The sequence below is a fragment of the Cervus canadensis genome, chromosome 6 (genome assembly GCF_019320065.1).
Source record: "Cervus canadensis isolate Bull #8, Minnesota chromosome 6, ASM1932006v1, whole genome shotgun sequence".
Taxonomy (NCBI): domain Eukaryota; kingdom Metazoa; phylum Chordata; class Mammalia; order Artiodactyla; family Cervidae; genus Cervus; species Cervus canadensis.
The window spans coordinates 25,617,059-25,741,229 of NC_057391.1; the positions used below are offsets into that span (position 1 = coordinate 25,617,059).

The 124,171-nt window shown below is 41.5% G+C and overlaps 5 protein-coding genes across 7 annotated transcripts; 3 read left to right on the forward strand and 2 right to left on the reverse strand.

Annotated features, from left to right (window-relative positions):
- The first annotated feature begins 2,452 nt into the window (after positions 1 to 2,452).
- Positions 2,453 to 9,668, forward strand: LPCAT4 (lysophosphatidylcholine acyltransferase 4). Its single transcript, XM_043471369.1, has 14 exons — positions 2,453 to 2,705; positions 3,942 to 4,084; positions 4,420 to 4,640; positions 4,899 to 5,011; positions 5,127 to 5,187; positions 5,472 to 5,530; positions 5,723 to 5,757; positions 6,285 to 6,339; positions 6,469 to 6,551; positions 6,847 to 6,972; positions 7,326 to 7,458; positions 8,620 to 8,718; positions 8,999 to 9,176; positions 9,380 to 9,668. Exons 1-14 carry the CDS (start codon positions 2,592 to 2,594, stop codon positions 9,532 to 9,534), a joined length of 1,575 nt encoding a protein of 524 aa, XP_043327304.1. The 5' UTR covers positions 2,453 to 2,591; the 3' UTR covers positions 9,535 to 9,668.
- Positions 9,669 to 10,576: 908 nt separating this feature from the next.
- On the reverse strand, positions 10,577 to 22,408 carry NUTM1 (NUT midline carcinoma family member 1). Its single transcript, XM_043472912.1, has 8 exons — positions 22,013 to 22,408; positions 20,794 to 20,889; positions 18,465 to 19,173; positions 15,566 to 15,694; positions 14,305 to 14,444; positions 13,545 to 13,828; positions 13,186 to 13,302; positions 10,577 to 12,838 (listed from the first exon to the last, which is right to left on the reverse strand). The coding sequence occupies exons 2-8, from the start codon at positions 20,807 to 20,809 to the stop codon at positions 10,823 to 10,825; spliced, it is 3,411 nt and encodes a 1,136-aa protein (XP_043328847.1). The 5' UTR covers positions 20,810 to 20,889; positions 22,013 to 22,408; the 3' UTR covers positions 10,577 to 10,822.
- A 144-nt stretch (positions 22,409 to 22,552) lies between these two features.
- On the forward strand, positions 22,553 to 23,671 carry NOP10 (NOP10 ribonucleoprotein). The gene is made up of 2 exons (XM_043471370.1): positions 22,553 to 22,689; positions 23,287 to 23,671. The coding sequence occupies exons 1-2, from the start codon at positions 22,636 to 22,638 to the stop codon at positions 23,425 to 23,427; spliced, it is 195 nt and encodes a 64-aa protein (XP_043327305.1). The 5' UTR covers positions 22,553 to 22,635; the 3' UTR covers positions 23,428 to 23,671.
- Positions 23,672 to 26,494: 2,823 nt separating this feature from the next.
- SLC12A6 (solute carrier family 12 member 6) lies at positions 26,495 to 114,533 on the forward strand. Of its 3 annotated transcripts, none has more exons than XM_043471371.1 (25): positions 26,495 to 28,152; positions 78,860 to 78,904; positions 89,664 to 89,758; positions 91,229 to 91,360; positions 92,052 to 92,198; positions 93,548 to 93,602; positions 94,081 to 94,211; positions 94,872 to 95,113; positions 97,119 to 97,333; positions 98,098 to 98,256; positions 98,437 to 98,535; positions 99,030 to 99,087; positions 99,611 to 99,785; positions 100,088 to 100,206; positions 101,500 to 101,598; positions 103,575 to 103,694; positions 104,402 to 104,506; positions 104,872 to 105,040; positions 106,521 to 106,716; positions 107,522 to 107,691; positions 108,769 to 108,900; positions 109,482 to 109,589; positions 109,783 to 109,967; positions 110,356 to 110,489; positions 111,463 to 114,533. In XM_043471371.1, the coding sequence occupies exons 1-25, from the start codon at positions 27,882 to 27,884 to the stop codon at positions 111,552 to 111,554; spliced, it is 3,453 nt and encodes a 1,150-aa protein (XP_043327306.1). In that variant the 5' UTR covers positions 26,495 to 27,881; the 3' UTR covers positions 111,555 to 114,533. The 3 variants fall into 3 exon arrangements, with proteins under 3 accessions (XP_043327306.1, XP_043327307.1, XP_043327308.1); XM_043471373.1 differs by lacking the exon at positions 26,495 to 28,152 and adding an exon at positions 47,605 to 48,183; XM_043471372.1 differs by lacking the exon at positions 78,860 to 78,904.
- On the reverse strand, positions 114,369 to 117,944 carry EMC4 (ER membrane protein complex subunit 4). The gene is made up of 5 exons (XM_043471374.1): positions 117,751 to 117,944; positions 117,308 to 117,422; positions 115,494 to 115,647; positions 114,993 to 115,153; positions 114,369 to 114,744 (listed from the first exon to the last, which is right to left on the reverse strand). The coding sequence occupies exons 1-5, from the start codon at positions 117,834 to 117,836 to the stop codon at positions 114,709 to 114,711; spliced, it is 552 nt and encodes a 183-aa protein (XP_043327309.1). The 5' UTR covers positions 117,837 to 117,944; the 3' UTR covers positions 114,369 to 114,708.
- Between the last annotated feature and the right edge of the window lie 6,227 nt (positions 117,945 to 124,171).

The window sequence follows — 124,171 nt, forward strand, 5'->3', positions numbered from 1 at the left end:
TAGCTCTGAGAAACTGCTCCAGAGAGGCAGTGGGAGGCGGTCATTGTATGTGATTCTGGTGAAAGGGGAGTTCAATGCAATCAAGCACTTAACTTACAAAAGGTTTTCTGCTAGGAGCTGATGTCACTATGAAGGATTTAGTGCTTTTCTAGATATGAGAAGATGCAAGGGTTGGGATCATAAAATAAGTTCCTGAAAATATCTACCTACCTAAACACCTGTTCCACCAGTTTCCCTGGAGCACACACTGCCTCACTTTCCACCCTTAACTCCACTCAGGATGTGCTGAAGGTCAGCTGCTACAGCAGCACAGGATTTAATATCGACAAAGGCAGGTGGCTAATACCATTGGCAAGCGCCAATTTGTAGCTGACACAAAGACAGAGGCAGGAATGTAAGTGGGTAAATTATGGGGCAAGAAGGGAGGGAACGGGGTCTAACTAGAAGTGACTCCTGACTTTTGCCTGGTCTCCCTTTCAGTAAAGGATTAATATTACTCAGTGACCCAGTAGCCCATTGACCTGCCATTGTTTCCATTACCCTCAAGAAATGGTGATTGACAAAGGAGAGGGCCCTAAAGCAGGGTGAACTGAAGGCAAATTCTTTCCAAAAGCAATGAGGTTTTTCTTTCTTTTCTGTCACAGGAATTATCTTTCTGATTGTGTCACTGGGTGTGGATCTCAAAGTCTACCCAATTCCCTAATCTCACCACTATCTGATGACAACAGTTTATGAGTTTTCCAGGATAAAAGGAGTACATTAAGGCTGTATACTGTCACCCTGCTTATTTAACTTATATGCAGAGTACATCATGAGAAACGCTGGGCTGGAAGAAGCACAAGCTGGAATCAAGATTGCCAGGAGAAATGTCAATAACTTCAGATATGCAGAGGACACCATCCTTATGGCAGAAAGTGAAGAGGAACTAAAAAGCCTCTTGATGAAAGTGAAAGAGGAGAGTGAAAAAGTTGGCTTAAAGCTCAACATTCAGAAAACTAAGATCATGGCACCTGGTCCCATCACTTCACGGCAAATAGATGGGGAGACAGTGGACGCAGTGTCAGACTTTATTCTTTTGGGCTCCAAAATCACTGCAGGTGGTGACTGCAGCCATGAAATTAAAAGACTCTTACTCCTTGGAAGGAAAGTTATGACCAACCTAGACAGCATATTGAAAAGCAGAGACATTACTTTGTCAACAAAGGTCCATCTAGTCAAAGCTATGGTTTTTCTAGTGGTCATGAATGGATGTGAGAGTTGGACTGTGAAGAAGGCTGAGCCCGAAAAATTGATGCTTTTGAACTGTGGTGGTGTAGAAGACTCTTGAGAGTCCCTTGGACTGCAAGGAGCTCCAACCAGTCCATCCTAAAGGAGATCAGCCCTGGGTGTTCACTGGAAGGACTGATCCTGAAGCTGAAACTCCAATACTTTGGCCACCTCATGCGAAGAGTTTACTCATTGGAAAAGACCCTGATGCTGGGAGGGATTGGGGGCAGGAGGAGAAGGGGACGACAGAGGATGAGATGGCTGGATGGCATCACTAACTCGATGGACATGGGTTTGGGTGGACTCCGGGAGTTGGTGAGGGACAGGGAGACCTGGCGTGCTGCAATTCATGGGGTCGCAAAGAGTCGGACACGACTGAGCGATTGAACTGAACAAGATAGTTTGGAGTTTGGGGATGAAGGGTATTCCTTTGTCCTCTCAAGCAGTGGAGAGCGGAAGAAAGAAATAGAAAGACAGGAAAAAGAGACACGTAACCCAGCTTTCCAGGTTCTCACTGCCCGTCCCTAGCCAGGTCTAGTTGGGCTCTTATGAGTTTGTGACCCGAGTCTGCATGGCTCAAGGAGTCCTTACAACCGACAGCAGCCCTGCCTAAGGCAGGTAGTACGCGGACGCCGAGCTGTGAGACATAAGGCGGCCGCCAGAGGGCGCGAGCGCTCAAGTTCACGCGCGATGGCGTCGACACGACCAGGAAGGAAAGGTGGTCGGCCTCCGAGAGATGGATGGGGCCCGGGAGCCCGCAGGGACAGCTCGGGCCCGCGTCGCACGGGAGCTGCGGGCCTTCGCGCACTGCGCGCCCACCCTTCCGCGCTCACCCGCCGGAGGGCCCCACCCTATCTGCGCTTGCAGGGTGACCTCCACGCCCGGGCGGGGTCGTAGGGCGTTCTCCGCTTCGCTCGCTCCCCGCGGCCCTAAACCGGCTCCGAGCCGGAGGCCTGCGGGGAGGCGGAGGCCGAGTCTTCCCAGAGGAACTCCCAGATGGCCAGGCCAGGGGGCAACCCGCAGGCGGACATCGCGCTCCCGCAACCCGCAGCCTCGTAACAATGGCCCGAGGGGCTGCGGACGCGGCTGCGGTCGCGGAGGAGCAGGGGCACCCGGGCGCTGGAAGCCCCGCCCCTCGGCCGGCTCCCTGACAACGCGGGCCCGGCCGCGCCGCCTGCTCCCCGCCCCTCGGCGCCCCGCACCAGGCGGGGCCGCGGCCAGAGCGCCACCGCCGCTGCAGGCGCAGCCGCTGCTCTGCAAAGAGGGGCCCGGGGCTGGGCCGGGGCCGGGCCGGGGCGCCCGCCCTCCCACCTTCTCCCGCCGCTATGAGCCAGGGAAGTCCGGGGGACTGGGCCCCCCTCGACCCTACCCCCGGACCCCCAGCGCCCCCCAACCCTTTCGTGCACGAGTTACATCTCTCCCGCCTCCAGAGGGTTAAGGTAAGGTGTGGGCGGGGGACGCCCGGAGGACTCGGGCGGATAGAAAAAGGAGGCCTTTTAGAGCCTTGACGCAGATGGGGATGGAGATCCAGGAAGGAGGTGGGTGAGAGGCTAGCCGGGCGGGGAGTCCGGGGTGCGCACGTGGGGGCGGCGGGGGTGGTCAAGGAGCCCTGGAGAGGACGCGGGCTTGGGCGATAGGCAAGCTGAAGGTGTGTGAGAATGGACTAGGTGAGCCTGGAGGACTGCAGGGGACCCAGGGGTGGGGGAGATGGAGCACCCTGGAGACTGCGGATTACATCCTGCGGATGCAGATGGGTAGAAGGGAGTTGGAGGCTACGAAGAGCGGGGGTGGGGGCAGAGGCGTGCTGAGTGCTTCTCCGAGGCTCTGACTTGGAAGAGGTTGCTGGGCCAGGAACCTGCACCCCCTGCCCTTTCAGCACCCCCACTTGGCTCTACCCTCTCCTCCACGCGCACTGCAGCACCTCCTGGTGGGGGCGGGGAGGGAAGTGAAGAAGGGGGTTGGCTACAGGAAGTGGAGGGCCGCGCGGGCCTGGGGGAGCTGCGGGATGGTGTGAGGAGTGTCCAAGGTTTCCGTTGCCTTCATCTCCCCCGAGGTCGGCTCCTGGAGCTCGGTTTGTTTACCTGCACGTTCCCCAGGGCAGCCCCTGCAGTCACCCTGGCAACCCCTGCCTTGTGGAGTAAGGCCGAACTCTCTTTCTCCCCCCAGTTCCTAGAACTGGGGGCGTGCGGCTGTGCAGGGCTAGAGACTGGCCTCGATCTGAAAAGTGGACCTCTCTCTGTTTTCCGGCCTCTACCTCCCAGGCCCACGGTGAAAAGGACTATGCACCTGGTTTCTGCTGGGCGTGGGATCTATTTATGGAAGAGGGTTGGGGGGGGAGGATCTGTCTCTAGCCTACTCTACACCAGACACAGTGCTGGGCCCTTTGACACTGGTTATTCTTGACTCCTCTTAACAGCCTTTTAATTTTGTAGGGCCAACTGAGAGACATGAAAGTGAGGCCCCTGATCCTATTAATCTTTTATCCTCTTCCCCTTATTGGTATCTTCTTCCCACCTTGGGTTCCAGTCCCATCTCCTGTTCCCACACTACTCGTCTTCTGATCCACAGGGGTGGGGTGATGGACCTCTGCTCCTGGGTCCATCCTTGTGGGGGAGGGAAGCCTCTAAGGCGCATCTCACAGCCCTGAAGTGGCCCTTCTCTCCCACCCTCTGCAGTTCTGCCTCCTGGGGGCACTTCTGGCCCCCATCCGAGTGCTTCTGGCCTTTATTGTCCTCTTTCTCCTCTGGCCCTTTGCCTGGCTGCAAGTCGCTGGTCTTACTGAGGAGCAGCTTCAGGAGCCAATTACCGGATGGAGGAAGTAAGTGAGGGATCAGCCCCCGGAGACCCAATTTCTCCTTTCTCTTCCCTGCTATCCATTCTGCTCCCTCTTTGAGAAGAGGATGAGGGAGGGTTCTGAAATTCTCCTACCCAACCTGGGTAGGTGAGATGAGTCAGCCAAGCTCAGACCCTGGTACCCAGGACCTTAACTCTAAACAAGGCACGTGGATATGTCCCCGACTAACGAGAGACTTTAGCCTCTTGGCCAGGTAATAGAGGGCAGAAGAAGGGCACCTGCTTTCCTGGGTGCCTGAGCTTGGGGATGAATGAAAGTCAGGATAGCTGCCTCCACTGATGCCCAGCTTTGCCCTGCAGGACTGTGTGCCACCATGGGGTGCTGGGCCTCAGCCGCCTGCTCTTTTTCCTGCTGGGTTTCCTCCGGATTCGAGTTCGGGGCCAGCGGGCCTCTCGCCTTCAAGCGCCCGTCCTGGTTGCCGCCCCTCACTCTACTTTCTTTGACCCCATTGTTCTGCTGCCCTGTGACCTGCCCAAGGTTGTGTCTCGAGCTGAGAACCTTTCCGTTCCCGTCATTGGAGGTGAGAGATTAAGAGGAGTGAAGGGGAGAGATGGCTACTCTGGGCAAAGAAAGACTCTGGAGAGAACTGGTCCCAGGTGGAGAAGGGGGAAGTTAGAAGCAATATCGACTGATGCTGGCAAATGAAATGCAAATTAATACTATTTGTGAAGCAGCCTATTAGATTCTGAGCTCTGTTCTTAGAAGGGAGCAGGGAGCTCTGGTATCAGTGCCCCTGGGGAAGAACCAAGTGACTCCTTGTCTTCTGTCTTTACCCCAGCCCTTCTTCGCTTCAACCAAGCCATCCTAGTGTCCAGGCATGACCCAGCCTCTCGGCGCAGAGTGGTGGAAGAGGTCCGAAGGCGGGCTACCTCCGGAGGCAAGTGGCCTCAGGTGGGTCAAAGGTCGGAGGACGTCCTCATATTTTATGTGCTCCTGAGGAGGCTTCTCTTGCCTCTTCTCCTCTTCCACCCACCTCATTCTGGTCCCTTGATCCCCACCCCACCAGGTACTGTTCTTTCCTGAGGGTACCTGTTCCAACAAGAAGGCTCTGCTGAAATTCAAACCAGGTGAATAAAGCAGCAGTAGATGGGAGGGCTGTAGGAAAGGAGCCCCATATATGGAGAGGGACTCTGGAATAACCCAGGAAAAGTGGCGGGGTGGGGGAGGGAGGGAGATAGAGAACCTCCTAGCTGACACTGGAAAGTCTCCAGGAGTCAGAGGAAATTATAAATGAAATGGAGCACAGCCAGATTTCCTTGTGGAGCTGATCCAGACCCCTGTACTCCATGCCCTCCAGCTGCCTCCATGCACTAACCTCTGCCTTGGGGGTGGGGGTGGAAATGGGATTTAGGAGCCTTCATCGCGGGGGTGCCTGTGCAGCCTGTCCTCATCCGCTACCCCAACAGTCTGGTAAGTCGTCGTCTCGGGGAGGGAGGCCCAAGTCCACCCTGAATGCGAGTCAGTGAAAACTGCTGGTGCTGCCACGAGATATGTGTGTGGAGGTGGGGCTGGGTCGGCGCGCGGGCCTCTGCTCGGGGAGGATTAGTCAGTTCAGGGAAGAAAAGTAATGCTTTTCTCCTCTCACCTCCGCTTCTCCCACAGGACACTACCAGCTGGGCTTGGAGGGGCCCTGGAGTGTGAGTAGTGGTATTCCTGGGGGTGAGGGTGGGGAGTGGGGACCACCAGAATTCACGGCCCGTCTTCTGCCCTCCAGACGAGGTGAATCGCCCTTGTTCATCCTGGAACTGAGAGAACTCTAGAGAAGGGGCTGCCCATATCCCTTTGTTTTGTTCTGATCTCCTGAGATATCATCAGAAAGTGCCCTCAGCTATCCCTGCTAATCATTCCTGCTGTGGTTATGGTGCCTTTTGACTCACTTTGCAACCTTTTCTCTCTCGGTTATCCACAGCACCAGGCTTGCTCCTTCTCGTGGTTCCTCAAACCCCTCACCTATACTTCTTTCTCTGGCAGGGCCCTGCAGTGCTGTCTTATCCCACCTACCACCTTTCTGGCCCTTCTATCTCCCAGCTACATACTCATCCAGCTGACTACAGCTAGTAGCTGATTTTTATATCAGTGGGCAGAACTTTGCCACTCCCATCCTTGGGCTGGAGGGTACCCATAGTTAGAGATTGGTGAGCATCTGAGGTCTCTTTTCTCTTAGACTCAAAGTCCTCTGGCTCACAGCCTCTCAGCCCTGCAGCATCGTGGATGTGGAGGTATGACTCCCGGGGTGGGGTAGGAGAGCAGCCATCGGCTGAGCTGGGGATCTTCAGGGGAAGAGGGTGGGAGTGGTCACCCCTAACTTTGAAGCCCTGATGAGAAGCCTGTGTCTGTGTGTGTTTCAGTTCCTACCTGTATACCGCCCCAGCCCGGAGGAGAGCAGGGACCCCACCCTCTATGCCAACAATGTCCAGAGGGTTATGGCACAGTAAGTGTCCGACAGGGTGTTTCCTAAAAGCAGATATACAGGGCAGAGGAACCACAGGAGTGGGGAGGAGCGCTGAGTGAGGTTTCAAAGCAAAACTGTAGCAGGGGAGGCAGTCGGTCGGGGGGAAGGGCTATTGGATAGCTGATGTGTGAGCGATGGGAGAGTGAAAGGGGCCTGATCTCCTCTCCCTGGTCAGCAGGCCAGAATCAGTGATGAACTGAATGTGATGTGTGAACAGAATCAGATGTATCTTCTAACTCATTCCCCCTGCATCCCATCCCTCTTCATCCTCTAGGGCCCTGGGCATTCCAGCCACGGAGTGTGAGTTTGTAGAGAGCTTGCCCGTGATTGTGGTGGGCCGGCTGAAGGTGGCCTTGGAGCCACAGCTCTGGGAACTGGGCAAAGTGCTTCGGAAGGCTGGGTAAGTGACCTTGGAGATGAGGGTATGGGAAAGAGGAAAAGGAGAAGAGAAAAGGGAAAATGGGTAGGAGGAAGAAAAGTCCTAAAAAAAAAAAAAAAAAGTAGGAAGATGAGAAGAATGTTTTGAAAGATAATGGAGTAAAAGGAAGGAGGAAAAAAAAAAGATGCGTAATAACCCCAATGGCAAAGGTAGGAATGGCTTTCCAGGGACTGTGAGTCAGAGCACCTCTCAGAAAAATACCAGATGTACCTGTGCTGGGAGGATTCTTGGGGCTGGGGCCAAGGTGCTGGTGGGTGGTGTTTCCGGGAGAAAACTGAGTCAGCACTGCACCTTCGACGGCAATTCCCTTGTAGGCTGTCCCCTGGCTGTGTAGACGCTGGGACAGAGCCAGGCCGGAGTCGAAGGATCAGTCAGGAAGAGTTTGCCAAGCAGCTGCAGCTCTGTGACTCCCAGACGGTGGCTGGTGCCTTTAGCTACTTCCAGCAGGTAAAGGGGCGGGGCTGCTCAAAATTTTAAAGACAGTATCCCAGGGGCTGTGTGGATGGCCAATCTGGAGCGGAGGCTGGATGCTCTAATAGCTGCTGGTAGACGGACGTCTTCTGAGGTCCTCTGGGAGATGCATTTTCTTATACATTGAGGAGCAGTGTTTTAGTCATTGTGGGAAAGAATGATGGAGATGAATAATGGTCAGTGAGATCCATAAATTTCTGAGGCATGCTGGAGATGACCTTGTGAGAGATCACAAGGAGATCACATGACCTTGTGAGCAGTGGGTGGGGAAGGTGACATATGGAGGAGATGACACTGGACAGGTTAGACAGTTTAAGACCCAGAAGTATCTGTAATATTTGGGCAGATTTATTTTCAATGTCTCAGAGCTTCTCTGGAGGATTCCTGAACTTTCTCAAGAATCTTGATGAGCCATATATTTCCTGGGACTTAGCCAGGTTGTCCTGTTGAATTATATTAACCTCAGATGATTCGCAGTGTTTATGAACAACCCCCAATGGTCCTAAGGAGTTCTTTGTGATCTAAGATGCAGACCATGCTTCTCAGCATCCTCTGAAGGGACAGAGAATGACCCAGACGTGCTGATTCCTCAGACTGGGGCAGACTGTCCCTGAAAGGAGCTTCCTGTCATAGCCTGTAGCTGAGCAGAGCCAAAACCCAGGTGCCCTGGTCCCCCCTAGATACAGCACAGCAGGCATCCTCAGGTGTTTTTTTTTTTCTTAGTAAGAAATTTTGCCAGTGGCCCCCTTTTATTAGTTTGCTGGACCAGTTCTCCCACATAGGCCAGAGTCAGAAGAGAACCAGTTTTTCCAGCTTGGGGTCTGAAATGCCCTGATTGTATATCAGAAATGATGGTAACTGAAACATACGTGAGGGATTCCATCATTCCCAGGAGATCCCTTCATAGGAGAGCGTTGTCACCAGGTGACTTGAAGAGGTATAATATGAGCGAACCCGTGACCCGAGAGAACTGTCAGGAATCCTGGAGAGTTTGGGGCCCACTGTTCCAGGGGAAGCAGACCCAGGACAGGGGTCACCCCCCTGCCTGCTGAGAAGAGCGAGGAGCCGAGATCCAGAGCAGGAGGGTGGGTACGGGGTTGGTCCCTACATTGCCTTAGTTTCTCTCCCACTCCCCAGGATGCCGATGGTTTGGTGGACTTCCGAGACGTGGCCCTTGCATTGGCAGCTCTGAGTGGGGGCAGGAGCCTGGAGGAGCTGACTCGCCTGGCCTTTGAGGTATCAGGAAGTTGTGGGGGTCGGCCCTGGAGTGGCTGTGCTCACCCCACCCACGGTGAGCTGTTCCCAGGAGCTTCTGGCTAGTAGGGGCTTGGTGTCCACCCCAGTGCCAAACTGTCTGAACTGCAGAGTCCCAGTGTCTCTGCTGGGGCCTCACTGGGAACAGGTAGAAGGAAGCAGCTATGACCATTATAATTCCAAAAAAGGAGGAGCCTGTCAGACAGACATGCAGGGCAATGTCCCAAGGAAAGAGCTTGACCTGCCTCCCTTTTCCTCCCAGCTCTTTGCCGAGGAGCCGGAGGAGCAGGCTGAGGAGCAGGCCAAGGGGCCCGGCCGCCTGCTCTACAAAGACGGCTTCAGCACCATCCTGCACCTGCTGCTCGGCTCGCCGCGCCCCGCTGCCAGGACCCTGCATGCCGAGCTGTGCCAGGCGGGGGCCCGCCAGGGCCTCTCCCTCTGTGAGTCATCCCCTGCAGGCCCCGTGCGGGCGGTCGGGGTGTCAGCAGCACAGGGCCGGTGGCCGGCTTGGGGGGATCAGGACATCCTCAGGGCGAGGCCAGAATACAGCCAGGGAGGTAGGGGACAGTACTTTGGCTTTGAGACAGTGAGGAGAGCCGGGGACCTCTTCCTCTTCTCCTCAGGTCTTTCCTTTCCCCTCCAGGTGAGTTCCAGGACTTCTCCCTCCACGACCCGCTCCACGGGAAGCTCTTCAGCACCTACCTGCGCCCCTCCCAGACACCACCCGCCTCCTCCCCAGGCAGCACCACCGCTCTGGCCAACGGGACTGTGCAAGCCCCCAAGCAGAAGGGCGACTGAGCGCCTCGACCCCCCGCCCCGCCAGCTCGCACCCGCCCACAGACTCAGGGCAGCGCCAGGGGCCACCCCTGGGCCTCAAGCCCACCTCTGTCCTGCTTGACTTTCCATTATTGTCGTTGATTTTTTTTTTTTAAGTTGGTTTTCATTTTTCGTTTGTTTGGTTTTATTTTGTAAGAAACTATTTTATATATAAATATATATCTATATCTATTTAAAAAAAAATGAAGCTCAGTCACATTGATGGTATCATTAGCTGGGGAGGAAAGGAAGTAGTGTTTGCAGGCCGCCCTGGGAAGACCCTGAAAGTTCCCAAGGTCAGATCTCTTGGCCACAGCCGATTAGTCCTCACTTGGGGGAGGATGGATTATGCAGATCTGGTATCTTCCCTCCTGTTGTCACAGCCTGTAACAGGCCTCCTCCTGAACCTCTTTTCAGCCTGTTCCCTCTTGTTCTGTCCTCATTAGAGATTAAAGAATAGCTGAACGCCATTTCATATTTAATAATCATACTAAGGTTGATGCCCCCTGTGGTCGGGGCAGAGAGCTGTATCAGGACCCAGCCCTCCTACCTGCAGCTCAGAGCGGCCACTCCAGTTTCTGCCATACGATGAATTGGAGACATAGAAGTCCCTTCTGTCCAGCTGCTTTTCAAGGAACAAGAATAGGCCCCTCCTATAGAAAGTGGTATGTCTAGGCACCATTTTGAAAATAAGTTAGGTTAAGGAAATAGTGATCTATCCCAGAAATCTGACAGGTTAAAAAGTAGCAATTTTCCACCTAGGGACTTCTAAGGGAGACAGATCATGGCAGGATGTCCAGAGAAGCCCTCCCCAACACCAGGTCCAGGCTTCTGATGAGGGAGGAATAAAGTAATTACAGGACCCTCAGCCCCAGGTTCATCAGGATACCTCAGTAAGGTTGGAGACTGGAAAGCCATCTGGATCCATCAAATCTGAGGCCACCCCCACCTCCTTTCTCCTTTTCAGCATCTCACCCCAACTAGCAGCAAAGAAGTGAGGGCACACGGAGAGCATTTGCCAACAACAAAAGCTTTATTTTTTTTTCTCATACAACTTCCAAAGGTGCTTCCCCCAACCTCTCACCCAGGGGACCACCTCCAACCTAGCCAGTGTGACACCCCTTTGCCCCAGGCACAGAACAACAAAACAACATAGGGCTGAGAGCAAGGTCTGGTGTCTGTTCACAGGCTGCCAGGGAGAGATAGTCTCCTCCGGGGGGGCCCCCACCCACAGGGATTGGCAGGTGGGACAGGATGGTCTGGCTGCCCCCTACTGGCTGCGACGTCGTTTCTTCCTCCTGCTCTTGGAGAAACCATCGCGCTTTCTTTTACGAGGCTGGGAGGTGCAAATCACTCCCAGAGCCACTGGTTTCTCCCCAGGCGCCCCTGGTTCATCTCCCCGTAAAGGCCTCTTTTCAACAGGGACTGGTCCTCCAACTAGGGCTCGCTTCCCAGACTTGGCAGCAGGAGGCTGGCCGAGGCCTGTTGCCTTAGGAGCGAGGGAGTGCGATGCTCTCTGGGTCCCCTGAGGATGCCCTGAGGCGAGCAAGCCTGAAGCAGGGCGAGAACTGAGGGGAAGCCCCTTCGGTGAGAGGCTAAGTTTAGAGGCTAAGAGGTAGGCAAAGTTGGACAGCTCCTTGTCTTCCTCCCCCTCTTCCTCCTCCGCTTTGGCCCCATCTGCTGAACTGCGTGCTTCAATAACAGGAGAGGCTTCTCTCACAACTAAGGCATCCCTGGTTCCCCAGCTGGGGGAAGTGCTTCTAAGGCCCTGGTGAGGAGGTATTGATTTGGGGTTCCCATGGCCAGAAGATTCTTGATCCCCTGGTGAGGGAGCAAGGTCTTTAGGCTCAGATAAATCAGTATTCTCCCTGCCTTCTCCTTGGGGGTCATAAGAATTAAAGCTTAGGGGGCAAATATCCTCGCTGACCCCCAGCTGGAGGCCACAGGCATCCCTGATGTCTAGTAGGTTGACATACGTGGTTTCCAACAGAGGAGAAATGGAATTGCGACTGCTCCCTGCCTCTGGGCTGGCCTCAGGAAAGGAGGAGGTGTCCTGGGTCCCCAGGAAAAGGATACTGCCTTGACTTGCAGGCAGGAGAGTTTCTTTAGAAGCCCCCAGTGTAGAGGCCCCAATTCTGCTTTCTAGCAAAGGGGGGCAATCTTCAGGCCACAGATCACCAGGATCCTGCAGAGTCCCAGGGCTCTGTGCCATGTCGTTTCTAGGCCTCGAGGCTGGGCTGTTGGCCTTCTGAGGTTCCGACAGGCCACAATAGTTTCTCTCTTCTAGGGCAACTGTGGCATCCGTGTCTCCACAGGGAACTGCACTGCTTCCCACATCCCCAGGTGCCAGGGCTTCTCTGGGGCCCAGGGAAATTCTGCTTCTAGAGCCCAATGCCTGGCCATCCCCCTGAGGCTCAGTTACACATTCCTCCTCATGGAGGTTCTCTATGACCTCCTCGATCTGTAAGGGCAACTCCAAGCCTGCAGCATCCATCTCACTGCTGAGCCATAGCCTCGGGCTGAGAGAAACCCCGGCCTCGTCCCTATTCCCAGCTGTTCTAGGTGAAGGGTTCTGATCATAACTCTGAACTGTGGGGAGACCACTGTCATCTCCCCACGTGGCCTCTGAAGAGCCTTTCTGGGACAATACCGATGGCTCCATGCTCTGAGGAGCCACTCCAATACCCTCTACCTCTTGTCTTGGCTGCAGCCCCAGGGTCTGCTTTTCTAACCCCTGTCCTTGCAGAGGAGCCAGCCCTGCAAGTCCAACATCCAAACAGGGAACGAGCTCTAGCTCGGTGCCTTCCTGCCAGCGTAGGGGGAGAGTCTCGGAAGTCCTGTCAGTGCCCAGGAAGCGCCCAGGGGACCCAGCACCTCCCAGGAGGTCATCCTGTGGTGGGGATATCTGGTTTGTAACCTCCCCAGACCCTCTCCTCTCTATACTCGGGGGCCCTTGAGTCCCCTGTGGAGCTGCAAGTTCTAGCTGCAGGCCCCAGCCGCTGGGGGATGGCAAGGTGTTCCCATCCCTGCCCATCACCCTCAGGCCACGTAGGGCCTGCTCCTGACCACCAGACACTTCTCTTGCCTGCTCTCCGAGAGAAGCAGCCTTTCCAAGACGGAGGGAGCCCCCAGCCCCCCGAGGCCCAGGTGAGGGCCGAAGCCGCCCACCCCCATCTTCATCCTCATCAGAAATAGACGGACTTGAATCTGACTGGGCTGCACTGCAACTTGGAGGTGCCTCGGCATCCTCCTCCTCTTCCAAGGCCAGGAGTCGCTTCTGGACCAGCTGGAAGAAGAATGGACAAATACTGTTCTATATGTGGTTGTGAGAAGGGGGAGCAGGCTGGATGGGAGAAGATGGTATTTAGGCAGGACGGGATACAAACAAGTGGCTTAAGTGATGGCATCAAAGCCAGGTACCACCGCTCTTTTTCTCCACCTTATTGGGTCTTATTCCTGCCATGCTTTGAGCCCTAAATTCCCCTTTTCCATGGTCCCTCGTCTGCTTGTTCTACACTCAAAGCTGGATGCTAAAGCTGTCCCTCTCCAGAAGCCACATCATCCAAGACAGTGTAAGGTTAGGCAAAGCCACGTAAGTTTTTCATTCTGATATTCTCTACCTCCCAGGTTTACCTGGGCAAGACTGAGTCCTTCTTCTTGTTCCAGCTCCTCAATTAAGGCCAAGGGATCCCTCTGTTGTTCTGGGGACAGCACATCTGCCAAAAACTGAGGGTGAATGACCGCTTCCACCTGGGGAACAGAAGTGAAAGTGATGGGAGTCATTGAGAGAAGGTAACATGAACCAAGAGGCAGTCATGCACCTCCCCACTCACTCACCACCCTCTACCTGGGGGGTTGGAAACCACCAGCTACACACTTTCCTCAGCACCAAAGACAGTCTAGTTCCCAAAGGCCTCGGGCAAAACCCTAGATCTTCCCTGGAGTTCCCACCCTAGGACCTGCTAGAAACCACACCTCTTGGGCTAGCCCACCTTGGAGACAAAGACCTCCTGAGAACACAGCTTATCGATATAGCTCAGAAGACTGGCATCTGGATATATCCCTTCCTCCTGCTGCTCTTCTTGTTCTTCCTGTCTCCCATCTGACTCCTCAGGGGCCAAGTGGCTCCCCACCAGCCCTTCCATGATGTCCGCGTACTCTTTCACCGCTTCTGGTGGTATCTCCTTGGGGGCCTCAGGGGCCGGAGGCCTCTGGCTTTTGCGCTGCCGCCGGCGGGGAGCCCGTGCTTTGGAGGCCGCCTTCTTGGGAATGTACACTGAGGGGCGAGGCGGGAAGCAGAAATGGGAAGCAGTGCTGAGACCTCAGCTCCTGCCTCCCACCCCCTCCCACCCCCACTCCCCACTTGTAAGGGCGGTGACCTGGGTACACTGAGATGGTTCCAGACTGGATTTGGCCGACCTGACAACAGTACCAGCCAGGGGAGAACACTTAGGAGCTGGAGGGTCTGAGAATCTGGAGGAGGACTCTCAGAACCCCTGAAATCCCAAAAAGCCCCCTGGTCCAGCCCTCATTTGTTAGGCAGATGAGGCATTATGTGCCTCAATTACAGTCTCAGTGAGAGAGCCATTGGTTTACTTGGCCAAGATCAACATCTAGTTTGGGACAAAGGGAATTTATGCCTCTCCTGTTTGGAACATCACATGCCACCCCCTGGATGGAAGTGACTGGCTTCTGTGTGACTCTCTCTGAGCTCCTGGCCCACAGGCTCCTGTTGGCATTGGGTGGTCTTACCTGGCTGCTGGCAAACCTCAGGGGCAGGTGGTCCTGAAGGATCAAGTTTCAGAGGGGCTGCCGGAGGCAGGCTCTGGGGCCCACTCATCAGTTGTGTGTTCTGAATCTGCATCTCCTCCTCAGCCTCAAACTCCATGAACCTGCAGGGGGTGCAGAAGGCCCAGGCAGTGCTGAGAAGACCATGATTCATTAAAAACCCAGGGGATCTGCTCACAGATGGCCGAATGAATAACAGTTCTGGAAAACCCTCACAAGGTCACCACATAGCCCCTCTCCCTGAAGTTGTCACTTAGAAAGCTTATTAAGAAACTAATCTTAATAAAAAGAAAAGAATCTAGAGTTTGTAAGCTTTACAGGACAGAATCATGGCTTTTTCATACCCTATCCCACTCAACATCGAGGGTATACAGATTAATAAGGCTTGTTGCGTTCAGTCAGGCCTGTGCCGCACTTGGCAAGATCCCCTCCTCACGGCCTCATCTGCTCACACGCCTACCACCAAAAAGAATGGCTGCATTCCTGAAGCAGAGCCTGAGCTGCAATTCAAGGAAGTTCCCACTAGGAGGCAGTGTTGCGACCCAGGAGGCCTGAGGCTGGGACTGGGGTCCCAGAAGGGTCAATCTAGGAAGTTGAGTCTAGAAGATTCCAGGGAGAAAATGATAGCCAAGCTTGGAGGATAGGGTTCATTTTCCTGAGTTACTTTTTTAACCAAGGAGATTATCATGGAGGAATGGGGGATATGAGCCAGAAGACCACCCTGGACATCCAGTACCTTCCCCGGACAAACCTCCTTCAGAAAAAGCCCTTCCCTGAGGCAATGGGCTAAATGATTCCTGTGCCACTGTTTCCATAGGAGTGGTGACCCCAAGGTGCTACCTGGTCAGTGAGGCGGAAAGAACCTGCCTAGTAGGCCTTAAACCTCTTCATCACTAGGTTCCCTTCAGCATGGGATTTTTACACCAATTGGGATCCAATCCCATCCTAAGAGCTTCAATATCAAAGCCCCTATGTAACTCAAGATCTGGAGAAGGGTAAGCTTCCAAAAGGAGACAGAATGGAAAAGTCCCAAGAGTCAAGATGGTGGGAGAAGCAGCGAGGATTCAGGAGACCCTCTGCTCGTCTATACCCCTCCTCCAGCATCCCTTACAGTAACCACCCACAGCCCAGACCCAAGCCTCTCTTACCTGCCCTCAGCCACGCAGAACCCCCACCCCCACCCCCACCCCCACCCCCAGAGAGGATGAGGGTTGCTGGGACTCACTTTTCTGCCATCTCATAAAAGATCATCCGGTCGAAGTTGCTAGTACGTTCCCACTCCTGCACAGCCCTTGGCAGTGCCTCCTCCAGGGTCATCGTGGGCTTCAGCCGGGCCAGGGAACGAAGCACTGGGCTAAAACCCCCATCGGGTCAGTCACAGTCTGCAAGTGTACTCGCCACCCACCTGCCCTGACCCCCACCCTCTGCCCCTCATCAGAGCAGGCATCTCCGGGTCCCTGTCACATCCCACTGCAGATTAGACTCCAGACCCCCAACCTCCAGCCAGCCGTTTACCACACTGGTCTTTCTTCCCACTGAAATTTACAGTCCTCACAGAAAATCAGACAGTTCTTCTCCCCCTCTTCTAAAATCAACTACCTTGAATTCTCACAGTACTATCTTCAACCAAACACAAGGAAGAAAGCACTCAGGTTATTCATTGTAAAGTAAGCGGAACCCTGCCCAAAGGCTCTTACATTAAAAAAAAAAAAAGGCACTCACTAACTCAAATGAATCTAATTAAAGGCTGTGGGGTGTTTTTACTTGTTGCTTTTTAAGTGTTTTTTTGCCTCCAGGATACCCCTCACAATCAAGTATCAATACTCTTTGAGCTCTTTGCGATTTATTTTTGCCTTTCTGACTTCCTGTGAATCCTCAATCATTATTGTGCCTAGAATCACCTGGGGAAGCTTGTTATAAACATGGATCCCAGCACCCCCAGAATCACCGGACTGAGCATTTTATCAGCCTCCCAGGTGACTGTAGCAGAGGGTCTGGTCCAGAGACCCTGCCCAGAGCCCCTGAACATAGGGAACAGAAATAGGCCAGGAGTTAGAAATTCAGATTCCCAGGCTCTAAGACACCCAGAGCTGTCTGGAGAAAGCGGAGAGTGATCTACACCAAGGACTTTGGGATATCCTTTTGAATAATTCACTCCAGAGTCAGGAAGGAAAGGGAGATTCCCTTAGGGGTTCAGCCACTGGAGGAACATGATGTTCTTTTTTTTTTTCAAATCCAGTAAGAGATGTATGTGTTAAGTCATTTCAGTCACGTCCAACTCTTTGCAACCCCACAGACTGTAGCCTACCATGCTCCTCTGTCCATGGGATTCTCCAGGAAATAATACTGCGGGGGATTGCCATTCCCTTCTCCAGAGGATCTTCCCAGATAGAACCCTCGTCTCTTAGATCTCCTGCATTAGCAGGCGGGTTCTTTACCACTAGTGCCACTTGAGAAGCCCAAAGGTTAAGTGCGAGAGGCGGCATATTGTTATATGATGGTTTACATGAAATGTTGAGAGTGCAGTGCAATTGAGGAAGGCAGAGTTCTTAGTGGGAAGAAGAGAAAATTCCCCAGATAGTTAATGACTTTGCTTTATAAACATTAACAGCCCGTGACCCTGGGCTCCCAGGCCAAGCATCCACTCCGCACATTCTGGCCTTTTGTGAGTTCTTTTTCTCTTCTAGATTGCCTTTTTATAATAACAATAACAACAACAATAACAGCTGCCATTTGATGAGGCATCCTCTGTGCTAGGCACTCTGCTAAGCATTTCACACACAGTAACTCCTTTGATCTCAGCAACTCTGTGAGGTAAGTGACCATCCCCTTTCTAGATGAGAAAGCTGAGAGCAAAGAAACTAATGCCAGGACCCAGGATAACACACCTAGTAAGTGGTGGGGCCCAGCCCTTGACCAATCAGTGAGCTCTAGACCAAGTATTAGTCTCTCAGTCGTGTGTGACTTTTTGACCCCACGGACTGCAGCCTGCCAGGCTCCTCTGTCCATGGAATTCTCCAGGCAAGAATACTGGAGTGGGTTGCCATTTCCTCCTGCAGGGGATCTTCCCGACCCAGGGATCGAACCCAGGTCTCCTGCTTTGGAGGTGGATTCTTTACTATCTGAGCCCCCAGGGGAGCCCAAGTGAGCTCTGCCACTTCCCTATTTCAACTTGACTTCTCCTAATAAAACAGGGAATGTGGAATTCCCTGGTCATCCCGTGGCTAGGACTTGGCACTTTCATTGCTGTGGGCCCTGGTTCGATCCCTGGATGGGGATCTAAGATTCCCACAAGCTGCTAGGCATGGCCCCAAACCCTGAAGCAAAATAAAACAGGACAGTAGATAGGGTGGCCCATGAGCTCCTTGGCCTGGCACCACACCATCCTCCCCTCCCAGCGCTCCTCATCCGAGTCGATTTGGACAGTTCAACTCCATGTCAAAAGATAATTAAGGGCTTCCCTGGTAGCTCAGAGGTAAAGGATCTGCCTGCCAATGCAGCAGACACGGTTCGATCCCTGATCTGGGAAGATCCCACATGCCTCGAGTCAACTAAGCCCTGATGGCCACAACTATTGAGCTCTGCTCAAGAGCCCAGGAGCCGCAAATAATGAGGCCAGCCCGCTCTAGAGCCCGTGCTCTGCAACAAGAGCCACAGCAGTGAGAGGCCTGAGCACCACAACTGAATAGTGGCCTCCACTCACCCCAGCTAGAGAATAGCTCTCGCAGCAACGAGGACCCAGCACGGGCCAAAATAAATGATAATTTAAAAAAATAGGTAGTGAAATAGCACAAGAGGGCCCTGGCACTCCTTATCAGAGACCTGGGTTCCGATCACCGCTCTGAGCTTTAGCCTTCTCATCCATAAATGAGGATGACCAGAAAAATGCCTGCCTGAACGTGTAGGGCTGTGAAGATCACTTGAAAGAAGGCACCTGAGGCTTATTATCCTCCGGCACATGGGTAAAGAGGTTTGTTGCATTGTTATTTTAATTCTCATAGCATCTTCACCATCCTCACGACCTGCCCTCAAGTATCCCTAAATAGCCTAACCGCTTTGTCCATCCCCAAACCCTCCTCATTTAAAAGCCTCTAGGATAATGAATCTTCGATCTCCCCACTTACATAAGAAAGCAGGAAAGGGCCTCTGCATCAGGACTCTGGGATAAGTGCCTTCGTGCCAAGGCTTTGTAGCGCTGCCAGCGCCGGAAGTTCTCATAAACACCCTTGGAGGCACAGGAGAGGTCACCCAGCGAGGGCTTGGGTCGGGTGCCCGTAGGACCTCCTTCCCCGGTTGTCCCTTGTGGCCCTGGCCAAGCCTTTTCTGGGGATACGATGGGGGCCAGTTGGGCAGCTGGTGGTGGAGCCTGAGCAGGAAGGCATGGGACACCCTCCTGGTTCAGCCCCACAGCCTTAGTGGGCAGAAGGGTCTTCACATTAGAGGCTGTCAGGAGCCCGGTAGCAGGACTCTCAGGACCCCCGCAGGGAGCAGCAGAGGCAATCCAACTGAGGGCGGTCTGAGTTAGGATAAAGTTCTGAGTCTGAGAGGGCTCAGCTGACCCCGCTTCTGTCTTGACCTTGACAATGACTTTGCCAGCTCCGGCTCCACTGGGGCCAGGGCCCCCATCCCCGGTCACCAGCAACGGGCTGGGGAAAGCAGAGAGCACCAGAGGGCTGCCTGGAGAGAATGCTGAAGGCACGGGGGCCTGCGAGGGCGGCTCCCACGGTGGTGGGTCTGGTGGGCCAGGAGCAGGTTGGGGGAAGGGAAGTGCAGTGAAAGGAGACAGGGCGGTGCCAGGATCCACGGTCATGTCCGATCCTGGCAGCGGAGATGCTGTAGAGACAAAAAGAGGGGACAGAGTAGCAGAAAAAGAGACCAAGAGCTAGGTCATCTGAGTTCTTCTCTAGTCCCTGAAGAAGCAGAGCACTGATTCTCAGCAAGTGAGTGAGTGGGAACGTGTATATTTGCAAATGTCCCCCAAGTGTTTCTGATGTCCCTTATTCCTGTTGAGAATGACTGCACTAGGGAAGCTGCAGTGACCTTGGACCCACGAGCTCATACTCCATAACACATGCCACCCAGCATACAAGTACATTCCAAACACGGTCAAGCCACCTGGACCCTGCTCCCAGCTTCTCTCTGGTCCCTGCCACCACTCACAGAAGCACTCTTCCCAGGAGGGGATGTGTGGGTTAGAGCTTTTGTTCCCAGAAATTTTGTTTCTAAACAGCCGGGAATGACTAGAGATAAGAGCCAGGAAATGGGTAAAGGGAGGGCCATGTGGGGAGGGAGGTTTCCAGAGCTTTAAGTAGATGCTGGACATACTAAAATGTTATCTGTGATCCTTCTGCTTGAAACTCCTAATGTCAAAAATTTAGGGTCCACTTTTGAAAGGCACTGACCGTGAAGTCTGAGACACAGTTCAGGGGCTATGTGGACTCTAGTCAAAGAGACCAAGGATAAATATATTAAAACGTGTACTTAATCAGGACGTGTGTCTCCTAGGACTTTCAATAATAATAGATCGTCTGCCTAATTTCAGGTTGCTCTCCTCCCCCTCTTAGATAGATTATTCTGCTGGCAAATTAACAACGTTCAGCTTCTGCTGCTTCCTGACCATTGAAGGAGACAGGGAAGATCAGCAGACTCTTCACCTCAGGCATAGAGCAGAGGACCGGGAAGACTCCCTGAAGAACGGAACACAGTGAAGTGGGTCTGAGGCCTGAGTTCCACAAAAGGCAGAAAGTCAGAGCGTCTCAGGGAAGCCCCAGTCCTCATCCCTGCTGGAGTGACCCACCTCCCCTGACCCTGGGAAAGCAAGGAAAACTGCTCCCCACACTAAAAGAGAAGCCCTCGCTGGGGCTGGAAGGAGCCAGGAGGCTCTGCGCAGAGGCACTGACTGCACCTCCTCATCTAGCTTCCCGGAGGACAGTTCTCGACGGACTTGGCAACAGATGGCCCCACTGAACAGTTTTCCAGACAAGGCTTCCAGTCCCTACACCCAGTAAGATTGAGAGCGGCCCCAGATCAGTTCTCTCAGGGCAAAATTCTAGAGCAGCCTCCAATTGCCTGAAGAAGACACCAGAACTTGGGTCTTCCCCTGGAAACCCCCTGTGTCCCTCGGACCGCACACATCCCTGCCCCTGCCACACAAACACATGTTGAAGGTATCCCTCTTCCAGAGAAGCAAATTGCTAACTACCATCCCTTCTCTCTACTCAGCACTTTCCTCAGAGGTGCTCTGATCTGCCACCCAGGAGGCCCCCTTCCTTTCCCCAGCCCCTAATATTAACAGCACCATCTCCTCCCCCAGTGTGACGCCTCTCGTGGTGTCTGGCGTTCTCACATCCCTCTAGGTCAGCCCTGAGAGCTCCCCCCCAGGTAAAGTGTCAAGTTTTGAATCTCCAAGGAGGGAGCTGGTGGCAGGGGACCCTCCCCTACTGGCAGACTCACCTCCATCTGAAGACATCGTCTCAGGTTTGGGCACTAACTGTGGCTGTCTGGAAGCCTCCAGAATGAGACAGGCAGGTCCAGGACCCAGAGGGTAACCTCCAGTAGAAACACAGGGATCCAAGGAAGGGAGGGTAAAGATCAAATCAAAACAGAACTAGAATCTAGAACTCAAGGTATTCTACAGTAGGGGGAGGGGTGGGGGAAATGGGGTGAGGTTAGGGAGATATTCCACAAAGGACTCTGGTATGTAGGCAGTAACCAGGAATTCCCTCCAAACCAGAGTATGGCGACACAATTGTGTATCTCTTCAGGACAACTTGCAAATTATTTCTCAGATTCCCAACCACATAGTTTTACATCTTGGTTCCCTATACACGTCTTCACCAATATATCTAGTTTTGTGTGCCTTTCAATTCCACCCAGTTTTGTACCTGACTTCCTATTAACAGCAGACTGTGGCAAACTCTTGACAATTCAATGTTTGCTGTATTTTCTAAACCAAAATCAGAGCACATAGTCTGTATATTTAAGGGTCAAGGGAACAGAATATTTCAAATTAGGGTTGTCTCACAATATCAAGGGTGCTGATTTGCTGTATGCATAACATTTCCTTAGAAAGCTGTTTTGCAGTTCCCAAATAGACTATTACCATCACCTCTGCAGTCCACAGAAGGCTCAGCCTTACCCTGGGCTGAAAAGCTTCCCACTTAATCAAAAACTGCCACTCAGAGTAAAATTCCAAGACCCAAAAGTCTTTTTTGTTTGTTTGTTAAATTATTTTTGTGGTTTTAAATTTTGTTAAATAATTTTAATTTTTAAAATGGGTAGTACATCAGGACCGTTCAAAAGTCAAACGATTTAAAATGGACTACACAGCAAGTTCCCCTCCACTCCTTCTAGAACCAAGTTGAGCTCTTTATGCCAGAGGAAACCAGATTTATTCTGAATCCTCGCTGAGATACATGATACAACTACAAGCAAACACAAACTATACTTAAAAAAAAAAAAACCAAAAAACAACTTTTAGGTTTTTCTGGTTACAAAGCTAACGTATCTTGCAATGTTTTCGCCATTATAAATCATACCGCAATGATAACCTCGGTTAATGATATTCGGGCTCCAATTTTCATTTCTTTAAACCAGAATCTTTTGTACGTTCTTTAAAAAATTCGCCATACCTCTAAGAGGCGCATTTATTACGCTATTATTAGCTACTCACCACTACAGAAAGTTGAATTTGTGGTAGAGACCTGAGTTTGAATCTTGGGTCGACCACTAAAATATGCTTCACCGGTTTCGTAAAACAACTTCACGCTCTTTTCGCTGTGCAGAATATGGAATACCCATCGTGCATGTTTACCGCCAATGTTTGAAACAGGGCGAGAGAACCGGATGTACAATAGGGGAAGGAAGAAAATCTTCTTTCTTTCCTAAGGTAAAAGGGGCTCTGGATCCTGGAGCCCTTATTTCTGCAGGTACTAGAAACTCATTGCCTCTGAAATGGATGTGCATCGTGAGATAAAAACAGGATACTATTCAGTTATGTTTAATCTATGTCCATCCCTACCCCCCTCTCCTTAGCAGTACCAGGCACACAGTGGGTATACTGCACGTGTCTCACAACTCCTGCAAGATTGCAACTGGGTTGCAATTGGTGAAGTTCTGCGCTAGTGCGCCTCCTTCTGTCCGGCTGGAGAAAAGTCTAAATACACTGGACTACATTTCCCGGCGTGCTTTCAGAGCGAGACTTCCGGCTGTACAGGAAGGAAATTGACCAACACGTGAGGCCTTCAGTTAGGGGCAGCTGCGGACAGAATTGGAACGTACTGCTTTAGTGTGGTCATGTTTCTCCAGTATTACCTCAACGAGCAAGGAGAGCGGGTCTACACGCTGAAGGTGAGACGGGTAAACGGGCTGAATGTGAGCTTAGCGATGCATGTCCTTGGAAGGAGCGGTCGTGAGGAGCCCGTGAGTTGCCTAGCTGCTTGGGCGGGAGGGGGGCGGGACTAGAAACTCCAGAAGCCGCGTGGTATTAATGGAAGCAGAAATGCGTGGCTTCTAGATCTTACCGTCGCGCCTACTGTTTTCATGTTTACTGTTTTTGCGCGGCCCCCTGATGTTGAAGCTGAAACTCCAATACTTTGGTCACCTGATACGAAGAGCAGACTTATTTGAAAATACCCTGATGCTGGGAAAGATTGAAGGCAGGAGGAGAAAGGGAAGACAGAGGATGAGATGGTTAGATGGCATCACCAACTCAATGGACATGGGTTTGGTACCAACTGGTGATTGGGTAGACATGGGTTTGGTAGCAGTTGGTGATGGACAAGGAGGCCTGGCGTGCTGCGGTTCATGGGGTCGCAAAGAGTCGACACGACTGAGCGACCGAACTGAACTCCCCATCCCAACCTCCATCTCCCTTTTGAGGCTAGGGATTGGGTTTCCCCACCATTCTAATGCTGAGATTATGTTCTTTCTTTCCTCCTCGAGCAGAAGCTTGATCCTACGGGACAACAGACGTGCTCGGCCCACCCTGCTCGATTCTCCCCAGACGACAAATACTCTCGACACCGAATCACCATTAAGAAACGCTTCAAGGTGCTCATGACCCAGCAGCCGCGCCCCGTCCTCTGAGGATGTCTTAACATTTCATGTGTCTTCTGCTGCCTGCCAGCCCCCAAGAGACTATCTGCAGCCAGGCTCTTGCGTCTGTGAGCCTGGAAGCTTGCTCCGACTCTTGCTTCTCGAATCCAGTCTCATCTTTGCTTTTGATCATGCTTGTTTTGAGGCAGTCATGGTAGCATCCCCGTCCCAGGGGAGATATTTGAATCTTTTCGTACAGTGAATCACTGCCAGTTTATTAAAATGATTTCAAAGAGCTGTTGTTTTGTATGTTCTGGGGGAAATGGAGTGGTTTAAAAACAAAAACAAGGGAGACGAAAGGGAAGAGTACCCCCGGGGTACAACAAGACCACTTGGAAGAGAAACTTCGGTGACTGCCGTAGCAGTCGTCCTGTGCTGTGAGTCAGGGCGGGGTGCTGGGGAAGGGGAAGAAGGCTTGAGCAAGACTTGTGCAACCGTCAGCATTCACTAAGAAATACCTGTGTTGTCAGTTAAGTAATGTTTTGTCCCTTGAAATGACATTTCACTCAAAATGGAAGAGTTGCCTGAAAAATAATAGCAGCTATATGGGAGGAGGAAGATATTTAATTGGAAGCCAGAAAATGAGTATTCACCCCTCTGTTTATAACTTTGAGAAAGTCAACCTGTTTAGTTCCGTTTTTCTCATCATTTCTAAGTACTCTTCCACCTCTAAAATTGATAGAGTTCAGTGATAGATCTTAATTCATCCAACCATTGTGAATAGGAATGCCTTTATGCATTTTGACTGCCTCTCTGGAAATATCTTGGAGGATTTTTTTTTTAATCCTGGAAGATTTCTTAGGCCTTGAGCTTCTGTCATGGGGCAACCATAAATTTGTAATCCAATTACTTCACACCATGGGGATGATGAGGCAAAATATATACAGGCATTCAAGATATGATTGCTTCTTCCTCTCCTTATCAAGTCAATTAGGTACTTCCTGAACTTCTTATTTGTGGCCTTTGACACTGAATTGAATGTTTGCCTAGTGCCACTGTAACATATATCAGCCCAAATTTGATTTATCAAGACTGGCCCTGGAAAGGGGTAAATATGTTTCTCACTGATGCTGATGTCTGACTGTCCTAGCAGAAAAATTGAGAATAGTTGACTCTTCAGAGAAAAGAAAAAAACCTGAAGACTTGGGTCATACATAGTTAATAAAAGACATGGTTTCCAGTTCTATTACTTATGAGAATGGTGAAATGGTATATTTACTTTCTGTCAAGCAGTTTTTCGTTTCTTAGCCTCTTCACTTGAGGCTCTTAGCATTAAAGAGATTGTAAAAAGTTGTTCTATCTTATTAGAGGTTAATGTTTGAAGAAATGCTAGAAATTCTGCAAATGACTAGGGAAAAGGTTCTGCTAAGGAAGTGTTTAAAGAACCAACCTCAGGGAAATTCTTGGCGGTCGAGTGGTTAGGACTGCCAGCTTCTGCTGCCCCTGGGGTGGGAGATCCTGCAAGCTGCTGCATGGTGTGGCTAAAAAAACAAACAAATCCTATCTTTTTTTAAAGAAAATTGCAGACTGTGATTCTGTCTTTATAAGCTACCCCCACCCCCCAAAAAACGATTAGCATTTTCCATGCTACCTACTGTGTAGATGAAGGAAAATTCAAATTGGTGTGTATATACCGAAGATTTTTTCCTAAAGAGATCTCCTAGGTATCTGAGATGTTCTCAGAAATGGGAGGCTCTTTAGTCTAAAGTGAATGAAAATACACTGTGGTATGAAACAAAATTCAATGTAGAAATCTAGGAATTTTTTTTATTTTAATAAGGGGAATGTCTGTAAGACTGAACAGCAGGCCTGCCTGAGAAGAAAACTGATCAGGGAGCTAAATTTCTTGCTTCTGCAAGAAAACAGCCTGAATCAGTATCACAGACTCTATAAAAAATCAAGCTTTGAGGAGATTTACATTTTAAAATAGGAATTTAGTTTACATTTTGTTACCTGTATCTTTTACACCAGACTGTGGACTTTGTGTCATGTGATAAAAGGAGATTTCTTGGCTCAGGTCTTCAGTACTGTTCTCATCTATTATTAAGGATGATGTTAAGCATTTCTACTTGTGCTGAGCAAGGACCAGGCAAAGTCAGGCCCCAGGTTGTTGAATTTAAATAACTTTTGATAAACAAGGCCCTACATACAGTACAAGGAACTATATTCAGTATCCTGTGATAAATCATAACGGAAAAAAATTTTTAAAAATATGTATATGACTGAGTCACTGCTGTATAGCAAAGATCGCACATTGTAAATCAACAATTTGTCAATAAATAAAGTTAGGAAAAATTAAAGTTAAGAAAAGTGTCTTGATCAGAGCTCTAGGAAATAACTTGCAAACAAAATATTGATGAGTCAAATTTATTGAACACCTCTATTCATGCATTAAATATGCTAGGGAAAATATTAATGGTGGCAGAAGTAGAGAAAACACTGGAGTCAAGAGAAAGTATCTCAATGTCATCTTCATGTCTAAAAGATGGTTTTATTAATGGAGCTTTCAGTCTGAGGTGAAACACAAAATTGTATGTGTGTAAGGTGTACGATACGAATATTTGATAGGTGTATACCTGTAAAAACCATTTTGTTCCCCAAAGACAGGAAATAGAAAATGTAGCACAAAGTATGTATAAATTTGAGCATACAATGCTTTGGGATGTACCACTAATAAAAACTGCAATGAGGGTCATATCCAATATATACCATATATTTTGGAGGTATATGGTGGTGTGAGGTTTGTGATTTTTAAAGAAATCATGAATGGTATTTTCAGGATGCTCTTATTCAGTAGCGATGGTTTTTGCGGTTCTGAGAGTATGGAGTACCCACTGTTCCCTGAAATCCTTCCACCTCTAGAGTTAGTGCAAGACAGCAGGACCTAGAAGGAAAAGCATTTGTTTTCCCAAAGGAACGCAGCTGAGGCCCCCCACACCCAACTACAATTCCCGTCGTGCTCCGGGCCTCCCATACTGGGGGCCCACCCCCTGCTGCGACCCGAGCGAGCGCATGCGCGCAGCCCTCTCCGCCGCCTCGCGGGCTGCAGAGACTGGGCGGGGCTCTCAGGCGCTCGTGGGGACGGTGCCGCCCTCCGACCGCTCCCCTAGGCTTCTCTTCGGACCGTTAACCTCGAATGAGGAACGAGCCGGGAGGAAAGGGCGGGGCTGCGGCGGCGCGGGCCCAGCCCGCGGGGCCGGGGGCCGGGGGTGGCGAGGTCACGTAACTGCATCTCTGGCGCCTGGCCAGGGAGGGGGCGCCCTCCCCGGCAGCTCCAGCCCTCCTCGCGCGCCGTGGCTCGGAAACAGTTACCGGCTCATAAACAACAGCTGCGCGCGCACCCTCATCAGCTGGCGCCGAGATCCCGCACCTGCGACCTCTTCCTACTCACATCCTCGCTGCTCTCTCCAGCTCAGCCAGGGCCAGCCTGAGGCCACCTCCTCTTCAGTGAGAACCCGAAGGAAGAAGAGCGAGGGCTGACCTTGCGCCGGGGCTCTGGTAGGGGAGAGAGCTTCTTCGGCAAAGGGGTGGCTCGTCCTGTCACGCGCAGGAGAAACCGAGTGAGCCAGTCGGGGGCTCGATGGACTGACTCGCAGCGACTTGCCTCGACCCTGAGCTGCAGTCCGCGGAGTCTCGGTCAGCTAGCCGCCTCCTCCCGGATCCTAGGGACCTTTCTGCCAGAAGAGCGGGCGGGCCACCCCCGCAGGCCTCTTGAAGGCAGAAATCCGCTCTGCCCCTGCAGCCTCTTCTGCTCACCCTTCTCTCCTCATTCTCCTCGGGCCGGAGTGTGCGATTATTTTTCCCGTTATGCGTGCGCACCTCTGCCACCAGACCCAAGTGGATTATCGGCCTCAGAAACATCGGGTGGCTCTACACACACCTCCTCCCAGCCAGACCTGTGGGGTATTCACCTGATACACAACAGGTGCCTGGGTATACACCGTTTCGCAATCTGATCCATGCTGTAAATTCGTCTGATAAGGGTGGGCTTGTGCGCACTTTGCTCAACTAACCGTGGGACATTTACAGATTAAAAAAAGGACTAACTACCTCGGCCGAAACCTTAGGGTCGAGGCGAGAAAGGCTTCGTCACCTGCTTTTCCGACCATGGCCCTGAGCCCACATCCCTGGACCAGAGGAGATAACTAGGTATCTCTTCATTCTGAAGGAACGAAGTTACACGAGATTGGCATCGTTTTGTCTTTTTTTTTTTTTTTTAATATTTTTCAACTGTTGGTAGTGCACTTTTTAGGACAGCTTGAATTCCTGAGTAGAAGGATTCTTATATGTAGTGGCTTTTCGTGTGTAAATCAAGGTAACTGAAGGTTTTTCGTGTTTTTAGTTATCTTTTCTATTTTTGCAATCAGAAGTAGCTTGCAAAGGAGGAAGGGTTTTGCAGGGTTTTTCTTTTTTCCTTGTCCTTATAAAGGAAGAGAAAAATAAAAATGCATCCTCCAGAAACCACCAGCAAGATGGCTTCAGTTCGGTTCATGGTGACACCAACAAAGATCGATGACATTCCAGGTTTGTCAGACACCAGTCCGGACCTCAGCTCTCGATCCAGTTCTCGAGTAAGATTTAGCTCCCGGGAAAGTGTGCCCGAAACCAGCCGTAGTGAGCCTATGAGTGAGATGTCTGGAGCCACCACTTCCCTGGGAACGGTTGCACTGGATCCAGCCAGTGACCGGACATCTAACCCCCAGGACGTTACTGAGGGTGAGTAGAAACATAGATAACAAAATACTTCCATTACTGACCTGTTTGTCCAGGGAGAAAATATACGGAGAGATCACGTTTCCGTTATAGAATCATCATTAGGAACCAAGGAACCTGTTTTTGAGATGTTTAGGAACCCTTTAGGATAATGGTTTGCATAGAGAATCTCTGCAGTAGTAACTTGATGTGTTTGAAGGTATATGGCAAGAAGGAAAGTGGTTGTGTTTTGACTTCCTCATTTTTGTCTCAGACTTGAAATGGGTCTTTTGGTTAAGGATGAGTATCAAAGAATTTAATCATTTTTCAGGAAGGAGAATCCTAAATGGTAAAATTTAGCGGAGAATTGGCTTTGGGGGTCTAACTTTGACAGTTTGCTTTTAAGGTCAGTTACATGGAGTAGTTATTGATGATATCTTAGTTATTGGCTTTCCTGAAGAGACTTAAGATATTGTAGCACAAAATTCTTTTTAAAAATGTATATTTTTACAGAGGCAGTTGTTCCAGTAGCTAAGCTCAGTCAGGATGAGGGTGGGTAGATCTGAGTGGGCTGCCCTGTCCAGTGGAGAATTCTAAAGAGGCTTTTAGGGCCTGATTCCACATGATTTTTTTTTTTTTCATTTTGTACTTTAGATGGCATGTACTGAGTATTAAGCCTTTGTAGTCAGGAATAGCACATGAGCCACTTTTGACTTATATTGACCACCGCAGACCTTTAGCTTCCTAAAGCAATTTGTGTCAACAGGCTTGGAGGTTTCCATTGCGCTTAGTGAGAAAGAGGTGATGAAATAAAACAGGTCATAACATTTTTTGGACTAAAGTAGAAAAATTTGAGAAATACCATACTGCTTTATATATTTAGTTTTATGCTATGTTCTAACATAGATCTGTCTGGTAATGAAAATTCTCTTAAGAATTTTAAAAGCTCTTAAAATGATATTCTACCCACATTTGAAAACCATCTTCAGCCACTGACTTGCTATTTTCCGGTGTCAGGAAATATTGTTCCTTCTAACCTACAGGGCGCAGGAAACCAAAATGATTTTAGTTCCTTATTTCTGTTTAGTGTGTTTTAATGTAAAGAGACAAGGTAGATATGCTAGTTTATAGTCGGTGACTAATTTTTTTTTTTTTTATGAAGACCTTATAGGTCAATTCCTGGACTTAACAATTTTCACCTTCATGACAGAGTTTATGTTATGTACCATGGTATTAAAATTACATTATGGAATTAAAATAGTTTATCATTTTCTCTTCTTCCACATTCTAAATTATAGTTTTAGTTTTTACCCTTTATACTGTATTTAGGTTGTAAAAATACCAGTTTTTTTTTTTTTTAAATGTTGTAATTGTCATTTGTTGTTCTTTAGTCTCGAAGTCCTGTCTGACTTTTTTTTTTTTTTTCTGTCTGACTCTTTTGTGACCCCATGGCCTGTAGCCCACTAGGCTCCTCTGTCCGTGGGATTTCCCAGGCAAGAATACTGGAGTGGCTTCTCTTTTCCTTCTCCAGGGGATCTTCCCGACCCAGGGATCAAACCCAAGTCTACTATTTGGCAGGCGGCTTCTTTATCACTGAGCCACCTGGAAAGCCTGTAATTGTTATTAGGTAACACAGGTTCTATTCCTGGGTCCAGAAGATCCTCTGGAGTAGGAAATGGCAACCTACTCCAGTATTCTTGCCTGGGAAATCCACTGGACAGAGGAGCCTGACAGGCTTCAGGTCATGGGGTTGCAAAAGAGTTGGACATGACTGAGCACACATACACAATTCATAGTTAAGTGTTGATAGGTTTGCAAGTTATGTATTATAGAATTGTATTTTTGTTGTTTCTAAAAGTAGACATATCAGTAATGTATTAACCTTGCAGAAACAGGATCCTTGTCTGGGCTGCTATTCTTATCTATAAGCCGTTCTTTAAGTATATTTCCAATCAGTTCTCTCCAGTGGTGTGGGAAATATATCACAGGATGATTGCCATCATAAGAATCTTTTTTAAAGATAGTAAGAAAAAAAATAGGTCACTGGGAAAGTAGGAAACTCATTTCCCAAGAAAAAGTGTGATCTAATGGCCGGACTGTTAATTTCCCTTTCATCTAGTACCAGAAACTAAATATTAAGGAATATTTTAGATAGAGGACCAAGCTGTAACTTTAGTACCCACCTAAACAAGATAGATTTCACCTAAACAAGTTTTAAATATTTCTATCTGTATTTTAATTTTTTTCTACTGTTGGCCTCTTGAGTAGTAATTATCTTTCTGCTATCAAGGTATTTATAGTTCTCTTTCATTTTGTCACTGTCCCATTAGAATTTCTGGGACAGTCAGGCTGGTAAATAAAATCAACAATCTTAGCACTATACTTGCTTGTGCATGAAGAATGTTTTAAATGTACAGAAGGAACTTTTGAGAGTGGACGTCTCCAGAGAGTTATGAAAACAGTGGAGAGAAGGAATTTCCCTTTAAACAATTCAGTAAAGCATATACAATTTTTTATATTGAGAGTGTATCACTTTTATTCTTTATATGAGAAATTATACCTTTAAAAAAATAATTTCTTTTTTTCTTTTGGGTTGTGCTGGTTCTTTTTTTTTTTTTAGTTCTACCACTTTATTGCTACCAACCCATCTCCCTCCACCCTTGTGCACGCATGCTCAGTCATGTAACCCCATGGACTGCAGCCCTCCAGGCTCCTCTGTCCATGGACTTTCCTAGGCAAGAATACTGGAGTGGGTTGCCATTTCCTTCTCCATGTGCTTCGTTCTGCTTGAGGGCTTTCTGTGCCGTGAGTGGGGACTCCTCTTCATTGTGGTGTATGGACTTCTCACTGCGGTGACTTCTCTTGTTGTAGAGCACAGGCTCTAGTCATGAGGGCTTCAGTAGTTGTGGCACGTGGGCTTTAGTTGCCTGCGGCATGTGGAATCTTCTTGGACCAAGGATCAAACCCATGTCCCCTGCATTAGCAGGCAGATTCTTATCCACTGTACCACTAGGGAAATCTGAGAGTGTATCACTTCTAATTAAAAAAAAAAAATTTGGTAGCCATAGCATATTAGTTAGGGAACTTTCAGATGATCAAGAATCAAATTCACGTCAAACCCCATTTTAATAAATGAGGAAACTAAGGGTTACAGAGATGGTTATTTTGTAGATTCTGAGTGGCAGAGCCGAGAGTGAAGTGCATGCCTCCTGACCTCTCTGTTCAGGGCTTTCCGTTTGCCTCTGCCACAATGAACATTTTTTACGTTGGTCTCTTAACTATTTGGTTAACTTAAATGATTGCTCAGATAATAATGCCAAGATAGAGCAGAGAACTTATCTTTATATGTCTTATACAGGCTATAATAACATTTCAACCTTTTCCAATTCAACAAATGCTCCTGGGGGCTCTGATATGTATGAGGCACTCCAGTAGAAATTATAGGTCAACCCCATTTTACTAAATACTCAGGTAAAATATAGGTTCCACCTTTGGAGAGCTCATAGAAATAGTGGTGAAAATGACAAGAATGCTTGCACCAACTTTTACTGAGCAATTAATATGGGTTAGGCCTGTTCTTGGAGAAGGAAATGGCAACCCACCCCAGTGTTCTTGCCTGGAGAATCCCAGGGACAGCGGAGCCTGGTGGGCTGCCGTCTATGGGGTCGCACAGAGTCGGACACGACTGATGTGACTTAGCAGCAGCAGCAGCAGCAGGCCTGTTCTGGGTGTGAAGGATGCAGGACTGAGAAAAAGAATCCCATTACTGTTCTAAAGAAAGTTATGATCATTTACATGTTTCAGTGCCATTCTCCCATATCATCCTGCCCTTGCCCTCGCCCACAGAGTCCAGATGACCCAGAGGGATGGGATGGGGAGGGAGGTGGGAGGGGGGTTCAGGATGGGGAACACATGTACACCCATGGAGGATTCAAGTCAGTGTATGGAAAAACCAATACAATATTGTAAAGTAAAATAATAAATAAATTTTTTAAAAAGTTATGATCTAATAGAGAAAGCAAACAAAATTTTGTATAAATTAAAATGCTATATGATAAATGTAGGAAGAGATGTGTACATCAAAATACAAAAAAGAAAAATTAAGTAAATTTTAGAATAATACAGTAGAAAAATACAGTAAAGGAAAATGATGAACTTAGGGAAAAATGAACTGAGACCCTGAGAGACTGGAGGACTTGACAGGTAAAATGGTAGTGAAAGATGTAGAAGGGTTAAAGACTGTGATCAGATGTTTGAAAGCTGGGGTCAGTGTATTCAGAGGTGGATCAGTTCCAGTGTTAATGTGATCGTAGTGTACAGCCTTGGGAGTGAGTTTCTGAGATGGAGTAAAAATAAAAGCCAGTTGAGTCAAGAAGCTCCAAGTGTACTTTGAGGCTGGCTGTCACCAAATTTTTATTGATGGTTGTTAGCTGCTAGAGAGGCAAGGGTAATTTAGATAAGCCTCCCCTTCATGGGGTCACCTCTCTCTGACACCGTGTCTCATTCAACCTCAAATCCAGATAGATCAGATCTCTAAGTCCCTATGTCTCTTACGCAGACTACTTCTATAGCACCTATTTTAGGTAGGCTGTAAGGTTCTTAAGTACAGGGACTCAAAGCTGTCTTTGTATCCTCAGAGCATAATGTTGTCAATTTAAAAAAAAATGCACAACCTAAAAGTTGAGAATTATATTTTACTTGGTAAAAAATGCACAAACTAAAAGTTGAGAATTAGACTTTATTTGGCAGACTTACTGAGGACTTCAACCCGAAGATCATCTCTCAGTAAGCCCTGAGGGACTGTTATAAAGGACGAGGGTATGGAGGAGCCAGGATATATAGGAGTTTTTGTCAAAAAACCAAATAGTTGAAACATCAAAAGATTACTGCTTGTTAAGGAAAACTAGACATCTCAAGTTAGCAAATTTAGTGCTTTTCTATGTATGAGAAGATGCAAAACTCTGGGCTTATTGAAATCATTCCTTTGAGATGCGCCTTAGCTGTCTAGGGCCAGTATCCTGTTTTTCTCCATTTTGAATCTCCTTAAGGTGCACCATTGGGGGTGAGTGCAATGACAGATGTCTTGATGGCCTCAACAGCCATTGTTCACTGATACAGCAGAAACATTCTTTGTCCATCGTATTTAAAAACTCTTCAGCCAGAGGTGGGGACCATAGCTCAAAAGGAAAGAGGGATTAATATACATGTGAAGAATTTTCCTACTATAGGTGGACTTGAAGGGTAAATAGACATTCGCCAAGTGGATAAGGCCTGGCAGTCTTTTCCTTAAATGCTGATAGGTCTTAACAAATATTTATCTGCACTTGGCAACATTACATTACACACAGACATTAAGCCCACTCTACTGATCCACCAATTCTGTGTTATTGGTAGTCATATCAGTCTTTTGAGCTGGGGTTAAATAATGTTTGACTAAGAATCAGAATAAAATGGGAAAGCTGTCTTTTTTTTCCTCATAAAAACATGTTTCAAAGTACCAAGCACTTTTTTTTATGCTTTTGAAAAAAACTCTAATTTTTTGCACCAAACAAAACTAAGTGAATTACATTGTATTGACAATTATAGGTGACTATTAACTTTCTTTTAAATATACCTTTCATATTATATGATTATTGAATACTATCTATTTCACTTTGACGTGCTAATAAAGAGCTGTAACTAACAGTGTATAGGGTAGTAAAAGGGATAGTTTTGTAAAAACATGTGGATTTCTTAGTTTTCCTAGTAGCATCCTCTGGTAGATGTTTTTTTCCCCAAGCTCAATTCTCGCCCCCCGTTTTTTGAAAAGACGAATTATTACTTGGGTGAGACATTTTGGTTACAGACCACATCTGTTTATCCCCTCTCCTCAATACTGCAGAGTTAGTGATTAAATTTCATAATGTATTATCAATATTTTATACCACAAGCAGCAATCAGCTAAATCCAGAGTGTGGCAAATTTTATTGAATAATTAGAATTTTCAACAAATAAGTGAATGCTGTGGAAGAGAAGTTGATGGAAAGGGGGAAAGGCTATTTCAGATAAAAAGAATATCAACCAAATACACGTGTGGACTTTTTTTGGATCCCGATATGAACAGTCCCGATGTGATGTAAAAAGACTTTTGAGAAAATCAGGGAAACATGACCACGCAGTTAATATTAAACAACATTAAGGAATTATTGTGAATTTTCTTAGGTATATTTATGACACTGGTAATGTAAAGCCCTTATCTATAGAGATACATATTGACATATTAACAGGTGAAATGAAGTGTACTCCACCCTCCTCTCATACCAAGAAAATAGAATTTGAGAGATAGACAAGACTGGCAAACATTTATGATTTGTTGAATTGGAGTAAAAGGTACATGAGGATTCATCTTACTGTTTTCTCTGATTTTGTGTATATTTGAAAATATCTGTAATACAAGCTTTTAAAAAGTTGGACTGAAATCCAGAAATAGATTTAATAGAAAGGACTTTCTTTTATAGAGTCTTTCCGAGAATACTCTAGATATTTGATTAAATATTAGTGACTGGAAGAGTGATTGCTTCAACTTCTTGTCTTTTATCCTGGGTGGTCTCTCCTATCTCCTCACTAATTCTTTGTAACAGAGGCCTTTTTCTTTTCCTGTCAGAGGCATGTTTCTTTTTCTTTTTTCTTTTTAATTTATTTTTTTATGAAGGATAATTGCTTTACAGAATTGTGTTGCTTTCTGTCAAACCTCAGCATGAATCAGCCATCGATATACATATATCCCCTTTTTGAACTTCCCTCCCATCTCCCGCCCCATCCCACCCCTCTAGATTGATACTGAACCCCTGTTCAAGTTTCCTGGGCCATACAGCAAATTCCCATTGGCTATCTATTTTACATATAGTAATAAAAATGTTCATATTATTCTTTCCATACATCTCACCGTCTCCTCCCCTCTCTTCATATTCATAAGTCTATTCTCTATGCCTGTTTCTCCATTGTTTCCCTGTAAATAAATTCTTCAGTACCATTTTTCTAGATTCCGTATATATGCGTTAAAATACGCTGTTTATCTTTCTCTTTCTGACTCACTTCACTCTGTATAATAGGTTCTAGGTTCATCCACCTCATTAGAACTGACTCAAATGCATTCCTTTTTATGGCTGAGTAATAGTCATTGTGTATATGTACCACAACTTCTTTATCCACTCATCTGTTGATGGACATGAAGATTGCTTTCATGTTCTAGCTATTGTAAATAGTGCTGCAGTGAACAATGGGATACAAGTGTCACTTTCAATTTTGGTTTCCTCAGGGTCTATGCCTAGGAGTGGGATTGCTGGGTCATATGGTGGTTTTATTCCTAGTTTTTTAAGGAATCTCCATACCGTCTTCCATAGTGGCTGTATCAATTCACATTCCCATTAACAGTGCAAGAACATTCCCTTTTCTCCACACCCTCTCCAGCATTTATTGTTTGTAGACTTTTTGATGAGGACCATTCTGACCGGTGTGAGGTGATACCTCATTGTAGCTTTGATTTGCATTTCTGAGGGATTCTCATAAACTTTGTTCTGCTATTACCTGTACTGGGACTGGAAGAGAAGGAAGAGGGCCTGGGGACCTAAGAATCTTACATAGTCATGCTTTTCCATGTTAAAGCTGTTAAAATAAAAGGAATGTTTTAAGGCAATTTGTGCTGACCTAGAAGGACGATATTTTGCTGTAAACTTGGATCGAAGCTGCTCTTTTTTTTCTTCCTCTGTGTAATAAATGCTTTTGGACTAGCCAGACCTAAAATGGCCGCCTTTGCAAGCTTCACTGGAAAAGGGCAAACTGGATTTCAGTCTCCCCTCTCCTTGCCCTTTTGGTCTGATATAATCTGCATAACTTCACCTGGTGGGCCTGTTGACTCAGAGTAATGCACATTACATGTATTTAAGTTCTTAGTGATGTGTTTCTTAGCAGTAGATATGCAAATTTGGAGAGCTGTATTATAGGAATTATAAAAGCACTTTATTTTGTGATTGTGTAAAACAGTGTATTATTTTAATGAAATTTTAGAAGTAAGTGGAAAACCAAGAAGATATTCCCCATTAAAACCTTGTTATTAGTGCTTTGGTGTATTTTGTAGAATCCCTGCAATGATGGATAAAGTTATGAGCACAAAACTGCAGCGCATACAACACACACTCACAAACACACACAGCACCTTGCTTTAACTGCAGAAGTTCAATAATTGATTAATAGGAAATGTTATTACTGTATTTGCTCAGTTCTAAAGTGTTCATTTGTCAAATTTTTAACATTTCTGATTCTCAAGTGCATCTTACTTTTGAAAAAATTTTAATCTCCTTAAATCACAGGTAGAACTTAAAGTTACCAAGATATCAGAATCAAACCAATACTGTAAATAAGTCAATCTGAAAGGCTGTGCAAAACTTGAAAATTTGAAGTTACCTCTGGGTATCTTAACTGAAAAAATGTAAGGGCTAAAGCTTTTTTCTTCTTCTTAAAATTTATGTTTTTGTATTTGGACAGGATAGAAAAATGAAAACAAAAGCAGTATTAAGTTGTTAGGAAATGGTAGATATACTTAGGTCTTAGGATTTAACTTTAGTTTTTGTTTTGGGGTTTTTTTTTTTTTCTTACTGGCAGGGAGAGTAGTTTGTCCATGCTGGGTGCATGTGGGATCTTAGTTCCTTGACCAGGGATTGACCTCATGCCCCTTGCATTGGGAGCAAGAAGTCTTAACCACTGGACCACCAGGGAAATCCCATGGTTTTTTTCTTTTTAAAATTTCCTGTTATTTTAACTGAGAGCTGGCTTTCAGTCTTCTGCTTTGTATTTTTGTTGCTCCATAGCTAAGCCTTATTATATTTTATATGGCCTTGAGAAATCCATGAAAGATACTCAGTTGATAGCATTTGTCTGTTTACAGGTGCGACCTTTTTGTAGATAGCTTTAATATTTGGCAAAGTGGTACCTAAATTTCCTCCATTGTATCAAAAGCTTTTTACTTTGTGGGTAAGAGTATTCATTTTTCATATTGTTAATTTTAAAAAAGCAAGCAGTATTAAGTTTAAAACTCTTGTATACACATGTACAGTTTCACTTCAAGGAGCTGTGATAATTAAATCCATCTGAAATTTATCTTTATTTTGAGAGCATTTGCTTTTAATGTTTAAGCATCTTTTTTATATTCAGAAATAATTCACAGTGGCTAATTTACATTAAGATGGTTGTAAAAAAATTCTGCTTTTTATTTTATTTTTTTCTAGTTTAGCAGTGGGCTAATTTCCAAACAAAGCTTTAGGAATTAATAGAAAATAGAGAATTACATGAGGTTAATTCTCTGTTGAAAAATCATCAGTTTTGATATTATTTCATTTAAAAAATAATGTCATTTACTTATGAGTTAAGATAGATTTCTTCTGCAGGAAAATGAAGCTGGCAAGGTTAAGTAACCTGTCCAAAGTCTTAGGAGAAATAAATTGAAGAACAGTGATGTGAACCCGGTGTGTGTGATTCTAACACCACTGCTGTTATCTTTCCTTGGCTGCGCTGAGTCTTGCCGCGCGCCGACTTTCTCTGGCTGTGGCTGAGCAGGGGTCCTCTCCAGTTGCAGCGCCTGGGTTTTTCTCATGGTGGTGGCTTCTCTTACTGCAGAGCCCAGGCCCTCGGGCACTCAGGCTAAGTCGTTGGGGTTTGTAGGCCTCGTTGCCCTGTGGCACGTGGAATCTTCCTGGAACAGGAATTGAACTCCTGTCCCCTGCATTGGCAGGCGGAATCCTAACCCACTGGACCATCAGAGAAGTCCAAACACCAGTATTCTTGTCATTACACTCTGCTAATGCAACAGGGCAAACTGATTGTCTGAAGAGGCCTTAAAATTGCTGAGAAAAGAAGAGAAGTGAAAGGAAAGGAGAAAAGGAAAGTATACCCATCTGAATGTAGAGTTCCAAAGAATACCAAAGAGAGATAAGAAAGCCTTCTTAAGTGGACAGTGCAAAGAAACAGAGGAAACAACAGAGTGGGAAAGACTGGAAACCTCTTCAAGAAAATGAGAGATACCAAGGGAACATCTTAGGCAAAAATGACGCCGTAAAGGACAGAAATGGTATGGACCTAAAAGAAGAGGTGGCAAGAATACACAGAAGAACTATACAAAAAAGATCTTCATGACCCAAGCTCACACCATGATGGTGTGATCACTCACCTAGAGCCAGATATCCTGGAGTGTGAAGTCGATTGGCCTGAGGAAGCATCACTACGAACAAAGCTAGTGTAGATGATGGAATTCCAGCTGAGCTCTGTCAGATTCTAAAAGGTGATGCTGTTAAAGTGCTGCACTCAATATGCCAGCAAATCTGGAACAGTCAGCAGTGGCCACGGGACTGGAAAAGACTAGTTTTCATTCCAATCCCAAAGAAAGGCAATGCTAAAGAATGTTCAAACTGCCACACAACTGCACTCATTTCACATGCTAGCAAGGTTGTGCTCAAAATCCTTCAAGCTAGGTTTCGACGATATATGAACCTAGAACTTCCAGATGTTGAAGCTAGATTTAGAAAAGGCAGAGGAACCAGAGATCAAATTCCCAACACCTGTTGGATCATAGGAAAAGCAAGGAAATTCCAGATAAACATCTACTTCTGCTTCATTGACTACAGTAAAACCTTTGACTGTGTGATCACGACAAACTGGAAAATTCTTAGCGAGATGGGAATACCAGACCACCTTACCTGCCTCCTGAGAAATCTGTATGCAGGTCAAGAAGCAACAGTTAGAACTGGATGTGGAACAATGGACTGGTTCCAAACTGAAAAGGAGTATATCAAGGCTGTATATTGTCACCTCGTTTATTTAACTTATAGGCAGAGTACATCATGCAAAATGCTGAGCTGGATGAAGCTCAAACTGGAATCAAGATTGCCAGGAGAAATATCAATAACCTTAGATAGGCAGATGACACCACCCTAATGGCAGAAACTTCCTCTTTAGAGGAAATAAAGAGCCTCTTGATGAAGATAAAAGAGGAGAAGTTAAAAAGCTGGCTTAAAATTCAGCATTCAAAAAACTGAAGATCGTGGCATCTGATCCCATCACTTCATGGCAGATAGATGGGAGACAGTGGAAACATTTATTTTCTTGGGCTCCAAAATCACTGCAAATGGTGACTGCAGCCATGAAATTAAAAGGCACTTGCTTCTTGGAAGAAAAGCTATGACAGACATAGACAGCATATTAAAAAGCGGAGACATTACTTTGCTGACAAAGGTCCATCTAGTCAAAGCTATGGTTTTGCCAGTAGTCACGTATGAATGTGAGAGTTGGATCATAAAGAAGGCTGAGCATCCAAGAATTGATGCTTTTGAACTGTGGTGTTGCAGAAGACTCCTGAGAGCCCCTTGGACTGCAAGGAGATCAAACCGTTCCATCCTAAAGGAAATCAGTCCTGAATATTCATTGGAAGGACAGATGCCGAAGCTGAAGCTCCAATCCTTTGGCCACCTGTGAAGAACCGACTCATTGGAAAAGGCCCTGATGCTGGAAAAGATTGAAGACAGGGGGAGAAGAGGGGGATAGAGGATAAGATGGTTGGGTGGCATCATCAACTCAATGCACATGATTTTGGTCAAACTCTGGGAGATGGTGATGGACAAGGAAGCCTGGCCAACAACAGTTGTTGGCTCTGCTGCAATATTTATTAAGCTGCAAATGTGTAATAGAGTAGAAGAGGTATGAGGAAATGCAAGTTTTATGTTCTGTGTATATTTTTGTAGTTATTTTGCCTCACATTGTGGGCATGAAAGGAAATGGTTTTTTAAAAAATATAGTAAAATGATATGTTTCCAGAATAACCTAAGGTTCTATGTTCCTAGTAAGAAATCGGGCCTAAAAATGCATTTTTCACTCTCTTTTACACAATGATCTCAAATACTTAGGGCATTATAAAAGTGAATGTGAAAGTTGCTCAGTCGTGTCCAACTCTTTGCGACCCCATGGACTATACGGGCCATGGAATTCTCCAGGCCAGAATACTGGAGTGGGTATCCTTTCCCTTCTCCCGGGCATCTTCCCAACCCAGGGATCGAACCTAGGTCTCTGGCATTGCAGGCGGATTCTTTACCAGCTGAGCCACAAGGGAGGCCCCAGGGCATTATAATAGTGCTTAATTAACATGAAGATTTACTGGTTTAGTTACATTAGTCCATTTAAAAAAAAAGCAAGTGAAGAAAGTGTTAGTCGCTCAGTCATGTCCAACTCTTTGCAACCCCATGGACTGTAGCCCACCAGCCTCCTCTTGTCCGTGGAATTCTCAGGCAAGAAAACTGGAGTGGGTTGTCATTCACTTCTCCAGGGGATCTTCCCAACCCAGGGATCAAATCCAGATCTCCTGCATTGCAGGCAGATTCTTTACTGTCTGAGCCACCAAGGAAGCCATCTAAAGTTAATTAATATTCATGTTTTGACCCTTGCTCAATAGATCTATTTTAATTTATTTTTAAACATAAAGTTCTTTTATTAGAGACTTGTTTGTGTGAGAGGAAAAAATCCACTCAAAGCATCATCTGTCATTATGCATTAACCTCCAACACTCATGGGTTCCCACTGGACCACTGAATCTTAACAATAAGTCTGTGCCTGTCATCCTCAGTAGATCTATTTTAAAATGGAGTTTTGTTGCTGGGGAGAAAGAAAGCAATAATTTATAAAAAATACTTGTTCTCTGACATAAAAATTTACAAGGAAAAAAAATAATAAAAATTTACAAGGAAATTTTGTTTCAAATTATGTTTTCATTTTCCTTTATATTTTAGAAATATGTCCTAAATTTTGATAATGTTTAATATCAGTTTTACTTTCTATGCACTATTGGTAGCATTGACTAGAAGCCCATAGATCATATTTCATAATGAAAGAATGAAGTATCATACCTCAGAAATGAAAATCTGAGTTACTGAGTAAGTAGTTTATGTTTTCATATTTAGGTTGATTTTGGGGGGCCTCTCATTTGTAGGTTACAATTGACACGAATGAGCAACCTTATATAGGGAATTGCAATACTCTGAAAAAGATAACAGTAGAAGCTGAGGGCTCTAAGTTCTCAAAGGCTTTTGATAATGCCTTCTTTAGTATTTGGATCAGTAGCCAAAATGAATGGCATAGCCCTCGAACTAGCACTAGCCATCAACTGTTATTCTTTCCTCTAGTGAAGACTCACAACTTAAGGTTCCTACAGAAGAAGCTGGGCAAGGTGGTACTGTTGTGCTCTCAAGACTGATTCTTACACTCCTGGTTTTATATTGCTTGTTATTATGTAGTTAATAGGATAATAAGCCTGCAAGCTCCTTGAGGGCAGGAACAGTGTCTTGTTCTCCATTGCATTCCTCTTTCCTGGCATATGGTATATTGAATAAATGCATGAATCCTTCAGCCTCAGTAAAGCATGAGATTATTCTGATGTTTTGATTTGGAGAACTCTTTGTTATCCTTACCCTATATATAGTATTACGAATCTATCAGAAAATAATGTCTTTTTTGTATTTACTGTCTTTTAGTCATCAGTCCCAAAATACATTATAAATATCATTTTATAAAAATCCATTCATAGACAATTTTATGTGATTTTGAGATTTAGAAGTTTTAATGCCTTACTATCCATGATAGTTGGTCCTCACCAAAGTAACCGGCTCATTTAATTCTTTTTATAGTTGTCTACATAGCAAGGCAAAATTTAGAATTTGTGATCATTTTTATACTTTAAATTAATATTTATTGCCCCAGTATTTGAAGGAGAATAAGGATTTGCTGAGTATGTTAAATAGGAAATTTGTGTATAATGAGATTCTGTATACTTTTCAAATTTAAGTAGTGAACTGCCCATTTACTTCTAATAAAATGTTTAGAACATTCTCTAACAGAGCCATTCAGAGTGAGGTATGCAGGTGGTGCTGGACTATGAGCTATTTATAAACATCCTTACCTCTATGAAGAATTTCAGAAATTAAGTTTTTAGAACTTGCTTAGCAATTTGTTAGAGTAAGTTTATCTCTGTTGAATCTAATAATAAAAATTGGAATTTGTGTTTTGTATATTTCATTTTCTAGTAATTTTTGTTTTATGTTTTTACAGGTCTTTTTTTTTTTGTCCATAATGAATGGCAGTTTAAAGAAAAGTAGTCCTTTACCAAAGATAATTTGCAATGAGAGTGTGTGGTTCTAGATAATTCGCATAGGTTTTGTATAGTACAGTTCTCAATTTCTTCAAACTAAGTGGAAATACATATATGATTTGCTCCGAAGTTGAGTGGTTTTTTTGTTTTTTTTTTAAGATTGATTTGTTTTTGGCTGTGCTGGATATTTGTTGCCGCACGTGGGCTTTCTCTAGTTGCGGTGAGAGGTGACTGCTTTTCTTTGCGGTGCATGTGCTGCTCACTTCAGTGGCTTCTCCCGTTGGGGAGCGTGGGCTTTGGAGCGCAGGCTCGGTAGTTGTGGAGCCCAGGCTTAGCTGCTCTGCTGGCATGTGGGATCATCCTGGGCCGGGGATTGAGCCCATGTACCCTGCCCTGGCATGCAGATTCGTAACTACTAGACCACCAGGGAGGCCTCTAAAATTGAGTGTTTCATGATGGGATTTAACCAAATATCACAAACTGAAAGAATCCTTATGTTGAAAGTAATTTCCTATTGACTTCCACTGTTTCAGTGTCTTCACTGAAGCTAACTTGCCTTTTTTTTATTTAATAAATGGGTTGAATAAAATAAAATGCTGGTTATCATGAATTGTTAACCATGATTAAAAATTAATAATAGAATAGAGTGGTAAATTGTACTTTCAAAATATACCCAAAATAGACCCATTCTTTTAAAGAATGGTCATGATTCTTTAATTAAAAAAAGACATAGTCACAAGTAAAGTGTTTTAGTGAAAGTAACTAATAAATATAGCATGTATAATACTTAGCCTAAAGAATAAAATGCCCTTTTTGCCCTAGCTTGGCCTTATATCTTACTGCTTGAAAATACCATAGTTTTTTTTAACCATAGATTTTTTTTAAAAAAGTATTGATGTGTAGCTGATTTACAATGTTGTGTTAATTTCTGCTATGTAGCATGTTCTTTTCCATTATGGTTCATTACAGGATATTGAATATAGTTCCCTGTGCTACACAGTAGGACCTTGTTGTTTATCCATTCTCTATATAGTAGTTTGCATCTGCTAATTCCAAACTCCCAATCCATCCCTCCCTCACCCACTGTTCTCTCTGGCAACCACAAATCTGTTCTCCCCTGGATTTTTTTTTTTAATATAAAAATGTACATATTTCAGACCTGTATGCTGCTGCTGCTGCTAAGTCACTTCAGTCGTGTCCGACTCTGTGCGACCCCATAGACGGCAGCCCACCAGGCTCCCCTGTCCCTGGGATTCTCCAGGCAAGAACACTGGAGTGGGTTGCCATTTCCTTCTCCAATGCATGAAAGTGAAAAGTGAAAGTGATGTCGCTCAGTCGTGTCCGACTCTTAGCGACCCCATGGACTGCAGCCTACCAGGCTCCTCCGTCCTTGGGATTTTCCAGGCAAGAGTACTGGAGTGGGGTGCCATTGCCTTCTCTCAGACCTGCATGGTGACTCTCATTTCAAACAGTGTTCAACACTCTGGAATCAAAGTTCAGGAAAAGCATTTATGCAACTCCCTAAATTTTATGTGAAATGAAATTTGACCCACAAGTGATTTGTTCCAAAGTTTTTTAGATTTCAGTGAACTTTGAGTTCATTGTATTTTTTTCCCAATGCTTTTTTATGAGAAATTTCACACATACACAGAAGTTGAGAGATTATGTTATAAATACTCAGAACCATGCCCTCTGGAGGCTACGGTTAGCATTCTGCTGTATTTGTTTTATCATATGTTCATCCCTTGCAATGATCCATCTATTTTTGAAGCATTTCAAAGGTAAGTTGCAGACATCAGTGTGCTTCACACTTAAACACTTAAGTATGTGTATAATTAATGTGTAATGTATAATTTATAATGTTTTTGAGATTCATTCATGTTGTTGTTGAATGTATCAGTAATTCATTCCTGGTTATTGTTGGGTAATAGTGTATTGTATGAATATACTATAGGTTGTGTATCCTGTGATGGATACCTACTAAGCTGTTTTCTGTTTGAATTGTTCCTGTTCGAATTGAATTGAATAAGGCTGCTAGTACATACTTGTTCAAAATTTTTTGTGATTTTAGCTTTTATTTCTCTTTGGTAAATACCTAGAAGAGGAATTGCTGGGTCATAAAGTAGATGTGTGTTTAAATTTATTTTAAAAGTGCCAGACTTTCTTCCAAAGTGGTCAGCATTTCCATTAACATTTGCTCTGCATCCTTGCCAGCAGTTTCAATTGTGATTTTAATTTGCATTTCCCTGATGGCCACTGATGTTGAGTGTTTTTTTCAATTGCTTATTATTATCCTTGTATATAGCTTCTTTTGTGAATTGTCTGTTTGAATCTTTTGCTCATTTTCTGTTGCGTTGTCTTGTTACTGTTGATTGGGTGGGGAAGATCCCCTAGAGAAGGGCATGGCAACCCACTCCAGTATTCTTGCCTGGAGAATTCCGTGTACAGAGGAGCCTGGTGGGCTACAGTCCATGGGGTCGCAAAGAGTGGGTCATGACTGAGTGACTAACACTTTCACTTTTCTTGGGAATTTTTATATATTCAGACCGCAAGTCCTTTGTCAGGCATATGTTTTATGAATGTTTTCTCCCAGTCTTTGACTTGCCTATTCATTTTCATAATGGTGTCAGTTTTATTGTATTTTTTCAACATTTTATTAAAAAAAATTTCAAACATACAGAAAATTGAAAGACTTAAAGTGGACACTCCAGAATCTGTCGTTAACATTTTATTACACTTTTCCTTTCACAACTTGTCTATCCATTTATATGCATTTTAAGTTAAATTGTGGATATCAGTTCATTTTCCCCCAATACCTCAGAATACATACTATTAAATAGAATTCATTATCTGTTTGCAGCTTTTTTTTCTTTCAAGTTAAACTTTCATACAGTAAAATACTCAACTTTTAAGTGAAGATTGACTGAATTTTGACAAATGCATGCACTTGTGGAACTCTTAAACTCCATGTCAAGATGTAGAATCTTACCAACACTCTGGGGAGTTCTCTTTTGTTCCATCCCAGTTAATCTCCACTTCCATTCCTCCAGAGGCAACCACTGTCCTGTTTTTTTTCCACCATATTACTTTTGCCAGCACTGTCCTGTTGGTGGTTTCATATATTATGTAGTCTTTTGTTTAAGGCTTCTGTAACTTAGCATAATGTTTTTGAGATTCATCCATATTGTTGTAGGTATCACTGGTTCATTCCTTTTTATAGCTGAGTAGTAATCCCTTGTATGAATGTATCAGAGTTTATTTACTCATTCTTCTGTGGGCTTCCTGTTTGGGGCTGGGTTTCCAGTTTCGGGCTATTGTTAATAACTGCTATGAACATTCTTATACAAGTCCTTCTGTGGGAATATATTTTCATTCACAGGGTAAATTCAGGGTGGTAAATATAAGGAGTGCAATTGTTGGATTATAGAGATAAGTACCAGACCCTTTTCCAGAGTGGTGAACCAGTTTGCGCTTCATTAACAATGTATGAAAGTTCCTTCCGTTCCACAGCCCCACCAAATTTAGTATTGTCCATCTTCCCAGTTTTATCTGTCATGCTGGCTATGGAATGGTATACCTCCTTGTTTTAGTTTGTTGGTCTTTAAATAGCTGTTTCTTATATCCCACCTTCTCTATCTAACCACTGTTCCTATACAGAACTTACACATCTCTTCTTTGACACTCTCCCTGCCCCCGTTTCTGTATTACTTTAACTTTGCCTTGAATTTTTTATGATCCCGCACTATCTACAGTCCAATCTAGGAGAGAACTATTTTAAACTTGCTGACCGTTATGGTACCAGAGCATTAAATTGGTAAATAAATTATACCTATTGTTGATTGACAGACATTTGTTACCTTCCTACTTGTTTAGTTTGGGGGGTTTTTTAGAGGGGAGAGGTGACAGGATAACATTTGTACATAGGGTTATATGTACAAGCTACATATAGATTTATAAACACAAGTAATTGTTTCTGTTCATTGACTATAAAAAATTAGGCACAGTTCAACTCTTTTTATAAAATAAATATGAAAAGGTAAGATCCCATTGGAAATATCTAGTGACACTAAAATATTAATAAATTTGAAACCTAGAATATAATACAGAAATCTTTGACAATCTGGCAGTTGTTTTAAGTTCCTTTGAGTAAATTAGTTGAGTCGCTGCCTAAGTGGTTAATATGGAAAAATCACCAAGGGCGCTACCACACCTGACTTACTTCTTTCTCTCAGAGAAAAAAATCTAAGTAGCTACAGGTCTTTTTTTTTTTTTTTTTTCTTGTAGTAATTCTCAGCCTTGGCTGCCTGTTAGAACCATTTGGGGGGAACTTTTCAAAGTCCTGTTGCCACGTTCTACTCCAGAGCAGTTATATCAGAATATCTAGGATGGGACTCAGGCATCAGTAGTTTTAACATCTCCCCAGCTGATTCCAATTTGTAGCCTAAGATTACAAGCCAATGTTATACAGGAACCCATGAAATAAAATTTAAGTAAGTGTATATGAGTTTCTTTTCTGTGAAACCTCTACGCTGACTAACATCAAGGGTATTGGCGATTTTTAATTTAGGCTTCACCATTTACAAGCTGTGTGACTTTGGGCAAGTTCTTAGCCTAATGTTTCTGTTTTGTGATGATTAAATGAGATCCTAATGAAAAGTTTCTAGTGCAGTGCAGTGTACAAGTAGGTCTTTAACAGCTATCGCCTTTGTTCTCTTTTGGAAGTGGTGTCTATTGGAATAAATGAGGATTATAAACCATCATTATTCTCTTTTAAATTTAGTGAAATCTTGTTTGTCAGGTGTTACTAACAATGAAATCCTATTACATTATTAACATGGAAATTAGCACAGAGCTCAAGTTACTGAACTCCTTCCTGTGTCAGAGTGCTGGGTAGGGCATCATACTCTGTTAAAGTCATCAACTGAGAACACAATTATCTGACAAAGTATATCAGGAGTTAAGTATGGTATCTTAAGTGTGTGCTGAAGGAACTATACACCTCTCCATCAGAGATTTTCTTGGATTGTTTTTTCTTTAAAACACAATGTTTAAACTCTGTACAAAACAAAAAATTCTTAACTCTTCCCGTTAAAAATATTTAGCTCTTTTAAACAAATTTGGACTTTCAGGGAAGTTAATGTCTCTTCTTGGGTGTCCTTGTGTACCCTACAACATCTTGAACTATGCCTTATATAAAATACATAGGTATTCGTTAAATATTTGTTGAATGAATGTTCTCATCTGAAAGATAAGAAAAAACATTGACTTGCATGACTGTTTTCAATATGCTTTGAAATAAAGCAACAACAGAAACTTACAAATAGTTGATTTTCTACCTTGATGTATTACCAGTCTTTAATGAGCTGTTCGCTCGTCTTTGTCCTGTGAGAGGTGAGGGCAGAGGCTGAGATCCTGATGTGCAAAGAACTTAAAGAAACTAGAGGGTGCGTACACAGTGGACAGTTTCAAGCATTCTTCCCACTCTCCGGTCCTTGGCTTCTCTGGGAAAGCAGCCTAAGCCATTCTTGTGATTCTCACAGTTTAATAACAAATAAGCAAGAGGTGGAATGCCTAATCCTTTTAAGTGAATGGTAAACACCACCTGGGAAGGCGTGTTTTCCAGGTTCCCCTCCCTTAGGGTAGGTCACGTGAACTGAAAGTACTTCCCGATTCCCTGCCCGGGTCTCCCGTGGGCAGTGATCGGAGTCAGAAAGGGGCGAAAGTAGACGGGAAGGAAACAAACAGGGAGAGCAGCGTTCTGGCTGTAGCGATGCCGCACTTCACGGTGACCAAGGTAGAGGACGCGGAGGAGGGGGCGGCAGCGCCCGGCTCCCAGGAAGGGGAGCCCCGTCCAGCAGAAATAAAAGCCCCGAGCCAGCATTCCCACGAACCAGGTGAGTACTCAGCTTGGGAGCTTTGGAAAACTGGAGGTCTCGTCAAAGAAATAGTAGCTAAAATATTCAACATGCCTCGTGAAGAATGGAGAAAAAGTATTGTGGTTCAAGTGCTTTTCAGTCAGCTGTTTCACTCCTTTGTATAGCTGATAACTCACATTCTGGTTTGTTTTTCCCCACAATGAGTTCAGTGTTCATTACCTACTGGTGAAACTGAACCGGTACCTGTGTATGAAAAGCGTTTTCAAGCAAAAAGAAAGGCACAGTTAGAGGCAATTTATGTGGAATTTAGAATTCGTCTTTTGCTCAGTTTAAATTATATCTGGAAAAGTACATCAACAAGGAGCATGGTTCAGCAGTTTTGTACAGTGGACTTTGCACTTGTACTTGTCAAGTTCTTCAGTATTTTGCCTCAGTTTTTACCAGTTAAAGAGTAATTCAATAGTAAATCATCTAAGCATTCTTGAATGGAAGAACAAAAGTACAGTAGGTAAATTATGGTGACTAGCATAGCTTCAGGTTTAATAAATTTGATGAATGTGATTATTCCTATTATTTTCTCTAAATGGTAACAATTACTCTTGCTGGGGGAATTGTGGCTTTGAATTTTTAACATGCCATTAAAATCTGAGTTAATATTATGGTATTAAATACAGCCATAGTTTGAAGCCTTTTATATTTTAAGTCTGTAACTTTCATAAATTTCAAAAATTTCTCTAGTCTGTGAATACAGGCAAAGGGAATAAAAGTTTCTTAAAATTCCTTTTGATTCCGTGATTCTAACTTTCCGCTAGCAAGTAAACACGTTCGTTGCTGTAACTGCTGTTGACTCTCTCCTGTCCTACCAAGCATTCATGAATTTTTAAGAATCTCTAACTTAAAGATAAGGCTTATCAAAATAAAGCTCCGTTTGTTTATCTTTCAGTTTTAGTGAGAGAATTTACTAGGGGAAGATAAGAAAGAAGGTTTTATGGAAACTCTTTTTCCTCCAGGTTATTTTTTTTTCCACCAGGGTATTTTTCATTTTGCTAAACAAATAGGGTGATAAGTTGAATTTAAGGTTATTTAAACTCAACAGGGAGTTACTGCATAGGAAAGAGAACTTAGTATTTTGTAATAGCCTGTAAGGGAAAAGAATACATATAAAAATATATAAACTGATCATGTTGTATAGCTGAAAATATAACATAACATTATAAATCAACTATATTTCAATTAAAAAAAAAAAAGGTCAACCCACATTGTACTTATACCTGATTCTCTGAAACTCTGTCAAAGAATTTGGGTTCTCTTTTGGGACTCTGTGTATTTGAAGCTGCGCTTTCTTTGTTGTTTGTGCTTGCTGCCCTTAGATTTTAATCCTTTTTAAGCTTTTGTTTTTGCTGTCGCCTCATAATCCCCCAAAATGCAAAGCGGTGCATTCTTCACTCCTGCTCAATTTTACTATATTTATTTTTACTATTTTATTATATTTGCTTATTTTATTCTATTATTTTGTCTTTACTGGTTCCATAATGTTTGAGGAAATCCACTTTATTCAGATTAGAACAGTGTAGAAATCATTTAATCTATTAGTAACCACCTAGAGAACTGGTGAAACATTTTTATAGCAACCAACCTTTGTAATAAATAATACTGCTAGGCTTAATTTATTTTCTTCTATAGTAATTGCTTTGGACAAGGAAGAAGTGACAGATATAATATAAATTGAATTTAATAAGGCTTTTTATTTTGGCATTTTCCATGACAGTCCAGAAGGTATCCACTTGAATGAACTGTTGTTTGGTAAGTGAACAATTGATGGAAATATATTTTCTAAATTGTATTTATCAATGTATGGCAAAAACCACTACAATATTGTAAAGTAATTAGCCTCCAACTAATAAAAATAAATGAAAAAAAATTAAAAACAAATAAATTGTATTTATCTTTTTTTTAATATTTATCTTTATTTTAGGATTAAATTAGAGGGAAAAAAGGAAGGCAACATATATGGGGAAAACCTCAAAGTTTTTTTTTTTTTTTGCTTAGGCAAAAAGCGTTGTTGAGGAAGATAGTGGTTGCAGAGCAGTTGCTTGACATATGATAAGTTATAGCCTCTTTTTCTTCTGAGTTAAAATCCTAAATTGATTGTGATTTTATTGCAGGTGATTCTCATACTAGCCAGTTAGGTAACTAGTCACTTTTTTTATGGAGTTTTTCTCCTTATTTGTCTGTGAAGAGAGAAAAATATGATGTACCGTCATATAAACTGAACATATTTGGAAAGCAGATCATCCCTTAAGATGTGTTTTTTAGAACATGAGATGTATTTGAACTAGATAATTTGAGATAAAATAGAATAGATAATTGTAAGCATAACCTAATTTTTAAAAAATGTTTATTTTTGAACTGTGGTGGGTCTTTGTTGCTGCACTTGGGCTTTCTCTAGTTGTGATGAGCTGAGGCTACTCTTTGTTGCAGTGCATGGGCTTCTCATTGTGGTGGCTTCTCTTGTTGTGAATCACAGGCTGCAGGCGTGCAAGCTCAATAGTTGTGGCACATGTACTAGTTGTTTTTAAACGTGGGGGATCCTCACGACCAGCGATTGAACTGGTGTCCCCTGCATTGCAAGGCAAGTTCTTAACCATTGGACCACCAGGGAATGCTAAACTAATTTTTAAAAGTACATTGTGGTGATCTTTTTGTAATGTAGAAAAATACCAAATAACTGTTGTACAGTATACCTGAAACTAATGTAATACTGTAAGTCTGTTCAATTCAGTCGCTCAGTCGTGTCTGACTCGTTGCAACCACATGGACTGCAAAATGCCAGGCTTCCCTGTCCTTCACTATCTCCCAGAGTTTGCCCAAGCACATGTGCATTGAGTCGATGATGCCATCCAACCATCTTATGCTCTGTCCCCCTCTTCTCCTCCTGCCCTCAATCTCTCCCACCGTCAGGGCCTTTTCCAATGAGTCAGTTCTTCGCATCAGATGGCCAAAGTATTGGAGCTTCAACTTCAGCATCAGTCCTTCCAATAAATATTCAGGACTGATTTCCTTCAGGATTGACTGGTTGGATCTCCTTGCAGTCCAAGGGACTCTCAAGAGTCTTCTCCAACACCACAGTTCAAAAGCATCAATCCTTCGGCGCTCAGCTTTCTTTATAGTCCAGCTCTCACATCCAAACATGACTACTGGAAAAACCATAGCTTTGACTATACAGATCTTTGTTGGGAAAGTAATGTCTCTGCTTTCTAATATTCTGTCTAGGTTGGTCATAGCTTTTCTTCCAAGGAGCAAGCATCTTAATTTCATGGCTGCAGTCACCATCTGCAGTGATTTAGGAGCCCAAGAAAATAAAATCTGTCACTGTGTCCGTTGTTTCCACATCTATTTGCCATGAAGTGATCAGACCAGATACCATTATCTTCGTCTTTTGAAATGTTGAATTTTAAGCCAGCTTTTTCACTCTCCTCTCTCACTTTCATCAAGAGGCTCTTTAGTTCTTCTTCACTTTCTGCCATTAGGGTGGTGTCATCTGCCTATCTGAGGTTATTGATGTTTCTCCTGGCAATTCCAGCTTGTGCTTCATCCAGCCCAGCATTTTGCATGATGTGCTCTGCATATAAGTTAAATAAGCAGGGTGACAATATACAACCTTGACATATTCCTTTCCTGATTTGGAACCAGTCTGTTGTTCCATGTCCAGTTCTAACTGTTGCTTCTTGACCTGCATCTGATTTGTCAGGAGGCAAATCAGGTGGTCTGGTATTCCCATCTCTTTAAGAATTTTCCAGTTTGTTGTGAGCCACACAGTCAAAGGATTTGGCATAGTCAATAAAGCAAAAGTAGGTGTTTTTCTGGAACTCTCTGCTTTTTCTATGATCCAACAAATGTTGGCTATTTGATCTCTGGTTCCTCTGCCTTTTCTAAATCCAGCTTTAAAAAACATCTGGAAGTTCACAGTTCATGTACTGTTGAAACCTGGCTTGGAGAATTTTGAGCATTATTTTGCTAGTGTGTGAGATGAGTACAATTGTGCGGTAGTTTGAACATTCTTTGGCATTGCCTTTCTTTGGGATTGGAATGAAAACTGACCTTTTCCAGTCCTGTTGCCATTGAGGAGTTTTCCAAATTTGCTGGCGTACTGGATGCAGCACTTTCACAGCATCATCTTTTAGGATTTGAAATAGCTCAGCTGGAATTCCATCACCTCCTCTAGCTTTGTTCGTAGTAATGCTTCCTAAGGCCCACTTGACTTCACACTCCTGAATGTGTGGCTCTAGGTGAATAATCACAGCATCATGGTTATCTGGGTAGTGAAGATCTTTTTTGCATAGTACTTCTGTGTATTCTTGCCACCTCTTAATATCTTCTGCTTCTGTTAGGTCCATACTGGTCTTTATTGAGCCCATCTTTGCATGAAATGTTCCCTTGGTATCTCTGATTTTCTTGAAGAGATCTCTAGTCTTTCCCATTCTGTTGTTTTCCTCTATTTCTTTGTATTGATCACTTAGGAAGTCTTTCTTATCTCTCCTTGCTGTTCTTTGGAACTCTGCATTCAGATGGATATATCTTTCCTTTTCTCCTTTGCCTTTTGCTTCTCTTCTTTTCTCAGCTCTCTGTAAGGCCTCCTCAGACAACTCTTTTGTCTTTTTGCATTTCTTAGGGATGGTTTTAATCCCCACCTCCTGTACAATGTTAAAAACTGAACATACATTCGTAAGTCAACTATACTTTAATTAAAAATCAGTAGTACATTCAGCTCTGCCATGCCAACTACTAGAATGCCAGTCTAGTAAAGCCCTACTTAATTTGGTTTCGAAGAGAAAGGCAGAAACTCAGACTTACGTAACATCTTTCTTGATTCCTTCTTTCTGGTCCAGCTTAGGTGCCCTCTTTATGTTTTCTCTGAGGCTTGTCCACAGAAATAGCCTGTATCACACTCTGGATTGTAATCACCTGTTCACTTGTCTCTCTCCCAAATACCCTGCCTATAGGTTCCTTGAGGGTAAAGATCTTGAATAATATTGTACCTCCACGTCCAGGTGAATTGCACACAGTAGACAATTCAGTGTACAGACTTGTTTTTTGCCTTTTTTAAAAAATTCACTTAAGCACATGTTCATGCCAGATGTTGTGCTTTTTTCCTAAGGCTACAAAGGTGAAGGAAGTGTAAGTTCTCCACCAAAGGCAGCAGGACGGCTCTGGACCCAGTTACCTGGCTTTGAATCCCAGTCCTACTAATTATTACTAATTAGGAGTAGCGATAATTTCTATTAATTACTGCTTGAGTAACTTTGGGCGAGTGATTTAAGTCTTCTTAGTCTTACTTTACTCATTGATAGAGGGAGTAACAGTACTACTTACTACACAGAGTGGTTGTGAATTAACGGGAACATAAAGCACTTGGCACTTGTGACACAGCGCTCAAAAACAAGAGCTACCTGAAACAGATCACCAGCCCAGGTGGGATGCATGAGACAAGTGCTCCGGCCTGGTGCACTGGGAAGACCCAGAGGAATCGGGTGGAGAGGGAGGTGGGAGGGGGGATCGGGATGGGGAATACGTGTAAATTATGGCTGATTCATGTCAATGTATGACAAAACCCACTGGGAAAAAAATAAATAAATAAATAAAAAAAAAAAAACAAGAGCTACCGACCACTTACTCTACTGTGATTAGTGGTTTAATAAGAGCAAAACTAAACCACTTTGGATAGCAAATTCTGGAGAAGACTATAATATTGCCTGGAGGGGACCCTGGACAGGTATTTCAGAAGACAGGACGTACTGATCCTATTTTAACAATCTTTTTTTCCACTAAACTTTTTATTTTCTATTGGAATATAGCTGATTAACAATATTATGATTTTGGGTGAGCAGCAAAGGGACTCAGTTATACGTATATATGTATCCATTTTCCCTGAAACTTCTCTCCCATCCAGGCTGCCACGTAACTATTTAGCAGAGTTCCCTATGCTATATAGGAGGTCTCTGTTGGTTATCCATTTTAAATATAGTGGTTGGCGCACTGATTCTTGAGGGGAGGTCTTGATGAGATTACAAGCAACAGAAACAGAAGGAATGAGGAAGGTTTAGAGCAGGTGGGAAACAGACATGTAAAGTAGTTTGCACATTGGGTGTGTGGTAAAGCAAGGGATGAGGCTACTTGGCAAAGTGTTAACCAGTTTTATCCTGTCCCCACTCTGGGATAGTGGGTGCTACTGCCTTTTTAAAGGTAATGAAACTGAGCTCATTGACCATGAGTAACTTGCCTAAAGCTACCTGCTGAGTAGTAACAGAGCCTGTGTTCAAAACTGATAAATTTTATGTGCTTCCCATCTCACCATGGTGCCAAGTCCTAGCTTTTGAAAAACAAGAGCAAGTTGTTTAATATCTTAAATGTGTGTGGGTCACAGGGTTTGATATAAACATTATGAAATCTGTAGTTTTTTTTTATAGGAACAGTAAAACAATTTTACTGTTTATTGCACTTACTGAATCAGGTATAAATGTTGCATTTATTCATTTATTGAAGGATAATTGCTTTACAAGTTAAAGTATTTCCATGAAATATTTGTTTCAGATCTTCTACCTCGCTCATCAGATTTCTTTTTTTTTCCTGCCACATTGTGAGGCTTGTGGGTTCTTAGTTCCCAGACCAAGGATTAAACCTGGGCCTCCACAGTGAAAGTGCAAATTTAGCCACTAGACCACCAGGGAATTTCCTCATCAGATTTTACAATGTCTGTGGATTTCAACATCTGAAGTTGCGTTCAGTTGATACAGATAGCAGATTGGAAGATTTCTAAGGAGATTTTCAGAAATGAACCCATAGCAGGAAAGAAGGAATTTTTTTTTTTTTTTTTTAAGAAAGGAGAGAAGAAGAAATGAAAGAGGAGAAGAAGGCAGAGAGGAAAAGAGGAAGGAAAGGAACAGTGTAAGATGGGTTGGTCCAGGAAGACAGAGTATTAAGGATGTGTGTGCATGCTAAATTGCTTCAATCATTTCTGATTCTGTGCAACCCTGTGGACTGTAGCCCTCCAGACTCCTCTGTCCATGAGATTCTCCAGACAAGAATATTGGAGTGGGTTGCCATTTCCTTCTCCAAGGAAGAGAATCTAATATTGGTATTGAAGAGCAGCTTCAAATATTAACTCTTAGTAACCCAAATTGCTGGAGAAGGCAATGGCACCCCACTCCAGTACTCTTGCCTGGAAAATCCCATGGACGAAGGAGCCTGGTGGGCTGCAGTCCACGGGGTCGCTAAGAGTCGGACACGACTGAGCTTCTTCACTTTTCATTTTTCACTTTCATGTGTTGGAGAAGGAAATGGCAATGGCAACCCACTCCAGTGTTCTTGCCTGGAGAATCCCAGGGACGGGGGAGCCTGGTGGGCTGCCATCTATGGGGTCGCACAGAGTCGGACACGACTGAAGCGATTTAGCAGCAGCAGCAACCCAAATTGCATGAGTTAAGTGAAGTTTAAATTTTATTAAGAACCCTCAAAATGTTAGATTGTAACCTAAACATTAGTTCTGCTTATGTCTAAAGTAGGTGATAAGGACTGTCTTTTTACTAACTAGTGGTAAAATAGACAACTAAAGAGCTTCCTTGTATTGATAAAATCTTTTCCGTAGTAAATAATTAAAAGCTTTTTAACTATTCACATGGGATTTTATATCAACCCAGCTAACACTTTCAGATCTGCATGTTTTAAAATCTCAGTGTCAAAAGTTTGTTTTTTTTTTTTTCAAAAGTTTGTTTTTAAACTCAGCTTCATGAGGCACGTTTTTCTGCGTCCCTGCCCCCGCCAGTATTCATTGTCAGAAAGACTAACACCTCCCTGAAACAACATTCTTTTCACCATGTTTTTTTACATATTCTTGAGACCCTAATACAAGAATACAAATTTGAGACTGACTGCTTTCAGCTCTGTACATCTTAAAACTTTGTTTAAATCATTAACCCTTCTTGGTCATTTTCATGTTATACTCAGACAGTGAAAGTGACCAACACTTTCATTCTCCATTTCACTGCTGTTATCACCATTTTTTTGTATATTGAGGGTTTTTTAGTTGAAGTATAGTTGATGTACAATATTATATGTTACAGGTGTACAGTATGGTGATTCATAATTTATCACTGATTTTCTTTTTTTTTTTTTAGAATCTAGCTCCCCAGATTTTCCTTGCTTGATGTACCAGCCCTCTTTGTGCTCTGCTGCTTTTGCCCCACAGGCAATATACCAGAGTAGAATTGATTTAATTTTGTACAGCACCTAATATATGCCAGGCGCTTTATGAATATTGGCTTATTTAATCCTGACAACCACCAGGGCAGGGAACAGTTAATCACCATTTTAGAGATGAGGAAAGTGAAGTGCCAAGAAATTAAATAGTTCATTTAAGTGGTAGATGTGAAATTCAAAGTAGGGTCTGTGACTTTAAAGCTGTTTTTCTTTTCATCACACCACCGTCTCTCTTGCTTTAAACACACGTTAAAACATGTTATGTTTTCTAAAGTCATCTGCTTTACTTTTTCAGTAGTGACTAATTCTTAGATTCTGTTTCTTTTTGTCTTCGTGGATTTCTCAAAATTAGTTGAAAGTTACTTGTAGCTTTTAACTTTTTGTGTGTGGGATTGCTTTTTTATTTGGCATAGAGTATTTCCAAATGTAGGATATTCTTTCAAATGATGCTAAAAATTGAGAGATATGGGCAGGCTAGTCATCTGGCTCAATCTGATGGTCTTTTAATAGTCCTCTACTCCTTAACTTTTGAGGGAAATGCACTTATCAGTGACATGGGAATAGGAGCCTTAAAGACTAAAGGGGGAAAATGGGCATATGGAGTAAGTGAAAGAAATACAGTTTTAAATAACTTTAAGAATAAACATGCTGATAAAGGCATGAAAGATGCATTTATTTTAGTGTATTAGAAACAATTGTAATATTCCATTTCATGGATCTTATGACTTAGAATAAAGCTAAAAACACAAGTCTGTTTAAAGAAAAATATTAATATAGGTAGAGCATAGACATGGCCAAGATTGATATGGTTCATAAATAGCATAATTGATATTGATCTGTTTTGAATCCTCATACACTGAATTGTATCTCATTTCCTTTCCTATGTGTTCTTTACTCTGCTTCATATAAGCTTTTTGTGACTAGAGATTTCTGTAGTTGTATTAGAAATGGTGAACCTGTAAGAGTCCTTTTCAAACGCTGTCTTCATCCTTCCACCACCACATTGCCTTTGTCCATATATTTTTCTTCATTTGAATTCTTTTCTTCTTTCTGAACCCGCCTGCCAAGGCAGAAGACATAAGAAATGCAGGTTCAGTCTCTGGGTCGGGAAGATCTCCTGGAGAAGGAAATGGCAACCCTCTCCAATATTCTTGCCCGAAGAATCCCATAGTTCTAAACAACAAGGGAGTGTGTGCGTGCTAAGTTGCTCCAGTCGTGTCTGGCTCTTTTGTGACCCTGTGGCCTGCCAGGCTCCTCTGTCTATGCGATTTCCCAGGCAAGGATACTGGAGAGGGTTGCCATTTCCTTCTGCAGAGGGCCTTCCCGACCCAGGGGTTGAAGCCGCATCTCCTGCATTGGCAGGCAGGTTCTTTACCACTGAGCCACCAGGGAAGCCCTTTCTACTGCCTGTCTGCCATTAAAAAATTGCACAAACTCACATCACCTCAAGAATAGGCTCATGCTCATTCCTTCAAGGTGACTTGCCTAATCCTCTGTTCCAACTTTGATTATTCTGTCATTCAGTATCCCTCACCACTCAAATATGCTTTGCATGTGCTTCGATTTTTTAATTATATTTTTATCTCTTCCACTATATTGTGTATTATATGAGGGTGAGGGACAGTGTTTTATTATTATTTCAAAATTCTATGTATTTTTTTCTTATGGAAAATTTCAAACTCAAAAAAGTTCGGTAACTTTCTGTTCATTTCCCTTACCTACTGGTCTTTTTTATTTTTAGATGTTCTTTATATCTAGGGACATCAATCCTTAGTATGACAAATATTTTCCCAATCAATGCTTCTTTTGAAGTTTTATTGAGGTATAATTGGAATAAAATAAACTGCATATATTTAAGGTATACAGTTTGAGCTTTAACATGACACTCCTATAACAGTTATCATGGTCAAGATAATGAACATTTCCATCACCTTCAAAACTTTCTTCTACCCTTTTATAACTTACTTACCTCATTCTTTGGTCCCCGGACAATCACTCATCTGCTTTCTGTCACTACAGTACATTAGTTTGTATTTCCTATAATTTTATACGAATGGAATCGTATAGTATGTACTTTCTTTTCTCTGACTGCTTTTTTTTTTCTTCTGACTGCTTTTATAAAACATAATTTGAGATTCATCCGTCTAGTCAATATCCTTTAAAATCCAACTAACATTATGATCTACCTTATTTCACAGAGCTTAACATTTAGGGCAGTAGCTGAACATGATACAAGCCACAGATGTTTGGACTTCCCAGAAGATTTTTAAAACGCTGACTTCTTTGCCAAGATTTGAGTGATTTTAGGATTAGTCTGTAACTAGGACTTACTTTTCAGAGATGGTTTTGGGAAGGTGAAATCTCCCTATGTCTCCGTTACTAATTTCAACTTGTGCCTGCCACTCTTGAGTCAAGTGACCCCTGGATCTGATGAACACTTAGAGGCAAGTGAGGCCTCAGCTCTGTGGGAGCTCTTTCAGGGAGAGCTGACCCAGGACTTGCTCCTCAAGGGCTGGACAAGATCCTCAGAGTGAGGATAAGAGTGGCAGATCCAGAAAGAGCTTGGCTTGGTAAAGATCCATGGACTCCCCTAATGGGAAGAAGGGGAAGGAGCTAGGGGACTGTTATCTCCCTGCCTCTGAGTCTGGGAGATGTAAGGAGACCTGAGAGTCGGCAGCCTTTCTCCTGGGCCTCGAGAGGGCTGGTGGCTGGCCTGCCGCCCTGCCCGTCTACTGGTGTAGAGGCTGCTCTGCCTTTCTGTTGTCTTGAGACTGCTACCACTCACGATGCTCCAACAATGAAACCTAAGCCCCTCTGAAGCAACACAGAAAAAGAGCCCATCTGGGGAAGGCAGGAAACCAGAAAGAGAAAAAAGCGCCCAGAGTAAACAGTGCAACAGACAAACTAAATAGAAATACCAGAGAAGACAGTAACTTGAATATGAAAATAATAAACAGTAGGAGCACTTAAGTTCAAGTGAAGTACAAAAAAAGACTTAGGGAGCAAAAGATATGATTTCCCTGCTAAATACTTGTTACTACCTGACTTGCAATCCATGCACATACACTTAAAAAAAATTCCACTAGAATGTAAACACCATAAAAGCAGGAATTTTTTGTTATGTACATTGACTGCTGTCAGTGCCCGTGTCTAGAACAGTCTTGTACATAGTAAGCACTCAGTACCTAATTACTGAATAAAGGATTGAATGAGTGTGATCATTTATTGGCCTGGAAGATTCAAAGCCCAGAGTTAAAAATACAGATTGAAAAAGGGATAAGAAACTTGGAAGATAGATTGAGGATAGATAGGATAGGAAAGAGACTTGGAAGAGGACACCTAATGTGGCTAATACAAGTTACAGAAAAAGGAACAAATGGAAGAGACGTAGTAATTAAAGATATTTTTTTAAAACTCCTGAGCTAAAGATAAAGTTCATTGTGCAGACTGACATTACAGGGAAGATCAGTGTTGTAAAGAAAACACTTAGGCTTGTCCAGGTAAAGTTTTGAACTCCAGAGATTCATTTTGGAGGCTTCCAAATTACAGTATGATATTCAGAATAGTCTGAGACTCACATCAGAATTCCAGTTCACAACAGTGGGAATTAGGAGACAGTGAAAGAGTATCCACAGATTACCAACAGAAAAAGACTGTAATCCCAAATCCCCATTTCCAGTGAAAATATGATCCCCTCTACAAGGAGGAGCTATGGCATAAATGTAACTTTAGAGAGTGTATTACCCACATAACTAGAGAATATTTAAGAAAGGTTTTTAACCAAATAAATGAGTCAGAGCACAGATCACAAAATGAAAGGGATAGAAAAAGTAGAAAATGATAAGACTGGGAATGTTATGCTAAATAAGGACATAAAAAAGGGACATACTTCAGGGAACAATTCAATAATATTTATGATGTAAAAGTACTAAATAAGTCTAAGCAAAACCTCAAAATTATGGGAGGAAAGAGCTAAGAGGTTTCCAGATGGAGATGAGGATAGGATAAGGTGCTGAATAAGCACATTTAAGCACTTTAACCATCAGGGAAATGCACATCAAAACCGCAGCAAGGTGCCACTTCACATCCGCTGGGGAGGTTCTGATAAAACAGACAGACCGTAACAAGCGTTGACAAGAATGTGGAAAAGTTGAAACCCCCATATATTTTCTGTGGGAACATAAAATGGTGCAGACACTTTGTAAAACAGTTTGGCAGTTCTTCAAGAAGTTAAATATAGACTTACCATATGATCCAGCAATTCCACCTCTAGGTATATACTTAAAATGAGAATATATGTCCACACAAAAAATTGTAGAGGGATGTTCATTGGAGCACTATCCATGATAGCCCCAATTATAGAAACAACCCAGATGTCCACTGATGAATAGATAAATGTGGTATATTCATATAATGGAGTATTATCTGGCAGTGAAAACAAATGAAATACAGGTCAGGTCAGGTCAGTTCACTTGCTCAGTTGTATCTGACTCTTTGCAACCCCATGTACTGCAGCACGCCAGGCTTCCCTGTCCATCACCAACTCCTGGAGCCTACTCAAACTCATGTCTGTTGCGTTGGAGATGCCATCCAACCATCTCATCCTCTGTCATCTCCTTCTCCTCCTGCCTTCAATCTTTCCCACCATCAGGATATTTTCCAATGAGTTGGTTCTTCGCATCAGGTGGCCAAAGTATTGGAGTTTCAGCTTCACCATCAGTCCTTCCAATGAATATTCAGGACTGATTTCCTTTAGGATGGACTGATTGGATCTCCTTGCAGTCCAAGGGACTCTCAAGAGTCTTCTTTAACACTGCAGTTCAAAAGCATCAAATCTTCAATTCTCAGCTTTCTTTATAGTCCAACTCTCACATCCATATATGACTACTGGAAAAACCATAGCTTTGACTAGATGGACCTTTGTTGGTAAAGTAATGTCTCTGCTTTTTAATATGCTGCCTATGTTTGTCGTAGCTTTTCTTCCAAGGAGTAAGTGTCTTTTAATTTCATGGCTGCAGTCACCATCTGCAGTGATTTTGAAGTCCAAAAAGATTAAGTCTGTCACTGTTGCCACTGTTTCCCCATCTATTTGCCATGAAGTGGTGGGACCAGATGCCATGATCTTTGTTTTCTGAATGTTGAATTTTAACCCAGCTTTTTCACTCTCCTCTCTCACTTTCATCAAGAGGCTCTTTAGTTCTTCTTTGCTTTCTGCCATAAGAGTGGTGTCATCTCCGTATCTGAGGCTAATTGATATTTCTCCAGGCAGTCTTGATTCCAGCTTGTGTTTCATCCAGCCCAGCATTTCGCATGATGTACTCTGCATATAAGTTATATAAGCAGGGTGACAGTCTACAGCCTTAACGTATTCCTTTCCTGATTTGGAACCAGTCTGTTGTTCCATGTCCAGTTCTAACTCTTGCTTCTTGACCTGCATACAGATTTGTCAGGAAGCAGATCAGGTGGTCTGGTATTCCAGTCTCTCTAAGAATTTTCCACAGTTTGTTGTGATCCACACAGTCAAAGGCTTTGGCGTAGTCAATGAAGCAGAAATAGATGTTTTTCTGGAACTCTCTTGTTTTTTCAATGATCCAATGGATGTTGTGCCTGGAGAACCCCAGGCACAGGGGAGCCTGGTGGGCTGCCGTCTGTGGGGTCACACAGAGTCGGACACGACTGAAGCGACTTAGCAGCAGCAGCAATGGATGTTGGCAATTTGATGTCTGGTTCCTCTGCCTTTTCTAAATCCAGCTTAACATCTGGAAGTTCATGGTTCATATACCATTGAAGTTTGGCTTGGAGTCTAGTGTGTGAGAGGACTGCAGTTGTGCAGTAGTTTGAACATTCTTTGGTCTTGCCTTTCTTTGGGATTGAAATGAAACTGACCTTTCATTGGAATGAAACTGACCTTTTTCAGTCTTTGGCCACTGCTGAGTTTTCCAGTTTTGCTGGCATATTGGGTGTAGCACTTTCACAGCATCATCTTTTAGGATTTGAAATAATAGCTCAACTGGAATTCCATCACCTCCACTAGCTTTGTTGTAATGATGCTTCCTAAGGCCCATTTGACTGCACATTCCAGGATGTCTGACTCTAGGTGAGTGATCACACCATCATGGTTATCTAGGTCATGAAGATTTTTTTTGTATAGTTCTGTGTGTGACTTCCCTGGTGGCTCAGACAGTAAAGCGTCTGCCTACAACGTGGGAAACCCGGGTTTGATTCCTGGGTTGGGAGGATCCCCTGGAGAAGGAAATGGCAACCCACTACAGTACTTTTGCCTGGGAAATCCCATGGACGGAGGATCCTGGTAGGCTACAGTCCATGGGGTTGCAAAGAGTCAGACACAACTGAGCAACTTAACTTTCAACTCTGTGTGTTCTTGCCACCTCTTAATATCTCCTGCTTCTGTTAGGTCCATACCATTTCTGTCCTTTATTGTGCTCATCTTTGCATGAATGTTCCCTTGGTATTTCTAATTTTCTTGAGATCTCTAGTCTTTCCCTTTCTATTGTTTTCCTCTATTTCTTTGCATTGATCACTTAGGAAGGCTTTCTTATCTCTCCTTGCTATTCTTTGAAACTCTGCATTCAAATGGGTATATCTTTCCTTTTCTCCTTTGTCTTTAGCTTTTCTTCTTTTCTCAGCTATCTGCTACAATATATATGAACCCTAAAAACATTATACAAAATAAAAGAAGCCCATCACTAGAGACCACATATGATTTCACTTGTATGAAATGTCCAGAATAGGCAAATTTATGAGGACAGAAAGTAGATTAGTAGTTGCTTTGGACTGGGCAAGGTGGGAGTGAAATGGATTATGGAGGACCATTACACATTTACTGATAGTCAAAAGATATGTGTATGTGCATGTGTATTTTCACAGACATATACGTTAGAAACAGACTTTTTTTTTCTTTTTTTTTCCATTTATTTTTATTAGTTGGAGGCTAATTAGTTTACAGTATTGTAGTGGTTTTTGTCATACATTGACTTGAATTAGCCATGGATTTACATGTATTCCCCATCCCCATCCCCCCTCCCACTTCCCTCTCTACCCGCTCCCTCTGGGTCTTCCCAGTGCACCAGGAGAAACAGACTTTTTAAAGTGCAGTTTGTACAAGAGTTTCTATTTTAACTTCTCTGTATGTTTGAAAATCTAGAAAATGTTAAATTCAGCTTGCATTAAGCAATTATCTTTTTACCAGTGACATAAAACCAACACAGGCTCTTAAAATATCAGAAATGTTTACCATGTTCTCTTAGTCTCCATAATGCAAAGCTTCAGCTCCTTAGTTCCTTAGCTCTGTGGCTCCTTACAATTCGGATGTTCAGGTCAGTTCTCATCCCTTTTTGTTAAGGAGGTAGTCTGTATTGTTGGGCCTTATTCTCCCAAAACCTTTAAATCTTTAAAAATGAAGAAAACATGAAATATGTTTTTCTACAGTACATGAAAAGTAATTTGGATCATCCATAAAGCCAAAGAAGGACATAAGGTATCAATGATTCATTTTATTTTATCCTGTTCTATTTTCTTTTCCTAATCTTTTCCACCTCAACTGTACTGTTAACACTTTTCAAAAGTTCTGTGTGATCCTAGTTAAACTCCTTTCTTGAAGTTCCTCACAAACCTTAAAATGCTCATTAAGCACCCCCAACCCTCTATTCTCTTATGTTCAGCAGATGACTGACAGTTTGGCAGTTGTTGTTTATTCGCTAAGTTGTGTTTGACTCTGCGACCCCACAGACTGTAGCATGTAGCTTTCCTTCCAAGGAGCAAGTGTCTTTTAATTTCATGGCTGCAGTCAATGTCCACAGTGATTTTGGAGTCCAAGAAAAAAGCTATCACTGTTTCCATCTTTCCCCCATCTGTTTCCCATGAAGTGATGGGGCCGAATGCCGTGATCTTAGTTTTTTGAATGTTGAGTTTTAAGCCAGCCTTTTCACCTCTCACCCTCATCAAGAGGCTTCTTAATTCCTCTTTGCTTTTGGCCCTTAGAGTGGTATCATCTGCATATCTGAGATTGTTAATATTTCTCCTGGCAGTGTTGATTCCAGCTTGTGATTCATCTAGCCTGGCATTTCGCATGATGTACTCTGCATATAAGTTGAATAAGCAAGTGTATATAAGTTTAAATAAAGGATGTATTTCCAAAATACCTCTTCCCCAATTCTTAGCACCATCTGTTTTGATACTTACCCTTTACATTCTTCCTTCTTATCAGTGCTCATCTGTACACGATTCTGCGGAGATTCTCTTGCTGCCTCTCTGTTTTTTTTAAAAAAAAAAAGATTTTGGCCATGCCACTCAGCTTGTGGGATCTTAGTTCCCATACTGGAGATTGAACCCAGGCCGATAGCTGTAGTAGCATGGAGCCCTAACCACCGGATCACCAGGGAATTCCCTTGCCTCCTCTCTCTTGTCTTTTCGACTTTATTTAAACCTTCCCACTAAGTATGAAACTGTCTAGTCTCTCTCCTCCACCTCTCCTTCTTCCTCTTTCCTACCAGTTGTTGCTTACTTAGTCTCCTAAATATTTCTCAAGTCAGTCCCCATCTCCCTGCTCTCACTGTGACTGCACTGGTTCAGAGTAAGTCCATTATTTCATGTCTAGCCTCCAAAAGCCGGCTATTACAGTCAATACCAGGAGAAGTTTTCTCTAATATATTAATACATCTCATTCTTTTACTTCCTCCTTTAAGTTAACCCACTAATATCTCCCCACTGTCTGCAGAATAAAGCCTATACTGTTTGGCAGGTCGTACATATACCTTGATTATCTAGAATATCCTAATTTAACTGCCTTCCTATCTATTGCTCATACATACTAAACACCATAGCAAATATTCTTGAATGTCTTTTTTGTTTCCACACATTTTGTTTCATAGTCCTGAAATGTTCTTTCCTCCAATCCCAATCCAACAGTCACTCTTATTTTGAAGACTGAGCTCAAGGATCGCTGCTTCCCTCGTGGCCTCCCTGTTGAGTGACGTGGCATGGCGTGACGTGACGTGGCGTGACGTGACGTGACGTGGCGTGGCGTGGCGTGATGTGACGTGACGTGGCGTGGCGTGGCGTGGCGTGGACGCTCCCTGTGCTGTGTGTGCTGTGCTCAGTTGCTTCAGTGGTGTCCAACTCCGCAACCCCGTGTGGACCATAGCCTGCCAGGCTCCTCTCTCCTTGGGATTTTCTCGGCAAGAATACTGGAGTGGATTGCCATTTTCTTCCTCCAGGGGATCTTCCAAACCCAGGGATCGAACTTGCATCTCCTATGTCTCCTGCATTGCAAGAGGATTGTTTACCTGCTAAGCCATCCACATCCCTAATAAACACCTAATATAGTACTTTAAACACCCGTTGTTATTAGTAATGCTTGTCTTACCCACGTGTGCTATAAGTCCCTTAAGGGCAGCTACTGTGTTTGTGCTTCTCTGTGTAACCCCCAGTGCCTGGCATATAGTCAGATACAGGAGCTTAAGAAGTATTTGTTGAATTAATATATTGATTAGTTAAAATATAATACAAGGCAGCATATGTCCAACAGTTCAGAGGCAGATTAAATCTTTTAGAAAATTAAAGCTCAGAGTAGGGCTAAGGAAAGAAGAAGCATTTTATTTGAACTTTTGAAAGATGTAGAAATCAGGTAAGTGGAGATAGTAGACAGGGAAACTTGCAATGACATGTGATACAGACAAAGATATATGTGTCTAGAACCAAGGCTCAAGGCATTCCAGGTAGTGTGGAGCAGAGGGCTCATGACTAAAAACAACAAACAATAAAGTTAGGAGTAGACTAGTGCTAGATTATAAAGGAACTTGAAAGCCAGGATCAGGTTTTTGGAGTTCACGCTATAAGCCAAGGGATTCAAACTTGTAAACTGGTATCTATTTATGGCTGCTTACGCCATTAACCTCTGCTGCCACCATCATTACCACTACCATGCCCAACCAGAAAATTCACAGTAGGAGTAGAGACAGAGCCTGCAAAATGCAGCCCTTTCCTTTTCTTGGAGAGACTTGAATCAGCACCCCACATGATGTCAAAATATAAACAAGAAGTGAGAACAATCCATCTTCCCTTCACAAAATGGTTGGGCACTCCTGCATTTTCACTTGGAGGTCTTTGAAAGTGTTTTTTAAACAATAAAGAAGCTGATAAGGGCAAAATTAATAAGGAAAATGAAGGATTGTTTTAAGATGGGAAAATTGGTGGCAGGGAGACTAATTAAACTATTTCAATGGTCCAGGCTATGAATAATGAGACTCTAATAGATGGCAGTGTGATGGAAAGAAGAGATTGGTATGGAAGCCATCTCATTTGATGAATGAGAAAGGGGAAGAATCAGAAGTTGGAAACACATCTTCTGACTGGTTCTGCTTTGTATCTTAGCCACTTTTTAAATCAACTTTTAAAATCTCCTCTCCTGTTAAGTGGGTATATATTTTATATTAGGTACAATACATATATGTATGGCAGTGACAGATTTTACTTTCTTGGGCTCCAAAATCCCTGTGAACAGTGACTGCAGCCATGAAATTAAAGGATCCTTGCTCCTTGGAAGGAAAGCTATGACAAACCTAGAGAGCATATTAAAAAGCAGAGATGTCACTTTGCTGACAAAGGTCCATCTAGTCAAAGCTGTGATTTTTCCAGTAGTCATGTACAGGTGTGAGAGTTAACCATAAAGAAGGCCGAGTGCCAAAGAATTGATGCTTTCGAACTGTAATGCTAGAGAAGATACTTGACAGTCCCTTGGACAGCAAGATCAAACCAGTCAATCCTAAAGGAAATCAACCCTGAATATTCATTGGAAGGACTGATGCTGAAGCTGAAGCATCAATACTTTGGCCACCTGATGTGAAGAGCAGACTCACTGGAAAAGGCCTTCATGCTGGGAAGGATAGACGGTAAAAGGAGAAGGGGGTGGCAGAGGATCAGATGGTTGAATAGCATCACTAACTCAGTGGGCATGAATTTGAGCAAACTCCAGGAGATAGTGGAAGACGGAGGAGCCTGGTACAGTCCATGTGGTCACAGAGAGTTGTATATGACTTAACGACTGTACAACAATTATAGACTAAAATAACATTATGTAACATTATAGATTAGATATAGTATATACCTAATATTGTATACAGGTATGTTATTAGATGTATATTTCCCATGTTATCTCCAGAATTTCTCCATTAGCTGTGTCCTTGTTGTCAATCTCTTTGACTAGAATGTCTCCCCTTGTTCATTTTCTCTCACCCATTCTGCTTTTTAATGAACTACCCATCCTTCAAAATTTAGCTCAGTTATCCCATTGACCACCCCTAATCACCATTTTATTTTGTTTTCCTTACCTTTTGATTCCCAGAGTATTTGTACCCATACTATAAGAATTATTTTTATTGTCTTCATAATCGTTCACATGTTTTCTCTCCAGATTATTGAGAAGAAAGGGTTACTACTGGTGTCTCAGTGCCAAGGATAGCACCTAACACAGAGTAGGCATTCCGAGTGTTGGTTGAACTAATAACAACCATCTAGAGATCATGCTAGAGATGCTTGTTAGCACATGGGTAAACTACAGTGGCCTGGTAATAATTATACCTTCTTGGCCTCTGATAAATCTGATATTCATTTCATTTGCATATTGCACTCTTGTTTTCTTACCTAAAATACTGCTTTTATTTTTATATTTCCACACAGAGAATTTCAGTTACTTTTCGTCTCCTTTAGAGGTCTTAAGACTTTTCCTAAGGGATCAACCCTTCCAAGCAAATGATCCCATACATGTCCCATGTTTATTCCTCTTCTGTGATTTTGAGTTCTCCATGATTTTTAAGGTTTTTAAAAGTTTTACTTAAGATTCCTACTGCACTCAATCCATGTTGCTCTTCTCCTTTGGAGCCTTGCAGCACTAAAGGCAGTACCATAGATTATCAGCTGTACCACTTGGGCACATCGTTTCAGTTTTCTGAGTTTCTTTTGGAACACGAAAATAAGTCTTTCTTGCAGGGTTTCTGTGTAGGCTTGCTTTGATGATAGTAGGAAAATTTCCCTAAATTGAATCTCTTGGAGACTACCTTTATAACCTTTACATTTTTATATATCATTTTTGCATTATTTAATATTTTTTCTTACATTGAGCCACTGGTTTTCTGGTTTCCTTTATATGGAAACTTTGCCACCAAATGAAATCTCAGTATGCTTGCCACTGTATAAATAAAATACAAACTAAAAATAGATGTAATATAAATGATTTTAATTTTGCTCACAGCAAATTTTAACGTTGCCAAGCAGAGGCTCTAAGCCTGTTTAAAAAAGGGACCATAGAGTTCTGAAGAGATGTTACAGACATTCTAGCACAGACATAAGAAAATTCTGTTTGATAAAATGCTTCAACTTCTGGGTAACAGGGTTAATGATAAGGGTATAGAGAGAAGGTGGAGTCACATCCTGATAACCTGAAACCGCAGATATAAAACCTGCCAAGATGTTTAGAACAAATGAATTTAATAAACCTTTAGTATAAAATTATGATAAATATTTATGAGTGCTCATTCTTTTTTTTTTTTTTAATATTTATTTACTTGGCTGTGTCGGGTCTTAGCTGCAGCGTGTGGGATCCTTGTTGCGGTACTTAGTTGCTCCATGGCATGTGGGATCTTGGTTCCCCAGCCAGGCATTGAACCTGCATCTCCTGCATCACAAGGGCAATTCTTAACCAGCTGACCACCAGGGAAGTCCCTGAGTGCTTGTGTTCTGACAGAAGTAATCAAAACATAAAAATAGCAAAAGTGAAATAGTATAGTTCCTAAACATTTTTAGATAGTAAAAATTAAACCATATTTACCGTCTTCCATAGGTGATCTTTATCTCTTCCTAATATCTCTACCCTTTCATCCCTGACTCTGTGTTGGATTCCATAACCACATGGGCTTCACTATATCGTCTCATGCCCAGAATGGCAGAGGGATTCTTTTTTCAGTTTTTTATGTTGAATTTGACTCTTCGACAAAATTATGAGCTTCTTAATGTTAGAAATATGCTCATTCTTTTATTCCTCACAGTATCTAGCAGTTTTAGGTGTCTTTAAAACTTCACCATCATTGCTCTTCTCTCAGTTTTCCACAACTCAGTAGATGGCATCTCTGTTCATGTAATTGTTGGAAAAAACTTTGACTCCTTTCTTTACCGCTTTCCCATGTGCAGTCATCAGCATGCTAATCTTGTGAATCCTTCCATCGATACACACCCAGCATCTGATTACTTCTCAGCACCTCCTCTACCACTGAGCAGATCCACACTACCATTATCTTTTCTGGGACCATTGTAAAAGCCTTCTAACAATTTTCTGCTTCCTCAACTTGCCTCCTGCAGTCTGTTCTCCAGCTAGAGTGGTCATATTAAAATACAAATCAAAACCTTCCAATGGATTTCTTGCTCACTCAAAGTAAAAGTCCCTACTGTGTCCCAACAAGGCTCCACATGATCTGTGCCCCTGCCCCTGACACACATCCATCTCTTATCCCACATCTTACCACTTTTATCTTGCTATTCTGTTGTGTAACTTAGCTTCCTTGCTGTTTATTGATTAAGCCAACAGGTACCTGCTTCAGGGTCTTTGCACTAACTGTTCCCTTTGCCTGCACTGTTATTGCAGATAAGTTTCTGGTCAAATGTCACATTATCTGACAGACATTTTTTAGATTCAGTGTCTAAATTATAAATTAGCACACAAACCATCCCCCCACTAATCCTCTCTATTCTTACTCTGCTTTTCTTTTATGTTTTCTTATTACTTTTGACACTTAGCTTGTTTGTTTTTCTCTTCTCCGCTAACATGTAAGCTCTTTGATGGCAGGGATTTTTATTGTTACATTTCTAGTAATTAGCAGTGTTTCACATGTAGTGAGTGAAAGTCATTCAGTTGTGTCTGACTCTTTGCAACCCCATGGACTATACAGTCCATGGAATTCTCCAGGCCAGAATAGCCTTTTCCTTCTCCAGGGGATCTTCCTAACCCAGGGATCAAATTCAGGTCTCCCGCATTGCAGGCAGATTCTTTACCAGCTGAGCCACAAGGGAAACCCAAGAATACTGGAGTGGGTAGCCTAATCCTTCTCCAGTGGATCTTCCCGACCCAGGCATTGAACCGAGGTCTCCTGCATTACATGCGGATTCTTCACCAACTGAGCTATCAGGGAAGGCTCACCTGTAGAAGGTGCCCAAAAAATATTTATTGAATAGAAAAATGAAAAGGGCTACCAAACTTAAAGTCACAGGAACATTACCTTTGAAGACTAACTCATGAGCCCTCATTGCAGAAGATATCGTCAGGCTCTCAACTTTTACCGTCTTCATTACTGTCCTAATCATACCTTTCTAAGATTTCTACAGTGGACTTCTAGTTGGTTCTCCCATTTCTACTCTTGCTCCTGCTACAGTCCTCTTTTCAGCCAGTAGCCTCCATCTTCTAAAAGTTGATCAGACCTGTCATGCTGCTCTTTAAAACCTTTCCAGCTATCTCATACCATTTTCTTATCATACTCTTTCCCATAGTCTGCGGTACTGCAAGATGTCTCTGCCCCCTAATTTGCTGACCTTTCTTTCTCTAAAAACCGCTTTCCTACTCTGTATGTTGGTCACATTGTTTCCCAAACATGCCAAGCTTATTCCCATTCTAAGGCCTTTGTGTAGCTGCTCTTATGCCCTGCCCCCAAGGCTGCACTGTTGTCTTCTGGCTGTTCTCTCTTGACTCTGCATCCCTTCCCTTCCCAGACAGGCAACTGTTTGAACCTGCCCTCTGGAACTCAGGGAAGGTCATGGAGGCTGAACTGAAAGACTCCCATGCCCAGGAGCCCCTCCAGGGTCCTACTCTGCTTCAACAGTATCCCAGTAGATACCATCTTTTTTTGGCAGATGTTTCTAAATATCTTTTTAAAGTTATATTTTTATTACATTAAAAAAAAGCAAAAAGGATCTCTTGATTTTCCTTTATGGGGTACACACCAGGCATAAATAACTAATGATTTAGTAACTTTTTGTAGGCAGTGCTCTACATTTCCATCTTACTACTTAATTACTTTGCCTAAAACTCCCTGATTTTGTCACCCGTCTATTTATTTATACCCAATTAATCACATGTGAATTTTTTTAGTTCTGTTTAGTTTCATTGCAGTCAGTTCAAGGTCTATGTAAAGAGGATAGGTTTTTCAAATTTTACTTTATATCAACTTGTTTTCCCTCCTAAGTTTCCCATCAAAATTGGAAGTTACTCAAAATAGAGGCAGAATCTAATAAATGTGAATGTTAGAGTAATTGTCTTTGATTTCATCTTTAATCATCTTTACCTAATTTTGAGTCCAAATGGCTTCTTATGATGATGCTGCTGCTTTGGTTTTCTTAAAATTGGAATTGAAAAAATTAGAAATGTGTTAAGACTGATGATTTCAGGTATTTGGTGTCTTTAAATAATTTCTGCTGCCCTTGGTCATGCCTACTTCTTTTTCTACATGTTTAGGCAATAGTTTCTATTATTGATTGTGTTATTTTAATGAAATTACTGATTCTATCTTTAATGACTAAAATGTACAGTGATATTTAGATGCACAATGTAGATTAGCTTTCATTTGCTTGAAATTCTCTGCCAAGAATGGTAGATGAAATGATTATCAAAGGAAATTCAGAAAAAGACTATTGCTGTGGGCAAACTAAGGGAGATAATAAGGCTTTTCAGAAAAACTGTTTATAGAGAGGCAGTTTTGTAAGGGAATACCACCCACAATCATTTTTTTTTTCCTCTCTATTCTCTGAGGCAGATGGCAAGAAATAAAATCTCTGCTTTTTACCATTTGCCCGGGATAAACCAAATATATTGAGCAAGTGCCCATTTTATAAAACCACTGTATCATTATAGTTCCAAGGAAATAATTTCAGTTCACTTTTCTGATGCCATTTACCCATTGTGAAAAGGTATATGTTTCTATTTTGTATTTGAACTGTCCTTTTATCTATAGAGTTTCACAGGCTTTTGTATATAATCTGGTTGTATTATGACTTAGAAATAGCTTAATTTAGGAAGGCCGTCAAAGGGTTAAAATAGTTACATTATTGGCAGATTGTTCTTATTACAGGAAGTAATTTGGTTAAAACAGATACCATTTTGAGTAATATTTTGGACAACTCCCAGTATTAGGCAAACTTGGGTTGGGTGTGCCCTCATTAGTGACACAGACAGAAAAAATGTTGAATGGGAGAGTTCAGATACAGAACAATACAAAGGTGCCCAGACATATCTCAGAGTATTGTTGAACACAATTTGGATTGCATGCCTAAAAACACCCTTCAACTTAATAAACCCATTTACCAATTGTGATTTTTTTTTTTTTACTACCATAGCTAGCTTCATTCCAGTCAGTTCATGAGCTTGTTTACCCCTAGATTTGCCCTTGTTTCAGCTTTTACATATATTAATGAAGCATTTATTTGCAGGTCCTTGGGAGTTAGTCTTCATATTACCAAATAAGTATCAAGTAAAGATTGCCCTATGTCCCTTTAATTATAATACATGAAAAAACTTGTAAAGAACTACACAGTAGAGTTATTTTTACTCATCTTAAATATAGTCGTCCATTAGAATCCAGGTGGGATTGGTTCCAGTACCCTCTCCACTACCCCTGGAATACCAGAATGCGCAGATGCTCAGATCCCTTATATAAAATGGTGTAGTGTAGTTGGCCCTCCAAATCTGTAGGTTCCACTCCACTCCCACCCTCATCCCTCAGAAATAGAGGACTGACTGTATAGGAGAATGTTCAAGGGAAAAGTCTTGGCTTAACTAGAAAATGCATGTAATCATGTGTGCACATCTCAGAAGGCAAGAAAATATACAGTGAAGAAAGTGGTAATTCTTTTAAAGAAAAAGTCATTTATATAACCCCCTCTGAAATCATACCTATTCTGTCTGAGTTATCTGAGATTTTTTTTTTCATAGATACATGCCCTGGCGATTCCAGATAACTTGTTTTAGGCTGTTGTACTTTATTTTAGAACAAGGAAATGAGAATTAAGAGTGTTAAGAAGCATGCACACAGGTTCTCAAACGTCATGACTGTGTCTCCAGCCTTTCTTCTTTGTCCTAGTGTGGTGTGTCTCTGGTCATTCATTAACCCAAGCGTTCATCTTGCCAGTTATATATGTTAAAATCCAAGGTGCTCAGCTTTGTTCTGTCCCAGCACACCTGATGGATAAAGGCATTCCTCTTAGTGACAGTATCTGGGAGTCAGAATCTTCAGAAGGATTGTTGGTATAGTTTTAGGAAGAAAACAGATGATGCTAATAACTTTTCTGCAACTTTTCCTTTAGAAGCACTGGAGTATATCTAGATGATGACCAAGGCTCTTCTGGTTCTGAAATCATATGATTCTTTCTCTGCTCTTCTTTCATGTTACTTATATACCTGTTTCTCTGTAATGATAGTGAAAGGTGGTTGCCGTGAGCTGTGTATTGCAATGGGATTTGTGACCTCCAGAGGAGAGGATTTCAATCTGGGGCCAGAGCCCAGGCTTGACCACTTGGAGCTTTTTGTGTAACAGAATTTTATTCAAGTATAAAAGAGATAGGGAAAGCTTCTGACATAGACATCAGAAGAGGGCAGAAAGAATGCCCCTTGCTAATTTTTAGCAAGGCGTTTTATTTCTGTTAGAAAGCGGCTAATGAGAGAGAGACCTCACGGCTAAGGGAGTTTCACCAGGCCCCTCTCCCACAAGGGGCTTCCCTGGTGGCTCAGTTGGTAAGGAATCTGCCTGCAATGCAGGAGACCCAGCTTTGATGCCTGGGTTGGGAAAATCCCCCGGAGAAGGAAATGGCAACTCACTCCAGTGTTCTTGCCTGGAGAATTCCTTGGACAGAGGAGCCAGGTGGGCTACAGTCCGTGGGGTCGCACAGAGTTGGACATGACTGTGCAACTGACTGTTGCTTTCTCTCCCACGGTGTGCGTTTTTGAGGTAGACTGGCACAAGCTGTGTCATCCCCGGCCGTAAGACAATTGACGTGAATACTCGTTTGTTGCGCTGTTATCAGCCCAAGGTTAGAGAAAAGAAGTTAGTCTTAGGCGGACATTCAGAAAACTAAGATCATGGTATCTGGTCCCATCCCTTCATGGCAAATAGATGGGGAAACAGTGGAAACAATGAGAGACTTTATTTTTGGGGACTCCAGAGTCCCTGCAGATGGTGACTGCAGCCATGAAATTTTTAAAAGACACTTGCTCCTTGGAAGAAAAGTTATGACCAACCTAGAGACAGCGCATTAAAAAGCAAAGACATAACTTTGCCAGCAAAGGTCCATCTAGTCAAAGCTATGGTTTTTCCAGTAGTCATGTATGGATGTGAGAGTTGGACTATAAAGGAAGCTGAGCACCGAAGAATTGATGCTTTTGAACTGTGGTGTTGGAGAAGACTCTTGAGAGTCCCTTGTACTGCAAGGAGATCAAACCAGTCCATCCTAAATGAAATCAGTCCTGAATATTCATTGGAAGGACTGATGTTGAAGCTGCAACTCCAGTACTTTGGCCACCTGATGCGAAGAGCTGACTCATTGGAAAAGACCCTGATGCGGGGAAAGATTGAGGGCAGGAGAAGGGGACGACAGAGGATGAGATAGTGGGATGGCATCACCAACTCAATGGACATGAGTTTGAGCAACCTCCGGGAGTTGGTGATGGACCGGGAAGCCTGGCGTGCTGTAGTCCATGGGGTCACAAAGAGTCGGACATGACTGAGCAACTGAACTGAACTGAGGCAGAACCGTTTTGAAGAAAGGCAGATCCCAAAGCAAATACATAGTTTCATTAAAATAGCTTAAGAAAAACATTTCCATAAGAAAAATGCATTGTTTAGCTCAAGGTTTGAGAAAAGTTCCTGCAGAACCAGGTGTCTACAACACAGAATTAAAAGAAACTTCTTTTAATTTTGTGTAGAGAAGGAAAAAATAAGTCTACCACTTGCAGTTTATTTCCTCCTGCCTCTTGGAGACCTCTGGCCTTCCTACCTGTTACCCTCTCATCCCGTGTGTGTGTGTGTGTGTGTGTGTGTGTGTGTGTGTGAGACAGAGAGAGAGAGCTTGTGTGATATGTTAATATGCTATAGAACTGTTAGTCCTACTTTTGTCTTATGTACAAAAACAACCCATATTCTTTATTTAGATAGGAAATAAAACTGGTTTAAGTTAAAAACTGAAAAATCATTTTCTAGCATGTTGGGGAAAATATCTTTTAAAAATTTGAAATTTCTCTTAAAACAAAATTATGGAAGAAAATCTTCTCAAAATATATCATTAAATGCTCACATACCATTTAAAACTTTAGTTCTAAGAATCAGATTTCTGTGTTATGTCTTCCTTGATTATATTATGTAGAATATATTCTAATATATACTGTATACATCAGAAATCAGAATTTGTATAGTTTCTGATTGGATCTGTCTGGGCTGCTTAGTGTTAGATTTAATTATGTATATACATTTATATTTAGAAACACCATGGAAAATGTTATTTGAATTTTGTTTAAAATAGCAATTCTTAATGTTTTTTGTGTCTTGGACCTCTTTGGCAGTCTTAAGCCTGTTTAAACCTAGCAGGCACTCTAATGACTACCATAATTTCAAAGTAGTGTGGAACCTAAAAGATATTATGAGGTATATACAACTGTAATGTGATATGAAAATATCAGTTATTGTTGACAAAATCACCGGTAATTTTTTTTTATGTAGTTTGTTGCCTGCATCATATTTGAGAAAAACACCCAACTTCAATTAGAGGTTAGTGACAATGAAGATGTAATTTTTTTCTCCATTGTTCATAGACCCCTGGTCTAAAATTATTTTTTTAATATTATTTTTTGTTTTTTAATTTTTACAATGTATTGTTGGTTTCTGCCATACAACAACACAAATCAGCCATAATTATACATTCCCCAAACACATTCAAGAAATCCAGATGTAATTCTCTATTATATTTCAAGAGATTTACCCTTTGAGGAAAGTGGAGCTCAGAGTCTTTTCCTTATTGAGCTTTTAACGCTTTATAAGCCTTTGAAATAAGCAAGTTGTTAATTGGCAATTGTCAGTATCTTTTAGATTAAGAACTTGGTTTATTGTCACTAATTTTATCACAGAATACTGAAGAAAGAGATATTTATAAAAGCCAGTTTAGTCATTTTATCTTAAAGTCAAATTGGAACATATCTGCTGGTAGTAATGAATGCTTTACTTATGTCTTGACTTGCAGCTGCTATGGCTACATATTCTTTGATCATTAAAGAGAAAATGTAATTCATGTCATAGGTCCTGAATCATTCTTCTACTTTATGGAACTAATATTGATTGGCTAAATTTGTGTGATTATTTTTTAATTTACTTTTTATTATAGAAAAATATATATAACACAAAACTTGCTATTGTACCATTTTAGCCATTTTTTAGTGCAGTGACATTAAATACATTCACAGTGTTGTGCAACCATTACCAGTGTTTCCAAAATTTCTCACCACCCTAAACAGAGAAACTGTGTCTTCTCGGAATTCTCTGACGGTCCAGTGGTTAGAACTTCATGCTTTCAACTGCTGTGGGTGGGCCTGGGTTTGATCCCTGTTCAGAGAACTAATAAGATCCCACAAACTGCACTGCATAGCCAAAAATTTTTTTTTTAAAAGAAACTCTAGGTCTTCCCTGGTGGTCCAGTGGTTAAGACTCCATGCTTCCACTGCAGGGGACACAGGTTTGATCCCTCGTCTCCCAGTCAGGGAAGTTCCACATGCTGTGCAGTGTTGTCAAAAAGAAAAGAAACTCTGTACTCTGACCTAAATGAAGAGGTAAACTGAGGCAAGCTAGAAAAGATGAGCTTATTCAGTAATAGCATAGGGAGTTGCAATTTGGGACAAGCAAACTAGTAAGCTATAGATGAGTCTGGTCAAAGTTTAGGAAAGGTTGTATTTATGGGCAGGGAATGTAAAGAGGGGAGAGTTCAGTTTGAGTCAGTTAAAATAAAAAACAGAGATAAGCCTTGAAAACGTCCTGAGAAGACAGAATTAATTAGTCTAGTCACACAAAGTTCTGTTCAGCCCACTTTGTGAGAGTAACCCAACTTGGGTCATCTCTTGTTGATGCCTCTGGCAAAACTTTACCAGGGTTGAAATGAGGCCTCTGATCAACCCCCCATCATCTGAGAAAATTTTGTTTCTGTAAGTCAGGCATTTTGGGGAAATCAGCCTCTTAGTCTTTAAGTTTTGTTTTCCTGAGGGCACATGGATGAGTCTTGCCATTTTATATGCTCCAGTTCTATTTTAGATTGAAATTCTTTTACAACTTATTAAATAATAACATCGTATTCCCAACTACACCTCCAGTCCCCAGCCCCTGCTAACCTCTAACCTATTTTCTATCTTTGGAAATTTGCCAATTTGCCTTTTCTAGATATTTCATATAAATGGAATCATACAGTATTTGTTCTTCTGCTTCTGGCTTTTTCCCCTTAGTGTAATGTTTTCAGGGTATATGTGCGTGTATCAGAACTTGATTCCTTTTTATGACTGAATAATATCCCAGTGTGTATATATACAAATCTTTTTTGACATACAGTAGGGTTACATCCCAATAAACCCTTCCTAAATTAAAAATACTGTAACTTGGAGTGCATTTACTATACCTACCTACCACACATCATAATTTAGCCTAGCCTATCTTAAGCTCAGAATACTTATGCCCACAGATTGGGCAAAATCGTCTAACACAAAGCCTGTTCTATAACTGTGTGTTGAACATCTCATGTAATTTATTGAATACTGTACTGAAAGTAGAGAACAGATTGTCTGGGTACAGAATTGTTGTTATGGTTGTTTATCCTATTGATTACGTGTCTGACTGGGAGTTGCTGCGTGCTGCCCTGCCCAGCATCACAAAAGAATATTGTACTGCATATCACTAGCCTGAGAAAAGATCAGAATTTGAAATATGGTTTCTACTGAATGCATATTGCTTTTGCACCATCATGAAATCAAAAAATCTTAAGCCTTTGTAAGTCAAGGACCACCTATACCACATTTTGTTTACCCATTTGTGTTTGGAGGTAACTTGCATTATTTCCACCCTTGGCTGTTGTGGATAACACTGCTGTAAACATTGCTCTACAAGGATCTGAGTCCCTGTTTGCAGTTCGTTTGTGTGTGTACCAGGAGTCACACGGCAAATCTGTTTAACTTTTTAAGGAAGCTGTGGGATTGTTTTTCATAATAGTCATATTTTTATTATCCTTTCATTATTGTTTCTTGAGCATTATTATTATTTTTTTTTTTTGCTTATTTCCTTGGTTGACTTTTGTTGCTGATTTTTAAGAAATTATTTGTTTTGTTCATTCATTTTTCTTTTCTTTTCAATTGTTTGTTTTTCAGACCCGAGTCAGAACTCCATCACAGGGGAACACAGCCAGCTGTTAGGTACAGTATTTCTGTGGGGGCTCACTCTCTCTAAAGTCATCCTTTTCCTGCTTATACTAAGAGATATTATTCCCTTCTCTAATTCTGTTTTCTGTACCCCTTTTCCACTTTTCACTCCTCAGCTTCTTTTCCTGATGTTTCTATTCCCAACTTGGTAAGTTTTAGGAATCTATTCTGTAGTTGATTGTTAAGACTCAATTTAGTTACATTAAAAAGTAATTTTACATGGTCTGTGGTTTTAAAAAAGGTCTGTAAGAGTTAGAGCTTCTTTTTTCCAAGATAATTTTGAAAAGAAGATACAATATTCTGTAATATCTTGTGATCACCTTCATTTTAATTCTCAAAAGTACCTCATGAACAGCACAGCCTTCATTCAGCAAGCTAAAGAAACTGATGTTCAAATTCCTTATCTGTGAAATAAGTTATGGAAATGAATTGATTTCTTTTAGGTATCACTTACTTAAATTGCAGTAAACTTGTAATTTGATAAGAAATTGCCATCTCAAAAGTGATGAATTTTTCAAATATAAAAACATACTCTGGAATGAAAGGAATTAAAATAATATAAAAAGTAAATATTTATATTTATATATATATAAAATGCAGAAGTCCTGTAAAATATCCCATCTCACCTCTGCTCCCCCAAGGTAAACTTGCTATAGATACTTTATTGTGAATTCTTACAGAAGTTTTTAATTACACATTTTCTCTTGCTTTTTAATTTATCAGTTATTTATTTTGGCCTCATGGTGTGTGGCATCTTAGTTTCCTGACCAGGGATCAAACCTGGGCTCCCTGCATTAGAAGCAGGGAATCCTAACCTCTGGACTGCCAGGGAAGTCTCAGTTACACATTATATTAAGTATTTTTGTTGTTGTTCAGTCGTGTCCGACTCTCTGCGACCCCAGGGACTGCAGCATGCCAGGCTTCCCTATCCTTCGCCATCTCCCGGAGCTTGCTTAGACTCATGTCCATTGAGTCAGTGATGCCATCCAACCATCTCATCCTCTGTCGTCCCCTTCTTTTCCTGTGACTATGTCTTTTCCTTTTTCTGTCAGTGGAGTTACACTGTACAGATATACTGTATAGATCTGTGTAGATGTATCTATACAGATGTATACTTATCTCTTTGTATACTTAAATATACTGGCAGTGAGAGTGCAAGTATATATGAACAAGATGTTCATTGCAATATAGCAGTAAACACCTGGAAATAACTTAAATACTCATAAATAAAATTATAGTATACACATAAATAAAATACTTTTCTACTACAAACAGAAGAGGCAGATCTTTATGTACTAAGATGTCCAAGATAAAATATTAAGTGAAAAACAGGAAATCACAGAATGATCCATACCGTGTAACTCCACTGATAGAAAAAGGAAAAAAGATAATCATAGTATTTAATATAAAAATGTGTGATTGATACTTCCCTGGCAATCCAGTGGTTAGGACTCTCTGCTTCTAATGCAGGGAGCATGGGTTTGATCCCTGGTCGGATAAATTCCTTAATTCCCAACAGTGGGTCAAAAGGTACATATATTTTCAAGAAGATACATCAGCTTAAACCCACCGATAAAGAGTATGGACACATACTAAGCTCCCTATCATCAAAAGTAGGTGTTATCAATATTAACATTTTTTCTTTAGTAGGTGAAATGGCACCTCTAGTTTTTATTTGTACCTCTTTAATTATGAGTGAATTAAGTACTTTTAAATATATATTTTAAATGAATAAAGTGTAAAAAATACTTTTAAATATGTAGCCTTGTGGTATTAGGGCTGTCACTATTCTCTTTTTTATACTTTTATTTTATTTAAACTATTCAAAATTAGTCTTCTTAGTATAAAAATTTCATATTTGAACCAGGAATGATTGATTTCATAGAAGATTTTGGTAGATCATGAGGAGTACAGTTCCCCCTAAACTGTTAAATTGCTCTGTCTCTGATACCTCCTGACAGGTAGAGGCATTTGAAGAGTGGTTCATCATCTGAGCAGGAACACACGTGTGTAATGGAGATAGAGGAGGACTTAGCTAATGAAATGAACAGTCAGGGGAGTTGGTACCATTCCGATGCTACTAAGCTGGGTTTTGTTTCCAAGTAAGCACTTTGTAGTAAAAGATAGTAGATAAATTAATTATAGGTGAAAAGAAATAGTATGCGATCATAAAGAGTTCTCTCAGTATTATCTAAAACCCCTAGGATTTGCAAAGAGGCTGCTCCAGACATTAATCTCATTTGGCAACCTACAGTTGCATTCACTTTTAAATAAACCTGGGAATTTATCCAGTTTAGGTTAAGTTCATCCTTCGACCCTGGGTTCTTTCTCCTAGGTTCATTAGGTTAGATTATATTCTCCTTTTTTCTCATGCTATTGATATGGTCATCCTCTGTCTCCTGTTCTAAGTATATTTAGCTACAACCTCAAAATCTGTACTGGTTTATTTTTATTTATTTATTTATTGGCCATGCCGGCGGCTTGTGAAATCCCAATGAGGAATTGAACCCACACCTTCAGCAGTGAAAGAGCAGAGTTCTAACCACTGGACCTCCAGGGTTTTCCCCTTACTGGTTTATTTTTTTATTTTTGGAGTTGCAAAAGAGTGAAAGACAATTTATTGTTATATCTTCTAATCTAATCATCTTATGATTCCTCAGAAAAGGCATTGGTAGCTTGAATTAAAATCTTGCCAGATTCTATAAAAAATCTCACTTAGGATAATTTGTCCCAGTAGGTGAAAAACTGCTTCAGTTGCCTTGCCTGGTGAATGGAGTTTATAATAGGATCTTTCAAATCTTCTAAATGCTTTCCTTTCGACAGGGTAAAGTTATTTTAATGTATCTACTGTTTCCACTGACTCATCAGATCTCTTGCAAAACACAGGGTCAGGCTGAGGAGATGTACAGATGGGTGAAACTGCAGTTGTGATAAAGAATTAAGTGTATGCTGACAATTCATGAAATTTTATGTGTGTGTCATTTTCCATTTAAAACATTTTAGAAAGCAAGCAAGCAAATGAACAGTGGGCCCTGGTGTTCTTACAGTTTTTATCAAACATTCAAAGCAAAATAATTTCTCTTCTACAGTTTCTCTCAAGGAACAGAAAAGCAAGTAGACACTTCTCTGCTCAATTTGAAACTAGCATAACCTTGATACCAAAACTTAACAATGACAATGTGAGAACACTATAGACCAATTTTACTTATGAACACAGATACAAACATCCTAAATGAAATATTAGCAGTCTGAATCAGGCAATATACACTTGACCCTTACAATTTGGGTTTGAACTGCACTGGTCCTCTTAAACATGGATATTTTTCAATAGTAAATACTACAGTACTGCATAGGTTGTGGCTGGTTGACTCTGCAAATGCAGAGGAGGAACCTCAGATATGAAGAGTCAACTATAGTTATACTTTGAGTAACCCCCAGCATTATTCAGGGGTCACCTGTATTTTTAAAAGTTACTAAAAAAAAATTACAAAAAATTACTTTCTGGTAAAGATACATGGTTGGTTTATCATTAAAAATCAATTTATATAATTTAGTATATTAAACATATTGAAGGAAAAACATAAAATCATCATAGTAGATTGTAAGAAAAAGATTTTATTGGAAACATATTCAGTGTTTAAATTCATGAGCTCATAAAAAACTGGTCACCATTGGAGAAGTCTAGTGAATCAATTCATTATTCTGAGAATTGGTCTAAAAGAAAAGAATGAAGTATTTATCTTGCTTTTAACTATACCAGTGGGTAACCAAATAGTAAATTACAGGGAATGTCTGTTTATAAAAGTATTTCAGTTAATAAACTAAGGAAAAATAACATAATATCACCATTTTTGTAGCCTCTCATGAATTAATGAACCTAGGCATTCATCATCAACATTTGCTAGTATCTGAAAAAGAAAGCAACTAGATGACCCGTACCTCCAGATGGATGATCAAAATAGCCCTATGAGAGTATTTTCCTCCCTCCCCCATAAAAATGCTGAATGTGGCTGATTCATATCAATGTATGACAAAACCCACTGAAAAAATAAATAAATAAAGGGGAAAAAAAAAAGGAAGTGGGAAAAAAAATAAAAAATAAAATTGACTCTATGAAAAAAAAAAAAAATGCTGAATGTGGTTAAGCTTCTAGACCCAATTACGAATATATAGGAAATAGAAGAACACAGAGCAACATGTTAAACAACATCACATGGATGCTTATCAAAATCCAGATCATCAGAAACTTTACTGAACACACAACATAGGTTCTGCAATAAGTGAACTGCGAAGGAAAAGAGAGAAAGACAGTGGATTTAAGAGATAAGCAACCAGTTGTAACATGTACCTCTTATTTGGCTGTTGATTCAGACTTTCTTCTTGGAGTAGGAAATGGCCACCCCCTCCAGTATTTGTGCCTGGAAAATTCCATGGACAGAGGAGCCTGGTGGGGTACAGTCCATGGGGTCACAAAGAGTTGGACACAAATGAGCACACATAACACACATCAAACTAAAAATCAAAAACATAATTTATAACATTTGAGACAGCCTTTTGTGTTCACTTAGTCATATAGTTCAGACCCAAACCTGTGCCAAGGGAGATTAAGTATACTTACTGCTCTTGTTCTGCCTTGCTCAGACCAACAAAGGCCGTTAGACAAGCTCAGGAGTCTAAGCCGGGAATCTGATGTTTATTTTACATCTAAGTTGAAGTGTAAGTGATAATTGAACAAAAAAAAAGCAACATTATAGAAATAATCGCACCACAACAATAAAATGCTTATAAAAAGCAAGAATTTGGCATACTTTTTCTGCCTACAAAGCAGTATGCCATAACAAATGGAAATCTGATATTTTCAATAGAGCCAGTGGCACTCCTATCAGTTTTCATTTGAATGTTCGATGAAACAGCAGTGTTTTTCAATAATATCAGCATTATATGGTTGGTAAAATGAGAATAAAGAAACATAATAGTGATCTGATGGGCTGTTTAATTCAAGGCATTACTGAGGCCAGTCTCGCTAGGTATCCTTCAAAGGCATCTTAGGATTCTACCTAATTCTAAAGAAATCCTAGGATGGATATGAGTTTGTTGTTTTTTTTTTTTTAATTCTTGCAGAGTAAAGGTTATTTGCTATTCAGAAACTAGAATTTTCATTCCACTTGGGATTTCCTGGAGTCATAGTAGTGACCCAGATTTCTGAAGGTCGTACATCAGAAAGCAGCATGATTTCCAAGATATTCAGACCAAGAATTGATCCACGCCCTTCAGTATAACCACTTTCGATTTCATACCTGGTTGAACCACGCCTTTCAGTTAACCACTTCTGATGAGAGCTTTGCTCCTTGCCCAGAAAGCCCTGACATTTCATAATTGACCAGGAGCTCTGCTGGACCCTCCCACCACCACAAGTAAACCCTGGGTAAGACAATCTGGAAGGCATCATTGGTCTCATAAACACAGGCAAAGTCTCTGGAGACATTCTTCCCTCCAACTACCCAAAACAAAATTAAGCAAGTGAGTAGAAGTTGAGTCAGAAACTTCCAGAACCAGAGTGTCTGAAAGTTAGGGTAGCTGCACCTGAAACTTGAGACTCGAGAGGCCTCAAACAGAGGTGCCAGGGCTGCAGCCCAGGAAGCCAGAGCTGCTAGGAGATGGCTTAGACCAGCGGGCAGCAGGGTGGGGGCGGGGGAGTCCTGAAGGCAGATTTTTATAGCAACAATATTATAGGGCTATTGAATAACAGGGAAGTAGTATGCTAAAGCTGGGACTCCTTTCCTCCTGTTGTAACTTTGAAAAGGAATGAAGTGGTGTTGAGTCTGGAATATAACACTATTAAATGTCTAAATTATTTAATAGAGGATGCAGCTAGGAACATGAGACTTTAAAGAGAAGGTAAACAATTGTTGATATTTTTAAAAATGAAGGGGTTAAACAGTAGAAACAGGCAAAAGGTAGTTGTGAACAAAAAGAAAACCACATGTAGACATATCTTAATAAAGCTGCAGGACATCTAAGAAAAGATCTTGAAAGCAGCAGAGAGAAGAAACAGATCATCAGAAGAACAACAGAACGATAAACTTCTCAGATAACAAAGAATGTCTTTAAGTGTTTGGAAAAATTTTATTATCCTAAAATTGTGCTTAGCAAGACACTTGGGGTCAAGGGCAAAATATAATTGTAGATAAGTAAAAGCCAACAACACTTTTTTTTACCACAAAACTTGCTCTAAACTATTTGTTTTCAACTAGGGACAGTTCTGTCCCCAAAGGATATTTGGAAATGTTTGGAGATATTTTTGATTGTCACTATTAGAGATGCTACTGGCATCTAGCAACTAGAGGCCAAGGATGCTCTTAAACATCCTGAAATGTGCTGGACAATATCCTACAACAAATAATTATACTGTCTGAAATTTCACAGTGCCGAGTTTGAGAAACCCTTCTCGAAAGGAATTCTAAAGAATATACCGCAAGAAAAGGAAAAGGATCCCTGAAGACTAGTATTCTGAAATGCAACAAAGAATATTGAACAAGTGAGATGGTAAATGTAGACCTTCACCCAAGTCAGTGTTGTCAATATGAAATAATTTTAGTGTCTTATTTGTGTAGTGGGAAAAAAAAACACTCCTAGAAATGTTGGACAGTAAGTCAGGAGGCGAGAGTTGGAACTGACAGAAGAATAGAAATAGAGTGTGAAAACTCCAAGCGAGGAGAGAGGGAAAATGGAATAAGGGAAAGTAAACCAAAAAATCCAGAGAGAAAATGAGAATGAATCAGAAAGAAAACCAAAGAGAAATAAAAAGATGGTACAATTCAGTCCGAATATATCAGTTGCTAAGGTTGATGGACCTAACTTGACAACTAAAAAGATTGTCAGATTTTTAAAAACACAGCTACACGCTCTTTATAGGATATCTACCTATAGCATAAGAACCCAGGAAAAATGAAAACAGAAAAGGACATTTAACCAAAAGACAACTGGTATAGTTATCATTATCTTTTTCCTTCTATTGTCTTAGGATTTATTCTCTTTCCTTTCTGGCTTCTTAAAATAGGTATTTAGCTCATATAATTTTTATTCTTTTTACTTTCCTTATATAAAACTTTAAAGCAATAACTTTACTTTGAAGTGATACTTTTGCTGCATCAAACAAGTTTCAATAGGTGGTGTTTTTGTTGTTACTCAGCTTTTAAGTAGATTAATCTTTGATCCTTGAATTGTTAGACAATGTGTGGTTTTTAATTCCTAAATTTGCATGGTTTTTAAATTTGTCTGTTTATAATTAAATTCTAACTTCTTGTTATACACCAAGATCATGGCTTATATTTGATGTGTTTGATATTTGTACAATCTTTAAGATCTAGTACGTGATAAGTTTCCATATATAAATTTTCCATGTATGTTTGATTAAAATGTATAATCTCTTATTTTGCATGCAGAACTCTTATCTCCATTAAGGTCAGGGTTATTCATTGTGTTATTTGGATTTCTTTACCTTTGCTATTCTGTCTGCTTCACCTATCAATTATTGAGGGAAAGTATGTTAAAAATCTCCCTGTGTGATGGTAGATTAATTTCTTGATATAGTTCTGTTCATTTTTGCCTCAAATATTTTGAGGCATGGATGGATGGATGGATGGATGGATATGGCCTTTTTTTTCTTTAGCTGCACTTTGGCTTGCAGGATTTCAGTTCCCTGACCAGGGATCAAACCCAGTCCACACCAGTGAAAGCACCAAATCCTGACCGGTAGACCACTAGGGCACTCCCTAGGCAACCTTTTAGATTGGCTCTGTTGATCCTTTCTTGCTGGTATTCATGCTCTTGTGTGATCCTCTATCCTTAGAGTGAGGGCTGGACTTTATGACTGCAGAACTTCTAATTATTAGAATATGACAAAAGTGCTGTCACTTGCAAAATGAGATTACAAAAAGACTGTGACATCTGCCTTGCACCCCATCCCTGGCTCTTTGATGGCATGCTTTGAGGGAATCCAGTTGCCATGCTGTAAGCTGCCCTGTGAAAAGTCCCACATGGCAAGGAAGTTGAGAAAGGCCCTTGGCCAACAGCCTAAAAAACAAAACAAAACTGAACCCTGCCAACTATGTAAGTGAGGTTGGAAGAGAATCTTCCCAGGCCTTCCAGTGAGACCCCGGTTCTGACAGGAGACTATGGAGTAGAGTGCCCAGCTAAGCCATGTCCATATTCCTAGCATCCACTAACTAAGATGATAAGTATGTGTTGTTTAAGCCTCTAAATTTGAGAGTCATTTGTTACACAGAAAGAGGTAACTATAAACAATAGATGTATGTTTACAATTTATATACTTCCTTGGTGATTAGGCCTTGTGTGGTTACCCTCTCATTCCTAATAAAGTTTTTCTCTTAAAGAAAAATTTATCTGCTAGCAATAAAACTTTACCAGCTTAATTTTGGTTAGGTTTTTCCTGATAGATCTCTTTCCTTTCCTTTTATCCTTTGTGTGTCCTTACTATGTCTCTTGTTCACCAGCTCATGGAAACCACGTGTATCTCCTCTTCCTGAAACCAAGTTCAGTGAAATCACCTTAGTATTTTAAAATCAGCTGATGTGAATATTTGGCAAATACTATAGTATATAATTCTGGAGGACCTGCTTATCATTACTCTAATGATCTTACCAAAACTTGTCTGCCTTCCCATCCCCAGTCATAATCTATCCCAGTACATGTTTCATTTTCTTCATTGAATTTTTCACTTTTTTAAAAGCTATTTTCTGTCTTTTGTGACTTTAGTATATGCACAGTGAAAACAGTCTTTAACTGCCTTGTCTACTGTTGTAGTGCCCAACATATAAGAACTTAGTAAGTATTTACTTATTGAATTAATTGAATAAATGAATTACTCAAAAGTGGTGATAATTTTTAGCTGTGTCATTCTCTAGAATTTTCTGGAAGCATTAGAGAGAGGATAATAATTGCATTTCTTTTTATGATTTTTTATTATGGGAATTTCCAGAGGTACAGAAGAGTTAAGTAGAATAGCATAATGAAGCAACATGAACCCATCAGCCAGCTTCAACAATGTTGCAAATTTTTCAGCCCCCACCATTTTTTCCCCCAGAATATTTTAAGGGAAATTCCAGATATCATATGATTTTACTTGCCCTTTCTAAAGAATATAACCAATCCATATTCACATTCCTCTGATTGTTTCCTGACATTTGGTGATGTTGCTCTTCCTTTCTTTTGTGTGAGCTGATAGTTAGATTTAGAGGTTTGCTTATATTCAGCTTCCATTCATTCTTTGGGTAAGAATACATCATAAATTGTACAAGTGTATCTTTTATTGCATTACTTTAGAAGATTGTGTTGTCCCACTTTTAGTGTTGCTAAATTTGATCAGTGGGTTGTCTCAGGCTTTCACCTAATGCTTTTAGCAACCATTGATGATGACTGCTCATAACCATTATTTCATTAGGGGTTGGAAATTGGTGTTTTTGTAATTATATCATTCCATCTGCATTTATTAGCTAGAATGTTTCTATGATGAAGAAATTTTCTCTGTTTGGTTACCTTGAAATATAGTTGGTACCGGCAAGGTGGGATTAGAGCTAATTGCTTAATTCTTTACATTTATTATTTTTCGTACTTAGATATTTTTTCATAGCAACTCTGTGAAAGGGACTAGTTTTGTTTTGTTTTTTTTATGTACCATTTGGATATTTCAAGTAGTTGCATTTGAATTCATTGCATTATATATTTTTAGTGTTCACATTATCCCATTTTTAGCCAGTGGGAACACCTTCAGATTGACTCCTCTGTCCTTTGACATGACTCAGTTATTTTGACTTTCTGTTTCCCAAGCTCATCTTACATATTTAAAGTTTTAGGACTTTAGGTTAAAATCTTTAATTTTTATATTGATCTCTAGTTCCTCAATATTTAAAATCTTAGAGTTTGGGGGGGGGGCTTTATTATTTTTTGGTCTCACTGTGCCAAATGTGGGATCTTAGTTCCCCAACCAGGAGTTGAACCCTGTGCCCCCTGCACTGAAAGTATGGAGTCTTATTAACTATTGTGTTGCCAGGGAAGTCTCTAAAATCTTAGTTCTTAATGACATTTACACAGTTATTAAAATTTTCTCTTCTGCCAGACCTGTATAACTGTGTAACTTTTACACGATAAAGAATCAAAGTTAAGAAAGCACTCAAACAACAGAATCTCTACTGTTTTAGGGAACCCATTCTCTCTCTCGTTTTTCCTCAGTGGGTTCACCAAATTCTTGTGGGATGCCTGTTTTCACATAAAAAGATATGTGGCAAATGTTTGTACAAAAATGGTGTCATTTAGAAAAGGTCAGGCAGCCCTGAAGGCCAAGGGCTTTTATTGCCATTATCAACAGGAACAGTGTGTAAAGTAGCCTTGACCAGCAGTGTTGTACACCCAGCAGGTACTCAATGACTTTTTATTTTTCCTCCTGGCTTTGGATGACGTTAAGAGTAGGGTCTCTCTAGGCTAGAGTCTTAAAAGAATGGTGTTTCCAGTCTTCACATTGTTAAGAAAAGGAAGGACCCATGTTTACTTCTTAGAGATTTGCTTTTGCTCCTTTTCAAGAGGAAGTCACATTCTCCAGGCAATGCTACCACTCTGAGATGAAAATCTGAACATGAAAGTGAGTTCTATTGTTACAGAGGCAACATGCAGTTCTTTGGTGCTGACGCCTCTTCAGTACCAGTGAGAAACTAACATGGTGTACTTTTTTTTCCAGATGATGGACATAAGAAAGCGCGAAATGCGTATCTTAACAATTCCAATTATGAAGAAGGAGATGAATATTTTGATAAGAATTTGGCACTCTTTGAGGTAATATTTGGGAGAAAACTAGGGCAGAGACTTCAGGAACAGAAATCTCAAGATTGTTGTCTTCCACCCCATTTAGTTTTAAAATAGTACAGGTTGGATAATTTAATAACTAACTGTTAAAATATAATACTCATTATAGTTTGTCATTGTAGTTGATTTAATCTATTTAATCTAATTATTGCTAGTTAATAAATAACCATTGAATCAAATTTCTGTGAAATAAAGAGAAATGTTGACATCACAGGCATATGGAGAATCTTGCTGTCTAATTTAACTAGGATGTAAATGTTTATGTTGTAATAATCTGTGAAGTGTAAAGTTTTTCAATTCTGTGTTTGGGATGAATGTTACTTACCTTAGAACTAGTAACCAAAAGAGTTTCTCTAGTGGCTCAGCAGTAAAGAATCTGCCTGCAGTGCAGGAGCTGCCGGAGACGTAAGTTCGATCCCTGGGTTGGGATGATCCCCTGGAGGAGGACATGGCAACCCACTCCAGTATTCTTGCCTGAAGAATCCCACAGACAGAGGAGCCTGGCGGGCTGTAGTCCATGGGGTCACAAAGAGTTGTACCCGACTGAAGCGACTTAGCACAGCGGTAACCAAAAAGCAGGGTAGGAAGCAGGCTGATGGATTAAGAGGACCTGAATGTCTCATCTGACTAAGACAGCATGGATTCTGATGGTATCTGTGGCCTGATTGTTGAAAGGAGCCTGGTTTAGTCCAGCACTGCTTTGTCTTACTTAGGACAATGATTTGAATGCCACTTTTCTCAGTGTTCCTATTTTTTAAATAATATTTTCTCTTAGCTTCCTTCAAGAAAAGGTCTGAGGTGAATATTTGGTTCAGTCACAAAAGTTTTTCATTGACATGTCCACACTTGGTGCTGTAAATAATAACTATAAATATGAGTTGACTATTAGTAATACTCTTAGCAGATGGTTAGCAGTACTGTGATTAAAAATTATGTTATCAGTGTTCTTTATGAGGTTTGCAGTCGCATGCGTGCTTAGTCGTGTCCTACTCTTTGCGACCTCATGGACTGTAGCCTGCCAGGCTCCTCTGTCCATGGGATTTTCAAAGCAAGGATACTGGAGTGGGTTGCCATTTCCTCCTTCAGGGGATCTTCCCGACCCAGGGATTGAATGAGCATCTCTTGCATCTCCTGCATTGGCAAGTGGATTCTTTACCACTAGCGCCACCTGGGAAGCCTTTTATGAGGTTATAACTATCTATAAGGAGCCAGTGTGGTTTTTTGTTTTCTGTCAACTATTACAGTCATAAAGCTATTCATTTAAGAATTTCCTAAGAATTTATGTAGGTCTGATTACATCTTATAATATGAGGAGAGAATAAAATTTCATTGATAAGTTTTTAAAAACTATTTGCCTGTGATTACCTTGCAGTTTTCTGGTAGATGGATCATTCCCGGTGTCCTTCATCATGTATTTCTTCCTTACTTCTGGCTCTACAGGAAGAAATGGACACCAGACCGAAGGTGTCTTCTCTCCTCAGCCGCTTGGCCAATTACACTAACCTGACACAAGGAGCAAAGGAGCACGAGGAGGCAGAGAACATCACTGAGGGGAAGAAGCAGCCCACCAAGGTGAGGCCTTAGCCTAGTAAGCCCGGTTACGGGGGCCCCGTATAGAGGAGAGGAGAAATGTCCAGGGTGTCACTCTCTGCTCAAGAGCTATCAACACTTTGCATATGCCAGGCACCTCAGGGGCGAGTTGTGTAATGTGTAGCTGGGAGATGAGCGTTCCAGGGAGAGGGGGTAGCACGTCACAAGGAAAGTGTCCACACCCATGAAAATACGGAACAACATTACAAGTTAGCTTTCTGGTTGTTCAGGAGTAAAGCAACACTCAGATCTTTTTTATCAACTCTATTTACCAACTACTATGAAAGATTTATGCCAAATTCTGAAGAAATTCCATCAAGTCATTGTCCCATTTTTTTTTTAAAGAAAAAACTATTGCCCTTGAAGAACAGAAACTTTTAAATTGTTGAAGATGCACATAAAAGTCCGTGATGGGATTCCTATGTAAAAACATGTGGAGACCTCCATAAAGTTAAAATATGTATCTCTAGAAATAATAAGTATGGTGATAGACATTGGTTAGATGGAGATTTTGTATGTGCCTATTTAAAGATACTGCTTAAACTTATCATCTCTGTTTTGCAATTAAAATTATAGTTAGGACACAAGTTTTTATATAAAAGGAAAGGGATGAATCAGTTCTTCTAGATGACTACATGATTTTTTTTTTTTTTGTCAACATCTTTCTTTCCAGACTCCCCAAATGGGTACCTTCATGGGTGTCTACCTCCCATGTCTACAAAATATTTTTGGAGTGATCCTGTTTCTACGCCTTACATGGGTGGTGGGCACAGCTGGAGTTCTGCAGGCCTTTGCGATTGTCCTTATCTGCTGTTGCTGTGTAAGTCCCAAGTTGACCCCTGGAAATCACCTGGAACATGCAAGAGCTCACAAGTATCATGCTTTAACTTCTTTGGGAATAAAAGAAAGAATACATGCTAGGAAAATCCTCATGATCTCAACAGGAGAGATTATTTTGGTATTAAAATCTAAAGGATTTTCAGTTTAGTCAGTTACTCATTGCTTATATCTGTAATATATTGTACTCAAAATTACAAAGAAAGGCTTCCCTTGGAAGTAGAAGATACAGCCCCTGACTTCAAACACTTCAGAAGACAAACCATTTGAATTTGATAATGCTAGTGTTGTGATGGAAAATGTGTTAGAAAATGTGATGTATTACTCCACTGCAGTACCAGTAAACAGCTGATTGTTGTTTGGGGGTAAGAAGTATTTTGTTCTGAAGTGTCATCCCTTACCCCTTCCCCAGAAATTGGGGTGTTATTTCCAGGTCTTCTTTCCATTATACTGAGAACATTCTGGTCTTCCTTTAAATTCCTCTTATCTGTGTATCCCAGCTACATCTCTCAATTTTGTTGTAAATTGATAAATTATTATAAACATTTTTTTTACTATTAAGCTGTCTACTGACTTACTACTGTCACCATCACACACTCCCTCTACATTTTGCTGAGCTGAGTACCATGCAAAGCAGGGTAAGCAGACATAGTCCATATCATTCATAACTCCATTTTTTTTTTCAGTTTCTTAGTCTTGAAACTTCAGGGTCATATTTGACTCCTTGATTGCTTGTCATATCTCATCAGGTATCAAGGCCAATGAGGTCTCCCTCTGAAATCTCTTTTGTTCAACCCCTTCTTTATATTCCTACTTCTACCACTGCAGTCCTTACCTCTCACTGAACTACTGTATTAGCCTGCTAACAAGTCTTTCTGCCTCCATCTGCTCCCTCCCTATCTGCAGTCCATTCTGTACTCTGCCACTATCAGGTAATGTTTTTTAAAATACAGTTCTTGTGAACTCAGAAGTCTTCAGTGGTTCTCGTTACTGAATATTATTCTTGTTATATTAGCCAGTGTTTACTCAGTTTCCAACCTGTTTTCCAAGTTTTTAACTAGAAGACCAGGGTAGTGTCAGTGGTTCTTGATAGCACCTAACCCACTGATTACCACGTAGGAGCATTTTAACGGAATGCTCCAGATACCAGTAGTGTGACTAGTGCAGTGATGAAGCTCATCATCTCATTTCCATACCATTGAGTGTGAGGGAACTCCCTCCATAAAAGTGTGTAGAGTTGAATACTCAAGTGCTCTGAGACCTGCAGAGGGGAAAGTAGCATGGAAATGTTGTCTTTGTATGGTAACAGCCTTCTCTTTTCATTCTTTATAGACGATGTTGACTGCTATCTCCATGAGTGCCATTGCCACTAATGGAGTGGTGCCAGGTCAGTAGCTGAGACTGGAGTTCATGGATTGTCACTGATTACTGTATGTTCATGCTATAAAGATAGAGGTGCAGACTTCCAAGGAATGTTATTTATTTAGTCTGTTGGCCACAGGCACTACTATTTGACTTGAGAAAACTTCTTTTTAAAAAAATCTTTATTTTTTAAGCTAGAATATCTCATTTCTACTGCATTTTTGGCTTCTTTTAGTTAGAATTTATATTTTATTCAGCTATCTGATGCCTGTGGTAAATATAATCTGATATTTTTCTCAGTAATACAAAATTGTGCTGCTTCATGTGGGATATTAGATGTGTAGTGTGAAGGTTTCATCTTTTACTTCCTACTGGGAAATCTACTTGTTATCACATTCAGGGTTTTTAAAAGCCTGAAGCATTTATCCTTTTTTACGACTTGTTTACATTCCTGTTTCTAGCATACTTTCTGTATCGTGTTCACCCTCTGTTTTACCTTTTAGCTGGAGGCTCGTACTTTATGATTTCCCGAGCACTGGGCCCAGAGTTCGGTGGAGCTGTTGGCCTCTGCTTTTATCTCGGTACCACATTTGCAGCAGCCATGTATATCCTTGGTGCCATTGAAATTTTTCTGGTGAGTCATGGCTTAATTGTGGTCTGTAGTATGGAAAATACACAGATTTGGACTTATTTTGCTGTTTGATACCAAAGCTTCTGAGAAGTCATCTATAGGAATCAGTCAAGTGATTGACCTGTTGTTGACCTCCTGCTGGGAGTATGAGTCAGAGAGCTTGAGGGTATCCTTTGGCCTGCCTCCTCCCTCCCCTCCACCCCATCACCAGCACCCTGCCACCTCAGCCAAAAAGGTAAAGTCTCAGAGGCAAGACTCATGCTAATGGGGAAAAGGTAAAATAAAGTTTATATCTCCTTTGATGTTTTTATCCCAATGACATAAAATGTTTATTCATTCACTAGGATATATTTTTTACGATTTAAAGTAAAAATAGCAGAAGTAGGACTCAAGATAATCTTTAGTTATTTTGTATAACACTTTGAATAAGCTAATAACATATCCCTTGTTTTCCCATTTGGAAGTCTAAGTATTCAGAATAGCATGTAGGCTAATCAATGATATCCTATTTTTGTAGGCATTTTAGATCGAAACAGGAATTAGGCTATGTCTCCAGTCACTTTCTGTCTCAGTTTTGCTTTCGTTTGTGAAAGCAAATGCAAACAACAGCCGTTTTATTTGATAACTTTGATGACCTCATTTTCTCCTTTTTTTGCTTAACAGGTATATATTGTCCCTCGAGCTGCCATCTTTCATAGTGACGATGCGCTCAAGGAGTCAGCAGCCATGCTAAATAACATGCGTGTCTATGGGACAGCCTTCTTGGTCCTCATGGTATTGGTGGTATTCATCGGCGTACGCTATGTGAACAAGTTTGCCTCACTCTTTCTGGCCTGTGTCATTGTGTCCATCTTGGCCATCTATGCTGGAGCCATCAAGTCTTCTTTCGCCCCTCCACACTTCCCGTACGTGTCTCTCTGACTAGGCATCATTACTGGGTCGTCATTAACAGTATCTGGTGATGTGATTTTCAAGGCCGAATTTCACAGTTGCACTGAGATTTCCCTCTTGGATAAGCCCAGTTAGCATCTGTGCAGGAAGCCTCTGAGGAAACTGTGTGTGTCATCTTCCTTATGTCCCAAGCATAGAATTGGCAGCTGTGGCCATCATTTGGATATAGATAGTAGGTTTTTCAAAACCTTCTGATAATGAGTATGTATATTTGAACTATTCATTAAGGGCTTTCAAACAGCATAGTTACTGCCAGAAACCTTAAAGTATTTAAATGTTAGATTCCTTTTATTAATGAAAAATCAAGAAAGTCAAGAAAACCTTAATTCCTACCTAAGTATTTACAATTGAATTTTTTATTTTGTTTTTAGTACAATAATGAACTCTCTAGTCACAAAATAAAGGGAAATAAATGTCACATCATTTGCATATGTATGTTTCTATATGAATTATATGACATACATATAAGTAGTATAGGCGCCTTAATGTATACTTTTTGAAGTAGAAGTGGATTTGTACAGATATGTGACTCAAAGGCTCACCTGTTTTCCGTTTGACTAGTGGCATAGGAACTAGCCAGCACTGAGTATTGCTTGTAACCTTGTTACAGTGACTGTCTTTGAAAAATCATCCGAATAATCCAGGGATCACACTCATCAGTCTTATATTGATTTAACCTGATTACTGAAAAACAGATTTTTCAAGGTGAAAAAACAGGTCCAGAGAAATTAAATGATTTGCCCCAAAGTTAATGATTGGCAGAGCAAGAACACAAACCCTGTGATTTGCTGACTCCCAGTCCAGTATTTCTTCGCCTGTGCTAAGAGCTGTCCATGATAAATTTTAGGTCTGCTCATCCAGGAGCTGTAAAGTAACTGGAGATCCACTTGAGTCATAAAAGTACTAACGGCTACATTCTGGCTATATCTTAACTTGGGAAATTCCATTTTGCCTCAAGTTTTCCTTTGATGTGTCTCCTCTTATTAGGTGGGCAAAATTCATATGTGGTATTTTCTTTAAAATATTTCAGCAAAACAAGTCTAAAAACCTAGAGGAATGCTTAAAACAAGACTGGGAAATGTTGGGAGTTGTTGAAGCTGAGTTACAGGCACATGATTTATCACATATGTATGCTATCATTTTGCAGATTTCAAAAGTTGCTTTTTTCCTCCTGAGAGTTATTTTAACTGTGGGTGTATTATTCCTTTATTTGTATTTACATCTTTGGTTTAAAGAAAATAAAAAATAAAAAAATTTAAAAAAATAAATGAATAGTCTGTATTTGTATTATCCTTAAATATTCTCACTCCACTAGGTCTAGGCTTAAGTTCAAAAACAGTTTTCTATTAGGCCATAGAGGAATGGCCTAATTATAGCCAAGCTGTCTTCCCTGAAATAGTATCCAGAAGATTTGACCTTTTTCTATATATTTTCCAAGGGGTTGTTATGAGCATAAGGCTTTTTCTTAGGCCAAAATGAAAGAGGTGAATTTGTATCTGTGTGTGTGTGTGTGTGTGTCTTAGAAGAACAAAAGGACTCTTTTAAGATTTATTTTAGACCCAACAATTGGTTAATAACCTAGAAATTCTATAAGATGATTCAGCACAGCATCTTCAGACAGTTCCTGTGTTTGAATTCTGTTACTACTACCCACCACCTATGTGAGCTCAGGCAGGCTACTTTTTCTCCCTAAATTTCAGTTCCTCCACAACGTAGAAATACCAGTACATATTGTGTGAGATTGCTGTAAGGGTTAGGTTGGCAGAAAATGTAAGATACCATTTACAGTGCTAGTCAATAGTAGTTCTTTTCCCACCCATGACAGTAAAAACTCTTTGAGATGAGTTTTTTTTTTTCCTTTGAAAGCATATATATACTAACCTATTTCTAAATTATTTCCTTTTTTAAAATGGTTTTTTCCTCTTGGCTTCAGTTTTGTTCCTGTTCTTTTTCACTTAGGGTCTGCATGCTGGGCAACCGCACCCTTTCATCAAGACATATTGATGTTTGCTCAAAGACCAAGGAAGCTAACAACATGACAGTACCATCAAAGTTATGGGGCTTCTTCTGCAACTCAAGTCAGTTTTTCAATGCCACCTGTGATGAGTACTTTGTTCACAATAATGTCACTTCGATCCAGGGCATCCCTGGATTGGCTAGCGGTGTCATTACAGGTGAGTTAGGAGGTTTGGGGACACATTTCTTACTCTTCTATTACCCATCAACACTCACTGCCACAGTGCCACTTCCCTTCTTAAACTCAGCATAAAACTCAGTGCAACATCTTTGTGCTTTTCTGTTAATGAATTTATCCTTTTCCAGGACATCTTTGTAGCGTTGTCTGCTAAAATTTACTGCTCTTGAAAGCAGGGCTGAACAAATGACTTTTAAACATAAGACAATAAAGTATTCTGTGTGTTAACACATTGTGAAGTTGTCAGTTTTTCAAACAGTGACAGCTAGAATTACTTTAATGTCATCAAACCCACATGTGTTTTCCTGACTCTCATAAATTTTTGAAATTCTTTCCTTAAGTGATTTCTGTCTTAACTGTCTGGTCCACAAATTTCTTTGCATGTAAGCAAGTTTACACTAAGGTGTTAGCATTGATACCTAATTTTTTTTAAAAAATAAACTTTGTAAGGGCATTCAGCTCAGTCTGTTTAACTTTTGCTAATTTGCATTGGTAAACATAACTGTATTTGTACATACCAAAGTATTTGTCAAACTACATTTGAACCAGATGAGAAAGGGCATTAGGTTTTTATTTTTGTGTGCTTTACTATATGTTATGTATGTGCATACATCTGTGCTCTATAGACACAAACATACCTTAAGAACCATATAAATGACAGATGATTTAGAATACTGTTGGTTAGAAAATTATCCAGTCCTTTCCACACTGCTACTGCTTTTATACCCTTTGTTCCCGCTGCAGAGAATCTTTGGAGTAATTATCTACCAAAGGGGGAGATCATTGAAAAGCCGTCAGCCAAATCTTCCGATGTCTTAGGCAGCTTAAACCATGAGTATGTCCTTGTGGACATCACCACCTCTTTCACTCTTCTGGTGGGCATCTTCTTTCCCTCTGTCACAGGTAAGCACATGGGCTGTTGCCTGTTTTATAGGTGATCAGACCCAGGAAGGGATTTTTCTTAGGAAACAAAGCTATATTCTCAGGATTCCTAGATTTTCCTCTAGTCTTTGATAGCAGTATACAAATATCAGTGTCCAGGAACTAAAGAAGTTAACTTGTTCTTTTTTTCTTTTTTTAAAGGCATCATGGCAGGATCCAACAGATCTGGGGATCTGAAAGATGCTCAAAAGTCCATTCCCATTGGCACTATCCTCGCCATCCTGACCACCTCCTTTGTCTGTATCCTTTTGATGGATCCAGTTTGAGTTTTAGTTACAGGAGCAGCCATAGAATAAGGGTGATCAGTATTTTTATCCTGGTAATAAAGATATAACTGCTTTCTACCGCCTCACTTCACACCAGATAATCTACCTGCGAAAGTTGCTCCGTCGTGCCTGATTCTTTGTGACCTCATGGACTTAGTCCATGGAACTCTCCAGGCCAGAATACTGGAGTGGGTAGCCTTTCCCTTCTCCAGGGGATCTTCCCAACCCAGGGATCAAACCCAGGTCTCCCACATTGCAGGCAGATTCTTTACCAGCTAAGCCACAAGGGAAACCCAGATAATCTACCTACCTCATCTCTAAAACTCTAGAAAGAATTTATATAAGATTAGTCAATTTAGCCACTCATTTTACTGATAGAAATATCCTGAGTGTTATGTTTATGTTTATGTTATGTTTACGTTCATCTTAGAGGGTGAATGGCAGTTTCCTTGACTCTCAGTGTCTTAGATTTAAGCAACGTTGTCCTTTTTGGTGCATGTATTGAAGGTGTTGTCCTCAGAGACAAGTGAGTAATTGATTTCTTCCTATCTTCCATTATGTCTGGTCATCCCATGCAGCACCAAGACAGTTCATAAACTCAAAGCCCACCTGAGGTGTGTATCACAACTACCAGTAGAAAGTACATATGTATAGGTCCCCAGAAGAGATGCCAGTACGCTGTTGTGTATGATGCAACAAGTGTTCTTCAAAAGAGCAGTGAATTTGTCTGAATACTGAGGATTTTCCTGTACAATAAGAGCTGTTGGGAAAACTAAGACTAAAAGTAAAGGAGGGCAAATAATAAAAATTAAAAAAAATTTTAAGTTTCTGTTTTCTCTATGAGACATAAGGGTATCTGATTGGCATTCTAAATAAAAGCTTGAAACTTCTTTCTTCATTTCCTTCATACAGACTACTAGTATTTTTCCTTTCTTCTCATCTGTAAGCATAAAAAATTATAAATAGAAAAAATTGAGTGAATGTCTGTCTAGCATTTTCATCTAAAGTGATTTCCAGGTGAAACGTCCCCACTCTGATTTCTCTCCCAGGTTTGGAGATGCTGTGAAAGGCAATCTGGTGGTAGGAACCTTATCTTGGCCATCCCCGTGGGTCATTGTTATTGGCTCCTTCTTCTCCACGTGTGGGGCTGGACTTCAGAGTCTCACAGGAGCACCGAGGCTTCTACAGGCTATAGCCAAGGATAACATCATACCCTTTCTGAGGGTGAGTGACCCTATTCTATGCCCTCTTCCTTTTTTCTCAGGTTTTAGGAGAAACTGATCTTCATAGGCTTAGAAATGATTGGGTCATATAATATGAAGATGGGTTTTAGCACAAGACTCTGTGTAGCCCTCTAAATCTCTAGTATGAGTTTATATGTGAGTGGAATAAAGGTATTTAAAAGCTACCACAGTTGTAATGCTGTTATCTTAAAGGTCTCTGAAGCTGTAGCACAGAGGAATAAGGGAACATTGCCTCAAACCTTTCCCACACTCATCTGTCTGGTACTTCACTTCTATGTACAGGTTTTTGGTCACAGCAAAGCCAATGGGGAACCTACCTGGGCTTTACTTCTAACTGCTGCCATTGCAGAACTGGGAATCCTTATTGCCTCCCTGGATCTCGTGGCTCCAATTCTTTCCATGTAAGAGCCAGTTATTCTCTTCATTTGTTGTTGCATATGTGAAGTCTGGGTTCATGGGAATTCCCTGGCGGTCCAGTGGTTAGGACTCCATGCTTTCACTGCCAAGGGCATGGGTCCAATCCCTGGTCAGGGAACTGAAATCCTACAAGCTATGCAGTGTGGCTAGGGAAAAAAATGATGGGTGCAGTGTGGTCTCATCTATGTTTTTAAAAACATAATTAACAGTAAATATGCAAGGTGTGCTAAATGTTAGCAGTTATAATTGTGAATTTCCTCCCAAGTGTTTTTTTTTCTATACTTTTCTGCAAAGAACAGATACTATGATAATTTGAGGGGGAAAACTTTCATTAAAGCTTAGCTTATTTTCTGGCCCCCTAGATTATTTTCAGTATGCTGAGGATAAGCATAAGATGACTAAGACACAACCTTAGGGAACTGATGGTAGATAAAGAAACCAGTGATCCTTGTCTAGTGTGATGAATTCTGTGGTCAGGGTGAACACTGCATGCTCTATGAGCTCTACAGTGGTGCACCTGACTGGACCAAGAATCAGGAAAGGTTTTCTGGAGGAAGCGGTGCTTATATCATGAAGTGAACGGGTGAAAGAGAATGTGTGTGAAGGGAATGTGTGTGAAGGAATTGAGAGATGAAATAGTGCAGTGCATTCAGCGAATGGAAGTCTGACTTTGAGAGTGGAAGGTGCAGGTAGGGTTCTAAGTGCAGAGCAGGGAAGTAAGCAGAGGTGGATCACAGAGGACCTGAAAGTAGTGGGTAATCCTTTGAGGACAAGATGGTCATATTTCTATTTCATAATGATGAATTCTGTATAAAAGATAGGTTAGGAGGAGGCCAAAATTGAGCTGGAAGTTGGAAGCTTCCAATGCCAGTTGGAAGCTTATTTAACTAATCCAACAAAGAAGAATTGAGAGCCTGAGCTGTGCTGATAGAAGTAGAGGTGGAAAGGAGAGGGGAAAAGTTTAGAGTTTTGTAAATAGGGGGAATCCATAGGACTTGGTAAGTGAACTTGGAACATGGTTGAGTAGTGAAGAGAAAACTGAGTATTATCCCAAGAGTAGCTGGATAAAAAGTGGTAGTGTCTTTCACCGGGTGAGAACTTAGGAGCTTGAGCAAGTTTGTGAGGAGGTGAAGTTTTTCTACACTCTAGTCTTACTCAAATGCTAGTGGGCTAGAACAAAGGCTTAAATACAGCAAAGCTCTCTAGTTATTTAAAGTAATTCTTGCAGGATTATTTTACAATAATAATCATTCCTCATACTTCTTTTATTCTGCCAGGTTTTTTCTCATGTGTTACCTCTTTGTGAATTTGGCATGTGCCTTGCAAACATTGCTTCGAACACCCAACTGGAGACCCCGGTTCCGCTACTACCACTGGTAAGTCTGCTATTTTCCTTCTTCCCCACATTTGGAGAGAACTCATCATTGAACTTGAAAGCTAGGAGATTCTGAACTCTCAATCCAGTTTTTTTCTTGGCCATCTATTTCATACTGTCTCTTTTAGCTTCCTGTGTTCACATGAATTTCTGCCATCCTACTATGTTTTTTTAGTACAGAGTTCAGGCTCTCCTTTCTTCTTTGTTGGATTAGTTAAATAAGTTTAATACCCAGCACAACCAAAAATAAATATATAAATAAATAAAATTATTTTTTTAAAAAAGAGAAAAAGAACACATTCAAGTAAGTTGTTTTCTTTTTTTTTTTTAAGGAGTATGAGCCTATGGCATCAGATGACCTAAGTTCAAGTTTAGCTCTACTATTTCCTAGCTTTGTAGCTTTCATCAAAGCACATAACCACATAAAATTTCATTTTATTCATTAATAAAATGGGACTAGTCATATTATCTGTCTCATAGGATTGTTTTGAGATAACCTAAAGCGCTTAGCACAGTGCCTGGTACGTAGTGAAGCTCTTAATGAAATGTTGCTACCGCTGTTGCTGCTGTGTTCACATTTCAGTCCTTAAAGGAGCTACCACATTTTTACCACCGTCCCATTTCTTTTCTTTCATGGCTAGAAGTTCTTTAATATGTCCTATTATATACTTGTTTGTACATTCCTCTTTGCTGACTTTTTCCTTGATCCCTTTCTAGCTTCACTTACCATGGGTGGGTAGTGATGTGACCTTTATCTGGCACAATTTTAGATCCATTAATCCTCTTTCTAGATTTACTGTTAGTTAAAAGTCCATTATGAACATTTTTTGTGTTACCAGTTGCCTTTGTGTTTTTTTCCTCTTTCTCTTTACACCCTATATTTTCATTTCATAGGATCTAATCTTCCCCAGATTAACAACTGCTCTGTTTGTTCTTTAAAATTTGTCATAAAACTTGGTTCATTCTTTACCCAGAACAACTTCAGTAAATGTAGTTGTCTATCTAATTTATTTGATCAAAACAAGAATTTCTTTATTTTCTTTCAAGTTCCCTATGTAAAGTAAGGAAACTAATGGCAGATTTTTTTCCAGTGGGTTCTGCAGGTATGCTAATAAATTTTCATAAAGTTTTTAGAAATATTCACATGAGATGCTTTTTTTCTAAAGATCATAGAATTATTAATAATTCTGACTACATGTCCCATCCCTGCTTTGCCATGCAGGTATTAATTGTTCCCGTAACTGCAGATGACTTTTGTAGCATCCCGGTTCATTTATATATTTTTCCAGCAATGGGAAACATCAGCACTAAGGAGCTTCCCTGTGGCTCAAACATGAAGAATCTGCCTGCAGTGTGGGAAACAGGGTTTCAATCCCTAGGTCGGGAAGATCTCCTGGAGCGGGGAATGGCAACCCACTCCAGTATTCTTCCCTGAAGAATCCCATGGACAGAGGAGTCTGGTGGGCTACAGACCATAGGGTTGCAGAGTTGGACACAACTGAGCGACTAATACTTTCACTTTCTTTTCAAGGATGCTTTGGGGCTCAGTGCAGATCTACTGCTTGTTGCCAATCCATGATAAGATAACTATAAAAACTAAGAAAAAAGGACTTCCTTGGTGGTCCAGTGGTTGAGACTATGTGTTTCCACTGCAGGGGGAATGGGGTCAATCCCTGGTTGGGGAAACTAAGGTCCTGCTTGCCTCATGGCACAGCGCCCCCCCTCACCGCCCCCCCCCCCCACACGGGAAAAAATGTTTAGAAACTTTTATACCAATTTGACATTGGCACGGCATCCAAACATATAAGATTTTTTTCTAGTAATTCAATTTTACTGCATTTTACAGAGGTTCTGTCTACAACATATTGGAGTTTTAAAAAATGTTTCACCAGTTTAAGAAGCACCTCTGTCACAGGCTTCTCTTATAGCTGCTTAGAAAAAAACATTTTTTATTTGTTTTTGTCTTTAATTTTCTAGGGCACTCTCTTTCATGGGAATGAGTATCTGTCTGGCTCTGATGTTCATTTCTTCCTGGTATTATGCCATCGTAGCTATGGTAATAGCTGGTATGATCTACAAATACATTGAGTACCAAGGGTGAGTCTGGCGATACAATCTTGATCGATGCTAAAACTATGGAAACTGGCTAGTTTGGTTAGAGCCATACCAGTGAAAGTTACGTTAGGGATCCAGATAACTTCATCTGTACCTAAATTTTGATCATAAGGGGGAACCTATTGAGAAAATATGGATCAATGAAAAAATAAAAGGAGGTACTGAAATAATAATGATTAGTATTAAACAAATATAAATATTCTTGCTTATCTCTTCAGACAAGGAATTGTGTCTGAGATGAAAAAGAAATCGGTCCTGAATAACTTTGTAACAACTTCATTAACAACTTGCCCAAATTAGGAATAAATAACACTCTGATTTAGATTATGTTGAGTTTTGCTTTCTCTGCATTATATTTGAAATAATTTGAACTTTGGATCTGTAGTAATTTCCTAATCCAAACTGCTATTTAGCATTCTTGCTTTTCAACAGTTACGTCGCAGGACAAGTGAGTGACCCTCTCAGCCTTTATTCTGAACTGTTGTACAGTGCAGTGTGTTCATAGAGGATGGTGTTGATCTGCATTCAGTGGGTTCATTGTGTTAGTAGTGAGCATCAGAGAAGTAGCTAATACAAGTTTTAATCTACATTGTGTGTATGCTACTTTTAAATAAAGTAAACTTCAGCTTTTGAAATTGTACTTGCTAGATTTTAAATCTGTCTCTGCTCTTTTCGCCTCTTTCTCTCAGAGCTGAGAAAGAATGGGGTGATGGTATCCGCGGGCTGTCCCTCAGTGCAGCCCGATTTGCTTTGCTTAGGCTGGAGGAAGGACCGCCACACACTAAAAACTGGAGGTAAAAAAAATCAACAGAATTGCCACACAGAATTGTATACTTCATTGATTACAGCATAAGGAAATCATGTGACCCAAGGAATTCGTGTAATGGACCTGTTTTGACTGATTCTAAATCCTTGATCTCTGTGACCTTTTAGTTGTATATGATCTAGACTTCTACCCTTTTCATTCAAGACTGATCAACTTGAGATAATACTGAAAAAATTCAGAATGACTATATAGCCTCCTCATTTTCTCTAATCTCTTCCTTCTGTCAAGTTACATGTCTTATACAGATCTCCTAAGTTAAAGGGGAGGATTGTTATTCTGTCCTCAGATTCAGTGTTTTCTCATCCCACCGTCCCCCTGCCGACCTCCCTGCAGGCCTCAGTTGCTTGTGCTGCTGAAGCTAGATGAAGACCTCCACGTCAAGCATCCTCGCCTCCTCACCTTTGCCTCACAGCTTAAGGCAGGGAAGGGTCTCACAATTGTGGGCTCTGTCATCGTCGGGAACTTCCTGGAGAACTACGGTGAAGCGTTAGCTGCTGAGCAGGTAAGGGTCAAGGCTTAATGACCTAGTAGAATGTAATTTAGCTTATGGTTTTGTGCAGCTGAATCACAAGACCTCAGATTTCTAAGTTGATCCCTTTCCTGAGCAACCTAGGAGGTGTCCTTCTTGTGCTGACTTGTATGGTCATATTCACCAAATAATAAAGTGAACCAGAAGATAATAATTTATTCTTCCCATTTAAAAACTTTCTAAACTATAAGACTATCAAGGCTATGCACCATTTCCAAACAGACTCCAGACACTGACTCAGCCCTGAGAGAAGTCACATAAATAAATCATCCCTTGAACCATGGTGATAATTTCTCTCAATCTAGTTGTGACACCAAGGAGCAATTAGCACATTTTCTTCCTCTTTACTAATCTTAATACATGGTAGCAGAACCAGGATTCTTTTGCCAAGTCTGATTAGCTTATGGGAATTAAAGTTCTTCCTGAAGAAGACAGTAGTTTCCATTCTAATATTTATTATAAGCAATAGATAGAACTACCTTGGCGAAGTTTCAGTTGCATTTTAAAAATTTTACTGAGGGACTTCCCTGGTGGTCCAGTAGCTTCGACCCCATGCTTCCAATGGAGAGGGGCAGGGTTCAATCCCTGGTCATTGAACTAGACCCACATGCCACAACTAGAGAAGTCTGAGTGCTGCAGTGAAAATTTACCAGCACAGTGTAAACAAACAAGTAAATGTAATAAAAAAAATTTTTTTAATTTACTGGATTTCAATTTTTAATGAAATGAAATGTTTAGCTTTGAAACACTAAAACTAGAAGTGCTGAAGAAACATTAGTCCAGAATGATCATAAAAATAAATAAAAAGCACAGTATTGGAAATCAAGAGACACTGATTAATCTAGATACACCCTGACTTAATCTGTGCCTTTGAGAAAATTATATCCATTTTCCATACCATTATTCCCTTCACCATTCCACCAAGAGAATGAAGTAAAAGAAATACAAGTGTCATTAATAATCACCATTAAAATATCAAAAGAAATGTGGAAATAGAAACAAAGAAATAAAACATACCTGAGAAAATTCTGAAGTGAAACTGAATCTTCATATTGAATTTCTAGTAATATGAGTCAGCGCAAGACTGACACTGGGGAAGGAAGATTATGTTCACACTAACCCTGGGCCATTAAGGAATACTGAATATTTGCTTTGTGAAGATCCCTGTTCTCAATTTGTTTGGTATGTTAGAAAGAAAAGCAGAAGGGAGGGAAATGTAGAGGAGCTACATGTAGACAACTATCTATGTGTGTAGTAAGCACCTAGAAAGTGAAAAAGCAAAGGATAATAAAATTTCATTGGGATAAATTAAACTTTTTAAATTGTTCTGTACGAGATACGATCTTATGCAGAGTTTGGAAAGAGGAGGGGAATATAATATGGAGAAGAAGAAAGAAGTTAAAAGACCCAGGATAAAGTAATCCAATTTTGAGGTTCTGGTTCTCTCTTTCAGACCATAAAGCATCTAATGGAGGCAGAGAAGGTGAAAGGATTCTCCCAGCTGGTGGTGGCCGCCAAACTGAGGGAGGGCATTTCCCACCTCATCCAGTCATGTGGCCTCGGGGGCATGAAGCACAACACAGTGGTGATGGGATGGCCAAATGGCTGGCGCCAGAGTGAAGATGCTCGAGCTTGGAAGACTTTTATTGGTACAAAGCACTTCTTGTACTGTTTTGAGGGCCCAAATAGAGGATATACTCTGACCCCATGCTCTAGCCTCCTACACTAGAAATTCTGCCATTGCTGAAACATAGCCTTATTAGGGCACCTAAGTAACTGTTGGGCTTCCCCGGAGGCACAGTGGTAAAGAATCCACCTGCCAATGCAGGAGATGCAAGAGACGCAGGTTCAATCCTTGGGTTGGGAAGATCCCCTGGAGGAAAAAATGGCAACTTACTCCAGTATTCTTGCCTGGAAAATTCCATGAACAGAGGATCCTGGTGGGCTATAGTCTGTGGGGTCAAAGATTCAGACATGACTGAGTGACTGAGCAGACAGCACAAATAACTATTAGTAGTAACAACTAATTCTTCTTACCTCCTCCAGCCTCACATAATGTTCATCAGTTGTTTATCTTGCCAAGTCTTATGTTAGGAATTATCTCTGAAATTGTCATATTTCCATGTGTGATCTTCCACATTGGCATTCTCAGGAGTTGGAGGAAGTGTTCTTCAGCATCAAAATCTCCCAAATTCATATACTACCCCCCTTAGAAATATAGTAATCAGAATACAGCTCGTGATGTAAATCATGGTTCTCAGTCTAATTCTGTTAGCTGTTCAGATCTTTATTAATAACTTTTGTTACTTGATTTGGTATAACCTACTATTTAACCAGGACACCCTACTCAAAGGACTATAAAAGGCCATTACCCTTTCTTTGCTGACATGGTAGGAAGCAAGGCAAGCCTGAAGATTCATCTCTGCTTCTCCCAATTCTCTATTTTTTCTCTAGGCACAGTTCGAGTGACAACTGCTGCCCATCTGGCCCTGCTGGTGGCCAAAAACATCTCCTTCTTCCCCAGCAACGTGGAGCAGTTTTCTGAGGGCAACATTGATGTGTGGTGGATTGTGCATGATGGGGGGATGCTCATGCTGTTACCATTCCTACTGAAACAGCATAAGGTATTTTGACACCTTTTTTAAAAAAGTCTCTCTCCCTCAACTTCTGTCCTGGTTGGTTCACTAGACAGTTTTTTTCTTTCATTCTATAATGTTGGGGCTTAGAAATGTTGGGGATTATTTTTGGCCTTCCATGATCCCAGATTCAACCTTATGAGAAATAGTTTTCTTTGTAATTGATATCTAACCATCTCCAAGGGAAATTCAGCAAGTTTATTAAGCTCCATATGAGCCCTTGTGAAAAAACATTAACAAGTGAACATGTCCTGTTAAAAAAAAAAAAGAGTAAAGTGCTGGAAACCTAAGGGGTATGTGTGTCTTGCTCAGCCTTTGGTAAGACTGAAATTTAAAATAGTAAATATAGGGAGAATGTGAGGGTGGGATGTTTCAAAAGAACAGCATGTATACTATCTATGGTGAAACAGATCACCAGCCCAGGTGGGATGCATGAGACAAGTGCTCGGGCCTGGTGCACTGGGAAGACCCAGAGGAGTCGGGTGAAGAGGGAGGTGGGAGGGGGGATCGGGATGGGGAATAAGTGTAAATCTATGGCTGATTCATATCAATGTATGACAAAAACCACTGAAATGTTGTGAAGTAATTAGCCTCCAAATAATAAAAAAAATTTTAAAAAATAAAAAAAAAAAAATAAAAATAAAATAGTAAATATAGCCAGTGTCTGTCTTGGCTTGGCCCACCTCTCCCTTGAGGTTTTTTTTTTTTTCTGTTCTTTCTGTTCCTTCCTTAATACACTTTTTTTTTGCCACAGGAAAAAAAAATAAATAGTATAGTCTGCACAGTGTCATTGGTATGCTATCTGACTAAAGCATCTATTAATGTATCACATTCTGTCTTTTCCATTTTGCCAGTTTTTTCTTGTTATTAAATAAGAACTCTTTTAAACTGTATTTAATGTGTTCCATAGTCAAACTTTTGCCCAAGTACAATAATATAGCAAGTAAGAAGCTAGGAACAAATACCCTGATACTATTCAGGGTTGTTCTAGGCAAAAATGCCATTTGAGTAACTTTTTCTGCTTCCTTGCATTTAATTTCCCGTGTATATATGGTACTTTCTCAGGTGTGGCGAAAATGCAGCATACGGATCTTCACAGTAGCCCAGCTGGAAGACAACAGTATTCAGATGAAGAAGGACCTGGCCACCTTCTTGTATCACCTTCGCATTGAGGCAGAGGTGGAAGTGGTCGAGATGGTGAGAAAGCTGAGTTTGAGATCAGAGAAGCTACCTTTCCCCCATGTCCCACTCTGTCATTCTAGAATCTCTTCTAGTTTGGGAATTTCTTCAGCTGCAAATGTGGATTAATCCCTTAGTTCGAACAAAACTCTAGTATATTGATCTAGATAAGCATAGGGCATATGTGGTGTGTATTTGGTGGCGGTTTTTAGTTTTGCTTTCTTGTTTATTATAGTCCTTCTATTTCTGCCAGATTCTTTTCTTAATACAGTTTTATTAAGTTTCTATTCATATATTCATGCTAAAGTCACACATAGCGTTTTTGTTTTTTTTTTTTAAATAAGCTGGCAGTATTAAAATAACAGGATTTTGTGTCTTGTGTTTCAAGAAAACACGTATGTAATGGTTAGATGGTGGGAAAGACTCAGAGCTCTGGATTTGATCTACAGGCCACAGTATTGTTTTATGCAGCTCGGTGACTGAACAAAAACTGAAACCCAGGTTGATAGTGTGGTGGTTGCTCTGGTTTAATGAGTGAGTGGAAATGACAGCGCGTGTCTCTTGCTCCTTTGTGCTCACCTGCGTGGTCGGCACGGCAGCACGACAGCGACATCTCGGCGTACACCTACGAGCGCACGCTGATGATGGAGCAGCGGTCCCAGATGCTGCGGCACATGCGCCTGTCCAAGACCGAGCGGGACCGCGAGGTGAGGCGGCCGCGGCCGCGCCCCGGCCCGGGAGGCCTTTCACTGAGGGGATGGGGGTACTCCTCTCACACCACGACAGGCTCTTCCTTACTTGCCGTATTAGTTACTCTACAGTAGCCACATTTTAAAATAATTAAAGATGATGCATGAGAGAAAACGGGTGTAGGATCGTAGTTGTGTCGGGCCTCCACAGGCACAGCTGGTGAAAGACCGGAACTCCATGCTACGGCTGACCAGCATCGGCTCTGACGAGGACGACGAGACAGAGACTTACCAGGAGAAGGTGCACATGACGTGGACCAAAGACAAGTACATGGCGTCTCGGGGGCAGAAGGCCAAGTCAATGGAAGGCTTCCAGGACCTGCTTAACATGCGCCCGTAAGCTTCCCACTCAGACCTAACAGTGTCCCCGTTAGTGCCACAGATGGGACTTTGCCTGGGGACACAGGATGGGATCTAGTCTTCATCTCACCCCAGATCCAGCCTTCTTTCTGTTGTTTGCCTATGCATACCAGCCACCAATTAATGTTGTACACAAACCATCTTTCTTCCTGTCCAGACTGTGTTCCTGGTATAAAACAAGCAAACACAGAATGAGAAAACCCATGATATCAATATTATAAGGCAGTCATTTGTTCATTATGTTACTCATACTCTAAGCAAAAAAACCTCTAATATCTCAAATTTTTTAGAGTTGACAGTATGCCTTAGTTTTCTCTTTGCCATAACCCACTTCTGTGTCTAACCCCTCACCCTTCCTTTCCAGGGACCAGTCCAATGTGAGGCGGATGCATACAGCAGTGAAGCTCAACGAGGTCATAGTTAACAAGTCCCATGAAGCAAAGCTGGTTTTGTTGAATATGCCAGGGCCACCCCGAAACCCTGAGGGTGATGAAAACTGTATCCTTTCTGAGAGCAGAATTGCTGGTAGGGAAAATCTAAAATGTGTTTTAGATGAAACACTAAGTAACTATAAAGGTCACTGTCTATGACTTCCTCTCTTGAGAAGGGAAGACTGTTAAACGTCTCAGGCAAGGATCCTTACTAACTAGTGATACTGTGCTTCTTCAGGGGAGTTGGGTGTAATGTTCTCTCTGAACCCTAAACAGATTTTTTAGGTGGTATATCTGCACAATGACTTTTAACATTCAGTATATAGAACCATTTCTGATCATCCTAGAGATAGAGCACCATATCCTTTCCCCTCTCCAGGCTCTTCCCACTTCACAAAGTCTCTCTCTTTTGGATGAAGTTAGGGGAGAAGCAGTTAAAGGGGAACTTCCTCTAACTGAGGGGAAAAGACAAGCGTTCATCCTCATACTCTAATTCCAGGACTGTTTTTATGGGACCTCTTCAGCACTGAAATAGTAGAGACTGGTCCATTTCTACAAGTACCATTAAGTAAAATAGGTTAAAGGAAAACAAAGAGTAAATCGTCTGCATTTTAGTGAAAAAAAGAAAAAAGTGGCAGGGAAAAAAATGTAACTCCAGGAGCTGCACTTGGAAATTACTTGGATTCTCTCTTGGAATCTTACAAGCTATCCTGTTGTGGCTTTTTCTCCCTTTTGGCTTATTTACTGTGTACTAATAACACATTACTACTTGTGGGTTTCCCCCATTTTAAAATAACAGGAAAAAAATCTAACAAGTGGGAAAGAGTTTTGCATTAATATTATTTATGCCAAGAGACTAGATCCTCAAATAACTTCACAGAACTGAATTGAATCCAGAGTTCAGACTTCTCTGGTTCTGACTATGTAATAAAGCCTGTTGATTTTTCAGCTCTGTAGTCAGATAAACTCAGATTATCATGATGCCAGGTTGTAAAGAATGCTCTTTTCCTACTTACTTGCCTCCTTGACAATTTCTGAAGACATGGAGTTCCTAGAAGTACTCACTGAAGGACTAGAGCGAGTCCTTCTTGTCAGAGGTGGTGGCAGTGAAGTGATCACCATTTATTCATAATATACTCCTGAATGACTCTGCTTGGCTTCACCTTCTGAAAAGGATTCTATCCTCCATGGAAGTGCCAGCTCTTCATTACCACTCCCATCAACTAGAGACCTGTATTCTGTATACATCACGCTGAACTCTTAATGAGCTGAACCTCAAGTCCTTGTACAGGAAAGTACAAACCGATCTGTTCTTCCAGATCTTCCAGCTACCATATGACCTGCTGTCCTTAAAGAAGCAGATCTTCCCTCAACATCAGAACAATGCTCAAGTCCTACAAGCCATGCCTGTACCAGATGAAGGCAAGTTAGGATAAACAAACTAAACCAATAAACTGGTAAAAGAGATGCTAGAAATTCAACTGAAGTCAAAAGGCAAACACACAAGTACACATCTAACATTAAAGACGAGTCTTAGAAGTCATGATTCAATGATGACACCATGGGGGTAACAGCCAGAGAGAGACAGCCTCATCATACTAAGGAATTCATGGCCAAGTACACGGGGACCTTACATCTTCGTGTAGGTAACTGTGGCAGGCCAAGATGAAAATTTTCGTCAGTGCATCCACTGCTCTCCAGGACTTTTATATTAGGGTACTAATATGTAAAAACTGAAACATGAAACTGCAGCCTCTACTTCCTCCAAAACAAGATTCCCCCAAAATACATTTAGGTACACATACTATATTATATATTTCAGCTGTTTTTCAAAACCCATTCTGTGGTTAAGATTGTAATATAGGCACTATTACCATGGAAATTGTTTTTTAGAAGGTTGAGTAAAAATTCTTTCAGGTTCTTTTCAAATGGACAAACTAAGGCAACCTCAAAAGGTATCTATCAAGATCTGGATAAATACAGTCTGTAGTTACCTATGTGATATGGGTAAAATACATAAGCTGTTATCCAGGAAATATAGATGATAATGCATATTGACCAACAGATCCTCCTTTCCTTCTCCCTTTTATGTCCTCTGGGTTACAGGCACACATCAAAAATCATAGGAACAAACGCTAGGAAGACTGGCAAAAATCCTTCCCTAAACCTTTGGACTATCCTTCAAAGGGGGAATCCAGCAGTGGAATTTGAAGTTTAGAGCCATACTCCTTCCATAGTGCCAAAGTTACTGAGCTGCTGCTATTCTTACCTGCTTCACTGAAGTGGTGTATAATTGGCAATGGCCTGATTCAAGAAACTTCTTTAAGAAACCTGTGGACTTATTCCCAAAGCCATAGTGAAGACTTGAGGCATGCGCCTCAGTGCTCAAAGTTACGAGCATTTTTTTTTTTTTTTTCAATTCTTCATTCTGACTGCAGAAACTTGGATCTGAACTAAAAAATTATCCAAGTTAACAGTCTTTTGCTATTTCAGTCTCATTTTCAGAAAGCTCAAAATGTGTCAAGAAAATACTTGTGCAAACTTTGCTTATTTGCTAACTTAATGATCACAAAACATCTGACTTTCAAGCATAGGGAAGCTACCCTGTGTGGCTGAGTGGTTATTTGTGTGACGTCTTCATTTATTTTACAGGATAGATAGGGTATTTCAAGAAACTATCTTGCCTGTATTCATGGCTGCTTTTGAAATTCATTTTATGAATGATAAATAGTGCCACTCTTTGATTACCAGTAGGATATGGAGCAAGCTGCTTTGCTCCATGGTCTGCAGACTATTCTGACCCTTATGGACAGAGGAGAAAAACCCTTCAATATGACTTAGGAAATTTGAGTCATTTTGATTTATTCCCTTTCCTCTTCTTTAAATGTCCAAGCGTAGTCAGGTAGCATGTTATAAGTCTTTTGTTTGTTTTTTTCCTGCTGCTTCCTGCAGAGGGTAGAAGCATTGTTTACAACTTCCACTGCAACACTCGATTACTAAGTTGAGTCCAGCAGTAGCAGAACAAGTCCCCGAGGACCCAAGCTATTAAAGACCCATGCTCTAAAGTCAGCTTGCCCAGGAATTCCTTTATATTTACACACACCCTCTGGCCAAAGTGATATATGTATATGTATTTTTTTTTCATATAGAAAAAATGTGGGCAGAAAATAAGGCTAGTTTTTAGAAGAGCTTTTTGTGGCTGGAGCTCTGTAAGAATCCTTTAAAGGTATATGGAATTAGTGGCTGCTAATATAACCCCTACTGCGCCCCTAAAACAATCACTGTTACATGGGGAAGTGGTTATTGGGCCAGATTTAAACTCATCTCTGTCTAGAGCATTTCATGTCTATACGTCACTTATGTTGTCTGCAAAGTGTCTTGTCTCTTAATCACTGCAAATAAAGCAATACTGAAAACTTGACGAGAGAATGCATCTTAGGGGCGGGGGCTTTGTGTTTTAAGCAAGAAGAAAAAAAAGGAAAGATATCTTCCTGCTTTTTGAATGAGATCCAGCTTTTAAGTCTTAGCTATGACTTGACCAGGGCAGGTTATGACAATATTCATTTTCTAATTGCTGGCCCTCTGCGTTGCATAGCTATCTTAAAACTGAACTTTGATGAATCGCAGCATCTGTTTGACAAGTTCCCAGTTCTCTCGGGGGGTAAGATCACCACTTTATATCTTCCGTTGCCTCAGATTCCTGTTGCCCCAGTGATCCTGCCAATCTTTACTTCCCCAAACGTGTTAAAAATCCATTTTTGTGGATATTAAAGTAGCAATTACACTGTAAGCATTTTATGTGCTTTTTTGGTCTGGTTTATCTTCATCATGTATGATCTGAATTCACATCTTCCATAAGTATCTCCAACAGAATTTTTACGTCCCAGCTTGTGTTAAATAGAAGTGAAATATTAAGGAGAATAGATTTAAGGAAAACATGTGCAACTTTTTTTAAATATTGTTCTCAACCATTTAATTTATTAAAAAGAGATGCTGCTGTGGTTCTTGATTTAGCAGCAACCATTCTTTTGTTTACATAGTCATGGTTTTATTTGTTGTTTTGCTCTATACTGGAAACATAAATAAAGTTTTCTACCTTATTTTCAGTCAAGAGTTGTGGTATAGTTTTTTGTGTTTGTAGTGATGAATACATTGTCTTTCACCATGGAGAAAAGAGCTTTTGGTTCTTTTCAGCAGGAGATAATGTTAAGGGTTAATAAGCTGAGAAGGAGCCACTGGGCATAAAGAACCCAGATATATAGGTACCAGGTTCTTCTTTCTTAAGTTCACAAAAGCAGTCCTCCTCCACTGAACTCCATCCTCTGAGAAATGAAAAAGTAAATAGGTTAATGGTGAATGAGTGTTGAAATAACTTCCTGAATTGAGTACCTACTACTTTAACCACAAGCTCTATTTTATTTTATCTTTTAAGAATAACAACTCTCAAATTCCTAATGGATCTTATTTAAGAAATGAGCTCTAATACCAACTGTGATCCCCCACCATCAAATGGGTCAGCTATTTACTATACATTAGAGCTGCCCCAAATTTAACTTTCCTTTTGCCTTACCTCAGGGGGTTCAATGAAGGCTAACCAATCTGATGCATGTGTAGGCAACAGTCCCATTGACTGGCACTTATAAACAGCCAATGCCAAACCCATAAGGTTCCCAATGAGATACACCAAACCCTGAAGAAACTTCTGGCTTGAACTTTCTAGCATCTTGAAAGCTGTTGGGGTAACAGAAAGTGTCAAAAACCAAAACAACTTTTTCTTCAGTATGAATCAGGCCATATATTAATATAAATAATACAAACAGCCCCATACTAAGATAGCAAATAGAACCATTAAAGGTGAACAAAAACCCACAAGCACCACTTTCCCGTCCATGCCATCACCACGGCCATCACCACCCTGCACACACTCTCACTGCAACTAGCCAAGAGCAAGCTGTGCCAAGGATTTACAGTGGGTTTTGCCAAAGAATTTGCCTGTGATTCTTAAAGCTTAGTTAGGGTGGATTACTATTTCAAGAACACTTACTGGCAAAAAGAAGAAAAAAATACTTACTGGCTGAAATGGCCATTAGTGCCTGAATGGGTCGCCAAGCCATCATACACACCATCATAGTAGGGAAGATGGAGATAGTATTGCCTGCCATGTACATGATGAAGAGGTTCATAGGAATCTGTTTCAGGGGACCCAAGGCAATGTCCCAGCAGCGCTAAAACAAACACAGTTTTAACCACTGATTACTATCCTTAGTTCCACATTTATCATATCACTGACGTTAAAGTCAAATGAACACAACTCCCAGTTCTCTGCTTCTGAGCTAACTCCTCAAGTCCACCACCTCTGCCCTTCTCTCACTTTGCCACAGGAACCTTGCTCGTCTACTAAAAATAAGGCATCTTCACTATTTTATGTTTTTCCCTATGGGTTTTCCAGATACCATTTTTTCCCCATGACTTTAGGTAAAGAAAAGACTTCCCTACTTTTGTTCTTATGCACCTATCATTGTCCCATCTACAATTGAAGAACTAGATAAAATCCACATAATGGTAGATCAGCACACCCCATTTACTAATAGAACAGACAAATCAAGATGTGTAAGATGTGAATGACATTATTAACCCAACTGACATACAACACTGCACCTAACAGATACAGAATTTACATTCTTTTCAAACACAGATGGGACATGTACAAAACCTGACAACTGAGCCATGGAGAACATGTCAATAACTCTCAAAGAACTCAAATTATACAAAGCATATTATTTGGTTATAATGTAATTAAGCTAGAAATCAGTAACAAAAATTTAACTAGAAAATTTTTCCTATGTCTTAGAATGAACAAATGTGCTCTAAATGATCCACTAATCAAAGTAGAAATGTCAGTGGAAAATAGAAATATTAACTGATAACAAAAATACCATATATTAAAACTGTAAGACCCAGAGCTTTGAGAAATTTACACCCTTATACATATTAGAAGACTAAAAGTATCTAAGCATCTATTTCAAGAAATCAGAAGAAGAATAAATTAGACCCAAGGAAATGGAAAGGAAGGAAATCAAAATGAGAGCAGAAACTAATGAAATTTGCTCTACATCAAGAAAGCCAAAGGGGCCTTTTGAAAAGCAGTATTAAGGCTGAGAGGAAAAAAAAGTGCCAGGCACTGTTGCAGGCACTTGGAAGACAAACATCTTGCTCTCATAGAGCTTAACAACAGTGAAAAGAGATAATAAAATATATGAATGATATGGAGAAATATAAAGTAAGAAAATAAGACAGGGAGTGCCATGAGGATAGACTTCACTACAAAAGTAACATCTGAGAAACAAAGGAGATGAAACAGCAAATCATAAAGGAATCGGGGAAAAGGGAAGAACAAGTACAAAAAGCCTGAAACAGGGTGCCTTACATATTTAAGCAGCAGCAAGGAGGCCATTCTGGGGACAGGAGTGAACAAAAGGGAAAATGGTAGGAGATGAAGTGACTTAGACCAGGATGATAGATTAAAGCAATAAGAAATAAGATTTTCAATCTATTTGAACCAACAGACTACTCTGACAGATTGGATGAGTGGTATAAGGGTACCAGAGTAGAAAAAGGACTTCAACTGGAATGCGCTGCCGCAATAGATAATTTTCAACCTACTTTATTCTACCTTATGTTCAACCGTCTTTTATTTTTTCCAGTTAGCACTTCTGGAGCTGATAGTCAACTAATGTAACACTTATCTCAAACAGTTTAGCTACCAAATATTGGGGATAAGGGCCATCTTCAGTAAGAAGGATATCCATGTGCTGCTTGGAAGAAGAGATAGGTGTGTAGCTCAGAATTGGCCCAAGGACTATGGTTACATCTATACCTCTGTACCTTCTCCACTAGGATCCGGTCTGTCTCTTGAACGCTGGTATCAGGCACTTGCTTGTCCAAGTAACCAACTGGGTACAGCGAGTCTCCCTGGCCACCGCCCCGGTCACTTCGGCCCCTACAGACAAACCAAAAAAAAAAAAAAAAACTAAGGCTGTAGCCTCCCACACTTCATATCCCACATTTCCTGTTCTCATCATAGGAATAAAGATCCTCAGATGCATCTACCTATACTAGACCAAGCCCTCCCGTGGTTTCGTCAGATCCTGGCCTACTGGGAGGGATGAAATAAGCATCCTTTGGACACAGAAACCTCCACGGCAGAGAAGCCGTTAGCTCCCCAGGAGTCGTCTTTTTACAGAGTTGTGCCTGAGGGCTCAGGTCCTATTCCTCCGGGGTAGTTATACAGTGAAAGCTCTGATATCGAGCTTTGCCCAGCACTTCACCTGCTGCCTCCTCCAGGTCCGCTCAGCTCAATCGCCCACTTGAAGCGCCGGCCTCGGTTAGCCACCAGGCTCCCTTGGGCCGTCATGGCAACGGCCGCCTACCAATGCGGCAAAGTTCTGAACCAAAGCGTAGCCGGATCTCAAGCCCAAAGTCGTCGGCGACTTCTTGGGTTCACTCTGTAAGTCCATTTCCGGCGCGAAACTATAGACGTCACTTCCGCCCCGGAAATTGTCCAGCAGCCAATTGGTGAGTGAGCTTGGTGCTAAAGGGACTGTTGCGCCTTCTCTGCTTTCTGAAGAGATTTTCTGGGTGTTACCTGACCTCTGAGGTGCGGTGTATGGGACAGAGGAAAGTCTATACTGACTCTGCGTTAGAGGTTGAAGCCAAGAAAGTGAAGTGAAAGTGAAAGTCGCTCAGTCGTGTCCGACTCTTTGGGACCCCCATGGACTATACAGTCCATGGAATTCTCCAGGTCAGACTACTGGGGTGGGTAGCCTTTCCCTTCTCCAGGGGATCTTCCCAACCCAGGGATGGAACTCCGGTCTCCCGCATTGTGGGCAGATTCTTTACCAGCTGAGCCACCAGGGAAGGCCAAGAATAGTGGAGTGGGTATCCTACCCTTTCTCCAGCTGATCTTCCCGACCCAGGAATCCAACCGGGGTCTCCTGCATGCAGACGGATTCTTTACTAGCTGAGCTACCAGGAAAGCCTCGAAGGCAAGGGCTTCTGCAACTTTTACGCCTTCTTGGGACCACAAGTTCAAATCTCTGTTTATATCCGTATGATCTCTGTTTATATGCGTGGTGAAACCACGCATTGTGTGACTTTGAGCGAGTTATTTAGTGGCTCCTGAGTATTGAATGTCCACTGTATTCCAGTAGCTTTGTGTTTATTCTATTCTTTAATTCTCACAGTAACAATGCGTCGTAGATAGTTCTATCCCTGCCCTGCACAAAACCTGGGAGGCCTGTGGGCGTTTTAAGACTCTTGGGCTTGAGATTCAGTTTCGCTTTGAGTCCTGGCTTCACTACTTAATTGTGTGACTTTGGGGCAAGTCAGATTCTTTGTTTTCAAACCTTTTCATGCGCACCTGCTTTCAATTCTTGTTCTGAGTTTAAATGGAGTGCTTGCCACAAATGCATTCCATGTCTTTTATTTTATTTTAACTTTTATATATTTATTTTTGGCTGTACTGGATCTTTGTTGCTGCATGTACTGGATCTTTGTTCTGTTATGAGGAGCAGGGGCTACTCTTCTGTTTCGGTGCTCTGGCTTCTCACTGCAGTGGCTTCTCTTATGTAGGAGGAACTCTAGGGCCCAGCTGTCTTCAGTAGCTGGGAATGGGCTCAGTAGTTGTGGTGCAGGGGCCTCATTGCTCCTTGGCAAGTGAGATCTCCCCTCATCAGGGATGGAACCTGTGCCCCCCCCACCCACCCCCCCCCCAATGGCAGTCTGAGTCCTAACCACTGGGCCAGCAGGGAAGTCCTGTGTTTTTTTAGCATCACTAATCTCCAACATTCTTCATAGTGATTGGGTTTTATATTTAATTATATGCCTATATCATAATTAAACCTATTACTGGGTATTTAAGTTGTTGACTGTTTTCTTCCCCTTTTATAACCAATATTGCTGCCACTGTCCTTCAAATCATACACTCCTTCCCTTTTAAAGTACTCCTCTGCTTGGTATAAAATTTTTTTAGAGTGCTCATGTTCATGCTGAGTGGCTCAGTCTCATTCAACTCTTTGCGACCTCATGAACTGTAGCCCGCCCGCCAGGCTCCTCTGTCCATGGGATTTTTCCAGTCAAAAATACTGGAGTGGGTTGCCATTTCCTCCTCCAGGGGATCTTCTTGATCCAGGAATCAAACCTGCATCTGCTGCCCAGCAGGTGGATTGTTTACCACTGAACCACTTGGGAAGCCCCTAATAGGAAACTGCAATCTATTTATTTCTTTATTCTAGGAATCTCACAGTGTTATTTGCTGAAATGTGTTCCAAAGAACATGAAGCTATTAAGATTGAACTGAGGAAAGGTTCCAAGGTCAAATAAATTCGAGATATTGTATTCTGCACATACATCCCAGAGATTCTCAGTGTTATTAGTATAACACTAAAACCACACGAAGTGATGCAGTAAAGAAACTCCTTTCATTTTGTTTTCCAATCTGCCTGAATGAGAAATCTCTCTCTCTCTCTCTTTTTTTTTTTTTTTTTTTACATTTGTTAGTTTCCAATGGAATCAGTGTTCTGTAGAACACAGGGGGCTACCTATGTGCTCGAATTCAAGAGAAAGGTGAAGTCACTCTTTAACGATCTGACTGATATTCTTAAAAATTGTTAGAATATCATGAGAAATAATAGATTCTTTATGGAAATGGAGTTTCAGATTATAATGAAACTTGCGTGGATCCCAGTTTTTGCACAAAAATGCGTTTTGCAAGAAAAGTAAAGGGAAACCTATATTCTAATCCTGACTCCAAATGAACTCCTAAGAGAGGAAAGAACTCTGTTGGCCTTCATTTCTTCATGTATAAAATAAGGGACTTATACTAGATTACTTCTAACGGTAACTTCTAGTTTTTTGGCATATTATTCTTTCATAGATGGTGTATTCAAAGAAAACAGACATTGTAAACACATAAAGGAATAATGGGATTTCAGATCATTTTTTAAAATTGTACTTCTCATAGTGTTCCTAATTCTCTGCATTATGCAGCTACCACTTTTGGATTTAGGAAAAAAAAAGTTATTAATTATAACATGACATGATTTTAAACCTAAAAGCAGAATGACTCAGAGATTCACCTTGAGAGCCCTTAAAAAATCCTGATTTCTTGGCTACACCTAGCAGACCACACATCTGCTTTTTTGTGTGTGTGTGTGTGTGAAGTCTCTCAGTCATGCCCGACTCTTTGTGACCCCATGGACTGTAGCCCACCAGGCTCCTCAGTCCATGGAGTTTTCCAGGCAAGAGTACTGGAGTGGGTTGCCATTTCCTTCTCCATTCATCTGCTTAGGGGGGAATCAAGTGCATCAGTGTTTTTCGTGTGGCTCTCCTGGTGATTCTACTTTGCAGCAAGGATTCAGAACCACTAACTTAAAAGAGTGTTTCATTGCTCTAAAATGACGAGGTTTGAATTTACACAGTAGTTTAAGCAATCATTAGTTTTTGAGAGCCTCCTTGTATTCCTCCCCACTGGGAGAAATTTGAATTAGAAAATAATAGGAATACTGAAGCTGTAAAAATAAATATTAAACTTCCTTTACTCTGTGGCTTTGAGCAAATGTTATTTTAATTAAAGAAACTATGAGAAGGCAAACCATGATTCCACAGGTCGTATGAGTTGCCTTGTCTACTTTTACAATTTGTGCCACTGGACAGTTTTGGCATTTGTGTTTGTGTCTTCCCCTCTCACCCCCAAACACCTCTTGAAGGGTCTGGTGAAGTGAAAGTCGCCGAGTCATGTCTGACTCTTTGCGACCCCGTGGACTATACAGTCCATCTCCAGGTCAGTATATTGCAGTGGGTAACCTTTCCCTTCTCCAGGGGATCTTCCCAACCCAGGGATCGAACCCAGGTCTCCCACATTGCAGGTGGATTCTTTACCAGCTGAGCCACAAGGGAAGCCCTTAAAGGTCTAAGCAGCTGACTGTTTCTAATACTTCATGCCATTTTCTTCAGAGCATCTGCATTTGGATTGAACAAAGAAATCTTCTGTTCATACAACCAGATTTGTGAGAACGCATCCCTCTAAAGGAAAAAGTTCTACAGCTACCTCTGAAGTTTTTGGTCTATGCCATTTTACAGTGTCTCTATTATAATTCTATTTGGCTAGCCTCACTGGTTCAACCAGTTCCCCCAGTGTTTTTAAAAAAAGCTCCTAAGCCTTTTAGCAGCTTCAGTAAAATGGGCTTCTATTGCAATCTCTAGTTATTTGTGTTATTTAACTCTACTATCATTATTGTCTTCTGAAAAGGAACACCTTACTATTATACCATTCATGGTACAATTATTTCCATGTCAGTAATAGGGTTTTAACAGGACAAAAATTTTTTTCTCCATTTTGTCTGTTTGCATTTTCAAACCCCTTTATCAGAAAAAAATATATATATTTTTGGGGGGTAAGATCCTACCTTGTTAGTGCAGATTGGGTTTCTGCATCGTTTCTGTGCAGATTGCAGTTTTTTCTGTTTCTGGTTCATGGCTGTTTAGTGTCATGAAATGCCCCTGTCAGCAGTGACATGAATTAATATGGTGCTGGGAGAAGAGGCTGGCTAGTAATGCCATTCTTCATTATCAACTACCTTTCTCATTTCAAGAGGACGGTTGTGAAATTCACATTTTAACAGGTTCCCATTATAGCACTTCTCTCCAGCACTTGCTTAGGGAGTTGGGAGGATTGCCCTTCCCACAGATCCATTAAAGAATAAGAATGACAACCATAGTATGAGTCATAATGATACATCCCTGATGGCGTAACATGTTTCTTCAAGCTTGGTTACTCTGGATTCATCTGGTGGTCAATTTCAGGTATGTTGGGAGTGGGGTAAACTGTCTCTACATCCAGGATCTGAATGACCAATCCAGGCCTTTTGTGGCATTTTTTCGTGTGCTAATGTTTAAAAAGCTTTAGTTGAAAAAAATAAATAAATAAATAAAAAGCTTTAGTTGGTTCCATTGTAAAGCATTGTTTTATAGCTTGAGTTTTTTATAAGGAGAATTGTTATGGACTGAATGTTTGTGTCCTCCCAAAATTCATACATCAAAGCCCTAAGTGTGTGCTAAGTCGCTTCAGTTGTGTCTGACTCTTTGCTGCCCTACAGACTGTAGCCCACCAGGCTCCTCTGTCCACGGGAATCTCCAGGCAAGAATACTGGAGTGGGTTGCCGTGCCCTCTTCCAGGGGATCTTCCGAACCCAGGGATCGAACCCTTATGTCTCTCTGTGCGTTGGCAGGCAGGTTCTTTACCTCTAGCGCCACCTGGGGCTTTTGTGGGGACAGGCAATCAGGGTTAGATGAGTTCATGAAGGTAAGGCTGTCACACTGGGGTCAGTGTCTGTGGAAGAAGACACACCAGAGAGCTTGCTCTCTCAGTCTGCCATTTGAGGACGCAGTGAGAAGGTGTCTGTCTACAAGCCAGGAGGGGAGTGCTCACCAGGAGCTGAATCAGCCGGCATCTTGATCCTGGACTTCCCAGCCTCCAGAACTGTGAGAAAATAAATTTCTGTTGTCAAAGCCATACATTCTGTGGTATTTTGTTACAGTAGCCCCAGGCAGACTAATAAAAGGGTGAAGTGGGATTCAGAAGACTTGAAGGAGAATAATAAGTACCTTTTGGTGCTTATTGAAGTTCTTTTGAAAGATAAAGTCATCCCTTAAAACATAAAATAAATGTAGGATTGTTTAATTTGTAGGAGTTTATTACATAAATGAAAACATATTATACATTGTCTACTGACTCTTTTTTTTCTCACTTAATCCATATTGCTGCCACTGCTGCTAAGTCGCTTCAGTCGTGTCTGACTCTGTGTGACCCCATGGACAGCAGCCCACCAGGCTCTTCTGTCCACGGGGTTCTCCAGGCAAGAATACTGGAGTGGGTTGCCATTTCCTTCTCCTAATCCATATTGAGTGTTTTCCATGTCTGTCAGTCAAATCTACCTCATTCTTTTTAAAGGCTAGAGAGTATACATGACATAAATGTGTGATAATATAACCAGTCCCTAATTGATGAGCATTTAGGTTGTTCCCATTTGTCACTGTTATGGAAAAAAAAAAAGTTACTATGAAAATATCCCTGGGTACTTTGTCAACATAGTTCTGTAGGAGATTCATACAATTAAGGTCAGCTGCCAGAGAGGTTACAGTTACAATATTAATAGATTCAAATAGGCCCTCCAAGATGTGCTAATTTGTACTTTCAAGAGTTTGTGGACTAAATTATTTTTAGTTTTGTAGTGAGTTATATAGTGTCCCCTCCAAATTCACGTCCACCTGGAACCTCAGAATGTGACCTTAAATGGACATAGGAACTTGGCAGATGTAATTAGTTAAGATGAGGTCATACCGGATCAGGGTGGGTTCTAAACCCAATAACTGATGTCCTGGTAAGAAGAGCGGGCACACAGATACATGCACAGGGTGGAAGTCCATGGGACAGTGGAGGGAGATGAGTACTGAAGCTACAAGCCAATGATTGCCCCAGCCACCAGAAGCTAGGAAGAGGCAAGGAAGAAAGATTCTTGTGTAGAGCCTGCAGAAAGATCATGGCCCTGCCAACACCTTGATATTGGTTTTCCAGCCTCTGGAATTGTGAGAGATTGTATTTCTGTTTTGAGCTACTCAGGTTTCTGGTACTTTGTTACCGTGGTCCTAGAAACTAATACAAGTTTCCTTCTGAAAGGGGTTCCATTCAAA

Bases quoted from the DNA above. Each gene is read 5' to 3' on its own strand.
- NUTM1 (XM_043472912.1), bottom strand. The intron at 13,829-14,304 runs GTAAGACCACCC...CTCGCCCCTCAG, and splicing joins TGAGGTTTGCCAGCAGCCAG to TGTACATTCCCAAGAAGGCG. The intron at 13,303-13,544 runs GTGGGCTAGCCC...TCTGTTCCCCAG, and splicing joins AGGAGGTCTTTGTCTCCAAG to GTGGAAGCGGTCATTCACCC.
- SLC12A6 (XM_043471371.1), top strand. From the start codon at position 27,882: ATGCATCCTCCAGAAACCACCAGCAAGATGGCTTCAGTTCGGTTCATG. The intron at 91,361-92,051 runs GTGAGGCCTTAG...CTTTCTTTCCAG, and splicing joins GGAAGAAGCAGCCCACCAAG to ACTCCCCAAATGGGTACCTT. The intron at 109,590-109,782 runs GTGAGGCGGCCG...GGGCCTCCACAG, and splicing joins AGACCGAGCGGGACCGCGAG to GCACAGCTGGTGAAAGACCG.
- NOP10 (XM_043471370.1), top strand. From the start codon at position 22,636: ATGTTTCTCCAGTATTACCTCAACGAGCAAGGAGAGCGGGTCTACACG. The intron at 22,690-23,286 runs GTGAGACGGGTA...CTCCTCGAGCAG, and splicing joins AGCGGGTCTACACGCTGAAG to AAGCTTGATCCTACGGGACA.
- LPCAT4 (XM_043471369.1), top strand. From the start codon at position 2,592: ATGAGCCAGGGAAGTCCGGGGGACTGGGCCCCCCTCGACCCTACCCCC. The intron at 6,340-6,468 runs GTATGACTCCCG...TGTGTGTTTCAG, and splicing joins GCAGCATCGTGGATGTGGAG to TTCCTACCTGTATACCGCCC. The intron at 6,552-6,846 runs GTAAGTGTCCGA...TTCATCCTCTAG, and splicing joins GTCCAGAGGGTTATGGCACA to GGCCCTGGGCATTCCAGCCA.
- EMC4 (XM_043471374.1), bottom strand. From the start codon at position 117,836: ATGACGGCCCAAGGGAGCCTGGTGGCTAACCGAGGCCGGCGCTTCAAG. The intron at 117,423-117,750 runs GTGAAGTGCTGG...GTTTGTCTGTAG, and splicing joins GGACCTGGAGGAGGCAGCAG to GGGCCGAAGTGACCGGGGCG. The intron at 114,745-114,992 runs GTAAGGCAAAAG...TTCATTTCTCAG, and splicing joins CCTTCATTGAACCCCCTGAG to AGGATGGAGTTCAGTGGAGG.